Source organism: Antennarius striatus, chromosome 19, assembly GCF_040054535.1.
Source record: "Antennarius striatus isolate MH-2024 chromosome 19, ASM4005453v1, whole genome shotgun sequence".
Taxonomy (NCBI): Eukaryota; Metazoa; Chordata; class Actinopteri; order Lophiiformes; family Antennariidae; genus Antennarius; species Antennarius striatus.
This window is the reverse complement of record NC_090794.1, coordinates 11,516,646-11,634,727: the sequence shown is the minus strand read 5'-3', so window position 1 is coordinate 11,634,727 and position 118,082 is coordinate 11,516,646. Positions and strand designations below refer to the sequence as shown.

The 118,082-nt window shown below is 40.8% G+C and overlaps 8 protein-coding genes across 21 annotated transcripts; 3 read left to right on the top strand and 5 right to left on the bottom strand.

Moving 5' to 3' along the window:
* Positions 1 to 4,503: 4,503 nt before the first annotated feature.
* Positions 4,504 to 12,566, bottom strand: LOC137613867 (CSC1-like protein 1). The gene is made up of 22 exons (XM_068343324.1): positions 12,405 to 12,566; positions 10,991 to 11,070; positions 10,761 to 10,830; positions 10,553 to 10,590; positions 10,335 to 10,477; positions 10,056 to 10,098; positions 9,876 to 9,984; positions 9,604 to 9,674; positions 9,425 to 9,505; positions 8,651 to 8,768; positions 8,391 to 8,524; positions 8,083 to 8,226; positions 7,358 to 7,511; positions 7,159 to 7,265; positions 7,000 to 7,086; positions 6,702 to 6,767; positions 6,292 to 6,454; positions 5,606 to 5,711; positions 5,314 to 5,481; positions 5,014 to 5,129; positions 4,885 to 4,935; positions 4,504 to 4,632 (listed from the first exon to the last, which is right to left on the bottom strand). Exons 1-22 carry the CDS (start codon positions 12,564 to 12,566, stop codon positions 4,504 to 4,506), a joined length of 2,340 nt encoding a protein of 779 aa, XP_068199425.1.
* Positions 12,567 to 46,731: 34,165 nt separating this feature from the next.
* On the top strand, positions 46,732 to 49,060 carry pou3f2a (POU class 3 homeobox 2a). The gene is made up of 2 exons (XM_068342960.1): positions 46,732 to 48,249; positions 48,946 to 49,060. Exon 1 carries the CDS (start codon positions 46,732 to 46,734, stop codon positions 48,109 to 48,111), a length of 1,380 nt encoding a protein of 459 aa, XP_068199061.1. The 3' UTR covers positions 48,112 to 48,249; positions 48,946 to 49,060.
* Positions 49,061 to 52,123: 3,063 nt separating this feature from the next.
* On the bottom strand, positions 52,124 to 61,283 carry faxca (failed axon connections homolog, metaxin like GST domain containing a). Its single transcript, XM_068342317.1, has 6 exons — positions 60,815 to 61,283; positions 57,909 to 58,044; positions 57,471 to 57,667; positions 56,675 to 56,892; positions 56,180 to 56,296; positions 52,124 to 55,682 (listed from the first exon to the last, which is right to left on the bottom strand). Exons 1-6 carry the CDS (start codon positions 61,072 to 61,074, stop codon positions 55,378 to 55,380), a joined length of 1,233 nt encoding a protein of 410 aa, XP_068198418.1. The 5' UTR covers positions 61,075 to 61,283; the 3' UTR covers positions 52,124 to 55,377.
* A 1,322-nt stretch (positions 61,284 to 62,605) lies between these two features.
* Positions 62,606 to 71,057, bottom strand: ccnc (cyclin C). Of its 2 annotated transcripts, none has more exons than XM_068342390.1 (12): positions 70,917 to 71,057; positions 70,461 to 70,567; positions 70,176 to 70,260; positions 68,389 to 68,458; positions 68,114 to 68,165; positions 67,953 to 68,008; positions 65,677 to 65,712; positions 65,492 to 65,583; positions 65,317 to 65,384; positions 65,130 to 65,209; positions 64,076 to 64,194; positions 62,606 to 63,684 (listed from the first exon to the last, which is right to left on the bottom strand). In XM_068342390.1, exons 1-12 carry the CDS (start codon positions 70,946 to 70,948, stop codon positions 63,627 to 63,629), a joined length of 855 nt encoding a protein of 284 aa, XP_068198491.1. In that variant the 5' UTR covers positions 70,949 to 71,057; the 3' UTR covers positions 62,606 to 63,626. The 2 variants fall into 2 exon arrangements, with proteins under 2 accessions (XP_068198491.1, XP_068198492.1); XM_068342391.1 differs by having other exon boundaries at positions 62,606 to 63,681.
* Positions 71,058 to 71,536: 479 nt separating this feature from the next.
* Positions 71,537 to 74,738, top strand: ngs (notochord granular surface). Its single transcript, XM_068342297.1, has 11 exons — positions 71,537 to 71,834; positions 71,929 to 72,094; positions 72,299 to 72,448; positions 72,551 to 72,670; positions 72,781 to 72,876; positions 73,245 to 73,379; positions 73,465 to 73,575; positions 73,654 to 73,764; positions 73,889 to 74,013; positions 74,151 to 74,453; positions 74,571 to 74,738. Exons 1-11 carry the CDS (start codon positions 71,638 to 71,640, stop codon positions 74,662 to 74,664), a joined length of 1,608 nt encoding a protein of 535 aa, XP_068198398.1. The 5' UTR covers positions 71,537 to 71,637; the 3' UTR covers positions 74,665 to 74,738.
* An 81-nt stretch (positions 74,739 to 74,819) lies between these two features.
* On the bottom strand, positions 74,820 to 81,842 carry pgm3 (phosphoglucomutase 3). Of its 6 annotated transcripts, none has more exons than XM_068342291.1 (15): positions 81,741 to 81,832; positions 80,320 to 80,450; positions 80,080 to 80,229; positions 79,379 to 79,587; positions 78,927 to 79,111; positions 78,769 to 78,836; positions 78,514 to 78,647; positions 78,195 to 78,390; positions 77,235 to 77,392; positions 76,984 to 77,067; positions 76,790 to 76,888; positions 76,538 to 76,657; positions 76,311 to 76,433; positions 75,487 to 75,660; positions 74,820 to 75,409 (listed from the first exon to the last, which is right to left on the bottom strand). In XM_068342291.1, exons 4-15 carry the CDS (start codon positions 79,583 to 79,585, stop codon positions 75,320 to 75,322), a joined length of 1,638 nt encoding a protein of 545 aa, XP_068198392.1. In that variant the 5' UTR covers positions 79,586 to 79,587; positions 80,080 to 80,229; positions 80,320 to 80,450; positions 81,741 to 81,832; the 3' UTR covers positions 74,820 to 75,319. The 6 variants fall into 6 exon arrangements, with proteins under 6 accessions (XP_068198392.1, XP_068198394.1, XP_068198393.1 ...); XM_068342293.1 differs by having other exon boundaries at positions 80,080 to 80,226; XM_068342292.1 differs by lacking the exon at positions 81,741 to 81,832 and adding an exon at positions 81,598 to 81,614.
* A 583-nt stretch (positions 81,843 to 82,425) lies between these two features.
* Positions 82,426 to 108,083, top strand: LOC137613291 (clathrin coat assembly protein AP180-like). 6 transcript variants are annotated; one of them, XM_068342379.1, is made up of 24 exons: positions 82,426 to 83,001; positions 83,114 to 83,376; positions 89,677 to 89,819; positions 90,103 to 90,178; positions 91,369 to 91,471; positions 91,664 to 91,757; positions 91,845 to 91,956; positions 92,049 to 92,155; positions 93,469 to 93,510; positions 93,950 to 94,023; positions 94,779 to 94,791; positions 94,882 to 95,009; positions 95,626 to 95,699; positions 95,977 to 95,991; positions 96,531 to 96,701; positions 99,089 to 99,187; positions 100,435 to 100,695; positions 101,316 to 101,402; positions 102,038 to 102,100; positions 103,696 to 103,782; positions 104,549 to 104,610; positions 105,695 to 105,772; positions 105,861 to 105,973; positions 106,508 to 108,083. In XM_068342379.1, exons 2-23 carry the CDS (start codon positions 83,247 to 83,249, stop codon positions 105,945 to 105,947), a joined length of 2,106 nt encoding a protein of 701 aa, XP_068198480.1. In that variant the 5' UTR covers positions 82,426 to 83,001; positions 83,114 to 83,246; the 3' UTR covers positions 105,948 to 105,973; positions 106,508 to 108,083. The 6 variants fall into 6 exon arrangements, 5 of the variants coding, with proteins under 5 accessions (XP_068198480.1, XP_068198484.1, XP_068198483.1 ...); XM_068342383.1 differs by lacking the exons at positions 96,531 to 96,701; positions 100,435 to 100,695 and having other exon boundaries at positions 101,319 to 101,402; XM_068342382.1 differs by lacking the exons at positions 100,435 to 100,695; positions 101,316 to 101,402 and having other exon boundaries at positions 103,711 to 103,782.
* LOC137613292 (inactive serine protease 35-like) lies at positions 107,686 to 111,138 on the bottom strand. Of its 3 annotated transcripts, none has more exons than XM_068342386.1 (3): positions 111,102 to 111,138; positions 110,707 to 110,823; positions 107,686 to 110,155 (listed from the first exon to the last, which is right to left on the bottom strand). In XM_068342386.1, exons 2-3 carry the CDS (start codon positions 110,760 to 110,762, stop codon positions 108,748 to 108,750), a joined length of 1,464 nt encoding a protein of 487 aa, XP_068198487.1. In that variant the 5' UTR covers positions 110,763 to 110,823; positions 111,102 to 111,138; the 3' UTR covers positions 107,686 to 108,747. The 3 variants fall into 3 exon arrangements, with proteins under 3 accessions (XP_068198487.1, XP_068198486.1, XP_068198488.1); XM_068342385.1 differs by having other exon boundaries at positions 111,073 to 111,131; XM_068342387.1 differs by lacking the exon at positions 111,102 to 111,138 and adding an exon at positions 111,058 to 111,079.
* Positions 111,139 to 118,082: the final 6,944 nt, after the last annotated feature.

Here is a 118,082-nt window from a genome sequence, read left to right as displayed (position 1 = left end):
GAATTTCTTCGAGGTTGACCAATAATCCTCTTCCATAGCCTCCCAAAACTCCCAGGTCCATATTTGCTGCCATGACTAATCGGGTTGCAGTATGCCTGGCCTGCCTGTACCCATCAGCTGCGTCCGGAGTCCTACAATTCAACAAGATTTGATAGAACTCCTTCTTCAGCTTGACAGCATCCCTTGCTTCCGGTGTCCACCACCGGTTTTGGGGGTTACCGTCGCGTCAGCCACCAGAGGCCTTGTGACCACAGCTCTGAGCAACGGCTTCAACAATGGAGGTGGAGAACATGGTCCACTCTGACTGACTAACTGTCACCAGCCTCTGACAAGTTTCTCCCGGAGGTGGGAGTTGAAGACCTAACTAACAGAGGGTTCTGTGAGACGTTGCTAACAGACTCTCAAAACACGTTTGGGCCTGCCGAGTCTGTCCAACCCCCTGCTCTGCCAGCAGATCCAGCTCACCACCAGGTGGTGATCGGTTGACAGCTCTGCCCCAACATATGCGGTCGGATGTCTGATGATAGAACAACAAAGTCGATCAATGACCTCCGGACTGGCTACCCGACTGAAGAGATATACCAAGGAGATAGAGGCCAGGAGAATAAACAACACCTTCAAAGGTGTACTCTCAGTGTCAGAGAAATAACAGCAGCCAATCAGACCCACGAAGAGCTGAGGTGGAGAAATACTGGAAGGGCATCACACAACACTGATGTGCAACAGCTAGTGGACCTTAGGATTGACCACAGCAACCTCCCAGAACAAGAACCAGTAACCATCTCAATGTCAGACATGCAAGAAAGAGTGTCAAAGATGAAGAGTTGGTCAGCACCAGGCCCCGATATGATCCATACATACCGGCTAAAGAAGCTGACAGCACTCCATGAGCATCTAGTAGCACAGATGAACCAGCTGCTAGGGGATGGGACGCACCCAGAATAGTTGACTGAAGGCAGAACAATCCTGATAATGAAAGACCCACAGAAGAGATCCACCTTATCCAATTACTGGCCAATAATCTGTCTCTGTACACATGGATCAATATATGAGCGGGGCACAGAAAGGAGTTGGTAGTAACACCAGGGGAGCCAAGCACTAGCTACTGGTGGACAGAGTAGTACACAGAGCCTGTAAGAACAGGGAGTTTTGTGTGAGTTTTGTATGCCCTTCCAGTAAGAACAGGCACACCAACCTGTGCACTGCCTGGATAGACTACCAGAAAGCCTATGATTCAATGCCACACACGTGGATACTGGAAAATCTGGAACTGTATAAGATCAACAGGACACTAAGAGCCTTCATCAAGAACTCAATGGGAATGTGGAAGACAACCCTAGGGACTAACTCCAAGCCAATTGCCCAAGTTAACATCAAGTACGGCATATACCAAGGGGATGCACTATCACCACTGCTGTTCTGCATAGGCCTGAACCCCCTCAGTCACATCATCACAAACAGTGGTTACGGATACCAATTCCAAAGCGGGACAACAATCAGCCATCTCATCTACATGGATGACATCAAGCTGTATGCCAAGAATGAGCAAGAAATCGCCTCACTGATCCACACCACCAGGATCTACAGCGACGAAATAGGGATGTCATTCGGATTAGACAAATGTGGCCGGATGGTATCAAAAAGAGGCAAGATGATCAGAACTGAAGGGGTTGACCTACCAGGGGGCAGGATAGAGGACATCAATATATAGACGACATCAGCATTGATATTTTATAGCCTTTTCCGCAGTGGGATTTCTAAAATTCTTAAAATGAAATAACTGCGTTTTACCTTAGTTTTGCAATCCGTAATTAATGTTTCCCATTGTTGCTGCCGGCTCATAGACAACAAAGGGGAGGTATGCAGCTCAACAGCACCTTTAATTGACAAGACAGCTTCATGACTGGGAAGCTCCAATTGAAAGATCAATGAGGTATTTGTGTATTTAAAATTGTACAGCCATAGACAAATAAAATCCAGACCTCGAATAAAAATTTGGCAGATATTTTATGTTTACGTTCAACATTCATACAAAAATAACCCAGCCTTCAGGGTGTATTATCTTTTTAAAATGTGCCTTCACAAAAGCACATTTAAAAAGAGTACAGCAAATACACATAAATAATGACATTTAAAAACAAACAAAAAAACAAGGTCTTCAACCATTAATCCTTACAAAAGTAAAAACATTAAATTGTTGTTAGTAAACATCATAAATAAACATCATCATAAATAGTGCATTCTTTTTTCCTTTCCGCTTTTCCCTTCAGGGGTCGCCACAGCGAATCAATTGCCTCCATCTAACCCTGTATTCTCCATCCTCTTCTCTCACACCAACTACCTTCATGTCCTCTTTCACTACATCCTCCTCTTTGGTCTTTCCCTAGGCCTCCTGCCTGGCAGTTCAAAACTCAGCATCCTTCTACCAATTTAGATAGGTAGATAGATAATTTATTCACAATCTCTCCTCTGGACATGTCCAAACCATCTCAGTCTGGCCTCTTGGGCTTTATCTCCAAAACCTCTAACATGTGCTGTCCCTCTGATGTACTCATTCCTGATCCTATCCTTGATGGTCACTCCCAAAGAGAACCTCAGCATCTTCATCTCTGCTACCTCCAGCTCTGTCTCCTGTCTTTTCCTCAGTGACACTGTCTCTAGACCAAACAACATTGCTGGTGTCACCACAGTTTTGTACACCTTTCCTTTCATTTTGGCTGAAACTCTTCTATCACACATCACACCTGACACTTTTCTCCACCCATTCCATCCTGCCTGTACACATTTCTTCACCTCTTTTCCACACTCTCCATTGCTCTGGACTGTTGACCCTAAGTACTTAAAATCCTCCACCTTCTTGATCTCTTCTCCCTGTAACCTCACTCTTCCACTTGGGTCCCTCTCATTCACACACATGTACTCTGTCTTACTGCGGCTAACCTTCATTCCTCTCCTTTCCAGGACAAACCTCCACCTCTCTAGCTTCTCCTCCACCTGTTCCCTGCTCTCACTGCAGATCACAATGTCATCTGCCAACATCATAGTCCATCGAGATTCCTGTCTAACCTCATCTGTCAGCCTGTCCATCACTATAGCGAACAAGAAAGGACTCAGGGCTGATTCCTGATGCAGTCCCACCTCCACCTTGAACTCCTCTGTCACACCTACAGCACACCTCACCACTGTCTTACAGTACTCATACATGTCCTGCACCGTTCTAACATACTTCTCTGCCACTCCAGACTTCTTCATACAATACCACAGTTCCTCTCTGGGCACCATCATATGCTTTCTCCAGATCTAAATATATTATATAAATATTGCATTAGTGACAGGATTCTTGTGAAACACTGAATCAAAAAGGCAGAGAAGAAATCTAGGCCTGACAAAACAACACCAAACTGTACCAGTCCTCCTCTTTGCCATCTGGGATGCTGGTTTTGATTGTCTTGTTCTGGTAACACCTGCATGAAGAAGTTGGTATTTCTGTACAAACATTATGGCTTGTTTGAAATTACAGTAATACCTCACGCATTTGCGCATCAACACCCGTGACTTTACCTCATCGTGGGTTTTTAGTTGGTAGTCATGTGATACTGTGCGTGGATTCTGTTGGCTGACAGCATCCAGAAGTACACTACGTTCCATGAATCTAGGAACGCAGCGCACTTCCATGAGACATAAAAGTGCTTAAACAGTCAATAAAAGAGTGGGAAAAGGTAATACAGATAGAAGGTGGTTTAATATCAGTATTGGGAGGGTTCGTGAACGTTTAATTACCGTAAAGAATTATATAAATAGTTCGCTGCTATCAAGAACAGAACAAAAACACAAATTTCCAGAGCTTTGGAGAGAGGGCATTAAACTATTGTTGGAATGTATTGCACTTCAGTTTCTTCTTCTTCCAGGGGTTTCATGTCAGATTACATGACACAAATACAGAACCATGACAAGGAGACTCCTACAATGGGAACAGCTACATTTATATCTGACAAAAAATAGGATGGTCGCGAGGTCAAAAATTTAAATTTAAAAAACAAAACAAAAACAACCCTCTCGAGTCAATGTTGCTTGCATTGTCAAACATGGTAATCAACAATCAAGCACATTGGCGCTGTGGGTAGCGCTGTCGCTGTACACCACAATTCCCGGTTCGAGTCCCGCTTTTTGCGGAGTTTGCATGTTTTCCCCTTGTCTGCGTCGGTTCTCTGTGGGTTTTCTGGCTTCCTCCCACTTCCAAAAAAAAGTACTTCAGGTGGATTGAACTTTCCAAATTGTCTGTAGGTGTGAGTGTGTGCATGTTTGTCTGTGTGTCTGCAAGTGGCTCTGGGGTGCACTGGCGTCACGCCCAGTGTGTACCCTGCCACAAACCCCCAGTCAACTGGGATAGACTCCAGCACCCTGCATGGCAGAAATAGCGGGTTTGCCGATGAATGAATGAATGAATGACTGAATGAGTCTTGGGCATCCTCTCCCCACAGTTTTGACTCAAAACGCACCAACTCAGAGCGACCAGCTTTCCGCAAAGCTGTTGGCCGGACTGTCCTTTATACTGCCATTAGACTGCTGAGGTTTAGACTCCTCTGGGACACTGGCAGGTAATTCGAAATTCAGCACTTTTGGAAGGTAGACCTGAGTATTGAAAGCAAACGGGTTCATTGATATTAATTTTCCTTTCTCTACTCTGATGTTTATAATGCAACACTGTGATTGCTAATGTATGAGACTGTTGAAGACTACTGAAAAGTCTTAAGCTGGCAGTTTGCTAATTTACTATAAAAACCAATAAAAAAAAAAACAGACTTTACAGCAGGGTTTGAACTCAAGATCAGATCTGTTCAGAAATCTAATGTTGATTCCTGTGTTACAGGACTAGTACCGTACCATGTTGCTTTCTTCCACATTGTTTGTCTCAACCTTATCCTCCTCTTTCACCTGCAGAAGAGCATAAACAATATGAGGGGTTAGCGAGCAGGGTGATAAAAAGGTGAAACCACATGCACACTAACTCACCTTATAGACGTGTGGACTGAGGTACCTAAAATGTCCAAAGCAGGTGAGACCGATGGAGATGAATACAGTGATAAAGAGGACAACCAGTGTGAACACAGATGTAGGAGCCCAAAAACCTGAAGAATCACAGGTAAAGAATGTAATAATACAATCAAGAGGGTGGAAAGTTTGCCAGATGTTTCAGTTCAATCGATTTTCACTTGTTGACTCTTAGTTTGGGAACTTGAGAGAAACATTTTGGCCAACTAAATATATTCATCTCATTTTTCTTACGATTTACGTCTCTCACTTATTTCTCACCTGTTCTGAGGACAGAGAAAAAGTAAAGCCATATCAGGCAGATGATGGGTGCAGCCATAGCCTGATTGATAGCTACTAGGTGGACACTGCGGTCTACGCGAGAAGGTAGGTAGGCAAAGTATATATTGTGTTTGTCCGCCAGGTGCTTAAGAACCATGTAGAGAAGACCTGGAGACATGAATATAAAACAAACAAGATGGAAGCAACACTGTGGCTGACAGGATGAAATTATGAAGACAAACAGATGTATTGATGATTGAATGTGTGCATGGGTACAGTCCAAACTACTCACCAAAAGGCACAATTACAGGACATGTTATGCTGTAAGCCATAATGACAGTGAACACACACAGGAACCAGCCATACATGGCTCCATATTGAAACTCATAGGCCTGGTTCTACAAGGAGAAGTTGAAAATTGCGATTGGCAAAACATTTTCATCGTGTATTGGATCACAGTACACATCTTGGTCAGAAACTTGGACTGCACATTCGATATCCTTTTATTACATGACAACATACAGTATATTATATGTTCTCATTTTCACAACCGCTTCATAGGCTGTCAAGAGTCCCTGGGAGCTGCAGCCTATTCCAGCTGGCTTAGGACGTGAGGCAGGAGAAACTCCGCGCACGATGCCAGGGCACCACAGATATGTTACATTATATTATATTATATTATATTATATTATATTATATTATATTATATTATATTATATTATATTATATTATATTATATTATATTATATTATATTTCTGGAACACCTCTTCAAGTTTTTCCTACATGTTGTGGAAACAATGTAATCTAAAAGAGCCAATTCAAAAAAATGTATTACTGTATAACATTATAATACATTTATAAATAAGAGGTGTAACAGCAGACTGTCTGAACTGTGCTGAAGCTGCAGGTGGCTCCCGAGTGCCAACTTTGAAGACTTTTAGGTGTAGCATTCCTTTTACAGACATGTTATTACAAACCTGTTTGACATTTTTCCTTTCAGCAACTGAGCGAGCAAGAGCCATGCGTATGGTGTAAAGGAGTAAGCCCGGCAACCGGAGCAACTCCATTCCCGAGCCCACCAACGCGGCGGCAGTTACGTAGTTGACAAAAAATGCTCCCTGGTTAGGTAAGAACACACACCTGGTGCACAGAAAGTAAAACAAACACCAAAGAGCAGACATTTATGAATGTAGAATCCTGTCCATTGTTAAAAAACATTGGACCCCATGTGAAAACATTTTGTTTCTCAGATCATTTCTCAAACACTTTTCTTAAGGAAACCTGTTTAAAATAAACTTACAAGTATACTTCAAGTGAAATGGGTAACCTTAATTCAAAGTAAAGTACTTACTTTTATAAATCAAGATGATAAATAGGAAATACTTACTCAAACCTCAGTTTTGCAGTAACTATAAACTCTGTCTCAAACAGCCAGCGGATAAAAACTGCAAGACTGATGCAGAAACAAAAATAGAAAGAAGAAAAGGTTCATCTTAAATCCATGAGGCTTGCATGGGCGATACAACAGAAATCAATCATTCACTTATTTATGAAGTGCATAACAGTACATTCACACAAATGTCAACTACATAGCACATTTTAGGCATCCACATGTATAAGAATGTAACTAAGTGAATGTTACAGTTTCAATAATTGTACTGTTAGACAGTGATAAAGCAAATGACCTGGTGAGTCCCAGTGAGGGGAGGATCAGCACCATGAAGAGCAGGAAGAAGTACAGCTTACGCATCACGCTCATCTGCTCACTGGACCTGAAACACCGATGACAAAGGATGAAAATGTTTTCTCCTGACAACAGAAACCAGTGACTGTGTGAGTAATACCTGGTCCAGTGTGATTCTCCTAGTGTGGAGTAGTACACAATAGTGGGAAGCAATGAAGAGAAGGTCGACAGCATGAGTGTCGAGAAGAACTGGTTCACCACAGCGCTCTACCAAGTAAAACAAACAGTAGATTCCAAACTGTGGAAGCCAACTCTTGATTGATAAGTGTGAGTGTTGTGTCTGTGTGAGTGAGTCTCACATTGATGTAATAAATAGGCTGAATCAAATTCAACTTGTCCAAGACACTGATAATGATGAACGGGGTTGTGAGGAACATTAGCAGGAACAGAAGGAGAAAGTTGAGCATCAAGTAGCGAATATACCAGGTAAAGCCACGCGCCGAAAGATTCTCCCTACAAGAAGAACACAAACCGTTATGAGGAAGAAAGACGGTGGAGGTACACTCTAATTCTTCCCCCGTGTCTGTGTGGGTTCTCTGGCTTCCCCCCCACTTTCAAAAACATGCACCTGAGGTGAATTGGCCACTATGAAATTGCCTGTAGGTGTGAGTGTGTGCGTGAGTGTCTGTCTGTGTCTCTATGTGGCTCCGAGAGTGTCCCCTGCCTCACGGCCCGAGTCGGCTCGGATAGACTCCAGCACCCCGCGAACCACGACAGCAGACAACAGCGAGCACAGAAAATGTGTACTTTAACCAACATACTCTAATTTTGTTGCGTAACCCAGTGTTTTAAAGAGGACAAACTAATTACAAAACTTCCTGGACTGCTTGACTCTAAAAAATATTTTATATAATTACACTCCATCGGTCATATGGCCATTAAAACTCCATGTGATTCCATGTAATTCCACTGAAAGTGATTTAATCATGAAATTACTATCTATCCCTATTTCCACCAGTGTCATGAATTCCTTGTCCTGTGATCTCTACTGAGCACAATGAGGTCTAGATGTCGAGGGACTCACCAGTACAAATCTTTGGGATGAGGTGCAAAACTGATCTGCCACTTGTTCACTTCCAGAGTGTCACTTTTGGATGAAGGCTTGGGTGGCGTCCTAAAACACCTGTTTTTAACACTACACTCTAGCGCATTGAAGTCTTTAAGGATACTGTAGTGAGTTAAAGGGAGAATGCATATCAACTGTTATAAGGCCCAGTTCTACTAGAAAGTCATGTGGTAACAATAAAACCAGAAATCACTGGACAATCATTGATAACTGAAGGAATATCGCTGCTTCTATGAGTCACTGATAAAAAAAACCCCTATACTCACAGTTTGGCCATCAGTTCGGATTGTAAGGTGACAAAAGCAATCCCCAGGGGGCTCTGTGGAACAAGCTCTACGTGCTTCCTCACCTCTTCCAGCAGGTCTATTTCTTTAGCTCTGTAGAACTCTATGGCATCAACCTGAACACCAAGAACAAACAAAGTCCTGATGGTAAAATAACGACTCTTTTGTTTACTTTCACATTCTTATCTTCAAATAAATGGTACATCAAAGTCAAACACATGTTATCATCTGGTCATTCTTACCCTCTGAGAGTTGTTACAGCAACACAGGTAACCACAGAAACGGGGGTCAATCTGCTCACGTTCCCCTGAGGCCATTGTTAAATGCTCGTAGTAACACAGATTTTTTCCAGCACGCACCCTGGGGTTAAGAAAGCAAACAAACAAAAACAAACAAACATAAGCTGGTTTGAATTTTAAAATAAACATATGTATATTAGAACACACTATTAAACAATTAAGAGCAATTAATTGCACTCTTGTGATGATTCTATAGGCCACTAGCTCACTCTAAGTCTGGGGCTGGGAACCTGAGTGCGGCTGGTTCAAGTCCCACGTCGGGCAAAATATTTTGAGAGGTGCCAGATCACTTCCTACACACTGCTGAAGTGCCCCTGAGCAAGGCACTTTCCCCTTTGTAACCCCTTTATACTGTAAATTACTCATTGGGAGCACCACGAAGGAGCTACCTTCCGTCCTACCTCTCATCTGCATGCTTACAGGCCCTGTGTGTGTGTGTGTGTGTGTGTGTGTGTGTGTGTGTGTGTGTGTGTGTGTGTGTGTGTGTGTGTGTGTGTGTGTGTGTGTGTGTGTGTGTGTGTGTGTGTGTGTGTGCGCACACATACACATACGCATGTGTTTAACAAATATGCGAACACTAGAGTGGATGAACAATTTTACTTCAGGGATTAATAAAGTTTAATCTTTAATCTTTAATGCTGACTTGCATGTGCTTCCATCTATGAAATGGACAGAGGGGAATGTTTGCATGATTTTCATTCATGTTGAACTTCTTACCTTTCCTTATCAAGGTATATGACTTTTCTCACATTGTAGGCCAGGGTCACAGCACACACTGTACAGGAAGGATACGCCTCTCTATAAAAAAAAATAAAGCACTGATACTGAGGAATGCACTCTACAAACGTACTTTACAAAATATAGAAAGAGTGAATTTAACGCTTCAGTTCACTCACGTGAAATAATTATTTACATCTTCCTCTGTTGCTGTTTTAGGGATTGAATACACAAACAAAGTGCGTTTGGCCTACAGAAAGAAAGATTGATCAGTCGGGCATCAGCATAAGACAGTACCAAGTTAGAGTGTTTGATGAGTGTAATTAAAAACTGTACTACGTTGGGTGGTTTAGCTACTTCAGACAAGTAGTGCAAATAGTCAAATACCATTTAAATGTGTACATTCTTTAGCTTGATTGGGAATGCTCAAAGTCTTGTAACAGACACTCACTGTCTCTCTGCCCTTTTCTTTGATTCGTGATGTGTGGTGTCGCAGCATAAAAACTGTAAGGATCAGGTACAGAACAGCAAAGATTGTATGCAGCCACAACAGGTTGTTTCTGAAATGATGGACACTGTTAAGCATTGAACTTCACTGCAAAACTGTTTGACCATTGTTCATAGCTGTTACCCTTCCTGAAGATTCCCAATAGTCGTCTTTCCAAATTCATTATCTGCAAGATATACAGAATATTCAGTTTTTGCAAATATCAGATATGTATTAACCTCAAATGCTGAGCAATTGCTGACCCTTCATATGAACATAAAGTAGTTGAAAAATTATAAAACAACTCTTCTCTTAATCATATATATTCATAATCATATATAAACATATATTAAAAAATTGAATATTGTACAACTGTGCAATGTCAGACAATCTAATCACACAGTAGAGAACATAAAGACGCACTCAGCAAATATCCAGACAGGTTGACCGGCAGTATTACTCCAAGGGAGGTGGCAGTTAGGATCAGAAGCAGCACGATCAAATGACGCTGGAAGGATAGGTAGTGAACTGCATCCACGCCACATTTTTCTTTTATTTTTTCATCCCTGGAGCAAACAAAATTAAAAATTACTTTGTATACTGATTTTTTCTTAAACAGACTACGTACAATAGTTACTCACTCCATTTTGAGGACGTAAGGCAGCAAATTGCAGTAACCCTATCAGGAAGAGATAAATTTGAATACAAAAGCATACACTGAAGATTAAAGTACTGGGTATAATGTGGCACATTCTTCATTCAAGTGAAATCTCTGCAAAGCCAATCTTTGCATCTTCTACGTCCTTAGTGGTTGCAGGTTAAATAATTTTAAAAAAATATTTAAGTTACCAATTCATGCTCTGGATCATCTGAAGCTGAGTACATGAGTCCATAACGCTGATGTGATGACTCAAAACACCTAAATGACAATTGAAGTAATTTGAGCGACTTTTAGACCAGATCAGTTTGGGGCAATTCATTTCAGATAGTGTAGTTCGACACCTGATAAAATTGATTAAAAAGAGTACAATATGGGACCTTTAACAACAATCTACTGTATATTCAGACTATGTACTGACCCCTCACTGTCTGCAACCAAAGCCAGGCGCCCGTAGTGCCAGAACTTCTTCCTTATGATGAAGAAAAGGAACAGCAGCATCTGTAGGTGGCAATGGAATTTGAACAGATTATTTTTCACCATCTGATATTAATTATATCACACCGTATGTCAATATGTCCAATGCCTAGACAAGGATTAAGTGACAGTTGATTATAAAAAGAGGAATTTATTTTCCTTTCATTGGTTAATGTAAAAATAGACAATTTCATGCTTCCAGGGTTTCATGAAGTTCATCAATGTTTGCTTTGTCAAGCGGTGTTCAAATCATTGCTGCATAGATATATTTTCACTTATAAGGCCATGTCCACACGTAGCTGGGTATTTTTAAAAACAAATATTTTCTTCCTTTGGTTAGGCCTATCATCCATACGTCAACGCATATTTCCATCACAAAACACTGATTGTTGAAAACGCTAGCCAAAGTGAAGATTTTTGAGAACATCGGGTATGCTTTTGCGTGTCGACAGCTGTGACCAGTGTTTTCTGTCTTGATTCATCTTGCCTGTGTGACGTCATACGTGTGTGACCCGTGTCTACATATACAAATAGAATAGATGTCATTAAAACTGTGTTGGTTAAAATCGTTGGTTGTTGCTCTGTCGCGACTATTGTCCGAGCGTTTTTAGTCATCTTGTTGAAGCCCGACTGCTGCTTCACATTGAACACAGATAAAAGTCGGCTATTTTCCAATGTGCAACTGCTCCATGTCAATGACATGTTGAAAAACATGTTTGACACCTAAATATTTGTTCTTCTGCTTTTTCTTTATTGGAGTCATAAAGAGAACTTTGAGATGGAAGTGGTCCTCCTGGAGGAATGACATGACTTCCCGCATGTCTTATCCTCGCTCCTGTCATTGTCGAAGCTGTTATGGAGTTGTTATGATTATAAACCTGTAGATCAACGCACTCATGCGGTTACAGGTGGATGGAGTTGTTGTTTTTTTAAATGCTGTTATGTGGACACAATTTTTTTTTCTAAGCAGGGGGAAAATATTCATTTTTAAAAATACCCAGCTATGTGTGAACATGGCCCAAGACTAAAATGAGTTAATTATTTCAGGCAGTCTTTGCTGGAGTCATGAGAACAGGTAGAGATGGTACCTGGATGCCAATTTTATTGGGAGATTCGAAGCCCGGCAAAAGATAAAATAGTTTTCAGCAGTTGAAGCAAAGACTGTTGAAAATCTATCTAAACTTCAGAAAATAAACACTCAACAATCACCTCATACTCAAAAAAATAAAAAATAAAAAACCTCTTGCTTCTTGTCAGATGTTGGGGAAAAAAAAGATTCTAGTGTAATTTTGACGGTGACACACAAAATTTTTGAAACAATTGTGGGATTAAGAGATTTCAGAAGAGCTGGCACGTACCACAAAAACACAGAAATCGAGGAACAACACAATCGGCACCCCTCCAAATCTGTCACCCTCATATTTATAGAACAATGTGGAATTGAAGCAGGTGGTATTGGCAAAGTCGACGGAGGGCGAGCTACTGAATGGCAGCTCCCAAAACCTCCACCATGAAGACATCACTGAAGTGGCACCAGTAGTTTATCTAAAGAGATTGGTCACAGCACATCTTAGAAAATGCCATCACAGAGCCAAAGCTAGCAGAAAGAAACATGGCAGTGTTAAAATAAATAATGCTATAGAATTATAGAATATGAATATAGTATCTTAAATTGATCATGCAATCAATTATTTGAAACATTTTTAATGTTAAGATTAAAAGAAAAATAGTAAGAAAATAAATCTATTTTCATTATTGTCATAATGTATAAAACAGTAAATAAAAAGTTATAGAATCTCTGCCCAGGTAAAAACATGAAGACTTCCTCAGGGGACCTAAGCCATGTACTCCTACAAAAAACATTTCAGCCATGGGATGCAGTGTGTTGCTGTGTTTTCAACCAACAAAACTCTTGACGATCAATCACTGTCATTATGGTTTCAAAATAGTGATTTATCCATCAATTGAGTTTGAAAAAAGTTAGCAAATAGTGTAAAACTCCTGTTCCAATGGCCCAGATGAAATAAATTAAAAAACCAAAGAGCAAATTCTCTGTTTAAAGAAAAAGCTGATATGTATGAGCATTAAAGCACTTGAACTGTAGCACAGTAGGTAGCACTGTCACCACACAGCAAGGCTGTGCAGAGTTTGCATATTCTCCCCATTTCTGCGTGTGATCTCTCCGGGTTCTCCAGCTTCCTGCCACCTCCAAAAACATGCACTTTAGGTTAATTAGCCAGTCCCAAATTGACCTTAGGTGTGTGTGTGTGTTTGTCCGTGTATATGTGTGGCTCTGCGGTGCACTGACATCGCACCTGGAGTTTACCCTGTCTCACGCCCCCAGTCAGCTGGGATAGGCTCCAGCGACCCGTGACCTGCAATAGCAGCTGAAGTGGTTTAGAAGATGAATGAATGTAAGAACTCTTTTATGAGTTAAAGCACTGGAAATCTAACATTCTACAATAGTTAGTGTGTGTCAGCTTTATGTGACCTTGGGAAAAACAACAGATCACCTGTACCTTGGACAACAAATCAGAATTATCCGACTGTATAACAGCTGGGTTGTGCAGGCAAGAAGCAAGGTACAATCCAGGTGCAGCACTGGTGCACCGCGGAGCCACATTAAAGACACACAAATATGCACCCACACAATCACACCTACGGACAATTTGAGAGCAGCCATGGTTTTTAGAGGTGGGAGAAAGCCGGAGAACCCAGAAAGAGCCCACGCAGACACAGGGAGAACTTGAACCCAGAACCCTCTGTGACGAGGCACAGTTGCTAATCATTCCTCATCCTGGCCAGGTCAGTTTTACAGGACAAAGTGCAGGTTTGGCATAGAGGGAACAGCTCACATGTGCAACATGGTATTTTGCTCTGGCACAACACATTCAAATATTTTAGCTAGTGTGACAAACTTCAAATTCTAAAGATGGTTTTTCACAGTTTAAATTAGAGTTATATCAGTTATTTGCTTTTTGTGAGATATACTACTCTAATCTAACAATTTGTCTCGGGACAAATTTTACATTGCACTTACTATTGTGGCTTCTTGAAGAAAGTTATTCAAAAAAATATTAGCTTTCAAAGAGTTAGGGACCTCTTCTTGTCAACCAACACTAATATAGTGTGCTCCTCAGCTTACATGTTATGGAGATCAAAGGGATGCTTTTATGATGTTAGGCCATAGCTATGTATACATTTTTGAACAAAACTAAATATAACTCAATTAAATGTGTTAATCCTTGTCACATTATATGACTTCTTCTTTACCTTTGGGCTTTTTCCTTCAGCGGTCGCCACAGCGAATCAGTTGCCTCCATCTTACCCTGTCTTCTGCACCTTCTTCTCTCACCCCTGGACCCATCCACTGACTGCTGAGAAAGATCAGCTGGCAACAGGGGAAAGTCCTTGTGACGGCATGGAGAGACAGCTTCCAGGAGGGAATAGACCCCAACGGGTCAGTTGTGGGTTAGCTGCCCATGACTGTAGTCTTTCAAGCCGTGTAGGTAGTAGGAGACACCCCATTTAGCTACGAAGAACCAAACAAAGAGAACACCCCCAGAGTCTGCGAGAGCAGGGGCGGAAGAAGACTCATCGGCTGACAAAATGGTAATGACTGAACCGGAAACGACTACAAGTAAAGAAAGCACAGCGTAAGAGAACACCACAGCAACTAGCGCAAGCCCTGCCACAGCGGCGGACCACAAGCTGCAGGTTTTTAGCTGCAGATGGAGGAAGGTAACATCTTTTCGGGGTCTGAGGATTCACCAGGGAAGGAAAAGGTGCTTGAGAGAAGAGAGACAGGGTCCTCACATTGACTACCTCCTGTGGAAGGGGTCAAATCAGTCGATTGAAGCTCACCAACTGGACGAAACCCATAGCTTGGAGAGCATCAGTACCCCTGTCATGGAAGAGGCAAACTCAAGCACGGAATTAGCAGTGGAACAAACACCAGCCGTGGAACTCCAGCTCCTCTGGAGGTTATCATTCGAGCCTCAAAATGGGTCGTGGGTGGACAAAAACTCGGCTCTTGCCACCGCTTCCCTCCCCTCAGAGCCTACATGGATGATTTCACCACCCTGACTACCACCGTCCCATGCACCAGGAGAGGAGAACATCAGTTGGGCCTGTATGAAGATCAAACCATCTAAGTCACGCAGCATCTCAGTGGTGAAGGGAGTGACTTGTAGTTCTTCATCGGTGATGACCCAATCCCCACTGTATCTGAGCAGCCAGTCAAAAGCCTTAGGAGGCGCTATGACGCAAGTCTGAAAGACAAAGACCAGGTGAAGCAACTGCGCAATGACATCAATGCAGGCCTACAGGTGATTGATAATACCCAATTACCTGGGAAGTTAAAGATCTGGTGCTTCCAGTTTGGTCTACTACCCCGGGTGCTGTAGCCCCTGGCAGTCTACGAGGTGCCCATCTCAACAGTAGAGAAGCTGGAGAGAAGAGTCACAGTCCACATTTAGAAGTGGCTTGGAGTTCCGCACTGCCTCACCACCATAGGCCTCTACGGGGACAGTGCCCTCAAGTTGCCCCTCACTAGCCTTACGGAGGAGTTCAAGTGTGCTAAAACACAACTACAGATGATCATGAACGAATCCAAAGACCCGGTGATTAGGGAAAACGCACCAACCTTGGTCACCGGGCGCAAGTGGAGACCAGCAAGAGCAGTGGAGGAGGCAACAGCAGCTCTCAGACATGCTGACATCGTGGGGATATCAACATGCTCTTCAAAGTCTCAAAGTTAATGTTATCCCATGTTATCACAAATACATGTTGTTGTTGGGTTTTTTTTGGGGGGGGGGTTGTTTTTTTGTTCATTAGTCCATGTTTCTTACATCAATGCTGTTGATTTTTTCGACTGTTCCATGAAATACTTGACGTGTCCAAAATTGTAGAGCTCCCAATATTGAAGTGACTCTGTTGTACTGATCTTTGGTGTAGTAACAATTCTTGTCCGTCTTTATTGCTCATATTTCATCAACTCCTCTGCACTCCTGATCACCATTGTTTTCATCTGGTCCGGAGAAAGCCCCTTTGTTTTGATGAAGATCCTGCAGTTGTTCGTCCAGGTGTTGTCGATCAGCCCTTTCTTCTTCAGTTGTCGAGCTTTTTTAGCGATATCAGCATTCTTTTTAGTGAGATTCTCATTAATGTAGACATTTTTTCCTTTCAGTTTGAAGCCTTGTTTCAGAAGAGCTATCTTGTGTTTACGATTGTTGAATTTTATCAGCACTCCAGGTGGTCTCCTACCTCCAGATGGTAATGGGTAACATGTCTCAGTCTGGTCCGGATCTATAGTTATCTCCAGATCCCTCAGTTGAGAGCTCACTTGTTGCTCCAGAGATTCGATGTCAGCGCTAGCCATAGCATTTCTGTAATTCCTCGGCTTGATTTTGATTCCAGTGATAATCACATCATTTATACGAATGATTTGTTCCAAATCATCCATTCTTTGTTGTCCCTGTTCTAAGACAACAATTTTTCGGTCTTTTTCATCCATGTCTTTCTGCATTTTCTTCATTTTGTCCTTCATTTCTTCCAAGTCGTCTAGCACCAGTTTTAGCTTTTCTTCCCATTTTTTATCAAAGTCACTCCCTAACTTATCAAAGTTGCTCTTTAACTCACTCTTTAATTCTTTCATAGAGACCATCTGGTCTTCAGTATCCTCCGATTTTTCTTTTGGTTTCATCATTTTGCAGAGAATAAGTGAGAGTCAGTCTGGGTATGAGACTGACTAAGGAGGCACTGAAAAAAGCATTTGGAGTAATATTAAGTACAATTTTGTTGTTTTCTGTTTTGTTTAAATTAACTACAAATAAAAACTCTTGAACATTTTTCTGTTTATCTTTATGGAGACCTAAAGTTTACATACTGAATATTTACTGAACAAATACTGAACAAATGCACCTAGGGGGATAGTCCTCATCTCATTGTCCATGGAAATGTTAGTTAACTCTTAATATGGTTATTGGTTGTTATGATCATAACATTATTGTACAGAAACCGTAAGAACACTGGCAAGATCAGGTTCTTGTTTTGACCGTCTATAGCATTGGCAAAACTTGCTGTTCCCTCAAATAATGTTGATGTGACCACACTCTGGGTTACATTAGAGACAAGGGCGATATTTGGGCTTGCAGTGCAGGATGCTGAGTTTTGAACTGCCAGGCAGGAGGCCTTGAGGAAGACCAAAGAGGAGGTTTATGCAGTGAAAGAGGGCATGAAGGTAGTTGATGTGAGAGAAGAGGATGCAGAAGACAGGGTTAGATGGAGGCAATTGTGGTGACGCCTGAAGGGAAAAGCCGAAGGGAAAAGATGTTGTGATTACATTAATAAGGGAAATGAAGGACTGAGAAATTTTCTGAGACTGGAGAGCTACATAAAATAGTGTCACATCACATCATGTGTCCTGCTAATCTACGAAGGAGCTGTAAAACTGGTCATTCAATGTGATTGATAGAATATTCTCTACCAGGGGAGCTGGTCTTGGTGAGTGTTCATGCCAGGACGGGACACTAATTGCACGTTATGCACTTAACAGCTGGGGTATGTGGACCAACTTTGTGTCTGTCCCCATTGGATGTGGAAGACGTTGAAAATGTTAATCTCTTCGCCAGCATGACAGTCGAGATGATTATACAGTGTGTCCTCGTTAGTCGTGGTCAATGCGTTCCAGGAACCACATGCAAATGTTCAAAGCAAGAAACAGACGAAGGCATTAAACTGGACAAAGTGTATAACCACATGAAAAATAAGGTTAAGTTTAAGCCAGATTTGTGCATATTCTGACATTCATTATGATTTCTTATTTATGGATATTAATACTTAAATGCTTTTACTACTAGATCATTTATGGGTAGTAGAAATGCTAATAAAAAAAGGAGTAATTATATATTTTACAGACAGAGTTACAGGTATTTACACTCTATGACAAGCAAGAGCACGTCAATGTCCAAAATGTGAAGGTTTTAATGTGAATAAAATGTTATGTCTGAAAAGTGTTTGTGTCATTTCTTCCAGAACAGGACCTTAAGCCAGACCACAACTGAACCTCACCGACCAAAGCAGGACTCTTCCCATGGCAAAAGCAGGACCCTCACATATAATATACTACAAATCTCATGAAGGGCCAAATCACTGATATATTAAAAGTAAACCAATGAAAATTGCTAGTGTAGTTGGATTCTTTTAATAAGCTACGCAACTTTGTATGATCAGAGGTTTCGAACAAGCGTGATACTGGCGTGTGGCCACAGTGTGCACATCTGATGTTGCTCACAGTGGTCCTCAGTGCGCTCAGGAAGCTTACGTGAATGCCCAGACACATGAAAAATTAGAGGGAACATTGGTTTGGTGTATTCATTCTTCATTGCATGCTGAGAAAAGTGGCAATTCAGCAGTCAATGGTAAAGGAGGATTGTAGCAACTCTGTGGATGCAATTGTCAGAACGTGAATCAACCTATTTATGACCTATGAGGCCATCTCACAATCGAGAGCCGAACAATCCACATCAAAAGAAGCCATGAATTGGGATGAGCGATGATGACTCGGATGAATCAGGATATGATTCAGATGAACGATGCCATGTTTCGAATGAGGGAAGAAATCACCAAAATGCCGGAGGGACTGGGAAAGAAAGGTATATGGATGCTGGGACCAGGAATCTGGCAGCTGACAACAACGACTAAAAGACAGGGCAGACACAGACTCATACATCATTTCAGATGGACAATGTAATTAATTTGTCTGGTCACAACATTATGGCTATATGGACTACTAAACATCATTAAACAACTTACGTTCACTCAAGGAACAGATGGAGACATGTGCAGACACGTGTCTATTGGGACTTAGTGGAAGGGTTGAAACAATGTGCCAAAATGACTGTCAAAATTCATGATTCATTCATCTTCTACCGCTTTGTCCGCTGTCGTGGGGTGCTAGAGCCTATCCTGATAGGCTGGGGCTTGAGGCGGGGGAAACTCTGCGTGTGACGCCAGTGCACTTCAGAGCCACACAGAGATGCAGACAACCACGCACGCACACACTCAAACCCGGAACCGCCTTTCTGTGCGTGACAGCGCTACCCACTGTTCCACCGTGCTGGCCAGTCAAAGCAAAATCTGAGTAACTCACCACTGAGGAGCAGCCAGGAGTAACTCTTTTTTAGAAGATGTCACCCCAAATTTAAAAGCTGTGATACTGTATGTCTTCATGTTCTCTAGAGAATGATGGAGGAGTAAACACTAACAAACATGACGAAGTAGCAGAATAGGTGGAAGTACTTAAGTATTCCAAGTGACAGGAGCAACCATGGGTTTGTTAAAATAGATAAATAGTAAAATAGATTTGCACCAGTATCCTTGCACCAGTACACTTGCACAATGTATGCATATTACTGCACAATCCCAGCTTCCAGAGGATTCCAAATTGATTTAAAAGCATGTTTTTAAAACCATTTTAAAGCTGAAATCTTCTATACAAATGACATCAGTGTGCAGGAGCTCTGCTCACGCCTGATGACTTGTGAACCACTTTATATATACATATACCGTACTGTAATTTTAGAACCAGCAGAGTCAACTGTAGTTTCTGACTCAACTATCAGGGATCTAGGATTTACAGACTGGTAGTTGTCACTGATGTCATCCAGCAGTATGTTTTCATGTTTTGGTATCATTTGAAGTCTAGGAAATGACAGACATTTCAGACGCATACTATAATGACCTTCTGCATATTTTTACCTGTACCACTATTTTTTGATTATTATTTGTGCTTCAAAATGTCCTTTTGTGAAAACTCATTTTTTGTGTTCATTCTTGAAAGGAGATTAAAATTATTGTTAAAGACAGCAGCTTGTTGCGCCACACAATAACATAAAGGTCACTACTGCCTTGCACTGCAGCTGACAATTTTAACTTTTTGGACCTAATGGAGAAATAAGAAATGAAATAATAAATAAATTAAGTCTCATCATTATAATGCATTATACCAAACACCCCAATCTTTGCTCTTTCATTGATTGTGAAACCTGGTCAGATGTTTTTCTTGGTGGTCCGTAGAGGAGGTGGAGGGTTGAGAGCAATTGGTCAATGCTGCGCATTCCTGAGATTTGAACAAAAATTAGCTTCACATCAGACGTAGTGGAAAGAATGTGAGCTGTTCCAGCGAGGAGACATCACAGACGAGGTGTTCTCATGGTTTGTAGAGAGAGCATTGCTAACCAATGTCATGGACCCCTATCAGATGTGCCTGCAGTCAAATAAATGAATCCAATGCAATTAGTCATTCAATTTGGTGAAATACTGTGGATGCTGCTGCGTTTCTCCCAGTCTCCCCCTCTTTGTCCCCCTTCTGCTTTCCTTGGTTTTCCATTAAGGGATTTTCTGTTTATCTGTTGTGGTCCTGACTGTTCATTTCTGCTTCCTGTGTCTTGCTGTGTGTATTTGTGTGCATATCTTGTTAGGGTATAAATGTGTACACACAGTGCTGTTTGTGTTGTCAGTGTGTGTACACCAACATAAATCTACCAGTGTGTATGTGTGCAACAGTGTGTGTGTGTGTGTGTGTGTGTGACGCTGTTCATGCCTCACTGTGGGATGCGTTGATTAGCGCTCTCTGCAGCTCAGCTCCCAGCTGTCCTTGCGGCTGGCTGCTGATTGAAACCAATCAGGCTTGCGATGGCCCCATCGCAGTGACCCCCCTCACCCCTTCCACCCCCGGCCTAATCACCTGCTGATTGGCCCACGCAGGGCCCCCTCCCATTGGCACGGAAGGTTAATTTGACCGGTGGATGAAGGCTCCAGGAGGGAATAGGAACGTGCGCTGGGTGATATTGCATGGATATAGCCCACCTGTCAATCACAACCACTTAAAGGGGGGCAGCAAAAGAAACACTGACAGCCAGGGAGGAAGGAAGAGGGAAAGGTAAGAAGAAAAATAACTCAGGAATGGTGATGTTGGTGTAAAAACCTTTTAGGGGTTTTAAATATTTGGAAGTTGCCTTTTTGCCATGTTAAAAAAGTTTTCATTTAAGGCCCACTTACCAGCTTTTTCCTGAGTATTTTCTGTTCTTCTTTAGCAATTAACTTTACTCAGTGAACACTAAATTCTCTATATGCGTTGTAGGAGTAGTCCAGAATAACAACTGTGCAAACACAAACACCATCTGCTGAGGAACACCAGCACGGTGCGGAGCTCGGGTAAAAGATATGTGGGCCGATATTTTTCACAAACTGTTCATTTGGTCGCATTTCTTTAACTTTGTTCATCTGTTTTGCATAAAATATTCAGCGTTCTAAACTTTTTTTTATTACTAAGTTATAAATGTTAATTTCTAATTCAATTAAAATATGAAAAGAACACTAGCATAATAAAACACAAAACATACTAAGTACAATTTGCAAATTCAATATAACCACCACCCTTCAAGTTACAGTTATTCAAAATGTTCAGTTTACTTGTTTTCTTTTCTCAGTCTACTATACTGTATGTATTTATGAACTATTTATAAAATGTAGTGTAGAAAACCATCCAGAGGGTGGCAGTGTTGTACACAATTTAAGAAGTTGCACTTACATATCATATACAGTACTGACAGCCCATTGCTTTACGGTCAGCTTCACTTCATTCCTTTTCTACTTTGCTCATATGCTGCAGATCTAGTAAGTCAAATTGTGATATATTTTTTTACCAGAGTTGTACATATACAATTGCATTTATTGTACTGTTGTACATTTGCAGTGTATTACATTGTGTGTAATCAATCAAACATTGTCATCATACTTCCAGACAACTTACTCCAATACTGGTCTAACTCAATGGCAATCCATGCATTTCTTCTTGTGTGTGTGTGTGTGTGTGTGTGTGTGTGTGTGTGTGTGTGTGTGTGTGTGTGTGTGTGTGTGTGTGTGCGCGCGCGTGTGTGTGTGAGTGTGGGTGTGTGTGTGTGTGTGCGTGCGTGGGTGCGTGCGTGCGCGTGTGTGTGTTTGCACGTATGTAAGTGTGCATGCACATGCATGGGCAGTTTTTGGCAGGTTCTTCTCCCTCCCTGTCTCTGTTGGGGAGAATAATGTTGCCAGATTACCATATCATTTCCATATCATTTCCATGTCATTATCATCCTTCTGCCTGTGACATGTATACGTGTGTGTGCGTGCACGCATGTGTGCACGTGTCTGAACTTTGCATCAAATCTTCAACTGTTTCTGTATATGTTGCTCCCTAACACGCAGGTTCACACGCGCAGGCACGCACGCACACACACACACACACACACACACACACACACACACACACACACACACACTGTTCTCTATTTTCACTCTCCTAGTCTATCTCTGCCCCTCACCATTATAAACTGATCATAATTCTCAATAATCTGCCATTCATGATCCTTGTTTGTTCCTTGTTTGTGTGTTAATCTAAATGCCAATGATAGTTAACCTGTTAGTGGGATGACATTAGCAGAAGCTTCTTTTAGGGAAAGAAGTGAATCTTTTTTATTGAACTGTAACATACTTTAACATCGCCATTCATGCTGGTTAACTCAACAGTCATTCAATCCATGAATTAAGATTTTTATATTACATTCAGTTGCAATTTTTAAGAAAATCACATTTTTGTTATAATTTCCATATCTTATCTTTAATCTGTAGTATTGCTGTTTTGTTATTTGAATCTTCTGAAAATTGAGTTTTATAAAAGTTTTGATCCTTAAACTTAGTGTAAGAAAAAGCTTTTTTCCTCTCAGTTATGGTCTTTTTACAGATACTGCAATTTAGGCTTTGCAGGTAGAATTAATCAGTTACATGATATTACAATCTTTACAAAATTGGTGAAAGAAATCCAATCACTTCTGTTTTCTCCAAAATATGAATATTTGTTGATGTTCCTACTCATCTGACTGCAGATTAAATGTCCTTTTGAATGTTGAATTTTTTGGATAAATGGTTTAATTGTAGATTTCAATTTGGGTTAATTAAAAGCTGAAAAAAATAATGAAATCATTTTCTATTTGATGTAACAAACTGTGCCACATTTTGAATCAATACTGTATATTCCACTTCTAATTCATGGGAAATAATTTTTCCTGATTTTTAGCCCACGAAAACAATAATAAATTCTCTAGATTGTCCTGATAATCTGTGGAATCTCCAAATTGATGGTGAAACTCGTTCATTCAACTGAACCCAGAATCATGCCTCCTCTTTCCTAAAACACATTCAGAATTTGACCCCTGAACTCTCTGCTGCTGCTCACATGTTTTTGGATAAATGACAACCTGACATCTTTTGTACACAGTCAGAAATGCTCTCTATGAATAACACAATGCCCTCCCTAGCAACATAGTCAGCCAGCCATTCTGGCTCTGATTCTAACCCAACAATGTCAGCCATTTTGGGGTCTACAGCTGCCAGAAAGAACCCATTTAGTTGGGGGAGTATGTTTGGGGTCATACCCTTGTTTACATGGGGTGCCAGAGCTGATGGTTTTAAAATGGCGTCCAGATGGTGAGAGAGGCTAGCGTGCTGCAGATGAGCATCTCTGTCCCTCCCACTCCTGCTGTCCAGCTACTGAAGCTGAAGCTGGATCTGTCTGTCTGCTCCACCGCTTCTGTTCTCCTGCTCCATCCTCTGTCCAACACTAGAGCCATTACTACATGTTTCCTCTGCGGATGTGACTCCAGACTGATCTCTGCCATCCCTTCACCCCCTTGATTCTACATGTCCAGCTTCCCTCCTTTGCCCCCTTTTCCCTCATTCACCCCTTTGCTCTACCTCAAACAATGCAGTCAGTAAAGCATTCACCCGCTGGCAGGTGATGCATGGCGGCAGCGTGATGGATTGGACCGGATTGAACAACCTGTCGTTAAATTACAGTGTTGCACATCATTCAAGCTTAAATCAGAGTGAGTTGTACTGAGATGGAAGGGGGGGGGGTGAGATACAGGACATATAAAGTTTTATGAAGGGAGGAAGCAATTGAGAGAGGTGACAGGTGTGGAGCTTTCTGCCTCTGCACATTCAACATCTGCTACTTCACACCCAGTAAAAGATAAACAAGGAGAATTGTGGATGGAAAGAAGTAATAGAAAGTTTGAGAATATGATGGGAAGGATGGAAGTGAGAGCAGGGGATTGAGATGAAAGGTGCATAGGGGAGGGGGGGGAGGGAAGGGAAGGGAAGGGAAGGGAAGGGAAGGGAAGGGAAGGGAAGGGAAGGGAAGGGAAGGGAAGGGAAGGGAAGGGGAGCTCCAGTGCTCTGGAGGCGAGGGCGCGGAGGAACGAGAGGGCGGACCTCTGCGGATACTGATGTTGTGATTGTTTTTGTGTCAGCGTGAAATATGATTAGCGTTCTTCGTCATTAGGGAGCCCATCACCCCTTCCCCATGCCTGAAAAAACAGCTAAGTACAAACGTGTTGGGATGTGTGACCTGCATGTCTGCGTTACCGAATCTGAATTTAGCATATTTCAATTTGGGAGCAAGTTTGTCCGCATCTGTGCACACGCACGATGTCTATGTTGTCCCCCACCCCCACACCCCCACACCCCCACACCCCCCTCGTGGAAGCTGCTAAGTGATTCCACAGGCTGTTGGCATGGGCCCAGCCGAGCTCGGGGAGGAGATTGAAGTGAGGAAAAAAGAAGGGAAAGAAGAGAAAAAGGAGGCAAACAGAAGAGACAGAGAGAGGCAGTGGCTGTGTAATTAGTAACAGGTTTTTGCAGCCCTGTGCTTCAGTTTAATTAAAAACTGAAAGAGAGAAAGAGGAAACTAAGAAGGAGAGGGGAGCCTGCAAAGAGAGTTGCATAGGTTTTTTTTGTTTTTTTTTCTTTGCCAGGGGCAGGTGCAAGGCTGGCACACCGGGAAAGATGCCCAATATCTCTAGGCGTGTCCCACTAGACTTCTGCGAGAATAGTTAGATGGATGAACTCCACCAACAGTTAGATTAGTTTAGAAAGTAGATTCAAAAGTGAATGTTGTGTCTGTCTCTCAGATGGAATGATACACACCACGGCTTTCATCTTGTCTTGTGATCACAATTATGCCGATGAGCGATAATAAAGGTGATGATGATAGGAGTCTCTTTTTTTTTTTTTTCCTGCAGCTGTGTTTCAGAGTGATGATGACTCAGCGATATCGATAGCAGCCGACGTGCTGATGAAGAGTTCTCTCTGTCTTCACCAACCCTGGGCTATGGATCCATATTGCTGAGCGTGCGCTTTCTCTTCCACAAACTCCTTCCTTTGTCTCTTCACTCCAACTCAATCTTATCTCCAATTTCGGCTGCTGTCTTCCTCCTCGGCTCGCCGGGATCGCTGCCTGGTTTCTGTGTCTCTCAGTCCAACCTGCTCTTTACTTCTCAGCTTTATCCCACTGTGTCCTCACTTTATCTTCCTCCCTCTGGTCCGCGTCATGTAGCTGCTTCCATTGTCAGGTTTCTCTTGTCAGACGCTGTTTTCTCACTTTCACACAGCGTCCCCTAATGAAGAGCATTGGCAGACATAGTCCTAGTGTAGAGCAGGGACCCCTTTCTCATCCTGCTGAACCCTCAACCAATTAATTTTTTTGGCCACTTGGAGGCAGCATCACAATCCGTAAACACAACCTTGACATATTAGTGCTTTATTAACCGCACCAAGTGGTTTATGTTTTCACCAGCAGCTGTTTGCTTGAGTTTATCAGGATTACGTAAACTCCTTTACAGAATTTTTGTGACATCTGTAGGGATGGTTGGGAATACGGCAGACCCATTAAACTAAGAAGTGGGTGTCATAATTTAGTAGAAATAAGGAAATGAGATGCAAAACTGAAGACTCGAATGTGGAGTTAAAAGTAGAAAATATCAAACACAAAAAGTAGATCCGTAGCGCTACAGGAAAATTTATGATGTCCACCAAAGGAAGGGTCTTCAAGTCACAGTTTAGAGTTGAATGGGTTCCCAGGGTGCTGCTGGACCAACCTGAAGCACAGGAGATCTCATTGCTTGTGACAAATGATTGACGTTGTGTCTGACAGGAACCCACAGTTCATTTCCCAAGTTTGCAGAGTTTTGTAGTGCGTCATGTGTAGCATTGATCTTAACATCTGGGTCTCGCCCTGACTCAAATGGACAAGCCCAACGTGCCGATTGGCACCCTGAGGCAGCACCAAGCTGTTTTGCTGTCACTTACCGCACTAACAGGGCCACACGCCTGCATTAGATGGAATGTACTCTTTACTTTCCTGCTAGAGATGTCTCTCCCTCAGATCCTTCCTAGGGTGTCTACCTCCTTTGCTCCTCATCCAGTATTCTTTTCACTTTCATAACAAAACTAAAATAAATCTTGCTTTCCCTCATCATTTATTTAAATTAGACATAAATTCTATGACATTTTTTCGTGAAACTTGGTTGACTGTTCTGCATTCTTCTCATTAGATTTTGGAGTGGATCCAAATGAAGGTGTGGATCCAAGTATCTTGCTCCATTTATGGGAGCCAATTTCAAGATTAGACTTCATTTGACAGTTTTTACCAACTACACAAACTATTTGACGGATTGAAATGGAACTATGTAGTAGGGTGAGACAAGTATATGTGAAAAAGAGTCATTTTTGGGGAAATATGTGGATATGAACCAAAGTCAGTGACTTGTTTAACATCTAAATGACATACATGCCTTGGTACCAGTGGAAATGATTACTTTGCTATTTTCAGAGAACCTTTAAGGTATTTAGTGAATGAAAAGTGAATGACTACATGTAGTTGCTGTTGAAAATCAAACCCTGGGAACTGCATCGCTCAACCAGCCTGGAGCTGCTAGCGATTGGTTGCTGTGTGTTAGCTGCATTGCAGAGACAACAGCCCAGACAAAATCTTATACAGTTTTCCTCTCCTCACCTTCCCTGTCTTTATCTTCTGTTCCCTCTTTTTCTCTCACTATATGATAATTGGCAATCCATGTTTTTCTCTGTTACATCTTTTTCCTTGCAGATGGTCTCCATGACATCTTCCTTTCTCTTTCCTTTCTCTCTTTCATCTTTTCTCTAACTCTTTTCATCTTGAGAAGTAAATGAGAGGATGAGATGAACTGGCATTCAGTCAGGTAGGAAAATAAAGATGGGAAGAAACAGAGATTGGGGGGGGTAGGGATGGGAATATGGGAATAAAGGGAGAGAAAAGGGGAGGGGTAGGAGAGTGAGGAGCAGCTGCCAAAGCCAGTCAGGTGGAGGAGAGTGAGGAGCAGGGTGTTAAGGAGACAGCCAGAGAGTGGAAGCTAGCACCCAGAGGATAGACACTGATACCCATTCTCTCTCGCTCCCTCTCCACCCCCCCACCACCTCCTCTCTTCCTCCCTCCACTACCAGCCTCCTCTTCTTCTTTGTGCCGCGTCTCAACGGAGCTGTGTTTGAGTGGCAGGCCGTCACAGATCAGCTAGCAGCTAAAGCAGAGGGCTCTCTGTGTGAGAGTGTGTGTGCATTGGTGTGTGTGTGTGCATGCATGAACCAGCCCAGCAGGAACAGATGACGGGGAGTCCAAGTGGGTTTATCAGATAGCCAACACACACGTACACAGACTCGTACAGCATATAAAATGAACACACAACTGTCGCACAGGAGCAGAAAATACAAAAACAAAACACTGGTTGGGGGGTAAGCACACACATACAGTCAGATTTATGTGTGTGTTCATGTTTACTCACACACACAAACATATACATACACATACAGGAAGAGAAAGGGTATTAGACCCAACCAAAGCAAACCTGTGAGCGTGAAAGCGCCTTACTGCCTGCCTGCTAGCAAGAGATGTGACTGGATTCTTAAGCAGCCAGCCAGAGAGTGAGGGCTGCTAAACACACACACTCACACACACACCGCTCATATCTCAAGTTCAGAAGAAGACTCGTGCCTCATTCCTCTTGTAGCTCGGTGCCTTTAATGCCCCAGCATGCCTGTCGAAGCAACGATTAGGTGTGTTTGTGCCCTTATGTCTGTGATTTCCCAGAGATTCACATCATTAGTTTTGATCACATTTATTGACTTTTAGGATATTTCAACAGAGGGGACTTTTTCTAATGGTATAATTCAGACAGGGACATTAAGCATAAAGTTTGCACCTTTAGCTCGGTGCATGCACAGACATGCTGACTGATCAAAATGACCAAGAGAACTAAAAAATGTTCCTCCTCCTCCATCAAATGGATGAAATAACTATAGATGGCAGCCAGGTGGAGGGGGGAGGGGGCTTCAAAACAAGGTTGTGGGTTCGATTCAACGACTGGTGCTTCCCTTTGTAGATCGTCAGCAGATGACCTTACTTTGTGTATGAAAGTTGTTGCTCTTAATGATAAACCAAGCGAGAATTATCAACTAGCTTTGTCTTTCCGCTCAGCTCCAAGAAGCCTTTCAACACCTTAGAGTCATTATTTTTGATGAAGTGTTTGGTTCTTTCTCAAGCTACGTACATTTTCTACAGATAGAGAGCAGCTTCTCTCAGATATTTAGCAACTGCCTGGTGAAAAGAGCGGAATGTTTTGTAGATGAAAAGCCAGAAATTTCCCCCAGGTGCTGGTGAAGGCAAGCAGAAATTTAAAAAAAAAAAAAAAAAAGTCCTCCTGTCTGCTGAATGTGTAAATAACCAATTGCTAACGTGTTAACCGACAACTTAATGAATTGGTAATATACCAGCGCTGTGTTTCTGCTGCTGTCAATATCAAAACAGTTTTTTAAATAGATTTTAACATAAGTAGCATTTCTGAATTAAAATGTTATATATTGTGGTACATTATCACTAATGACTCCAGCAATGCCCAAATAAGATCATTCTTAAAAAATCGTAGAATTTTATTGGCTAACTAGATTTTATTTGGTCACTTGCTATGATTAACACAACTAAACACATGTGAATTACTTACGGGCGAAAGTCAGGGGACACTCCGAGCATGACACCAGTGCACTTATAAGTCACTTCTAACCGACAGTGCAGTGATGTCACCAAAGCAGAACTAAAGACTAGAGCTGCAACCTTCATAAAACAGAGTAATTGTGAGAATGAGAGCTTCCCTCCAAAGGGTTTCACTGTAGGAACCTGACCTGTATCCGACCTTTTGAATGAGTCACAGAAAACAAGCATTAATTAAAATCAAATCATATATTTGCTGGGACTTTCTGCCGATGCCTCTCATTTAATTGTGTTCCATCATTTTCTTCACTTTTTTAATTATTTGTGAGATTTTTTTTTTTCTGCATATGGAATAAAAACTAATGAATTCCTTGTTCTGTTTTTATTCATTTACGTGTGTATTTTTATGTTGCTGTGCATCAAGGTCTCGGTCGTGGTAAAAATTCAAACCGTAGTATGCAAAGCCACAAACAAGCCATTATATTTGTTTCCAAGTTGGTTTAATGTGTTAATTAAAACGTGTGTGAACCTTCTCCCACCACAGAGTGCCTCGGTGCACTGTGTGATATCTCTTTGTGTAGCAATTGAACAGGCAGGCCTAATTACATCTTTAAGTGTGTAATTAGGAGCAAATGTAATTGGTGATTTGCACACATAACACACTCCTGGTTTGAAAACACAAATCATGTCTGACACGATGCCTAACACGGGTATTTACTGCAGATGGGCGGTATAGGCTCTCAAAGGATTTCTACATGCATATGGATCATGCAGAATATTTTGCATACGCTTGATGACTTGAAACTTTTAGAACGTGAGGTGTGTGACATGTAGCGGAATCGTGGAGGTCTGGTTTATCTCCTGAACAACCACACGTTTTCAGCTGTGTGGTGTTTGGATGTTCTCCCCGTGTCTCCGCCCTCCTTCTACCTCCAGAAACATACAGCTTAGGTGAACCAGTCACTTTAAATTGTCTGTAGGTGTAAGTGTGTGCATAATTGATTGTCTGTGTGGCAAAAAAGGGAGGTAAATCCTTACTGAGAATGAAGAACATTAAGAACATCAGTCACTTTTTAAAGGACTATCTGTCTGTTGAGACTTAAATCTGACACTTTGGGCGATGTGTTGTTTTCAGTACCAGAGCAATGATGTAAAGCAATGCAGAAAGGCTTTCGCAAGCACCAAAACTCTGCTCAGCAGTTTTATAATACAGCGCAAAAATATTATCTCGTATTTTATGATCCAGGTAAACATTTAATTTGGTCTTGCATATGTTCAGTTTGCTGATGTTGTAGGTTTATGAATGATGCTGCTTTGACTGTGTGTAGGAATAAATAGCATGGTTGTTTCTTCTGTAATTCTGTAGAGCTCTGTCTCTGCACTCATTACATCAATGAGGCACAAATGGCCTCGTAAATCCAATTAGTGTTGCTCCTCCAGAAAGTTGTGAGACTTGTCCGAGACAAAATAAAATCTGCAGATATGAACACACTGAGACCAATATATCCTGGACTTAAGTCACATTTCCCATAAAACAAATAAGCAACATACAGTACATCGCTGGAGACTTCTCATGGCTAGTAAATGCTCTGGTCTTTTGAAATCCTTGCTCCCACATTGGTATTTGTATTTTGTTACAACATTTGGAAAGAAAAACCCCACAACTCTGATGTTAGCAGCATTATTTCATGACTGTTTTCATATCTGGTTAATCTTGTCATGAGTGAGTAAACTATAAACAGTGTGGTGTGGTTGTTTGTGTGTGTACTTACATGTTTTCTATGTTGCTGGAGTAACCCAAAGTTAAAGTTGAATTATTTCTTATCAATCATTCAAAAAAATGATTTTAGCATTCAATGAACATTCATGGGCCTAATAGTGTGCAACAGTTGACGTGACAGTGGTTATATGGTTTTCATTCTTTTCCTTACAATATTTCAGAGGCACAAAACCTGCAACCACCTCCGCCCACAAATACAGAGGAGGCAGAGGAGGATAAAGGGAGGTGAGGAGAGAGAGAGTAAAGGGACAGGCCTCCATCCTCTCTACTGTCCACACTAGAGCTGTTTGTTTTGGGAAATGGCACATGCTGCCGAAGAGGAAATGATCCGCTTGGCCCGATGCAAGATCCTCCCTGGCACCAGCACCACTGCACTCAGCTCTTTCTCTCTCCCAAACACACACACACACACACACACACACACACACACACACACACAAACACACACACACACACACACACACACACACACACACACACACACACACACACACACAAACACACTCCACCCTTTCTTCCCTTCATCTTCTCAGCTCTCCATCCATCGCTCATCTGTCACGGCAGGAGTGCAGCCAATCCATCACGGGTCAGAACTAGGCAAGGCTTTAGGGTGTGTGTGTGTGTGTATGTGTGTGTGTGTGTGTGTGTGTGTGTGTGTGTGTGTGTGTGTGTGTGCACACATCCATACAGACATAAAATGGACACCAAGGAAGTGGATTGGCCTCTCATCCCTGACAGATATTTGGACCGTGGTTGCCTGCAAAGAACGACACCACGCTGGAGGAGAGGCACATGATGAAATATCAAATGATGGAGCACACTTAATCAAACTGTGGCCGCATTCCACTAAAGGACTCCCACCGAGTCATTATGATCCTGTGGAGACAGGAAGCCAGCATTACTGACGGTGTGTTGTTTTATTTACATAATACATCTTCTTTAGTCCACGTGTGTGGTCTCTGTAAAATCACTTTGGATTTATGAGGCCATTTTCACACTTGTTACTGCAGGAAATACGAATATCTATCAGCGTGTGTTAGAGAGGGAAAGCAACGTGAAGCCCTGACAGCTACACATACACACACTCATTCACCTAGTGTCCACACACACACACACACACACACACACACACACACACACACACACACACAAGTTGCTGCTCTTTCTTTTTGAGTGAGTTTGAATTGTGGCCATATGCTGAGAGCCATATTTACAGTACGTAGACTCATAAAGCATACCAGGCCTGCGTGTCTGTGTGTGTGTGTGTGTGTGTGTGTGTGTGTGTGTGTGTGTGTGTGTGTGTGTGTGTGTGTGTGTGTGTGTGTGTGTGTGTGTGTGTGTGTGTGTGTGTGTGTGTGTGTGTGTGTGTGTGTGTGCATGACGGTGCAGTGATGTGTCGTAAATACCTCTGCAAATGATAGTTGCATAAAGCTTTTCTGCCTTGTTTGTCCACAGGAAAACTGTGAAGACTGTCAACAGATGTTGATTAAATGTCCTGTAGGGTGGACTGAAGTTCAACACACATAATTAATTATATTTTACAATTATACTATAATTATACTTTGTTCAAGTAATGTAGCCGCAAGAGGACACAAGCCAGTGTATTGTGCCAGTCCCAAGCCCATATAAATACAGAGGGTTGTTTCAGGAAGGACATCCGATGTAAAACTTTTGCCAAATCAAACATGCGAATCAAACCTATGACTTCTGTTCAAGTACATTGTGTCCAAAGAAAGTTTAAAATATAAGAACTCTTAACTCTCATATTTCTTGAATTTTAAACTGGGAGCAGAAAACAAGAGAGATTTTTGGCCAAATGTGTAATATGTGAGTTTAAAACAAAATGTTTTATTGCAGCACAGCCCAGAAAAAACTGATGTGAGGTTATCTATGAATGTTGTGTTTGGACAGATCCAATTTCTGACTTCAAGTAAAATCCAGACATAGAGTACATTGTGTTCTTGTCAAAGCAGAACAATTGTATAGTTTTAAGACTGGAGTTGAAATGCCTCACAAATTCAATCTTATCCAATTCCTTTACCTGTCCAAACTAAAATCGGTCCAATAAAATATTTTTAAAGTTAGGTAGAAAACTCATAATTTTTACTTTATTGTCAGAACTCATTCATTTTCATTAATGTCACACTGATGTCAAACCAAGACTAACTTCCACCGTACTTTCCATCATTAATTTACTTTAATGACTGATAATTGTGTGACTGAAATAACATTTAATAAATAAAGAGAATCTTTCAGATGCTGAGCTGGAGTGTGATCAGTGTCACCAGTGAAACAAAGTGTTAGCCAACAACTTTAGCTATAGTGTCATTAGTTACGTGGTTATAATGGCCTAAGTTCAGTGACAGAAGCAGGTAAACTCTCTCACACACGTTAACACAAACTAATTTGGGGATCGTAAATCACCATGAAGCTCCTGAGGGGGCTGGAAGAAGAAAGTTGTTTTATTGATCCCTATAGATAAATTATTTTCACACTTTTGAACACAGTTGCACATCACTCATAAAATAATAGCCTAGCCTATACACATGCAAGTGGAGAGAATGTGGAGTGGTCCAGTGATGGGCACTGGAGGAACTGGCACCCCTCCAACCTCTAGTTCACACTCCATGCTGTGGTCCTCACAGATTACAACGCCAAGTCACTACAGACCACAGTGAGAGTGTCAAATCCAAACCAATAGACCACCAGGGAGACAGCATCCTCCTATAGAACTGAAATAATCATTTTTGCATAACTCAAACCTAAAATTTTCAAAGAAGATTTTAAAAAAAGAGATGCACTTTTTTTGGAAATGAAAAACTGAATCTTTGGCTGGGCTGTTAAGTAATAGCAGCACGATCATTTAGAACCACATTAATGATTATCATAACTTTCAGGCCTAATCCACACATTTGCTTGGATTTGACAGCAGGACATTGTCAGCCCATCATCACAGCGCACCACGCTCAGAAGACAGAGTTTGACCAGTGCTGTTTTTCTCTTCCTGTGTAATCAAAGACAGACTAGTACTCAGAATAAATACTGATTTTACCAGCTTCAGTTTGTGTGAGAAGGAGCAAATCCAAGGAGAATCGGTCAGTGCAGTGGAAGGTTTGTTTTTCCTAATAAATTGAAGACCAGTGTAAATTAATGTTATAAATATCTGATGCTGATTGGTATAAACTGAAACGTTTTCTGTAGTTATTTATAGAGGGCGGAATTATTTGGTAGTAAATTTTCCACGGATCAAACTAAATCAGAAGATGACTGAAATGACAATGATTCCATATCGTAGCATTTGCTGGGGAAACTGACACACAGACGTGGATATACTGTGAATCAAAAGTAATTTCAGTATTGATGGTTCATGCTTCAATAAAAAAAAAAAATCCATAGTGCTTGTATTGTGTCAGGTAGGGTCAACTCTGCATTTCAGTTTCCTCCTGAGGTTAAGGGGGTTAACACAACGAAGGTGTGTGTGCCTATGCGTGATGTTTTGAAATCCTGCATACACACACTCTAGGCACAAAAGTGAGGCCTACTCTAGAAACATGGACCAGCTGTAAGAACCTCAATGAAGATCCTTAAATCATCAGCAAGTTATTTGTTTCACCATTACATACTGTAGATACCCCGTGTAAAAAGGTGTCATTTCAAGATTATTCAGGTATTTATTATGCTGTTGTGTCTTTTGGGGTTATATCATCTAAAAACAGTTTGATTTCTATCGTGCGTCTCTCAAAACAGTCCTCAAAGCACACTTATGTTTTCTCACAGGACTGATACTGTCTTAAATAAACTCTGCTAAAGATGATTTGCTCTCTCCTTCTCTGACTTCACCATGACTTCTTTGGTCTTAGCTGAATAGATCTGAGGCCAAACTCATCTTAATTTTTCATAACATCATCCATTGAGACTCAAATGCTTCATGGATCAAAATATAAACATCAGATACACAAATGCATAAATGCACTCTCTGAAACCGATCTTTTCATAGTTTGAGTTTAAAGCACTGCTTCAAAGAAGACATACATCAATGTCAAACAATAAACAGGTACAATCAACCTCAAGAGTTTTTTTTCTTACTTTTACTTTTTTATATGGCTTGGATTCATAAACTGCAGATTACATAATCTGTATAATGTGACACCTGCAATCTTTTGGCCTGGTAATTCAAGTTAGAAAAAAAAGGCACTTCAGACAATGGAAACCTCTACCAAGGCAGGAGTTGCTTTTTTAAAATGTTGATCTATCTGTAGGAGTTGGTGTAAAGAAAATGGCCGATCCAGAAAAACATATTGGGTCTGCATTTACTCCAACTTTCAATGGTTTGGTCTAGAACACAATGTGGATTCCTTGACTACATTATTTATGTGTAATGTAATAAACATTCAAAAAAGTCTAATGGACTTGCTTAAAAAAGTTCATAAAACACTAATTTCTCAAATTCACCCCTTTATCTGGATCCCCTTTAATATTTTGCAAGGTGGCATGGCGGTGTAGTGGGTGGCACTGTGTCTGCGTGGGTACTCTCCAGGTTCTCCGGCTTCCTCCCACCTCCAGAAAAACATGCAAATTCATGAAATGATCAGTCCAAATTGTCCATAGGTGTGAGTGTGTGTGTGTGTGTGTGTGAGAGAGAGAGAGAGCGGTTGTTTGTCTATATGTGATCCTATGATGTACTGGCGATGTGTGCAGGGTGTACACCGCCTCTGGTAGTCAGCTGGAATAGACTCCAGGAGACCCGTTACCTGCAAGATGGATAAGCAGCTGTACAGATGAGATGATTACAAGAGGATGGATGAATGGATGGATGGATGGATGGATGGATGGTTCTTCCCTGTCTCATGATCAACTTTTCTACCAAATTCCATCAAAAGTCAAGTGGTTTTTGTAATAATGTGCTGGGAGTGACAGTACACAACTCTATCTGATGAATTGCTGATCCTTCTTCACAAAAGCAGATTTCACTAAAGCAAGACGAAGCTTTAACGTTTAACCTCAGGAGGACACAGAGTGGTTTGAACACAAACCCGTGACTGAAATTAATACGCTCATCATTTTTGATGAGGTAGAGTCTGGGATAATGAGTACTACTACAAGCTTGATATTCTGCACCATATTTGACTTTAAATTATAAAATATGTGCACTTTATATCCTGGTGCATTCGTCATCACTGATGTGTTCTTCTGCTAAGACGTACCTTCAGTGATTCATCCTCAGTGGTAAAATTACAGCCAACACACATTTCACTATCACAAATGCATACAATCATGACTCACTAACTGCACTCACTTGAGTTGTAAAATTATGTTACTGGATTAAGATTAGGGATACCTCTAGCTGGTGCAGATACTCAGAAAATAAAGGTATCGCCCTGTACAATGTTGGGTATGAATGTTTGGTGTAAAAGGTGAATGGTCTCTGTTCTCTTTCTAGCTGTACCTTTTAATTAAATCCAATCTGGGAATGGATTTTTCCAATAAATTGATTTGGCAAAAGGTTTTTATTATTATCTTCTTAGCTCCATCATTACATGCATACCTAAAACTATAGACAGTAACTGTAGTGCTGCATTCATTTTAGATGTGGGGTACATCACATCGCCCTTACACACAGATACACTGCCTTCATGCTGATTGGACATGGGCAGGGGTTTGCAAACAGAGCTGCTAGTGACGGGAACTACACTGAGTGGGAGGGATGAGAGAATCCCTGCAGTGCTGAAGGACTGGACCACAGTATTTTATACTCTTAACACGAAAACATCAAAAAATGAGACAAGGCACTCGGGCAAGGGCACAGAAAGCAGATATCTTGTTACACAGAGAAATACAGTAGCCTGGAGGCTGGTGTGGTTTTATGTCCACCGTGTAAATGAAGCCACATCTCTGGTCATGTGAGTTTGGGGTTTACAAATGTGCAGATGCTTTACAGAAGAGGAGGGTAAAAAGGAAGTAGAAAAGACAAGAGCGTGGCTCACTGACCCCCAAACACCCCATTTCATTTGGATTGTGTCGCTATTTCCTGACTGATCTATGCCATCTGGCTGTGGAGCTAAATTTTGGCACCTCATCCATGTGGAACGCCCCGACACACGGCTCAGCTCGCGGTGAAATGAAGGGAAAATGAAAATGAAATGATTTGAGCTTCTCGCCTGATCCTGGTCTCAGCTCGGTCCTGTGCTCAATCTCATCACCCCCACCATCCTCCTCCCTCCTTCCTCTCTGTAACATCACCCCCCGCCCCCCCCCACATCCTCCCATCCCTCCCACCTCCTCCTCCTTTCTCCGCCACCCCTGGGTAATCAGTGTGCTCCCTCATTCCATGGCACACGGAGACACATTGATCTGGCAGCACGCACTCACACTCCTGGACACACAACTGCACACACAAACACACACACACAAACACACACACACACACACACACACACACACACACACCCACACACACACACACACACACACACCCACACACACACACAAACATACATTGATCAGGACTGCAGGTCAAGTTCAATAGGAACAGCCAAACTGCCCTTTTGTTTTTTACACACTAGCCCTGCGGTATGCTGTAAGAAGCTCCCTCCCTCTCTCTCTCTCAACCTCTCAGTTGTTGTGTGATTAAATGACATTCTGAAGAGTTAATCATCTCAAATTTTAATGCCTTTAATATCAAAGAAACATTTTCAAGGTTATGGTGCACTTATTTAAAAGTAAAACATTGCCCAGAGCGTTCAAGGTCTTCTTCTGTTGTTTTGTACACATCATACACAAAACATGCCATATATTATTGTACAAATAAGTGTGAATTTTCTTGGGAGATCTGACTCACAGGAATGCACAAACACTATAAATGCATGCAGGAAAACATGTAGCAACAGATCAGCAAAATTAGAATAACCCATGGCAGGCGTACTCTGAGGCCTGTCAGTAAGCAGGATGGTGGGATTGTTTGGGAGGGGGAATCCCACTTGACTAAAATCTCGTTTTCCTCTCTCTGTAGTTATTTCTTTACTCTTTTATGATTCAGTAGTAATTTATCCCTCAGAGTGAGACGTGGACATGTGGACACACAGACAGACAGAGAGAGAGAGAGAGAGAGAGACTTTGATTCGGTGAAATAAATTTAATTTTGTTTGCTTTATAAAAAAACTTGTCTGCCTCGTCTTCTGTTGATTTCGACTGGAGGCAGAAACATTGCTAATGGGAGCCAGCGCTGTGCTCACCACAGCTACAGGGCTATGGCACTAACTGAATTAGCCTCATGCATATATTTAATACAGACCTGCTACACAAATTAGCTGAGTGGTATGTAGCCTAGCACTTCTCCAGTGAGGCTTTGAAATCTGAGCTGCAAATTAATTGGCTAGGTTGCCTCCAAGAGAAGCTCCTCTGTTTCTCTCTACCCTGAATTATGCCTCCCCAACGCCAAAACACATTTGATATGCATGGAAAAGGGAGTGAAAGCAGTGTTCTTCACAAAAATAATGCTTGCCTTCTTTCTGTCACTCCTGAGCATCTGCCACCCCTTCAGTGAAAATAGGGGTTATGATATTGTACGTAATGTCATCTTAGCATCTGGGAGTATGGGAGACCACCCCCCCCCAAAAAAAAGAAGGAAAAAAAAAAGGAAATTACACCCTGTACTGAAGCTTGCTGCTCTGTTTGTGTGTGTAATCATTAGGAGTCACAGGAATTCCACACGCTGAGAGACACCATAATGAACTTGAGCAAATCTGTATCCCGTGGTTACTGGAGGGAGGAAAGAACCCCACCTCAAAGGTATTAGTCCCTGAAAACTGTCCCTGCTAAAATCAAAGACACATTTCCAGGTGGCAATGCTTGAAAACAAGAAAAAAAATGTTGATAAAGAAAAGAAACCAGTCGTTTGTGTTTGTGTGGCGGAGCTACAAAACATAGATGAGAAGGAAAACAGGGATTAGTTTGATCGCCGCTGCGAGAACAGCCTCCCTGAGGTTTCTCCCCTATCTGTCTTGTTTCGATCACTTGACACGAATCCCGGCTTGGTTTCAGGATCTTTAACGGTAGTTGATTATAAGTTAAACATCTCACTGTCAGTATTGGGCAGGACTCATTTGATCTCACATATTGACCTTGAGTTTGACCTTACAAGAAGTTAAAGACATTTTCAGGTGTAGTGTAATTAATTCAAGTATTCCACACGTATACATGGTTAAGGTAAGTAGGATTTATTCTAAACAGCATGACAAGGAATTTCAACTAAGAATAATGTGAAGGATGGTTTGTTAGTGCTTTTCATTTTTCCACCTCTGAGGTGATAGACATTGTTTTGCTTTATGAATGTTGCAGAATTTTCCCAAATTAATGCTTTTGCATTTCAGTGTGTGTGTGTGTGGGGGGGGGGGTCGGTGTGCTCAGGAGGCAACAAAAAAGTACCAGTGAATGGTCCTCCAGTCACCCTGCCCCCCAGCTTGGTGAAGAGACGAAGGATGTGGTGTAATGCAGGGACGACTGAAGATACTGCTAAGAGACAGAGGAAGAAGAAAAGTGTTGGCTTGATGTAAAATAAACACGAAAAAAGCAAATTTTTTGTTAAAAATTGTGATTATTCATCCAATATTTGTGAGACATATTAGATTCCATGTATTCATACAGTGTTCTGTATGTAGGAAGTCGATTTAAAGTGACATCTGCTACTCAACAAGAGAATTAAACCATCTCCAGCTGCAGCCATGAAAGAAACACAACTTATTAGAATAAGTAAATATTAGCCTTACTACATTTTAAAAGATGTATAGATTGGAATTTAGCTTAATGTTATTGTATTAATGTTAGAATGCAATGAGTCTATCAGGAATTAAGCTGAAACAAGTAGGCTATAGATTACTAGAGTAAGAGAGTAAAATATTATTTAATGTACAAAGAGTTCCTCGCTTGTAGATACCAGCTTTACTTTATAAATAATGGGACTGAGTGATACTTCAGGAACCAAAGACAACATAATCACGTGAATGGACCCAGAACTCATCATAGATGTACCTCCATCCTCACCTTTAATGGACATACTCTTCCTCCTCTCACCGTGACAGTCCTCCTCCTCCTTACATCACTGCATTGCTGCCATCTAGTCATCTCCAAAACAGGAGAGCTAACCTTTGGCCCCTTGCTCTGATGTGTAATGGACCAATTTAGTAACTAGTGTTTGCACCTGTGAATCCTCAGTGCGGCCCATTGATGACTTTGCTTCAGCACGCTGAAGGACAATGCTGTCAACACGAACACAACAGACTGTCGTTATGACGATCGTGCCAAATGCGGCGAATTGCATGCGAACGGCATATTTGGAAAAAAGTGTGATTTAGAGGTGCCATCTGTGTGAAAAGTGGAAAATGTGTTTCTGTTTTTTTTTGAGAATTGTTTTTGAGGGTTTTGGACAGGAGTGTCAGGTTTTAGTCATTGTGTTCCAGAATCTGGTGCTGGCATGTAAATCGTTTAAAAAAATTAAAAAAAAACCCAACAACTAGTACTTTGTATTGCCTAAGAATGAAAGTTAGCATATGAAGGAATTCATATGCTAGAGTGGGCTTCGCTCTTGGTGCTTAGAAAACTGCTGTATCATCATTAGTTGAGTTAGTTCAGTATAAACCGGTTCACCTTAAAGACTAAGCACAATCCACCTACTAACTTCTAAATTGACATCTTATAGCTTCGTGCTAGGCTAACTATAGATTAATATTTAAGACATAGGCATGGATGTGGTTGTGATTTTATTATTTAACTCTTTGCAAGCAAGTCAAGGAGCACATTTCCATAAACATTGATATTAGGTATGAAAGGCGTAAACTGAGGGCAGTTTTGTGCCTCAAAATCTCTTCCTCACTCTTGTCTGCCTGTAGCTACATTGATCAGTATTGGTAATTGATACGGAGACCTGTGCTTGTACGATCAATCAGAGCAGCGATGTCCGTCCTCCATTAGAGCGTGAAACAGTCAATCATGCACGTCCGCTTTCTGTCTATAAGTTATTCTCCCCTCCATTATTGCTGCTCTGTGTTTATAGCCACAAACACTTTGCCATTTGTTTCTCTCTCTCTCACACACACACACACACACTCACAAACACACACAAATAAAGCATCTCATCACACACATTTATGAGAGCTTTACTCACTCTGATCATGCCTGTCGACAGGTGTAGATATACTGCCTCAGTCTCTGCACTAAACAGCTCCGATCCACATGGATTCATCCACGTATGTGTCTGCTGACGGCCTTTACAGCACTCATTCATATCGATTTCACTCACACAGTAACCTATTGTGTGTCCATTTGCATGGATAGCTGTAGATTTATCTGTACTGTAGGCCAAAGTGCAGACTTGCGTATGGACATGTATGGAGATTTACTCCTGTTTTAACCCTAGGGTGCCATCAGTATTGATTGGAACAGACTTATCCTGATTTTAATCCCTGCTTGGCCCAAGACTATCGATCAGCATGCTGAGCTTTCAAGTGGGTTTAACGACCTGCCCGCCCTTCCTCCCACCCTCTTTTCCTACTTGGGAAGGAAAGGGAGAGGTTTGTTATTACACCCCAAAACAGAAGTGACAAGTTGTTTGGCTTTTACCCACAAGCCCACATGTTCCTCTTCCAACATGTCACCATTACAGTAGGAAGTGACAGCAGGCCGCCGGTACACATGACTACACTCATGCTTTGTCTATGTGGAGTTTGTGTTGGACATTATAAAGCATGAGTTGAGATGAATCTGTGCTACTTGACAGCAATGTCACGGTAAAAATACCAGCTGGTGAATTATGACCACTCACCTAGACGCAGGAGTGTCCCTTTATGTCTTTATGGGACAGTTATATGGGACAACATGGGGAGTCATATAGGAACCCTGGGGATTCGAGGAGGGTTGTGAATTTATAGTTTAAAGAATGGTCACCACTCCGATTGGTTCGGCACAGTACTGGAAATGGAGAACCTTAGCTTTAAATATATTTATGTGCGCGCGTGTGTACACCCGTCCGAGTGTGTGTGTGTGTGTGTGTGTGTGTGTGTGTGTGTGTGTGTGTGTGTGTGTGTGTGTGTGTGTGTGTGTGTGTGTGAGGGATAGTTACTGTGCTTGTCGTGTCTCCTCCATTCGTCCTCCCAGAGGCAGATCAGACGAAGGAGAAATAAATTGGAGAAAGAGAATAAATCAATGCTAAACTGAGCACCAGTGAGAACTGCTAACCCTGAAACTGTCACACACGAACTCTCTCGCTCTCACACACACACACACACACACACACACACACACACACACACACACACACACACACACACTTGCACAATGTGAAACACAGCCATGGAATCTGGTGTGCACATCCAAATGGCCATACAAGCCTGAACTCAGGACAGAATCGGTGGGTAGCTTCTGCAGGTATTTAAACCCAGAGCGGATGACATCATCAGGCGACACTAAGTCTCTCACTCTATAAATGACAGTTCAGTTGCTGTAACTGCTCACTCTTTCTGTGTCTATAAACACACTGGAAATGAGGATGTTTTAGGTAATCAGATAACAAGCAGACAGCTCATCAATTCAACCTGGAATTAGTTACCGTATCTCTCTCCCCTGCTTCCTCTTCAAATACCCTTGTAGGAACAAATGTTTCATGGGTTTTTTTTTGCTATTGATGTGTAACATTTTCTTGATTCAGAAAGAATCCCAAATCATTTATAAAGCTGTCTCTGACTATTTTTTATAAATCATTTTTGTTTTCTAGAAATTATTTGTTCCCAATAAACAATTTTTTTTCTTGCTTCACACTCGTTTGTTGTGACATTTTGACAGTCATTACAGCTAAAACTCGTAGGTGCTAAATGTTGACAGGTGAAACACACCAGACCCGTGCCCTTCTCACGTAGAGATCACATGACACATCACGATGAACTCTGATTACAAATTATTTTCAAATGATTGTCCTCTGGAACCCGTTTTTAAACGTTCACATTTTCAGGCCATCAAAACACCATTGTGGCGTAAACATAACACCAAACCGCATCAAAAGTTTGAGGTCATTTTCTCCAGAACAACGTTAACCCCCACCATATCTTCCTGGCTTGGATACAGAACAGTGAGACACCTCATGGCCTCAACAACAGCCCCTTCTTATCCTAGTGGCTGGCAGTGATAACGCAGCAAAGTGATTTCGTATAAGGAAAGAAACAGCTTCATGCGTTTAAGCAGATTTCATGAATAATTTGCCTGAACTGTTTCACAAAGTATATTAAGTTTATTAAATTAAATTAAATTTACACAGATGTGTGGGAATATTGTGGTTTCTATTTCATTTGTGAAATGGGTTGAAACAAGCAACGTGTTCACAAACACCTGCTGCTTATCTTGGTGGGTAAAAACAAACATGTCATTTGCATTACAATGAACCAAATGAAAATCAAACTGTGTGAGAATCCACTCTGCCTGTCAGGTGCCCTCTTCTTGTTGTGTAGTGGAGGATATCAGCCGAGGAGACGTGACTTCAACGTGACTCAGGACGCATTCACATCAGAGTTTCCTCATGTGTGTCCTGGAACATCTCTGGATGGATCCGACCAACCACATATCAGCATTGTGGTCACATGGTCTATCAACTTATGGTCAGATGCATAAGGTGTACATTAAGATTTAATTCCCTCTCAGCTCAAATGCTAATTCACGCCAACTGACATTTCATTCATTTATTGTGCGCTTCACATTGTTTGACACTTGATCGGTTTCACTGCCTGCAGTTCACAGGATGTTTCAGCCGCTTCAGCTTCTGTAAATGACAGACTTGTTCTACTTCTACTGCTTATTCTTCAAATGTTAGTCCAGCTGCTTACATGCTGACAATTCTATTGCCTCATTCTCTTTAAATAAAAGACTCTTTTTTTTCTTCATTTGTTGCACCTCAACTGCTTTCACAGCTAGATTAAAATTGAAATGTAAAATTTGTAGAGACATTTTCAACTCATTCGACTGACACCTCAACTGCGTTGATGCCTCAACGCCTAATCAACTTCTCAGATGCACACAAATAACATTTTCACTGTCAATGTTTATGCTCACTTTGCAAATTTCCATCATCAAGCAAGCAAGCTTCACATTCAGCCTCTTTTTGCTTGTCTTAAGGGTTGTCTCACACAGCTCTCTTTCACACAAAGCAATAAATCCATTTCCCTGCTCATCATATTGGAAGAAATTGTTGTGTCAGTGAGTGTGAAGGAAAAAGATGGATCCATTTTCTGACTGTGAAAGACGGATTTCCTAAACAGCACATCCTGATACCGCTCAGTGGTTTCTGCAGACACAGGCTGCATTGTGCAGAGCTGAGGCTACAGCTGGAGCCAGGCACTGGCTGTTGGGGGGCAGAAGGAGTGTATAGATTGGGATTATAGGGGTGCATTGGGGAAAGGCTCTTCAGTGTGTTTTCTATTCAACCTAAGTCCTCTAAGACCTCCTCGTCTCTTCTGAGAGAAGCAAGCTGAGATCTGATCTAATGCTGAGTGCCACATGTGAGTGTGTTTGTGAGAGACAGAACACTTTGATGAGAGCCTGCTGGGGATGTAAGTGTGTATGAGTAATGAACGAGTTCACAGTGTGTGTGCGTGCTTACATTTAGGGGTAATGAAGGAGTCCAGGGTTTATATATTTCTCTGTGTGCTCTGTGTCCTCCTCCCTGAAGGGTTGTTTGGGGTATTCTGTGCAGGTTTTGCTCAGGGGGGAGGTGAGTTTTTGGGTTCTTTCATTCAGATGTAATTAGCCCAGACAATGGTCTGGTTAAAGCTGGAATCCTTCAAGCCCCTCTCCCTTTGATTGTGTGGGCCAGCTGTGGAGGAATGGCCATTATCTCCCTGTGTCCGGCAGCATAAAGAAGCCCCCCTGCCCCAGTTACCCCTGCGTTAGAGTTCCCACAGGGGGAGGAACATGGGCCGGTCACACACTGGCCTGGAGAAAGTGAAAGCAGCCAGAATGCTGGTGTGCTTACAAACACTTACTGGTATAAATGGCTCCACATCACATTTGAACCACTCTTTTTTTAAACTAATGTGGGGGAGCAGCTGGCACTATTTACATAAGAACAAAAAAAAGTGCCTTTTCACATCTGGATTTGAATAGTTCTAGCCTTGAATATAGGTTTAGAGGTGCACTTCTACACCAAATGAAAAAAAAACAAGTCCTAAAATAAAAACCCAAAGATGCCCATAGGTGTAGACAATGTGTGTGTGAGTGTTTTGGCTCAGTTGTGTGAGTGTTTCAATCCTTGATATCTCATAAAGAGTTCTGCATGCACATGGGGACACTTAGACCCATTAGACTTGTGAAGAAATTGAATCTTTACAGCACTGGGGCCATATAATTACTGTTAATTTGATGCTCAGATTCTCCATCGTTAACTCCCACCCTTGAATATAGAACGAGGACACAGAAACACTGACAGTACGTGTGTGGATCTGCAGCATGTTTTGACAGCACATCCAGCCCTTTGACTGAATTAGCAGCGACCTCTTCGTCATGTAAGAACAGGACTCGCATCATTTATGCTTTATTAGGTCCTGTAATTGGGCAGCCAGTAGTTTGCATATTAGTCTGTTAGAGTAATATGTTTTGCCCATCTCAACACACGACTAGCCTGAGCCCCTGGCGACACATTTGGTAATTCTGAGAATTATATCCTAATCATAAACCAGTGTTCTTTCAATCGCCATAATTCAATGTGTATCAGTTTATGTCCATGCATCCTTGGCTTCATTAGAGTCAAAGTATTTATCCATTAGTTTAATAGTTCTTATGTGGTATTTAATTGCACTGTAGGCTAGAATTAATGACGCAAGGTAAAATTTCCTTTTTTTTGTTCGGATTAAGGAGATATGACTTTAAATTAGAGAGAAAATGTACAAATATTTTCAGCGGTGCCTGTGATGCAGCAGTTGAAGGTGAAACTGGGATTTTTTTAAAAAAAATTTTTTTGTCCTTTGAGGTTCCTTGACGGCGTTATGTTTTATAGCCAGTGTCCCACTTTGAGCCAATAAAATCACATCTCCTAAATACCACTAGTTACCAAAGTAGGTCCAGGGACCCCCAAGGATCTACAAGGGCTTCTGAGCAGCTCTGCAAAATGAATTATTTTGATTTCAGTATCGCTGGAATGATTTATAAAACAGCAACAAGTATATATACAGGTAAATGAAATTAAATAAGAGAGGAATATTACTTAAAATCAACATTTTGATATGTCTAAAGGAAATTTTGTAGTTCAATTTGGAAAAACCATAAGTCGGGCTACTGTGGGTGCTCACATCTCAACGCTTGCCTGGTGGGCGCAGAGGGCTGAAGGATCCATTCTTGCAGCCTCCTCTCTTTGGCCCCGAGCTGCCCTCTCCGCTCACTCCCCATTATTTGTCCCAACGACCGAGCGCGGCCCCAATGAGTCCTTTGGAACGGAACGAAAAGAAGGAGCGAATTGCAGCTGTGACGTGGGCGTTGTTCCATTCACCGTGTTCTCCATGGCAACGGAGCAAAGGGCCTGGAAGCACGCGGCCCCTCTCTCTGGACAGCGTCCTGAGGGCAGAGAGGCAGCTGGAAGTTTCTCCTCATGATCACTGCTTACCGTTTCACCACGCAAAAATATCAAAGCAATGAACAAATATTCTACTTAATTGAGGACCACAAGGTTTTTTTTTATTGAGGAATAAAAAATAAATATGGAGACTATAAATGGTACCAAATCAATTAACAGTCACAGTCAGTGTTTAGGCGGCTTTTACGCACCGTTTGACGCATGAAACACCTACACGTGACTCAGATGATTGTCCACAAAGTACTTCCAAGTCAACAAAATATTTTTTTATACAGCTCCTTCAGTCTTCTGTGTTCACTATCCGCATCCCCGATTTCTCCCTCCACTTTGTGCTCCAGCATGCTGCAGGAGTGCTAGTATTGTTGGGTAGAGTGATTGGGGTTTCTGTACAATCTCCCGTGACCAATGAGCGGGGTGCTGTCAGGGGTAACCACATCTGTCAACCGTTGTTGGCCAATAAAGAGCGGAGCGAGGCGGACCACAGGTGCGCGCCTCTGCGTCCCCTTGGCACAGCGCCCGGGAGATGCTGGAGAGAGACGCCTAGCTGCCCCGTGGCGCAAAAGAGTTACTGTCAAAGGGAGCCTCCTTTTAACTCCAGCTATCACTCTGGCTCCGATAGTTATGGCGACCGCAACGTCCAACCACTACAGCGTCCTCACTACCCCCAGCAGCGCGCCGCCGCCGCACTCGGAGTCCGGGAGCATGCAGCAGGCGGCTGCGTACAGGGACGCGCACACCCTGCTCCAGAACGACTACAGCTCGTTACCGGGCGGTGGACATCCGCTCAGCCACGCGCATCAGTGGATAACAGCGCTGTCTCACGGTGACGGCGGAGCACCTTGGCCATCTAGTCCCCTCGGAGAACAGGACGTGAAGCCTGTCCTGCACGACAGTGACCGAGAGGAGCTGCAGAACTCCAACAATCTGCAGCAACAGCAGCAACAGCGACACCCTCACCTCGCGCACCAGCAGGCGCATCACGACACCAGAGCATGGCGCACCAGCACAGCCACCACGCACATCCCCGGTATGGCGACGTCTGAGGGCCAGAGCCTTGTGTATTCGCAATCCGGCTTCGGTCTCATGCCTGGGGGAGAGCAAGGGGGGATGCATCATCACCCCCTACGGGACGAGGACCACCACAGTCACAGTCCGCACCTTAGTGAGCAAGGCAGCGGCCCTGGAGCCCACCAGCAGTCTCTTTCACACCATCACCAGCACGGGGGTCATCAGGACCAGTCAGACGAGGACACACCGACCTCGGATGAGTTGGAGCAGTTTGCCAAGCAGTTTAAACAGCGACGCATCAAGCTGGGCTTCACGCAGGCGGATGTGGGACTGGCTCTAGGGACCCTGTATGGAAACGTCTTTTCTCAGACCACCATTTGCAGGTTCGAGGCGCTTCAGCTCAGCTTCAAAAACATGTGTAAACTCAAACCCTTGTTGAACAAGTGGCTGGAGGAGGCGGACTCCACTTCGGGGAGCCCCACCAGCCTGGATAAAATCGCGGCACAGGGAAGGAAAAGGAAAAAGAGGACCTCCATTGAGGTGGGCGTCAAGGGGGCTCTGGAGAGCCATTTTCTCAAATGTCCAAAACCAGGAGCAGCGGAGATCAACTCCCTGGCGGACAGCCTGCAGCTGGAGAAGGAAGTGGTGAGGGTTTGGTTTTGTAATAGGAGGCAGAAGGAGAAGAGGATGACACCCGCTGGGGGACAGATGCCAGGAGGAGAGGACATGTACGGGGACACCCCTCCTCACCATGGAGGACAAACTCCTGTGCAGTGACCCCAGTCTTTTAATTTGAGAAAAAAAACACGGACCCCGTAAGGAGAAATAATGCCTCCTTATTTATCTGACTGTCTGTCCTGACTGCTTGAAACTGGACTTCAGCCAGTTGAAATGTTCGAGTCTCGGACGTTCAAGGTGGGGATGTACAGTGGCGCTCAATCACTAAAATTACGCATCGTAGGGAGCTGTGTGGAGAGGGTTCATGCCGCGGAACTGCTCAGCTTACCGGGATACGGCTGGCGTGGGCTAACCAAAAAAAAAAGCAAAAGAAAAAAAAAAGCGATATTAATACAAAACGCTTTTTTCTACCTTTTACCAAGGCTCGAAAATGTCATTATGTAACGTGTCATGAAAGAGTGTGATGTGGACGCGAGGTGTCCGCCGCGGGCTCGATGATAAGTCGCAGTCTGTGTGGGTAAATAAACGCCATCTTTCCATCATAACAAAAGCAACAGGGGCAAGAGAGCTGAAATGGCAGACACCTGCCCTACGATGGTCAAAATCAAAGCCAATAACAGCCAAGTGCTGTTATTATTATTATTATTATTATTATTATTATTATTATTATTATTATTATTATTATTATTATTATTATTATTATTATTATTATTATCAATGTGCAATTTGGTTTATTGATTGTACAGCATCCACAATTTATTGAAATCTTAAATAATTTCCCTTGTTTTTCCAATTTATTTTTAACTGACAGCCAAATAATAATAATGATGGTAATAATAATAATAATAATAATAATAATAATAATAATAATAATAATAATAATGGACATGACATAAAGAATGAGTATTGATTCATGTTTTTTTTTGTGTGCAGACTTGTCTGTGCGCCTGTTTACAGTGTGCTTTTACTATTTGTTATTTGTGTACTTTTTCAAAATGCTGTGAAAAGAAAGACCGAGACTGTCTGGCTGGAGCACTCAAAGCAGTCCAGCCCATCTTGCCTTCCTTTCCTAAGAAGAAAAACAAAAAACTGATGAATATATCCTTGTACCAGCTCTGGCCGCTGTGGCTATGACTCATTCACTCACTCAGAAGACTATTTGTGGGATGTATCTCGATTCGTTTTGTTTTTGTTTTTGTTTTTTGTAAGGCTTCGTTTGTTTGTATGTTTGTTCTGTTGTCTCTGTCAGTCTGTGCCAAAGCACAAACACAGACACGTGTTCTTGTGCCACTTAATCCTGTGATTAATATCCTGATCTAATGGTGGAAGGTTATTGAGGGAAATCCAGCAGATTCATTCTGAAGAAAATAGGGAAATTCAGTAACTCAAATCCAGCTGAGTGATGTAAACGAGATTTAAATATACTCGGAGTATTTAATCTGAGGAAATTTTATGCTTTGATTTTCAAAAAAACTTCCTTAACGTGTAGGCCCAGTTAACCATGTCAAACTATGACAGTGATGAACGTTCCTTTTTATGACGTAATCACCTATTGAAACTATTGACACATCTTTATTGGAGCTAATATTAAATTTAAAAAAAGGCATCGTGGAATTTTCATTATTTTATCATGTATTAGTCTGCACCATAATTCCAATTAAATCTGAATAAGGCCTGATGTAGTATTTTTATTCTAATGCTGGCAATGTCACATGACATCCTTCAACTGAATTTGAGTTTTTGAGGTGGAAGAAAAAAAAACTAACAACAAAACCAAAACAAAATAGCATTGACCTGAAATCTGTGATCAAGCGAAAAAGAAAAGAAATCAAACGATTGCACAATTTCTATATGCTTTTTGTCATTAAAACGTATTTGTTTTCTATAAAACTGCAGTCTGTTCACGTTTTTAAGCTTTAAAAAAGTCCCAGGAAAGCTGTTTTTTTTTTTGTGTGTGTTTTGTTTGTTTTTTGTATTTTAATAATATATTTTATCAATCCGTCTCGGTCTGTCTGTTTCGGTAAAGTATTCACCACCGCTGATCTGCACTGATACCGTTTTGTGGAGAGATATGCTCAAAAAGTCGGTCAATTAAAATACAAAACAATTTATACTTTGATCAGAATGAAAATGGAATTGACAATCACGACTAGACGTAATTTTAATGATCAAACAATTAAAGAAGAACTGGAGGCCTGTCTGTAGCTATAGTTGCCACAAAAATTGATAAAGTGAAGAACTGGTGATTATTAAGGAGATTATTTTTTCTGGTGGATTTCTTTAGACAGTAAAATAATTATAAAGGTTAGAGGAAATGATCAGAATGATTTTAGACTTATTTTATTTTATACTGAAACCTACACAGACATTTATACTGAAATATTATGTTGAGATGAAAATTATCATCAGTTTTGAAAATGAGACAAAAACCACCTTCTTGTTCTTATGTTTAAGTCATTTATTGCAGCAGCTTTTACCTGTTCGGGTTGTAGATTCTTCACTTCTGGATTTCTTTTCCTCTTCGTGCCGGAGTCAGTCTGCGTCTGCCCCCTAGTGGCTGTTAGATGGAGCTGGATTGACTGCAGGTAGACAAGGTTCTTTTTTAATTATAGTATCAAATTAGGACAATATTGATTTATGTTTTGTGGGGTTTTATGTTTTAACCTTACAGTTATCTCATTTTACAGAAAAAAAGTAAAATTCATTGGCAGCACAAATCATTATGACACATGCTGTCTATACTTTCCGAATAGTTTATATCCAACAAACAAAGATAGTCTAAAATACCTATTTTGCAATGTTAAAAACATGCACAACTTATTTTATCTCAAACACTTTGAATGAGGTTTACACAAGTTTGTTTGTGGGTTATTCCTTACTATATACACAAAACTTCTTCCAAGTATAGTCAGAAATCTGTTATTTGTAAGATACTAAAAAAGTCTCATAATGTTAAAGAAAGTGATTTATAAATTTATAAAATATGTACATTTATCTTGATCCACTCCTCCTGGCTTTCTTAACAGTTCATTCAGCCCTCCTACTGTGTCATGAAAATCCATCTAGAATAAACAACTTCTAACATGTCATCTTTAGTCCTGACATGAAATTATTATATGTTTTCAATCTGGGAATGAACCAGACCAGAATAAACCAGACATAGTTTGTGTAAAAGCCAAATCTCTGCGTTTGATCTATTTTCAATCTACTTGTAAAGACGTAGAAATAAAGTAGCCAACGAGAAGCTGTGCTTATAGTCATTTCACTCAACCATATATGTAATATCCAGGCTTTTATTTGTAATTTGGAGGGAAAAACTGAAAATAGTGGTGTAAGTGTGTGTGTGTGTGTGTGTGTGTGTGTGTGTGTGTGTGTGTTAGTGTGTGTGTATTATGTGCATGTTAAACTAGATCTTAAACCATCTCTCTGGAGGACCCAGTTGCCTGGATTCTGTCCATTCAGCAGGCGACCATCTGCCCTCCTCCTGGCCCTCTCACTCGTACAGGCGTCCTCTGCATTATTCATATTTTTAAAAACACACATACACACACTTCCTTGTACACAACATCCCAAATCACACATCATGCACACAGCCACGTGTTAGACCGTCAGCCACACACACAGCTGCTGCCTCCAAGTGTGCCATCTCTGACTCACCAGAGGCTTCATCAGAGGCCGTGTTATTTTCAGCTCTGCATCGTCTCCTCTGTCTTAGCGTAGACAGAACCTCCCAGGGTCTCAGCACAATGGATACAGATATGCTACGGGCAAAATCATCACTCATCTGCTCAACACCGCTTGCTAGTTTTTCCTTTTATCCCCAAAATCCCACCATGGCACTCCCATGACTTGTTTTTCTCTCTCACCCTCTTTACTCACTCTGTGTCTTCTGATCAGCAGCTCAAGAACAAAAGCTGTTGGGTTGACTTGGAGTGGCAAACACACAAGCAGAGGGATTACTAGACAGATGTATTGACTTCTAAAAACTGTTTTAACAGCAGCTGTTGCAGAAGGGTACATCATTTAATCTTTTTATCCTTTATCTTGTGAAGATTTAACTTTCCACGCTTGTTTCAATGTTAAACTTGATACTCAATAAGAACAAAATAAGAAAATGCCACAGACATGTTTAATGAAATTACAAGAAATCCATTGTCATACAGATTTTTATCTTTAAGTATGATACATTCATCAGATTCTTTTTTTTAAAATTATTGTTATAGAACATTTTGTCTCAGAATTGATCCTGTTAACATCTTCAATTTCTTCTTCATGGCTTTTGTTCACATTTTGATGAGAGTCAATGTTTCAGGCACACACAACAACACGAGACAATGCAATATGGATTCCACAGTCGACAAGCGGGGATCCCGACGGGACAGGGCACAAACTCCTGCTCCCGACCTTTGAACTGCTCAGAAACAGACAGACGGCAGACATGAATATGGAGGGACAGTAACAGGTGAGTTTGGGACTGCAGTCAGGGATCAGAAAGATGACATCACGCAGATCTGAGTTCTCCGGGTCAATGGAGGAGTCCTTCTCAGAGAAGCTGAGTCTGCCAAAGGAGCGACTGTAGCTTTACAAAACGACAATGTTGATAAAATGACATGAATTTAAACATTTATCAAATGGTAGGAATGGACATGCATGCGTACAGCGATGATAGGAGATAACATTTGTTTCAGCGTGGAAGGATGTCAGAGAATCTACGGTATTGCACTTCAACACGAATCAATACAATTAATAAGAACCCTCCTAGATTTAAAAAAAAACAATAACCTAAAATCAAATATATGAAAAAAATGTGCAAAACAACATCATTATTTCAGCATTAACAAAGATTAACAACATAACTGACATGAATTATTACTAAAACAGTATGACACATCAAGTCATATGCTGGCACTCGTTTAAAGTCAACACACCTAACAGTTTCCATAAGGCTGAATCTGGATCAGGATGAGGTTCAGTTTCAGACAATCACGTCCTGAAATGAATCTGTAGCACACAAATATGACGGCTGCGTCTCTTCAGATGTGTTTGGATTAAAAGTCTGTCTGAACTCACTATTCAGACAACAGTTTAACAGGAACCCAGAATGGTTTTAAGTCACCGAGCCACACAGAGGGAAGTAGTTCACTCTCATCACATCACGTTCTTTATCAAAACCTCCATCATCTTCGTCTTCCTTGAACCGACACCAGTCACACTGACACGATTGTTACCAAGCTAACATTTTGGAAACTGCTAGTCTCTTCATGACATATTTGTCCCGAATCCACGACACGCTGCTTCAGATTTGTGCGATACACTTCCAGCTTTATAAAAGTTATAGAATATCCACAATGTTTACTTGCAAAATGTTTGGTTCTGGAAGAATGACAATCAATCAATAATCTATACTAAATTCCACAATTCCACTTCTGAGATTGTGATTATTATTTTGTCTTGTTTGAAACATTTTCATGTTGCACATAACCAGCATTTTGAAAGCAGCATCTTTGGCTATTGGCAAGACGATTTATTGATTAATCAAAGGCAATAATTTACACATTAATCGGTAAGTGAGATTTGAGTCTATAGCTTTAATTTAAATATTTTTTTATTGTAGTGGTTTGAATTTGGTGGATAAATTTTCAAAAATTGGTGATGCTTTATTTTACACCGTGATGAACACATATATTTTGCAACTAGCTTGTTTCAACAACTAACCTTGCCCCTATACCAACATATGGTAACAAATATTTTAGGATGTTGATGAGAGCTTATTGTAAGTATATTCCCTTCTATTGCTGACAGTTTTAATATGGAGCATGAAGGAGAAGCGCCCACGTAACATCCTAACCATCACTATCATCTTTCCCTCACACACCTTTTTACCACCCGACAGAACAACATTGGAATCGTGAGTGAGTGTGTGGACGTGTATGTGTGTTAGGGAGGAAAAGTTCAGCGGTGAAATATTATCAGCATGTCATCATTTGTGCACAGGTGACTCATCCAACACAGTCAGAAGCATACATCCTGTCTGTTGCTTCTTGTGTTCCCATTGGCAGCCTCAACACACAATATGTTCCTTCATGCTGACTGACAAACAAATGTAAAGCCTGCGTCTCACATCACAGACCCCAATTAGTCTAACATAACTTTAAAATTAAATTCAACTTTTATTGCTTTTCCAAACATTTTCTTTTCTTCCAACAGTTTGATTTGTGGTATTTTCTACTTCAAGGAACTATTTCATCTTTGTGTGGCTGATTCGGCCAAAGGTACAGAAAAAAGAATACAAACTTAATAAGGCGACAAAGGAGTGCATATGATGTCAGGTGTAAAGGGAGATTTTTAATATTACTCACTATCCATGTACTTAGTGTCTGATGATAGATCTATTTAATCTATTTCTACATGATTGTTTCACTCGCTCTAGGATTCAATGCAAAATGTCCACTTGACAAAAAAGCTACTGGCCTCAACGACGGTCCGAACACCACGATGACGTGCTGTCGACTTACAGCTGAGAGGTGTAGGTAGTGGTTTTCTTTTGGTAACACAATTGTTTGAATATGACAAACAAAAATCGTTTAAAAGTGCTTGTGGAAGATTACGGTTTAGTATTTGAACTATTTGAATATGCAAAGTAGGCATTGCTGCAACATTTCAGTTATAATAGTGGATTGATTTGGGGGAGCTACAACATGTTCTGTTCATTATGTCCATTAAAATGGAGAAGCACCTACAGTATTTACACCAGATGACAGGCAGGAGTCTATATTTCAAGGCTATCTTTCATATTTATACTCATAAATATCTATCTATTTATACATAATCAAATATTCTATCTAGAGAATCTGAGAATCGATTCAGATCCCTTTCTGTATTTACACCGACTCCTATCCAGTCGCTTAAATCCTCTGTTGGTGTGACGTCACTGCAGGCGTCAGGATTTAGTTTATTTAGTCAAAACACGCACAAGGCCGGGCGGTGAGAGTTGCTACAAGGGATAACAAGACTGGGCTGGGGTGGGTGTGGGTTGGGCTGACACGCACGCACATAGTTGCCATGGTTACTACAGGGCGCCTTTGTGACTGCCGACGGACCGTGTGGAGGAGTTTCTCAGCAGCAGCTTCATTTACTCCTGGATTCAAACCTCTCTTTCCTGATTCCCTCTTTTTTCTACTCTGCTTCTCCTCTGCTGGCGCTTTTCCTCTGCTACAGTAAAAACCCTGGGTCCTCGACTTTACACACTCCCTGGTTATCTTCTGTTCGAGGAGGCTGGGGGGCGTGAGTACAGGTGGGAGCAGCTCCCTCCTGTGGCGCCTATCTGCATGTAGTGTTTACTATTTGTGTATCCTACGTGTTTTGTCAACACTTCAGCTGGTCTATTTCAGAGCACTCTGTGTCCATGTCAGAGTCATAGAGCGAGTGGCCTGTGGGGTCGCTGTCGGGCGATGGGAGGTCGTGTGGCGTGTTGGTGCGTGAGGGAGGCGTCTGTGTTTTTTCCTGGGAGGTGTCCGAGCGGGAGTAGAGGCCCAGGTCCGGGAGTTTGCAGGCGGAGTCGCCGCTCTCTGTGGTGTCGTCGTAGCAGAAGTCCTCCAGGTCCACAAACCACTCGGGCCAGAACCGCCGGCGGATGCGCTCGCAGTACATCGCCAGGTTGATGAGCTCCCCTGGAGAGGAGGCGCAGGAGAGGAACAAAATTCACATAACCATACATACCAATAAAACACCACAGCATCACAACAGATTCATTTATCACTCTACCGGTTTTTGGCTTTGACTTTGTTTTAGAGCTGAATGAAAAAAAAACTGGACACTTAACGGCGTCATCTTTGGTGTCTCACGATTAATGGATCGATCAAGGCAATCATTTACAGATTAATCAATAAATGATACTTAATGCAGCTTGAACTTGAGGGAAGTGGAAGTGACTTTTTGGTCAAATTGAATTTTTATTGTTCGCCTTCAGTTCACTCACTTTTATGTTTATAAAACACAGAATCTTTCTCCGACCTGTTGCTCTTGATATGTTTTTGTGCCGAGGACTCTCTGCATTTCAAAATGAAACTCTCAAAATGAATTTAACGATTGTTTGGTCCTTCTTGCAATATTCCGTCTTCATACTACCAGCAGACAGACGGATAGATTTCTCTTTTAGTGAACTCACCTTTGATAAGCTGCTCTGGCCGAGTTCCTGGTAGCGTCCACATAGCGGGGGCCAGGTGGCTGAACACCGCGGCGTCTACAGTCGACAGTTTGGAGCCCATCAGATACTTCTTATCACCTTAGACAGCAAACAGGAAAAAAAAGTTAAATAAAATTAATAAAATTAATACTTCTCTTCAGAAAAGACAAACATATTTTTGAGATAAAACTGGAATTTGATGCCAAATAGTCCAAACAACCATCGATGCTCACACTCGCACCAAAGGGCCCTAACGCCAGAGGTTAGGATGCGTTTGTGTTTTCACCACAGGAGGTCAGTGTTGTTTTATCCTTTCGTTACATAAATACACTAACATCATTTTGGACACCTGATCATAGAGGCTTTTAAAAGGTCAGATTTAAGATAACTGGGTTGTTTGAGTGAATTCACATAATTTCACTTTCACATTTCAACCACAATAACTTTTAAAAATGTTTATAAATTTCTTATACGCACCTAACAGAGTGGCCAGGGTGCGCATGTCTTTCTCCATCAGGGCGTAAACCTCCTCCTTGGAGAAGCGACCGATCCCGTGCCCGTACATCTCTCTCTTGACGATCCCGCCAGTCAGGTGACTCAGGATCCACTTGAGCAGGTCGCTCAGCGGTCCGCTCACCGACAGCATCTTCTGGGTCTCCTCCAGGTTGTCCACCCACTGACAGTAAGCGATGGTCCTGCAGCGCAAACACATAATACGCAGGAATAAAAAAAACATGGAACTGATTCTAAGATTAATATGACTGCTGGTAAGAGAAAGAACAGATAAGACATTCTTATTGACATTTTTTAAGCTGACTTATTTAGTACTGAGAAATATAACTTGATCTAAATTTACAATACAGTGCGCCCTCACGCATCAACACTCGCGACTTCACCTCATTGTGGATTTTTGGTAGGCAGTCATGTGATACCGTACGCGCATTCTATTGGCTGACGGCATTTTCAATAAGTCAAGGAAAAAATTGTCCCTAGAGATGAATTTGAGGTTGCATCTTAAAAGAAGAGTTGGTTCTATGCATTTATTTAGTCCTGAATATTCCACCGGATATTGATTAAAGTGCACCACACTCAGTCAGGTGGAAAACCATTTATTATTTATTACTGTCAGCAAGCTATCACACACAACATCGACGTACAACAACCCACTTTGTTGTTTTACAGCTTCTAATGTTAGTGTGTATAAATGACAGCTGGTGTTTCTTCCCACTTTCCCTCTTCTTCCTCCCCACTCTGATGAAGATGAACTGCTCACCAGTAGAAGTGCTCCTCCACCATCTTGGTGATGGCACGAGACACGGCCCTCTCCTGGGGCGTCAGGCTTTTGTTGAGGCTCACGCCCAACCTCTCCTCCAGGAAGTCGATGATGAATTCGGTGCCGCAGACCTGCTCCTGGTTGTATTCGATCCACGGCATCTTTCCCTGGGGCGAGAGCTTCCCATCAAAGTAGTTCTGTGAGGAGAGGGAATCAGGATTCAATGTATTAAACCACAACTGGATATAGAAAGAACACTTCAAGTTTAACCCTGATTGGCTGCAGCAGAAAAGACAATAATGAATGAAAGGAATTAAAATAACTTTGGATTTTGTTACAAAAATAGGGTTATAACACACACATCATTGCAAATATTCACTGTTAATTCCCTCAAGAGAGCAAAATATAAATGAGAGTTTTATGTGAGCATAGGTGTACCTGGTACGGCAGGTCAGCCATACGGAGGTAGGTCTCCAGCTTAAGGCAGAAAGGCGACAGGGACGGGGCGCCAGTTTTGGGCCTGGAGAACTGGTGAAGTATGACGGCATCTTTCGAGTCCAGCTCTTCCTCCTTTCTGTATGGAGAGAAGAATGAAAGAGATGCAGAGAAGGATGAAAGAAATTAGCAAGGACTAGTGGTTGAGCATGGATTCGTAGTTTGAGATAAACGTTGACCCAAAGTAAGACCTACATACAATTTAAGCCCTGTTGGCCACTGGTTTTAAAGCTGTGGGGAAAAAAAAACATCATGAAAGATCCACAAACTGCGTTTTGCTGGAGCACATTGACTATGTCTAGAAAAAAGTAAGAAATTGAACCCAGAACCTTCTTGCTGTGAGGCAACAGCGTTAGTGTCTGTGTCGCCCACCACAATTGATTTTCATTCATTCATTCAATTTTCTAGACACGCTTCATCTGCTGTTTTGGGTCACAGGGTGTTGGAGCTTATCCCAGCCGACTGGGGGCGTGAGGCAGGGTAAACTCTGGGCACAACGCCAGTGCACCGCGCAGCCGCATATAGACAGTGTGTGTGTTATTTTTATCAGAACGATGTGCAACGAAGCTCTTTTAACCAGCACTGAGCCACTTAACCCTCATATTTTTTTCTTTCAATGCATCAGATCTTTTCCAGTACTTCAGACCTATCCATTGATATAAAGGTCATTATATTTTCTTTATTATTATATATGTTTATGTGGAATTTGCCATTCGAACCCTGTTTTTCTTCCAATGGATAAAACACAAAATATGGAATATTTCCAAGTTGGTGCACAGCTTAATACTTCTGATAAAGATATTACAACTCTTGGATGGAGGTTTTTTCAGACGTGTAAACACAGACAGCGGGACTGTGTGTGGGTTGTGGGGTGATTTGGGGGTCATTGTCTTGCTGCAGACAATTAAGATCATGTTTCATTATAACATGTCAGCATTATTGTATATAGCAATATATCATATACATATATAATACATATATATATATAATACACACACACACACACACACACACACACACACACACACACACACACACACATATATATATATATATATATATATATATATATATAATACCGTATATGCTTATAGTATATGAGAAATATGTGGTTATAATGGGAGTTAATTGAACCATTTATGACCATTTGAAGTATTGTGTGTACACAATAAAAATCAGCTTTTCTTTACACTTCCAATGACAGGCATTAAGGAATTTAGAAAATTAAGATAATAGAAAATTACTGGCAAAATTTCATATATTGAGCCTTTTAACTGACTGATTTACTGGGAGAAAAACACATAAAAACAACAGAAATGTCACTTTTGGGCCCAGGAGTGCCCAGGAGTTAAAGAAACAAGGGAAGAAGCAGTGTCGGATTAATGAGAACTTCCGTGTGACCGGTGATGGTGCATTCACTCGGACACGGTCGGAGGCTCTTCACAGATGAGGGCAGGCCTGCACACGGCTGCACATTCACATGAACGTGATGCAGGATCAAAGGGAGCTGTTCACGCAATGAAGTGCTGAAACAAGAGCCTCAGAGGGGAGAGGCCGTCTATTCCTGTGATGCTGAGATGTTCCCCCAGCCGTAAAAAGGCCAGTGGTGAGGCAGGAGCCCACAATTAGTTCTACTTCCTTAAAACAAACGTGTGGAGTAACGGGGCTGTGAGAGCTGCAGCTAGACGGCATGCAGAGAGCTCACACCTCCAACAAGACCATCTCCATTCATCAGCTGCTGCATCACAACACTCAGGGCACAGCAGGCGATGTCACCGTGACAATGCCTGTTTACTCATATCTGCCTCATGCCAAGCTAACTTGTACCGCCAAATCACTCGTGTTTGTTGACAATCATCAGTTTATGAGTAATGCATACATTATTGGATTTTCCGTTGTGATGGATCTCGATCTGATTTTTGACTCGATACAACTTTCATTTCAAATGAGATCTGGTGTGATACATCTCAATTACTAATGTCACATCTCTGACACCGTGTGTGTGTGTGTGTGTGTGTGTGTGTGTGTATGTGTGTGTGTGTGTAAAGATATTTTACAAACAAACAAACAAACAAACAAGCATAAACAATAACCCAGCCTCCTAGAGCTCTCCTTGGTGGAGATAATCTATATCAGACTGAACAAGAGAAGTAAAAACACCCATCCAGTCAGGAAGGACTCCATCAAAATAAATAGTTTAGTGTATTTATACATAAAAACACTGGATTAGAGGAGCCTGGGGGGGCTTTCATCTCAATTTAAGTTAATATCACATTAATTTCCTGAGATTACTGTGAGAGTCAAATCATTTCAACTCTTCCTGTGTGCTATTTGATGGTATATATTGATGAATTTGTTGAGCGGGGGTGTCTGCCTCAAACCTGGAGGGAGGGGGTCAAAATAAAGGATAAACTGTACATCATGGCCCCTTGTCCTTGAATACAGACACCTGAAAGTGACTCTATGTCAGAAGGGTGTGATCAGCATCAGGATATCTCTAACAGCCACCATTAGAAATAAGAAATCACCCCCCCCCCCATTAATAAAGAACAATCAGTCATTAAAGGTGTAATGTCTTATTGTCTCTTTCTCTTATTGTGGGGTGGGGGGGGGGGGTTCTGTTACATCACAATCCACCCACTCACGATTCCTTATTTTTCTCGCTCGCCCCGCCCAACCTGGCAACATTAAGTAATGTCAACCCCCCCCCCCCCCCCCCCCAGTGAAAATACAGCAGATCAGAGAGACGTGTAGGTGAGATGTGATCAGACTAGGATCAGAATAGGATAGGACCCCCCCCATCACCACACACACACACACACCAACCCCCCAGCTTTGTGTTGTTGTACCTGATGGCCAGCAGTTCGTGCAGTAAATAAGCAGCGGCGGCGAGCAGAGCCCCCCCGGTCAAATACAGCGTTTTCCGCCACCACGAGTCCGAGCCCAAAGCTGACATGATCCCGCCGTAGTCCTGCAGTGGGAAGGCGATGATGTACCCATAAAACGGGAGCGGCTCATCCGAGCCCGGCAGGCCGGAGGAGAGGCTCTGGTTCTGGCCGAGATCAACCACACACGACCGCGTCCAGGCAAACCCGACGCGCCAGTACATGCTCTCTGTCTCCGGCCGCTTTCCGCCTCGTTCTGGCAGCACGGGGCCTCATTGGCGGGGCCTTCATGGGCGCAGGCAGGGGCCAGTGCGGGAGGACTGACCGAGGACCATCCGGATGGACACGGGTATCCCACGCGGAGCTAGTCCCCGCAGCGGGGTAGGCATCCTCCGCAGCCCGCTCGGAGCTCGCAGGCAGCAGCCTCCCTCCTGCCGCCGTCAAGTCAGGCGAATACACATTCAAGAGAGCTTCCGGTTTTTCCTGTTTTTCAAAATAAACGTTTATTGTGATGCCATAGTAAAAACAATGCGCAGCAAACAAACAAATAGATGTATTATAGAATTTTCTTTTTTTAAAATAATAACTTTTATTTTCTTTTTTATCAATTTTGAACAATAGTTTTAATGTAACCTTTAAAAAAGAGAACAAATTCGTGCTCTGTCATGATTCACCTACAGTTTTTCCCAGTTTTCTATATTCAATCTAAAGATCTAGTGTAGTTTATCCAATTAGTATTTTTTTTTAATTTTTATTCTCTCCTCGTGGAATAAAACTACTGTATCTCAGGTCTTATTTTTGTGTTTTTATTTTGAAGGAGAAATTATGCGGTTATTCCTCCCGTGATGCACTGAAGAGCGTCATTGAGACAGACTTCACTATAAACACCAACGTGCAGCCATGAATAATATACAGTACTGTATATGCAATGAAGTAAATCGTTTTCTTGTGCAATAATAAAAGGCAAAATGCTTAAATATATGTGTGCATAATTTTTGAGAATAAGCAGACTGAAGGTAAGTAGTTTTTGATCTAAAAATTCCATTCACTCTCTGCCACCAGGGGTCCTTCAGGTCCTGCATTGGAGTGATATTGACAAGGGACTGAAAACTGTTTCCATAACATGCTGGAAGATTCTATGAAAGCTAACACATACAGCTTTAAAAACAGCAATCAAACACCAAGTTTTGCACACCACATCTCTTTATTAGACCATAAATGATCTTTAAACATGATTAAAAAAAATCACATAATAAAATAATTTTGGGACATGTGATCAGGACTAGAAGAAATTTTTAGGTGGGTGCAGCCGCTTCACTTGGATTCTCATTCATGTAGTCGCTATGTCAACAGATGGAGCCTGCTAAAGGGGAGGAAAATACCAGAAGGCAAAGCAGAACAAGGCTGCATCTGGCTCGCCTCAGAGGCTTCTCCCACTTTCTTTCTTCCAATTAGCAAGAGAAAGTGAAGTGACCTTTAACACAATGTTTATCCAAATCACACACCGGGAAAAATGTACAGGAAGCGACTGAGGGAAAAAAAATATAGTTGCACTGGTAATGCAACAGTAAACACCCATAACATTTTTCCTACGATTGGCCTCAATAGAAAAATGTGCTTTCATGAAACGTTTACTCTGTAACCAGCAGCTTTTATTTTGTGAGGCTTTCAAGCACCTTGTTTTGAGCACAGACACACAGCTTCCACTATAGCACATCACAAAATTATAGACATCTACAGACATATGCACATATATTGCAACAATCAGTGATTTAATAGATAGCACAAAGTAGGTTAAAAATAATGCATAACAAAACCAACCAAAAATTCAAAAAAGCATTTTCTTTACAAATTAAAAATAGCTTTAAAAAATTGTACAACTAAAGCAAAGTGAAACCATAATCACTATAAAATAAAGAAAATCATGAAGATGAAACAACCGAGGAAACTTCTTCAGAAGAACTACGAAGCAACACCTGGTCATGGATTCCATTTCGGTCTGATTACTTACGAAAAAACATGAAATATATTACAAACTAATAGAATAACAAGATTATTTACAAAAGAGGAGCGGGAATGAGTGGAACAGAGTTGAAGTATTACGATTCAAAACTATTTTCCTGAACTGAAAAAAAAAAGAAGTAATCTCCCCAATATTAAGGAGCGTCAAGGAGGTTAATTATCAACAGAACAGACCTCACAGGGCATCCAATCACATCACAGTTACACAAGGTGATATCCAATCAGATTCCCTCTCGAACAGCACAGGATCAAATGATTTTACAGAAAAGACTACTAAAGTCCCTGAGGAAAGAAAACCCATGCAGCCTGGCCAATCGCACACAGACACGCACACACACAGTACTTGTGATCAAGTTTTCTCGAATCCCTCGGAGCTCCACATGAAAGGACTCACTCCTCTGGGCTGTTCAAGGATGTCAGGATCATTACAATGACATTAAAATGGGTTTCTACCAAACCATCACATCTGTCCTCCCGTCAGTTTTTCCTACATTCCCTTCTCCCACCTAAATGTTCCTCAGATTCAGTTCCTTTCAAGTCTTGAACAGATTAGAGTCTCATCGAGACGCACAGACTGCTGTTGTCAGTCCGCTGAATCCACAATGATTGGACATTGGAAAAGTGAAAATGTGGCCGAAAACAGCTTTTTTTTTCCTAGGGGGGTGTCAGTTGAAGGAAGGACGTCTTGGTTGACTGAAATGCTTTCTAACTGACACCACAAAGGTTGTGCATAATCATTCTGGGAATACAGATGCTAAGACTGGCTGTAGGAGTTGCTTTGGTTTCCATTGGAGCTCTGGTCACCCTCACTGCTGATAACACACAAAATAAGACATGTTAAAGTACAGACAGCTCAGTGAGACACACCACAAAGTGTCAAATTAAAACGAGAATCAGCATCAGAGGACAGCAGTGGTTTGCACAGGGGTTAAATTGTAAATTGTTGATAGCTATGTATATGTTAATATGTTTACCATATGTTAATATGTATATTTAATATGTACATTTCATATGTTACGTATGTAAATATGTATGTATTTATTTATGTGTATGTATGACTCCCCCCCAGTCGCACAAATTCCCCACTGTGGGACTATCAAAGGTTTATTTTATCTTTAGTTAGCTGTCATGAACAAGACCGAGTCAATGAAGTAAATGGATTTGGGTTTAAGTTTAACAACACACTATCCATTTGAACTTTACCTGTTAGGAGGAGGTTTGGGTTTAGGCATCTTGTTCAGCACAGCAGCGATCTCCTTTCTGTCATCAAAGTTCTTCCACTGGTCATAAAGCTTCAGGATGACACGGATAATCTCCAGAATCTTTAGAGAGAACACAAGGAAACTAAAATTAATATAAAGTGGATGTCTATCATTTTTGCGTCTATGCAATTATTTACGACCTTTCCAAAAACAACAACAACAAAAAAAAACAAGCAAGAAATACTAGCTAGCCAGAAAATTCAAAATGTTAAGAACAACAACATCGTAAGAAAATAAATAATAAGGTTGAATATGCAACTCCATCACAAACAAACCACCGACCGCCTGCATTCACCATCTGTGACTTTTGGAACTGCTTTTATCTGAGCTTCAGGCTTGATGCTGCTTGAGGGCAGCAGCTCATCTAGATAAAGTACTTTATGAGGGTGAAGCAATGAACTGGGGAAGAAACATGATCAGGAAATGATTAAAATCATCTCACACAGGACCAGTTTCACGTATGGAATTCTGGAAAGTGTCACCCTGCATGCTGAGCATCAGATCTCTCTTCTGCCATTTATTTTTCATTCCTTCTCTTTTGAAAGTACAGTAGTTCAACAATATGAATTTACTATTGTGGAAAACACTTGATTCACTCCTTCTTTGTCCTTTTGAGAACGAACGGTTGTCAATGTACATCCAGTCTATTCAGTGCATTTGAGCCAGCTGTGTCAGGCATTTCTTTTTCTATGTTCTTATACAGTTAATGTTCCTGCCTAAAATTAAGAGTATAGAACAAATTAATGAAAATATTGAAGTTTTGTGTTCAAAATTCTTTAAAATATGAAGGATAAAGTATTTTGAAAATTGAAATTTTCTCTGTAGGGTTTTTTCTCTAAAATGCATTACATTTTATTCTTCATATACAGTATTTTCTCTTTACTTAATGTAGTGCATTTGTCAAAGGTGAATACAGATGTGTCTCATGTTTTAGTTCAGATTTTTCAACAGAAAAATATTTAAAAACTATTTTTTAAGAATGAAGCTCTTCTTACCTTGTCCATGTCAACGGAAAGTTCTGCAAACCACTGCCTGGCATCTTTCTGCTGCACCACACAGGCAACATGTAGACAAGCTGCCAGAGAAAAAGAGCTGATCATGTTACATTCCAAAAATCTAATTTGAAGTCATTAAATAGATTACATAAGCCATGATGAGAAATGTAAGGGGGACAAATCTTACCCAAGGCAATCATGAAAGGAGGGTAGAGCAGACACAGATCTGTCCTGTATGTGTCGTTCACTATTCGCCTGGTACAGACAGACACCGAGTTAGACTAATCGCTAAAGCTAGTATACTGTGAATGTAATTAGTGATCATTTGCTTAATAAGCCCATGAATGTGAATGTACACATACCAGGCCAGAGGCAGCAGCATATCCTCCTGTCCCATATCCTGCACATACTGCAGAAGCGGTCTGTAGGGATGGTACACGATCAGGCAGCAGTCCTGAGCAGGAAAACACGCCAATAACATGTAAATTACAGTTAAATAAAAACATCTGCAGTAAAGTAATAATTACACAAAGATCTCCTCACTCACCATCAACTCTAGAAGGTAGAACTCACATTCTAATATCTGTAAAGAAATCAAAACTCTATTCAGAGCAGTTCAGCTACCAACATGTCTTTACAATGTGCAACAATAAAACATGGAATTTTTCCACTGGATCAATATACAAAAATCCATCTTCTTAGCTGGAAATAATTCCTAAACATCAACTAGAACATCTCTATGGGTTGTTTATTGTGTATTTTTCTGTCATGTACTGCATATTACAGCATAACATGATATATTGGTGCTTTAACATTAAAACTCTTCATTAACTCATAAAATACTTACACATAGTGAAAAATATTTTAATTACATTTTACATTAACAGATACAGGAATTATCTTATGGCAACAAACTATGACCACCAGGAAGTATCAAGTTACATTCCAGATAAACACTTCAGCTGCTATCCTTACCATATTGTGACCACCTGTGTGAGACTGACATCATTATTAGAGGTCCGCAGACTCGAGTTGAAATATGATCAACAGTTGCACCAGCCTGCTAACTCATTCTCTAAGGTGTGACCCACTCCTGCTTTTATTGCTTCTCTATAAATATTAGCTTACAGAACTTTCTGGACAGGAAACGTGTCAGAACAACTCCACTGACGCCGTGGCACCTTGGTGGAGATGCAGGACAAATAAAATACGAGTACTGCCCATCAATCATCACCATAGTGACAAATGTGGAACCAGTGCTTGTCAGCTCCATACATGCCGCCGCGGTCAAAGCCGTCTCCCATAGCAGCAAGATTTTCTGACCGAGGACTGTGAACATTAGCGGGGGAATTCCATGTATTGGTAGACACAGATGTGGCGACACTGTGATACAGTGTAAGGAGTTCTTGGTAAATCATATGTAAGTAACTATGCCGAGGAAGAATGGAAAAATCCTATACAACAGTTGATTATGGTTATCAGAGTAGCTTAACTGCTGAACAGTGATGGACGGTCAGGGCCAGCAAGGCCTGCTCTGCTGGCCTAACATAACCAGAAATCATGATATTTATGATAAAGGTTAATTATATTTTATTGCATTTCCTTAAATATTTAAATATATGTATAAATACTGTACATATATACATTAATGCCTCATTACTCGTGGTTAATGCATTCCAGGATCACCGCAAAAAACAAAATTCCACGATATAGCTTTAAAGTGCTTTAAACAGTCTATAATATAAGAGTGTGGGAAAAGGTAATACAGATGTAAGGTGGTTTAATATCAGTATGGGGAGGGTCATGGTTTGTCGCTATATTGCTGAATTTTGTTTTTCACAAGTGGTCCTGGAACGTAATAACTGAATGATGAGGGATTATTGTACTTTACAGGTCTCCCTGCACTTGAGTGAACAGGCACATACAGTATACTGTAGTTAATAGACTGATGTGACAGCCAATCAGATCACAAGTGGGCCTTCTAAGGCCTTCTAGCTGGCCTCACGTTCCCCTGACATGTATGTGTCCTGTGATTGGATACTCACTCTGAGAAGGCCGCGCTAAACAGATGCTATTCAGACGCACATTTGAAGAGAAGCTCTTGTGAGGCGAGGGCCCGTTCCCTGAACTAGCTAATTTGTTGCTAGATTTGTTGCTGGAATTAAAATGCAGATAAACTGTACAACCAAGTCATCAAAGTGTTCTTGAGGAAAGAAAGGAAGACAGATTTTGTGTATAAATAAGCCATTTGAATAGCTCTTTTGGTGAGCACAAGCATTTCATTTGATTTTTCCTATCGAAAACAGACCCGTTTCATTATAACGGCCATTTTATACACGATAGAGGTGATGCAACATCTAATAGTGTGTTACTGTATTTTTTTTGCATTTTGTTTCTCCAGCTGTGGTTTCATAAATGATGGCCATTTCAGTTTGTTTTGATTTGTGACGTAGTTGTGTGACGTCTATAAAAGGTGTGGCCGCGGGTTCTTCTGTGCAAATGACAATAAAAGGAGTAGGGCTAACGCCTCTTGAGAAGTGATGGTTTTTGTCCCATTTGAGAGATGTTATAAACGCCTCAGTCCTGAACACTACATTGGTGGCAGCAGTGAGAGCCGCTTACAGTATTATGATATGTATTTATGCAAGTTAGACTTAGTAGAACATCACTGAAGGCCTAGGTGTAATATGCACAGCATGTCACTGCTGCTGAATAACATTTAACTTTATTTGACTCACAATACAGTTTGAAGTACTGATTAACCACTGATTCTACATAAAAGCCGTTAGAAGTCTAAAATGTAAATGCAGACAATTCACTTACATGATTCATTCTGTAAGGAAACTCCTTTGGAAAGGCATAAGAAAATCTTGTCTTCACTGGAAAAAAAATACCATCATATCAAATGCACTGTAGAATAAGGATAAATTTAAGGTATTTATTATGATTTGAATTTTGGGAAATAAAATAAGTGTTTGACTTACAAACAGACGTGGCTGCAGAAATCAGCCGAGTATTGGACACAACTCCAAACTCCTGAAAGGACAAATGCTGGAGCTCAAATTAAACAGTTACAACAGAGCACAGGTTGCCATGAGTCTACAGCTTAGCAGTGAACAACCTCCTGTAAAATAATGAGTAAACAGCAACCACTCGGAAAAAACAGCATCTTCTAAAGGTGCTAAATGAATGGAAACATAATAATATTTATGGGTCGATGAAAAAGTGTTGGCGTGAAACCATTGGCTTATTTCCATACCTCAACTTTTGAAGCCAAGAAAACACAGGTTGGAGCCATGAGCACTGGATCTATACTTTTCAGGGAATACCTGCATATAACACAAGACAGTGATCCCTCATTTTTTTGTGAATAGCATTCAGGTGCAGAAATGTAAATAGGTGAAAATCATACTACATTTCTCAGACATAATTACCATCACTAAAAATACATTTTCAGCACAAGGCAATTTTAAATTATTCCCTTCTCTTCCCTTTGCACACAGTAATTTTCCCAATCACCACCATTGAGACTGAGGTGATCTTTCAAATTTTAAAATTTAACCTGATTAAAAAAAAAAAAATCACTCACACAGCACCGGAACATTCTATCATTGTGCTTTACACTAGCTAGTAAAGATTGATTTGACAAAGCTGGAAGGGAAGCAAACAGTAAACAATAAGTAAACTTCTACTTCTTCTTTTCCTTTCGGCTTTTCCCTTCAGGGGTCGCCACAGCCAATCAATTTCCTCCATCTAGCCCTGTCCTTTGAATCTTCTTGTCTCGCACCGACTACCTTCATGTCTTCCCTCATTACATCCATAAACCTCCTCCTTGGTAAAATGTGACTCAGATCACAGCTTCAACTTTTACCCTTAGAAAGGGAGTTACTAGAACCATCCACGTTTGAAAACCTCCCTCATGAAATCCTGGTGGGAAATGAGAGGAATAAAACTGATGCTGCAGTCTCTTGAAACTGCATTTAACAATCATTATAATCCATCTTAACCATCACTCAATATTGGTGTCAAAGTCAGCTAATGAATCCCAGTGCTTTTGTTGCTGTCTAATTCTGGATTGATGTCTAATGCTTTCTTGTCTTTGCTTTTCAGCAGCATAAATATGGCTGCCTCTTGCTGTTAGACATGAGTACTGAACAAGAGTAATGTACTTCACAACGTCTCCAGTTGCTTGCCTGGTTAAAGAACACAACATATTGTTAAAAAAAAAAATCAACACTGTATATGCACACTAGTCATACTAAGGCATGTCCAGTAAGTCGAATGCATATTAAATCAAAGCCATCAGGCTGCAAAACTTTGGTCCTCAATACAGAAAAAGGATCTTTAATGTCATTTTTCCATCACTGAGCTGCAAGAAAGGTCTGTTTAGCAATAAATAACTGTAGTTTAGCAGAGCAGTATCATTTTTATTTCACAATTGTAACTTGATGGATGTGACCGACTACAGTTTTCATTAATAATACTGAACCTACAACAAAATATGTGAGATGATTTTTTTTTCTCATACAAACGTCATGTCCTGTCCTGCAAAACATTAGCAGAAAAAGGGAAGATGTGCATTTGCTCAAAGATCAAAACTCATTACCAAACATCTTTAACTGATTCTATAAGTGGTGAATCATTGTAGAAGTACCAAACAGATTTATTATTAATATGATTACTATATTATTATTATTAGCAGTAGTAGTATCATATTTAATAATACAATTTTGTATCATATTTAATTATAACAGCTGCATTCACAAATGATGAGAACTGAACAAGTACCTATTTATTTTATTTTGTAAAAAGGTCGCAACTTAACCCGTATTCCAGCAGTAAATTCACCAGAGAAAAAACCCTGACAGAAATGTGAATATATTTCTATATTAGCTGCTCCAGTTGCGGTACAAAATTCTACTTTCATCTAGGGAAAGAACAAAATTTTACCTGTACACAGACATTACTACAAAACAATTCTCAGTTTAGATTTATCCTGGTGTCGCTATTTGGTGTACCTATTTCATGCAGACACATCTTCCTTACCTGGCATAGAAGCGTTTGAAGTAAACAGTCGCAGTAGCGATGACCTGCTGCCGCAGCTTCAGGTGTTCCCCCAAAGCTTGGATCACTGAAGGACGCAGAAAGAAACATTAAAAGACTTTCATCCAAATAATTTCTATTTATTCTATTATAAATAATAAATGCAAGCACAAACAGTTTCAAAAAGGCAACTGCAGCACTCTTAGTCTCGTATCCGACAGTTTAGATCAAAACATTAGAAAATGAAGCTGAGGCTATGAAACGATCTCACACAAATTTAACAATTACCATTGGCAAAGAAAATCTGCAGTTTCCAGTACTCCTCGTCTGAAAGAAACTTCAGATCCTTCTGCCGCTCTTTCATCAGGTCCTGCTTGTCCAGAACCCATTGCAGACTTAGACAATAAATGTAATAAATATAAGTTATAAAACCACACTCACAGTTGTCAACAGCTGTCAAACAAGCTAGCGGACACTTGGAATTTAAACCCCCATTCGCAATCTATATTACTTTTGGCAAAAGCGTGTAAAACGCAGAGGAAAGTAAATATGATTACGCTTTATATCACGATTCCTTTAATTGTTTTCCTCAAAGCTTTATTTGCATTCGCAAGCTATTTTATACCGCAGGAACGATCAAAAGAGAAGATGTTAGCTTCGCCGTATGACACAGCTAGGCCTCGTAGCACAGACGTAAATTACAAAATTAAGTCGTAAAAGGACACAATTTTATCAAAAACTTACTAGTGAGAACTTTGCCAAAAGTTTCCCGCCATACTGCAGCAGCTGAGGTAGAGAGAAGCGCTCTTAAATTTATATCACCTATTTTTAAAGAACTGTACAGCACGGGAAAACTAGTTTCGCTGTGAAGATACTGGAGTAACATCAAAAATCTTCCGGAGAAGGCGGAGACAACGAAACTCCACATTATAGTTCCGCTTCCAAATAATAAAGCACGACTCACTTTATTTTTTTCTGAAAATGGTGTTTTGGTATGGTGGTTTGGTAATGGTATGGATGTTTTCCATTCGATTTTCAGATGATAGATGTGGAGGTGGGTTTACGTGTTGTCACATACGGGCGCTGTAAGCAAACAACAAAACTAACTTTATAAATAAATACACAACGATCTGCGTGGAAACAAATATACAGTATATAAAATAATAAATAAATAAAATGAATACAATGCAATTACTGAAGTTGAGTAAATGCATAGCTGTAAATAAAGAATTGCGATGTTCATTCAGCCATCACTGAATGATTTCAACCACCCATAATAAACTAATTGACGTAACCTTGGTAGATGTTTTGTCGGAGCATTCATTGTGGGTTGGGGAGGTTCAACATTCCTCTGCAGCGTTCAGGGACGGGCTGCGCGCATAAAGACCCACCGCTGGCTCAAAGACGTGAGTGACCCGTTTCGAGTCTCCAGCTCAAGTTGCAGTAAAGTTAGAGGAGCGTCGACATGAGCCGCAGTCCAGAGAGGATGTCCTCCTACCGCCGGCATTTCGAGGGCACCTTTGCCGAGCCATCATCCTACCAGCTCCGGGTGTCCAGTCCCTCGCCCACCCGCAGGGACGCCCGGTACCGCTCGGTCAGCATCACCCGGAGCGGTGGGAGGATGGGGCGCAGGTCCACCTCCAGAAAGGGCGGTATGAGCAGGTGAGTTACAGAGACTGTGTATAGATGTACAGATCATCAAAACAAATCAGTCTAATTTTAATTTGTAGTTAAAAATTTCTGTTCCTATTTACAGCAGCGTGAGTATGGGGGCGCTCTGCTTGGGGATGTCCCTGGGACTCGGACCAAAACTGGACCTGGATGCGGCTGCAGCAGAGAACCGAGCCTTTGTAAAGACTCGAACCAATGAGAGACAGGAGATGGTTGCCCTCAATGACCGCCTGGCAGTTTACATTGAAAAGGCAAGTGGAACCACACATTATCGCAAGCTTAGTCATATATCCAGTTATTTAAATTGGATTAATTCTTAATTTTTGGACACAAGAACTTTGTAGTAATCTGCCTTTTTACACCACAGTCTCTTGCCATGCTCTTTGTCATGTCGTGTCATGCTTTGAATTTGTCATCACCAGGCTGATCTCCGTTTACTACGATTTGTCTTGTAGGTGCGAACCTTGGAGTCACAAAACAAGCTGCTGGAAGCTGAGATTGAGGCCTTGAAGAGCCGCCATGTCCGACCATCAGGCCTCAGGCAGCTTTATGAGTCTCAGCTGAAGGATCTCAACCGGGTTGCTGAACAAATGAGAGTCCAGAGGGTGAGATCACTTCTCATGACCCGCAACACTACGGTTTGTTGTAGCATTCTAAATACAGTTTAGGTGTGGTAAAACTGGGGCTGCTTTTCATCTCGGAATCAGGACATATCCTTGGCAGCCAAAGATGCCATGTTGGGCCAGCTAGACATGCTGAAGGCCAAATATGATGAAGCTGTGGAGGCCCGAAAGAAGACAGAGCACGACATTGAGACTCTACGTCCGGTATGGATCACTGGAAAGGCTTTTCACAACTTTGAATTTACTAAGAATTTATTAATGGAAAATGTACAACCAGATCTGACTTTTGAACCATTTATGGTTCAATGTTGTAGGATGTTGACAGGGCGACCTCAGCACGGATTGCCCTGGAGAAACATCTGGAACATCTCGATGCTGAGCTGGCCTTCCTACAGAGAGTTCACAAGGAGGTGATGCATGTTTGTCCGTCTGCCAGCAGCTGACATTCCTTTCATTTTATCACTCAGGGTTTAATATACTGAGAATTAGTGCTATGACAGGTCATATTTACATGGTGATCCAGACAGAATGAGTCACACTGTAAACTTTGCAATTACAAGCATGGTGTGAAGGCTCATAGCAACCATAAAAGGAACACTATGCCTGCCCTGAGGTGCCATCATTAGTGAACATAAATATTTCTTTATGACTGACCAACAGACCAGGTCAAATACTGTTTTTCTAATGTCATCTTTAATGTTTTTGAGTTAAATTACAGCATGTGTTGCTAGGCATTCCATTCTTCTTTTAACGTTGGTCATTTGTGTTCCACTCTAAGGAAATTGAGGAGCTGATGCAGCAGATCTATTCAGTGACTGCTAAGGTGGACCTGACCTATGGCCTCCCGGACCTCTCCACTGCTCTCAAACAGATTCAGTCTCAATATGACAGCATCGCCGCCAAAAACCTAGAGGCATGGTGGAACGATGTTAATGACATATGATTTTTTTTTTTCTGGCACAAACTATAAGACTTCACCATTGTTTGCTGTTCTCCAGGAGATGGACACTTGGTACAGGACAAAGTTTCAGGATCTGACCAATGCCTCCACCAGTCACGTAAAAAGCGTTCGAAGTGTCCGAGATGAAATCACAGGCTATAAAAAGGATGTGAGTATGATTCACTGTTGTGTTTTGTTACTACTTCCTCGTGCCAATGTTTATACGTGTGTAAATGCATGCATTTAGATTCTCAGCAAGGAGCGTGAATTGGATGCGTTGAAGACGAGGAACGAGTATTTGGAGGCTCAGATTCGTGAAGCAGTGGAAAAATACAAGAAAAAAGAAGAAGACTTGGAGGTAACCGGCAAAATTTACCATTGTGTTTATTTGCCTTCACTTAAACTTTTCACATGTAGCATATTTTAGACATCTGCAAGGAATAATCTCTTTAAATATATTATATTTTCTCCTGCTGCAACAGGACCGCATAGAGGCAATTAAACTGGAGCTGAAGGTAACCAAGGAAAAGATTGCTCTGCTGCTGCGGGAATACCAGGACTTGTTAAATGTAAAAATGGCTCTGGAGATCGAGATCACCACCTACAGGTGAAGACAACTGCACACTTAAAGTGGACCACCAGGCCATTTGTGCACAATGTAAAATTGTTTTAAATTTAACTAGAAAAGATAAAATGGTGGATTTTTGTTATGTTTTCAACTTCACTTCCACGTTCATTTCTCAGGAAGCTGATCGAGGGGGAGGACAACCGTCTGAGCACCATGGTAACAAACCTGTCCTTAACTGGAGGCCAGCATCTCTCCTCCAGCGTAGGAATGAGAGGAGGCTCACGATCAGTTTCTGCTAGCTCGGGTCCTCTAGTCACTTCAAAGGCGGCGGGGGGGTTCCATGCTGACTCGACCAGCAGTGGAGGTGAGAAAACTCCTGGTGTCAAAAGTGTCAAAGTGGAGATGGCTTCGTCGGACACGCAGACAGATCTAGAGGGTCAGGCAACTGAGCTGTCTGAGAGGAAGACTGTTCTCATCAGGTAGAGGGTGACAGATCGATCTTTAACATCCTCCATTTGCTCTCAATCTTAATGTCTTGACAATCAAAAGAAAGATTTCTTAATTTTACTTGTCCGTGTGTTGCTTATCTCCTCCAGAACAGTTAAGACCGATGTGGACACTTACGAAAGTGACACAAAGGAGCGCACCATCATCATTTCTGGAGCAGCTGATGATACAGATGAAGAATAGACCCACACTGTTCTCTTTGGAAACTGGACCACCCTGTGAAGGTCACGCTGCTCTGCTCCTAACTCTTCCTGCCTTTCTGCTCTTTTAACCCTCCCTTCTTTCAAAACAGGTTTGGCTATGTAACCAAATAAACGGCAAGCAATCATCTTTGTGGTTTTTATTTAAAATCATTAGAATCATCGTCTTAAACTGGAATACTGAAAAATGCACAATCACCCCCAGACTGTTTTTCCCATTATTGAAACCAAAGCAGTCACGACAGACGGTAGAGTTGCTTCAACTCCCTTCATGTAAACTTGTGATTTTATTCTGCAGTAAAAGTACAAAGGTTCCATTATTATTACTGTACATAATTATTATTAGGATATTACATAATTATCCAGATGTAATCTAACCTATCAATGAAATCCTCTAAATCCTTCCATGATGACACAGACTTGTCAAAGTATCTTATTATTATTACTTATCACATTATTTCAGGCACATTTTAGCCTTAAGATACAAGGAGGTAGACGTTTTATTACTCCGAGCAGCATAAAGCCTTGTACCTCAAATTTTTACAATGACAAATACATAAAGGATTAAAAAAGCAGAGTGAAGTACCAAGCGCAATTAACCGTACAAAATAATTTGGCTGACTGATTGTTTTGTGGCTCTAGGATAACAGTTTGGGTTCACCCCCCACTCCTCCAGCGAGATGATATACTGCAAGGCTGACTTCATGTGCCAGGGCATCAGCGCTCTCCTAAAAAATAACCAGAACATCTTTGAGCATCAGATTATACAAGAAGTCACAAAAAAAGTACCAACAGAATCTCTCACCTGTGTTTCTGCCTCAGCGTAAACCCTGACCACGTCCTCGGTGCCGGAGGGCCTCACAAAGGAGCGAGCCCGTCTGTGATTCTTCACCAGCGTGTCGATGGACTCCTGCAGTCCTTCTGGGCTCACGGCTCTTCTCTCTGCATCCTTTGTGTCGATCACCCTGCGGTCCGCTACCTAGATGAGGCACAAACACAGATACTTCTCTGATTTCTCATGATATATAGAGGTGGTATAAAAGTGAGACAAGATGTACACAAAACAGCAACAGAGATTAAAGTAGGACAAAAGTCCAAAACAAGGCAGTCAGAGGCTGCAACATCCCGCGACACCCCTGAATGAGTCAGATGAGAACAAAAGTTGAATTTTGACCTTGACCTACTTTACTCTAGGTCAAGTTTATCAGCTCATTTTCATCACTTTTGCCGCACGAGTAATGTGCTTTTTCTTCATCTTTCTATCTGCAACGGTTGTGAAGATATTTAGTTGACGGACAGACGAACACACATACACTGACAATTACACTACATTACAGCTTCACGGGATGTAATAATGCCAGCACAAACACAATGTAAATTTTCTCAATTGAAATAATGCTTAAGACACAAAATTTAAATCATGTTTCCATATTGCATGAGATAACCTAATTTCTTGCTGACGATTATGCCTAATCAAAAAATTACAAGTGAAGTGCACGTACAAAGAATAGTTTTACAGCAAAAAAAATTGTGTTTTTCATGAAATTAAAATATGGGCAATGGAAAAAACAGTCGCCTCCAGGCTAAACCATCATCCATATGTATGATATTACATAAATAAATGAGCACCTTGACTTTGAGCTGCCTGTTAGGCAGATCACTATAGATGGCGTCCCACTGCTGTATAGTCATACCCTTGATGGTTAATATGGCTTCAATCAGCAGCATGTCAGAAATGGCATCACCTACAGTCTATAGCAGAAAAAAGCACAACATACATTATGTCCACAAGTGCGTGTCATAATAACATTATAATGTTTTAATAGTTCAGTCTGTGTCAGTATGTGTGTGTGTACCTGGTTTATGACGTTCACAGTGTTCTGCAGCAGGAGACCTGCTCTCCTTTTTTCCTCATCAGTGGTCACGTTCTCCACCAGCTGCTGGATCTTCTCTTCAGCCGCCTCACTGAACAACACCTGATCATGAGGACACATCAGAACAGTAGGAATCCTATTACTCAGATTAAATAAAACACGAATACAGAAAACAATGGATTTTCTTAATATGTAAAGACGGTGACGTGCTTCATTAGGCCTGTATCTACTCACAGTTCCATGACCGTTGGCTTCAAAGTAAATGCCAACATCAAACTCCTGGGCTGCATGATGAAGATGTTTCACTCCTGTCTTCGTACACCTCACTATTACCTAAAAGATTTTTTTTTTAAATGTGAGGGCGATAAATTAAACAGGAAAAGGCAAAGAATAATAAATACTGAAAAAATGCTATTGCATTCTCTCACCTTCATGGTGTCTTCCAGATAGTTTGTTGAGCTACCGTTAGCATAAGCAGTTTGCACAACTGCTACCTTCAGGTTTAAACCAACCTAGGTGAACAAAAAGTATTTACTAAAGAAATGTCGACATCCATCTACTTTCTTTGACTGATTATCCTTCATGGGGTCAAGAGGGGTCGGAACCTACCCCACGTTACATTTTGTGAGTCTAGATCACTACACTGTTATGTACATGTACCTGTTTATTCCATTCATACCTGTGTAAATAGCTCTTTTAAGAATGTACAGATGAGAGTAGCAATTTTGTCTCCATCCAGCAGGTGAAACTGTCCTTCTGAGTCCATGTAGTAGTAAACTAATCGGTCAGCATCGCCATCAAAGGAACAGCCACGCTCCCCGGGGTTTATTGTAATGCCTTCACAGAAAACGAAGGTGACAGAGAGAAGAAGATGGAAGCAGTGTCAGTCTTTTGTTTCATATTTTCTTTTGGTCATACATACTCCATTACCTATAGAATTACCTATAGAACCCATAGAATTAAAAATATCTGACCAATACCACAGCCAAACAAACGACCCTAACATTGATGAAAATCACTCTTAAGATTGTTGAGATTACCGGTAGTTATTTCTATTGTATACTTTGGGGGGATAAAGTTTGTAGTTCTGTTAAAATGTACTGAAATATACAGATCAGTGCTTCTACTATTATTTGCACTAATCGTAAACTTTAAATAATTAATGCATTAGCGTTATCAGGAATGTTGTTATAAAATGGATTAGTTTAAGCTTCATGTATTTTATAAACTGGAGAGAAAAGACATTTATATCTTCACTAGCAACAAGTGCATTTTATAAAAGGAAAAATGTAACACCAGGTAGACAACTAGAATTTAGAGCTCACTAAGCATCAGTTTAGAAGCAAACATTAGCACAACTACATTTATGAGTAAATCATGTAAATTTAAATTGATACCAAATATTGTAGCCATTATTCTGGCACTTTATTACTTTAGACTTAACCTTGTGATCAAATCGTACATCTATGGTTTCAGATAAAATAAGTAAAAGAAAAAAGTATCAACAGCTGTTAAATTATTAATCCATGATACTGTATGATACTGTACTTATCAAGGAGATAAAAAACATTTAGCTTTTGAAACACAATTTTCGCCTTTTCCATATAAACTGTTAAAACGTTCTGTTTCAAGGACGCACCTGTTGGAGCCTTTTGCTGTGTTTTGACAAAGTCAGCCCCGCATTGGTGGTTGAGCTTTCCTTTGCTGCCGTCATTGAACAGCGATATGTGCAGCTCCTTCTTCAGATGACATTCCATCTCACGCAGCTTCAGAGCCCCAATACCATTAGCCGCATCCACAGTCAGGTGCTTCTGGTCATCCGTGCAATTGGACGCCTGTAATAGAAAAAACAAATGAAGGGATTAAGGATTGATTCTAGTAGAGATGGCCTACAAAACTGTAAAAACACAAACACACCTAAAAGTACAAGACACACAAACTAATGACTGTATTCTTACATTCTTGGTGAGCTGAATAAAAGCCTGGGAGAGTTTCTTATAATATCCTTCCAATGTGGCTTCTCCATATTTCCCTTGTGTGTTCTGACAGCGAACCATGTAGTGGAGCTGTGGAGTGGTCAACAAGCCATAGTCTGATGAGAGAATCAGAAGGTAGAAAAACAAAGGCAGAAAGGGGAAATGTTCCAAAAAAAAATTCAACTGAGTAAAAAAAAAAAGATTTCATCTACAAGTGAAATAGCTATCTGTTACTACCTTTGCTGTGACCACCTAGTGCGGATACTCCGTCCAGAACAGACTGTGAAAGGCTGGCACTGCTGCTTCTACAGTGAGAGGACACACATTTTTTAGTCTTTTAATTTACCTGAGGGTGAATTAATTGAAACCAAACAAAACATGCCTTAAAATCCTACCGGGTGTCTCTGCCCACAAATACACTTCCTTCCTGGCTCATGTCTATGGACTCTTTCTCTACAACATCCTTCAGAGCCGTGAGGAAATCATCCTGCTCTGAATTGGCCAGTTGGGTGGCAAAGCCCTCCCATTTCTGTGACAGCATTTCCCCCATGGGATCAATTAGCTTCACCCCATTGTCCTCCTACACAAGTGAAGACGTAAAGAGAGACAGGAAGAAGTTGAATGGGATTATCATGAGTGTAATGTCTTTAAAAAAATTGTTTCAAAAACCATATAAAAATAAATGAAAATGTGAAGCCCCTTATTTCTTATTAGCCTTATGAACTGTGGCAAAAAGTGTGAAATCAATGTAACTTCATGACAGATTCCAGAATAATCTAAATGTATTAACTAAATAACCCAAAAGACTTCAAACTACATCAAAGACCTACAGCCAGATCCCATTCACCTCTGGGTTGTGTGATGCAGTGACCATGACACCTATGGTGGCTTTAGTTTTTTTGGAGCGAAGAGTAGCCAGCACTCCCATTCTGAACATGACGTGGTCGAGGTGTTGGGCGTTGGTCCTGAACCCAGCAGTGGCATACTGCAAAAGTAAGCCTACAGGTTTAGGGTGAAGAGTGGACTGCTGTAATACTTCTGGAAACTGGGCCATCACTGAAACACATAGAAGAAAATAACAGACCAATAAGTGGTACAATCTTTCTTAATTAAAAGTAAATAAATATTGCCAACAGAATGGACTAAACATACAGTACTGAACATAAGTAGTGTGCTATATTATCACTGGCGGGAACCCATGGAAATTCCACGATAATACAATAATATCTGACGAAACATATGAAAAGAATAAATAGCTACCTTGTTCTATGGAGCAAGACATAGTAAATAAAAATGGTAAAATGCTTATTTTACACGTATTCAATTAAAGTAGCAAAGCCTTTATATGTAGTGTTTGCATAAACATTGCCGTTTTTTGTCTCAGTCCTGCTGTTTGCATTCTCTACAAAAACCATCAAATGTATAGTAACAGCCATGACATTCTGAATGACCAGGAACAGCATTAATTCATTTATTTATTTATTAGATAACTAATGACAGACACCTTTGATAAGCTTTAACCCACTGAATACTTTTTGTATACCTCACCTTTCTTTTTCTTGGCGATTTTCCTTTTGTGCTTGGCATTGATTGGCTCTGGCTAAGTAGTACTTCTCTTTTTGTGAAGCAATCCTTTCCTCTCTTTCAATCGCAGTTTCACTCAGAATGCATTGTCGTTCCTGCTGTTTGGACTCTCTGCTAAAAAACATGAAAATTGTTGTCTAAAATTATGTTACCTGGGAAGTCCACGTATAGTTATTTCTTGTCCTAACATAGCAGATGCCTTACGCCACACTGTTCACGTGATTCCTTCTGGCAGATGCACCGTGATTGGTTGAGCGCTTGATTGACAGGTAGTGGGTGGAGTTGGTGACGGCGTGACACCGTGAGACTTTCAAGTGAGCTTATTCAAATATATACTGTAGGTGGAGAGATTACAGTTTTATCATCATCTAATACGCTCAGGCCCAGCTCACTTTTGCAGAATGAGTCATCTTTTTAAATAATAAGTAAATTTTGTTACTCAGAACAGATTGAATGATAATTCTCACCATACAAGATTTGTTCACACTTGACTGACTTTTGTTAGCCGTCTTTGTCAAATTAAAACAAAATTTTAAGAGACACATTCACAATGTTTTGATTTGAATCAGCTCAGAGAACCATTCCCTCCCCAAACTAACCTGTCACATTAAAAACACAAAGTCTGGGGAGGAAATTACATCGGCAAGAATGCCATGGCTGGGACAACTTGACCGGTATCATGCAGAAGGTGGTTCTAGATTGGAATATCTGGTAAATGAACCCTCAGTAGCAGTTTGGTATGCCTGCCAGCATTCAGAATAATAAAAACAGAATAATATCTGGCAGTTTTGTACTTCTCCTCCTCCTCCATACTACTGCATAGCTAATCAGGGACATGCAATCCTGTAGTATTAATTACTGATTGTGTCTTTTATGCTCCACTTGTCACATGAAAACTTATTATTGTATACTGTGCATGTTAACTTAAAAAACACTTAAAGAACCTGCACACTGAAACACACGATTTATGTCTATGGTGTATGCATGTAAATCTAAAACTCAATTTTAAAAGATGTAAAATAAAAATGGTACCAACTTTACAACAGTCAGATGTGAGTGGTGAAATCCACTAAAAATCAAGGTGGATGTACTGTAGCTTGTTTGTGATTCAAGATTTCCCCTCAAAAAGGCCATCAAAAATATCAAATATAATTACAGACACATATCGAACGTTTGAGTTTTTTGGGGTTTTTTTTTTGTCATACTTTTAGCTGAAATTCAACTTCATAAAAAGCACCTGCACACATTATTATGTCAAGAGGACAGATCTTGTTGGCATCGGAGAGTAAACATGAACACGGGTTCGATTCCGTGTGAACTTTGTATGTTCTCCCCGTGCCTGCGTGGGTTCCCTAGACTTTTCCGGGTCTGTCCCCAAATACCAAAAACATGCTATTTCGATAAAAAATGTCTGAGTGTGTGTGGATGGTTGTCTGAGTATGTGTAGCCCTGCAATGAGCTGGCGTTTCAACCGGGTCTCACCCGTGACCAGCTCGGAGAGGCTCCGGCAGCAACACCCGCGACCCGTACCTCGGATAAACAGTTAAAGACCGGACCACAACAGTCGTCTGATCTATAAAAAATGGATGAATAAAGCTCATTATATTGTTTATAAATTCACTTACTGTTTTGTTTTCAGGAGAATAATAAATAAAGAACAAAGAATAAAGCATTTCCTGGTCCTCCGTCCAGCCACTGGCGACGTGGCTACTTCCGTATACGTCACGTGACGCAAGTACGTGCCTATCAGTCCGCTCCTCTCTGTCAGTTCTCTGATGTACGGACGCCTTTGAACGTCACATCCTAACCTGATAATATTATATGATCATATTTTTATTTTGGTGTTTGTTACATGCATTTAATTGACGAAATTTGAAATGAAACATTAAATGGTGGTTCCGTCATAAACATTTGTAAAAATTTAGCCCAATTATAGCCATAAAAAACAAGATTTTTTTTTTAAAATAGCGCAAACATAGGGACCGAATATCGCCCTGTTCGTATCTAGACTGCATTGTACCAAATCCTATTCAGCTTTATATGAAGCAAAGCCTAGCTGAGCGTAACCACACAGCCTATATAAATAATACAGCCACATATCTATGAATCTGTATACATGGAAGCATCTGTCTCTTTGCATGCTGAGCGTGCAAACCGGTGTGATGCACTGCAAACACGCAGCGGCGCATAGGCCCCAAACTACAGTCACGCTTGATTATTAACCCTTTGACGCAGTGATACGAGTTGCTGCACAGTGACGCCGCGTCGACTCCCCTTTAAGAGCCGTGTGATGCGACGTGTGTCATCCAACCCTGTCCAAGCACCCACTGTGGGAGGAGAATCTCGTTGAACATATAGATATACCTTAAAGAAAATATCGGAAAAGGGGGGGGGGAACAAGAAAAGGAGATTCCCTTCTGCCAGTCCTCTTGCGCTGCGCAGTGTTGGTGACTCCACCGGGGAGCGGTGCGCATTCTCTGACCGATTGGCGGAGAGGACCACGGCATCTGAAGCAGCTCGAATGAGCCGAAAATAACGAAGATACAGCCGCAATTTAACGACGGAGAACATAGCGGATTCCCGAAGCCAGTTAGAAGCTTTTTCTTTTGCACTGAAGCGGGGGGAGAAAACCGATCCCGATGCGCCCTCCAAACGGGATATTGCGCTAACATAAACGGAGTGTTATTTCCCGTATATTGCAAGTGTATTTTTGAAAAGCTGTGCCTGCACCACGTTTTTTTTATTGGCCTTTTTTGAAATTATTGCTACTGGGTGAGATAATAGCTTTCATAGCCAGTTGACTGTTACATAATCTAGTGGCATTAGCTGTCCAGGGTGCTGAACTGAACGGTCGGAGGACGAAACGAGGGGAATTCACTATCTTGCGTAAGTCTATTCATGTCACTGCGAATATTATCAACGTGACTGAGACTTTTTAAGGACGAGAAATAATATTTATGTATTGATTTTCCATCATTTGTGTGTTTTTCTCACACAGAAGGTCACGGGCCTGCCAACTAGGGGGGAAAGGAAAGCGCCGCGCACTGACCACAACCGCTTGGCTTATATTTTGTTTTTCCATCGTCCCCTGGTGAAATACACCCCTGAGGTGTTCGATTCGAGGAGAGAAAATGTCGGGGCAAACGCTCACGGATCGCATTGCCGCTGCGCAATACCAGCTAACGGGATCAGATATGGCCCGTGCTGTCTGCAAAGCCACCACTCATGAAGTGATGGCGCCCAAGAAGAAGCACTTGGAGTGTAAGTAATTCCTCCTCTGTCCTACCGCATGGGTCTGCCTACACCCAACACATCCAGGACACATGCCATTACGGCCGATTGAACGTCATCCTCACACCCGATTACTCTAGCTCATCGTGGTGTGGTGCCATAATTAATTGCTGTGGCCACTGTGGTGACCCCTCCTGTGACACTTTTCTCCACTAAAGATGATGGAGACCTGGAGAATGAGAGGGAAGAAGAGAGAGCTGTCCTAGACTGAGAAAAAAGTAATTTTACTGTGTTTTTTTTTGGGATCCTGAAAAGATTGTAACATAATTCTTACCTTAAAGCTTTATTATAGCAAAGATGCTGGAGGCCTGCATGCCTGAATACTAAAGCAAGTTTATTTCTTGATGCACACATGGTGGTAACAGCTTAAAATGTAGGATAAATTATAATACTGGATTTTGTGTAAATAGCATCCAGTCTCTCATGTGTGGCTTTCATATTTCCATAGCTGAAGAAAAAACATCAAACTTCACAGCTTTATTGACACATCTACAGATGACAGCAGGCACCGCCTTATGACAAATCATGATTAATCACTGTCACCTACAACAAATTCTGAGTGAGAGCAAAGCAGTGGTATGGTGGTCTGATTGACTCTGCGTTATATTGGAATAATATGACATTCCAAAATGTTCTATTACAGCGATATTAAAAATAACTTTCAATTATTCTCATTCCAACAGTTTTGTAAACTGTATTTAGCTCTAATAGAGCAAATCTCTGCGTTGAACAAATTCAACAGGAGATCTACCATGACTGGAATGAGAATCTCCACAAACATAACAGAATAAATCTTCCCTTTAACTTCTGTCACCACTGGTTTAAATTAAGATTAAATCAACATGTTTTTTGCAGTTTAGTCTAAAGCAAAGATCATAATAATTTCCTCTGCAGTAACAAACCTGGAGGGGTTTTTGAGGTACTTTGCATCCCTTCTTTATTTCTAGCAATGTGAGTGCAACACGTTGGGCACATTGAGAATGAGATGTCGATACTGAAACTATACATTGTGCACCACTATTCTGCATGTATTCTCCCTCTCTTTCTCTTTCTCTCTCTATGTCTGTCCCTCTTTCTCTCTCTTTGTGTGTGTTTTGCGTGTTTTTGTGTTTGCTTTCCAAGTCTGGTCCCTGTATCTTGGGCTAGGACCTTATATCTTGTGATCTGCTCCTCTGCTGAATAATTTAATAATCAGCCAATGACTGCACTGCATTATTTACACAGCCAAAGGTGACAATGCTAACACAAGAATGTACTAGAGACCTCACTCTTTGCTGGACATAGGGTTGTTCTTTATGAGGGTTGTTTTTTTAAAAAAATATTACAGACTTAAGCCAGTTGCAACAGTTGCAAGTCATGAGCACCACGTCAGAATGCAGGAAGCAGCTTCTGTTGGCTGAAACACAAGACACACAAGGAAATATTCAAATAGGTTGCCTTCAATTTAGCAGTCTTTCCTGCCTAATATAGCACACACACATACTCTGTTGTATCCCTTACTGGGGTAATCATTCAATATGGAGGCTACTGTGCTTTTCTTGTATAAGTTCCTTGAACAGAAGAGCCTCAAAAATCAGTTCCATGTGACTAACAAGACATGTAATCCTCCAAATGTCTAATTGATGATAAAAGATTTAAGATGATATGTAACATTTAGTCTTTTGTTATCGTGACCCAGTCTATGACCCTTGGGGTGGATGTGGGAGTGTGCTGTCAGTGGCAATGATGAAAAAGTGCAGTCACCATAGCAACAGATTGAGAGTGTAAAGGGGTGAAACTGTAACAACGGAAGGAGGGCATGAGAAAGGAGAGGAAAAATGACGGGCTTGTTCTCTCATAGATAGAGAGACCGATAGGAGAGAAACCATCATAAGGATTCTGTGTGTCTGGAATGGAACCAGTCCAAAGAAAGAGTGTGTTTACAATGGCATCTCACCGTAGCTAACATGTAAACTGATTAAGGCTAAAGATGGATTCAAACAAGTGGTCATCACCATCACAATCTGAGTGTGATGGTGGGGAAAATCTAGAAATGAACATCCTGGAGAGGAGCAGTAGTTGATGTGGTTATGTGTGTATTTTGCTGCAAAGGGCAGCATTGTGTCCTACATAGAGTACAAACATTTCAATTTTGTTTGGTGCTTAATCTCTTACACAGAGCAGGAAAATCAAATGTAAGTCAGATGTGTTTTATATTAATGGTGGTGTTTTTAGTGATTAAAAGCAAAATGATTGTAATGTAATGTAGGATGTAAAATGTTCTCTTGAATTTCATTTTTCATAGTCGAGACACAATATGTTGTGAAAAGACACCTGGAGGGAATGGGCTACAGATCTGTTTGTGGTCCATGCAAAGTTAGCTGAACACCAAAAAGAATGGGCTTTTAATAATCTGAATCATTAATCTGGCCCGTGAAGAAAACACAAATTAGCTTGTTTGTTTTTTTCAAGTAATTGAAATAATGGTTTGGTCGCTGGGATGTCTTTTCAGGTGATTAACTGTATTTGATGTGTGGATCTGAAGGTACAGACTTTTAAAATAATCCAATCGTTTTACCCAAAAAAAAGTCAGTTTATTACTTTTAAAAGTCCATATTTTCCCCAGCTTTGCTGGAAACACAAACAATCAGCATGTTAGCATTGCCAGTGTCTTCTAGCCCAGCTCTGTATTAAACCGATCTGGATGTGGATTAAGGAGAGTAGCTACTGCAAGCAGAGTGGCAAATCATTTAATATTTCTTCAAGTTTGTGTCCTCAGGTGATTGATTATTAATCAAACTACCTCTCTTTTCTTGTATCACTAAAGGCAATAAATTGTTTCCTACATTCTGCTCTGAACTTCATCTGCTGTCAATTGCGCCCCTTTACAGGGACGTTCATCATTCCTCTTCCCACTAAAGTTTTCCAAGTCCTCACTTAATACTTTATCTCACTTGACAAAGATCAGTAAGATAAATCATCTCCCCAGTGAATTTGGGATCCATACCCAGTCTTCTCCCAGCTTGGATGTGTCTGAAAGACCTCTGAAGGGAGGTACCCAGTAGAACCCATAATGAGACGCCTGATGCCTCCATGAGGAGCTGTGGCTTTACGGTGAACTTCCTTCAGATTTCTGAGATTCTCCACAGCTGAGCCCGGCTGTCCAATGGAGGGAACTTTGGTTTGGTTCTTCTGCAGAGTGCGGTGAAGGTGCTGACCTGGTTCACACTCAAGCAGTGTCAGTGTGTGCTGAGAGTTGTAGTCTAATGAAACCAGAGCAACGTCAGCTGCAAAGAGCAGGGAGGCAATTCTCTCAGAGTGGTCAATCTCTCCGTCTCATTGTTCCTTCCGGAGCTACTACCCAGCCTTGGTGGAGCCCAACATGAGTTAAAGGCTCTGTCTGATATCACCTCCTGTGTGCTACACTATACTTAAATGGCTGTCTGATATTTTATTTGAGTATTGAGTATTTTATTTGTTTTACAACTCTACTCCTTTGCAATTGTTCAAAAACTCCATTTGCTGCTCACTATGAAGTATTGTCTGGCATCTGTTGTTTACTATAAAAAGTGTTATAATAGATAACTTAGAAAGAGGCACACTGAAACTCAAGCATATTCACACGGTATGAGGCCTCACAGGTCATTATTAGAACTCCCGCAGGCCATGGATTACCGTAAGAGTCTTTATTTAGCTCCGCCAATCCTCATTAGAGATGCACACTCGTATGACACTTGCGTGCTTCCTTCAGGTATTGAAAACACACTAGAAAGCATGGATTGTAACCCACAAAATATCTGTCAAGCAACACAAACAGATAAACAGAAAAGTAAACAGATTTATACAGAATGACTATTGGAAATTATGATTTGAAATGCTGAGAATGGCTGTCGATGGCACCCTGTTCACCGTGATAGAATGAATATTAACTTTTAGCTGTGCCAGTGACATGGTAATATTACATAATCACATTTCAGCCCTTGTGGAACATGTCTTTCTCTCTTTCTTTGTGTGACTGTCATGTGGTGAAAGCTGCAGGGGAGTTAAGTTTTCAACATTTCATGGAAAAATAAATATGGAACAGAAAATATAATAAATAAACTTCTGTGAGCAAGAGGTGTTGCAGAAAAGATTAAAGGGTATTTATGAAAAGACAGCAGCCACTGTAGGAAAACAATGGATGCTGATGTCATAAAACATCAGTGTAGATGTTACCATCGGCAAATAACCAATTAATTTGATTTTACTTTCATTCTGGTGACACAAAAAGCTGTTATTCTCTATTAAATTCTGAGCTGGGAAGATCAGTCACAGCTTTATCGACACCGGTGACAAAAAGCTGACAATGGAGATGTGCTGGTGTGAAACAGGTGGTGTGAGGACAGGTGTGCATGCATGCATGGGGGATGGGCGAACAATTCACAGAGACCAGGATCAGTGATTAGTAATAATCTGTTTACAACCACAACCCCCCCACCCCCGGTCCCTCCTTCCAGCCTGCAACCGTCTATTACTCTTGAACGGCCTCTCAGCTCTAACGCTGCCCCATTCATTGCTTTGTTCACTTTCTTGTGTGCATTAGTGCCTCTTGTCAGAATCCTGCGGTTCCCTTGACTGTCTTGCTCTTTCTTTTACTTCCTGTCAGTGTCTTGCTTATCACATCACTGTATTTTTGGCCTGAGCGTATCTACCTGCTCAAGGCAACGTGTTCAATATAATGGCCTTCCTCTGCCTCCATTATCAGAAATCTCTAAATTGATATACAGTACTCATTCCTCATCTTGTTGCTCAGCTATTGCTGCATCACAGCACAAGTAATGTGTTAGATTTCAATAATAAAGAGGAAATTACATTTCTGTAGAAACTGTGTGGGCCTTTTTATGTCATTTCTGAGTCTAAGGATAATATTATGTCTGAAAAAGCATATTCTTCTTTTTTATATTCTTCTTCCTCTTAATTTTGTATGATTATTTGGCTGGAGTCTTGTTTTCCCATCACTAAAATAAGTTCAATCCTGTTACTAATGGTAAACTCCCAGTCAGGCAAATAATGAATAAAATGACATGTATGTAGAAGATTTATTTGACACAGCTCTTGATGAATGCCAGTTTTTTTGAGTGTTTTGGCCAAAAGCGATCCATGAGCTCTTCTATGTTGTCAGCATTGTCTTTCCACAAATGGCTGTCAATCATTGATTTTCATGACTGCGATATTTGTTTGCATTTGATTTGAGGAGTTAAAATGATAAACTGACTCTCTTTTAATTTGTTGAAACTACCGCCAGCTACATAAAACTTTATTAACTGCATTGAACTGAAACAATAAGTTAATCTGTTTTTCAGCTTGTTCAGTGTGAGGATTCACTGCTTGCTTTAACTGTTGATTTCTTTAATTTTGTTTTTTACCTGCAAAGAAATTTAGGTTTTCACGACATTGGTTTGGCTGCCTGTCTATCTGATTGCCGGATGTCGATAAAAACATGATTTCAGGTTCTAGGAGCTGGTTTTCATTATCAAGGAGTCACATTAAGAGGCTTCTATTATCATTGGATAATATTTTTATTTAAAAAATAATTAAAAAATAATAATTATACAACAATCTGCTCAACAATTGATTGTCGTCATTCACTATTTTAAATTTAATCAACTTATTAAAATTGTCTGAGATTTAGAAAAAAAATAAATTAAGAAAAAAATTAAATGATATAATGAAGTAAATATATCATTCAGCCTGCATACAGTATAATTTACATTAAAGAATTTACATATTAATAAAATCGAGGAGTAACTACAGTATATCGTGACACAGGGAGGGTGATGTAGCACACATATTTAGCAGTCATGCACAGCAGTGTCACACAGATGATGTCACCCACACCTCTCATGTTCCAGCTTGTGCTGATGCAGAGGTTTGGACACTAACTGGTGGAAACTTCGTCTGTCACAGCGTCTGAACCAGCACCCAGTGGGGGGAGCTGACAAAGCGTTATTCACTCTTTTTGCACTGTCAGTGTGTGTGTGTGTGTGTGTGTGTGTGTGTGTGTGTGTCTTTGCACCAGCATCATTTTGTATGTGCATCAGGTCTTGTTCCTGTCTTAATATTGTCATGACGACTGTAGCATTACACAGTTAGCTCACATCCTGCTCATTTGATGGCAGTTTAATTAGAGCAGTTCAAACCTTGACACTCCTCCTTCACATCATCTCACGTGAAGTTTCCCTTTGAGGAACTTTCATCGTCACCTTTCACGCGATCTGTGCAAATCTGTGATGATGTTTCGTTGTGTTGCAGACCTGGTGTCAGCCACAAACACCACCAATGTGAACATCCCTCAGATGGCTGATACGCTGTTTGAGCGAGCCACCAACGCCAGCTGGGTCGTCGTCTTCAAGGCCCTTGTTACCACTCATCATATGTGTGTCCATGGCAACGAGGTTAGTGATGCGAACATCAGTGGAAGTTATTTTGAGCTGGAATCCAGTTTAATTACATGAAGCAGGATGCATTTGTCTTTAATTTATTTGGCTGTTTTTATGTGGTTCAAGTGCTCAGAGATGTGCATAAACACTGAAAAAAAATGTGAAAGGAAGCAGAACATGAAATACTACTACTACTACTACTACTACTACTACTACTACTACTACTGCTACTACTCTTCAGATGTATCATTCCATCTCTTCCCTTCATGACTTAATGCCGTTTCTTTGTCTTTCACAGAGGTTCATTCAGTACTTGGCTTCCAGGACTTCCTTGTTCAATCTCAGCAACTTTATTGACAAAACTGGCTCTCACGGTAAGAACAGCATCACAGCATCTGTCAACGTAAATAGGATGCAGGGAGAGATGAAAGGGAACCATCTGGTAAATAGGAAATGCATGGACGTGATCACACACATGCAATTACACACACACGCACACGCACACGCACACGCACACACACACACACACACACACACACATTTGTGTTTAGGCACACATGAGTGCAAACAGAAGCTGACATTTCTGTCTCAAGTGGAATTATGCTCTCATATCCAAACATTTTATGACAGTGTTTTTATGCATTGGAGAACCTTGGCCATGACAAACACTTTCCTGAGACACATCTATTAGGATGCTTGAATGTATTGCATGGGAAAATTAGTCCTTAATATTAATTCAGATTTGCAACAAAACTGAGAATGTTCATCAAAATGTTACCTCATCATCTAGACTGAGAGACATTTGTCACAACACCAGCAGTGTGCTGATATTTAAAAAAAAAAAATTTTTGCAGCTCCTGCACAAACATATTGAAATCACTACTGCTTTCAGATGAATTTATTGAAATGTTTTGCTTTTTTGTACACGTCTTAAGATTCTTTGTCATTTATTGTTAATATTTTTTTACACCCCAGGTGGCTTTATTGTTGACACCTCCAACACAGCTCCTAGCAATAATGTAGAACAAGATTGATAACTTATTCAATCATTCCATTTGCAATTGAAACATGAAATCATAATACTGTCAGGATATCAACCTGACTGGATCACAAATCAAAGTCCATTTTCCAAGGAAATTTTGGTGGCTAAAATCCCACAATGGTGGCAAGGTTTATCAAGAACCAGTCTAAATGCAGATATTGTCATTATTCAACAGCAATCAGACAGTGTAATGAATTTTTTCCAAAATTAAAGACAAAAGACGAGGTTTATGGATGTAGTGAAAGGGGACATGAAGGTAGTTGGAGTGAGAGAAGAGGATGCAGAAGACAGGGTTAGATGGAGGAAACGGATTCGCTGTGGCGTCCCTTGAAGGGAAAAGCCAAAAGGAGAAAGAGAAAAGTGTTTTCAAAATAGTTTTATTGCCTGTTGCAAGAAGACACTGTACAATTGATTGAAATGACCTACATGCAAACAAATCAATGTACATATCATTCCTACAAATGAAAGAAAGGATAATTAACTCTACCCGATTCTACTCACTGACATGGATGTTCTGTTAAGGCTATGACATGTCAACATTCATCAGACGGTATGGACGATATCTGAACGAGAAAGCCTTCGCTTATCGCCAGATGGCTTTTGACTTCACCAGAGTCAAGAAGGGGTAAGTCAGACAGAAGGTGATGGTGACAGTGTGTTTATGGACTGCTCAACCATCCAGGGAGTTAATCCTTTAAGCTCTTATCACTCAAGTCATTAAAATTTGTTTTTTAGCTTGGGTTTCACTATTTGTTGCATTTTATCCACTGGATCTTGGTATCCTGTGGAGGATGTAACTCTCTGTTGACTCTCTCAGTGCTGAGGGTGTGATGAGGACCATGACCACTGAGAAGCTGTTGAAAGGCATGCCTGTTCTGCAGACTCAGATCGACACACTCCTGGAGTTTGATGTGAGCTTTTTTGTCATTATTCTAACTTATTCATGGACCTGATGGAAACATGCAGCAACACCAGAGGTTCTTCTTCTCATCTGTCAGGTTCATCCCAAGGAGCTGAACAATGGGATCATCAATGCTGCATTCATGCTTCTCTTCAAGGACTTGGTCAAACTGTTTGCATCCTACAATGATGGAATCATCAACCTACTAGGTCAGTAAAGCCAAAGGATGTCATTATTCAAGCCGCAGAAATACAAACATGGATCTTTGTGATCTGAATCTGTAAAAATCTTACTATTCTAGAGAAATACTTCAAGATGAAGAAGAGTGACTGTAAGGAGGCCTTGGAGATCTATAAGAGGTTCCTGACCAGAGTGACAAAGATAGGGGAATTCATGAAGCTTGCTGAGGTAAGAGACAAGCGAACAGCTTAATATGACCTGCATGGTTAATTATACATACCACACCAACCCAATGTCATGTCAGGACGGTGAATTTACACTAAATTGTTTTTGATGTATGGGTCAAAATACAGTTTTGTTTGCAAGTGAAATATCAAGCCTTCCCAATAGAGTCTCTGGAGAGCGGGGATAAACCTTTAAGTGAAACCTTCATTATTGTCAGATGATAACATGCTGCTATATTTACTTTAAAAATTCTTAAAGATTTTGAATGTCATTTCACTTAATACTACCATTTGAAGAAATATGAGTTTAAGAAGACCCTAAAGCACATGTGTCGAACTCAAGGCCCGGTGGCCAAATGTGGCCTGCCACATCATTTTATGTGAGCGCTTAAATGGTCAGAATATCTAAAAATAAATACAGTAGGTCAATAGTGGGCTTTGACCAAACCTACATTTTCCAAAAGGCAGTAATTAAAAACATTTTAACAATGACAAAAAATTTTTGAACAAAGTTAATGTCCTAAATTGTTTTTGATGTTATATTTCTTTTTATTAATCTCTTGTATGGTTTGATCCTTGATTGATGAAATTTGTGGGTTTCATAACCTGACAAATTAAAATGATTTATGTTATAACAGAGCAACAAGCAAACACACTTATTTCTGTTTAACTGTAATGTTTGTAACTTCAAATTGTAATTAATTCAGAGTTATTTAACATTAAGGAGTAGTTACATTTACAGTATTTTACATTACATTGAGTTACATTTAGTTACATTTATAAGTTACACCAGCCCTTTGAGGACAGCTGTTATGCTGATGTGGCCCTCAGTGAAAATGAGTTTGACACCCCTGACCTAAAGACTGAATGTAGTGAAAGAGTTTAGACTGTGGTGAATTTAATGTAAGGTGGTGGTGCTAGTTTTGGTATTGCTGGTTTTATATATTCTTTTTTTAAGTTTTCAACACTAGCCTTATAGCCTTAGTGAGTTTAATTAAAGGAATACTACAACAAGCTTCTGTACGACATGTGACAAAAAGTAGATAAAAAAGTGACTGTTTGAGCAAACGTATGACAAACGTAAAAGAAACAATAAACAGTCATTGCATTTTGTCTTAAATTCTTATACTACATATTTTATTATTTTATTTTTATTTGGATCCATCTTGTCTCCACAGAACTTGGAAAATTTAGCGAATCCTTGGACTTTGCCGTATGGGATGTAGACAATTGGAGTTGTTATTTTTATGCTGATTGAAGAAAATGGCTGCTAATAATTTGTGGTAACGCTCGGTTTTAAACTCCTTCTTTTAACAGACGGTTGGAGTCGACAAAAACGACATCCCTGACATCAATTATGTAAGTTTATCCATATTCCTAAACTCATGTTTTTTTCCACCTCTGGAAGAATGCACTACTCATGAATACCACCACCTGACCCCACCTCTGTGACTCATCCGTCATAATCTCCCCGCCCAGTGTCTCCACCCGGGTGTAGTGGTGGATCTAGCAGACTCAGATGATGAAGACTGTCCTTTTCAGCCTCTCGAGGACCCGGTAACACAGGGTTCCCTAGCTGAGTGTCTGTTTACAGGATGGAGTGTCAGCATGTCGATCTTTATTGAATTTTAGACATTAAGTCTGCGTTCATACGATTACATGCATGAAGGTGTTGCAGTGAGATTTTTCAAATTGGCTCTCAATTTTTACCTCTTTTTTCCAAATGAAATGTAAGCAGGGATTTAATGCACAGCCTGAGAATATAGGAAACAAGTCTTCTCTTTATCTGTATTTTCAGGCTCCCAGCAGTATCCTGGAAAGCCTGGAAACACACATGAATGGCTTGGAGGACACAAAGGGTGGGAAGAAAGGGTAAGGGTGTTTAATGCTCATTTTTTTCTCTCAGTCTGACACCAGATACAGAAAAAAATTATCACAGAAGAGAAAAAGTTAAATTTGAGACCTGACAAGTTCCCTTTTTGTTTTGTTTTTTAATGAATTATGTTGCTAAAAGCCAGAAGGAACCAACAAAATGTTTTTTATTTATTTATAGAATTTACTTTAACCCATCCTCTCTTTTATCCCCTTCCTGTTCATTTGGAATCACAAGTGAAGGGTGAGCATATATTGTATTTTGTTTGGAGTTCACTAACTTCTAAGAAAAATGTAGATTTATTTTATTGTCGTTTCCTCCACAGGTAAGTTTATATATTATTCACATGGGAATTATAGCTTGTAGCTGATTACCATGTGAAAAGAAACATAATCAATGTTGTGCACAAAAGCAAACTAATTTTACATGTGGAAATATATGTATTGCTGTGAATACATGTTTTGATCCAGTTAGTCTTTGTGTGTATTATCACATCCTGACATGCTATGTGAATCAGTATATGAAGGGTTTTTCCAAGGTTACATAGCTTATTTTTACGAAAAAGTTAGCAGTGGAAACAATCGACTCACCAGATAATTTCTTTTTTCTTTCATACCGTGTATTGCTGCTTTGGAAACTAACTCTTCATATGATCACATATGATGCACTCTGTCTTGCCTATTTGTTTAAAAATCAGACCCATCAGATTTCAAGCAAATGCATTAGTAATTGTTCTTTTTCTTCTCGCTTTCAGGTCTCCAACAAAGGTGAGACAAACATTCTTAACAGTTTATATCTTGTCTAGCTCCAGAAGTCTGATGCATCTCTGAAGAGAGGCTTTTCTGTCTGTCTTCCAGGGGTCTCCAACAAACAACGTATCTCCAACATCGACCCCAGCCAAATCTTCAAACGCTGTCCCCGCGCTGCAACCTCCTCCTGGGGATAGCGCTGCAGCTGGTGCTGCTGCTGCAGAGCCAGCAGAAGAGTGAGTGTCTGTCTGCTGTGACACTGATTAGAAACATCCTTTCCTTTTTTGTGTATTTTGGCACAAATGGTCTTTGTAGTCATGCTTATTTTACCAAAATAGATAATTTAAGATACAATTCGCAGTTTGTTTGAATTCAGTTTACTGCTTGATTAGAATTTTCTGAGTTAACCTTGATCTTATTTTTAGCCGCTTTACTGTCGTGACTGTAGCGATGACAGGTCCTACTTGACGCATTATTGTGACATTTTCTTTACACATTTGTGGTTGCCAGAGGATAAGGCAAACTGAATTTGTAATTATTCACTGAATGTCAAAGTGTTGAAATGTTTTGGTTTTGAATATAATATGCATGCCTATACAATTTACCCTCTATAGTGAAGATTGAATCCAAGCTACCACACCTGTAGTTTGTGTTTAACAAAATGGTCTTATGTTAAAAGAGTAAACTAAGATGTGTTAGCATAATTCAAAGCACTGCTGTCAGTGGGTTACATTACATACATTATGCATCGGGATCTATAGGAGTAACAAATATAAAATATAAAAATATGAAATCTTCTTGTTAGAGTTATTAAATGAAGTCATTCTTCTAAATTTCCACCTCATTCCCCAGTTCCTTGTTGGATCTGGATCCACTGTCCTCCTCGGGCCCCTCAGCACCGTCAGCTGCCCCCACGTCTTGGGGAGGTCAGTCTTTTCTGTTCTGTCAAATCAGCCGCTGTTTCACAATTTTATAGACATTTTTAGCACTTACAGTATGCTGTATGTAAGCCACCATTACAATGAAAGAAAATAAAATAAATGACATCTTTTTTCAAACAGTCAATTACTTTTAAAAATTGTTTCATTTACAGAAAAGAAATTGTTTTTTGACTTTGGGAACGCAAATTGCTATATGGATGAGATTTAATGAACTGTTTTAGTACAGGTTTGATCTAACAAAGCTTTTTTTCTACCTCCATAGATCTTCTCGGATCAGGTGAGTGACTCTCTACTGTTAACCTCAAGCCTAAGTCTCCCTCCAGGTTATCTCAATGGTACTAACTGTCAATCAAATGCTATCTGATGCCACTATTGTAACCCAAACAAAACAGGAAGATAGACTGCATTGTACAAATGTCACATGGTTTTCTCTCTGTTTGTCTCCTCAAGCTGTTCTCTTTAGTCTGAGTAGTCTCTTTGTTTCTCTCTGCCTCCCCTCTCCCCTCCCTCAACATACTCCATTGTCTGTTTTTGTTTACAACGGGGGCTTTTTTGGTTGTTGGATTTGATTTGCTGGTTATGATCGAATGGTGTGGGGGTAATTTTACAAATTTACTTTGGTTAAAAATTTGATTTTTGCCTTGGTTGATCAATTCCAAACTTTATTAATTGGGCTTGATTTGAATTGGACCTTATTTTTTACTTGCTTTTCTCACTGTTGTCACGGTGACTCAACTGTTATTTTGCTTGAACCGTTATTTTATTTTGACACATTTTTTGGGGGGGGGAACTTGAACGCCCCGTTGGCACTCTCAGAAATGGGCGATTCCTTGCTATCTGAACCCACCCTCACAGCAGAGCCCGCCCCCTCCTCTGCAGCAGCCACGCCCACTCCTGCAGCGGCAGAGCCTGGTGTCTCTCTAGCTCCTCCCACTAGCACAGCAGCCGCCACCTCCCCCGGTGCCGCCAATATGGATCTGTTGGGAGGTCAGTGGGCTTCCAGAAAATTCTCTACGAAAGAATCACTCTGGGAAGCTCAGCCCTAAAAGCATCACACAATAAGATAACACAAAGACGGCTGCATGTTCAAACACAGACAGTATGTAGAAAGAACTTTGCTGATTTCCAACATTGTCTGTATTTTGCCAATGAAATCACATCATCAAAAACAGCGAAGTCTAAACGATGCATTCATGCACACCACTATCATTTTCAGCCATCCACTGCCTAGGATATTTTAAAAAGTATTCCAAAAAAGAAATCGGTGTGTATATTAAATACATGTCTATAAATTAAATAATTATATAAATGAATTGCATAAAAAGACAGAAATCTCTTCTAACCTCCGCAACTGGAGTAATAAAATAGTTATTCAATATCAACAAGCTCAAACCTGCTGCCTGGCTTGCAGCCCCAATTACAAAAACGTTGTGTGTGTAAAATGTGATTAAAAAGAAAATGATTTGATTTACAACCTATTTGCATCTGAATGCTGTACAAAGACAACACATGTGATGCTCAAACAAGTCTAGAACTGAGATTTTTTTATGCTGAAGCCGTGCTGCTAAGGTGCTTTAATTGTCTTCCTGGTATTACCATAAATATCCCTAAAAAAATGTCATCTTTGTAGCAGTAGTTGGGGGAATTTCTGGATGTTGTTGCTAAATGTCATGGTGGAGTCTTAACTTGAGCCCATGCAGTAAAATGTTTTATAGAATCAGTCTTAAAAGCTGATTTTTTATGTTTATAATTCCTGATGGTTGGAGGGAGACCAAAATTCAATGCTGGTTATAATCTGTAGATGCAGAGATTTCTCCGGAGTGTCTTAATTGTTTGATAATATTATGGACTGTAGATGGTTAGATCTCAGTGTTGGTCTTACACTACTAACCCACACAGATTTTCAAGTGGTGAATCTATCCCAGCTTTGCTTGTGAATGATGGAGCATTCGACGAGCGCCTCATTTACACTCAGTCATACTCATCATCTGTTACCAGTGGACTTTGTTATCTGCGGAACGATCCAATTATTTGTTCTTCAGCATTTAACAACTTACCCAATGTTGTGTGTCTCTCGTCCCAACCTTTTCACGACGTGTTAGTAGCATTAATACAGATGAGCATGTATGTCTGACAGTTAATGAAAGTGATGAGGTAACTTTTGATGTCTTTGTACTGTTTTCAGCTGAACTGAATGTGGAGAAAGATTTGGAAATGAATGCTTTAATGTTTTACAGAGCATCTCAACGTTTGGGAATTGTGGTTGTGGACTAATAGATGTCAGAGTTAAAGTCACTATTAGAAGTGGTAGCTACTGTAGCTCCTGCTACTCAGGAATATAATACACAATCCACTGAAGTCTGGTTGCCCCTTTGCTTCTTGATGTAAATATAAAGATGAGGACATTCTGGAATAGACGCTCGCTTCAGCGTCACAACAATGCTGTCATCAAAGTTTGCATAAAGCTAACAAGATGCATGTGGTCTAGTCACATGGTTAGCATCAACTGTGAAATGAAGGAAAAAACGAATAGGGTTGACAAAATAATGCATGTGATTGGTCACAAACACGTGGATGTCAGGTCCGACCTGAAGCATTGCTGCGACATGAAGCCAACGTGTCATTTGAGGAAATGACAGTAATATTGCATGTAAATAAGGATTTCTTCATAATTATTAGCGTTTTAATGTTTTTTCTAATTGCTGAAAAAATCAGTGACAATGTTGAAGCTATTCAGCCATGTGATAATTTATTTTAGAAATAACTATTTTATTAAAAATGTTCTCTTTGAGGCTCCATACCAAATGAATCTTTCAGGTTGAGAGTGTACAGGAAAAACTAATTTCTCTTGTCAGCATGTACACATACACTATTCTTCCATCAAGAATGAGAAATTAGACATTTCTGCATTACGGAATTATGTCACAGCAACACACTCACCTTTGGCTTGGACGTAAACATTCTGCTGCACTCATTCTCCACGTGTGTCTTGTTTGATAGGCAGACGTGCTTTTCTGTGAAAAGCAGTTCTATCAAACATGGCTGCAGCTGCAGATGACCGCTGTAAGACTTGTAGTTTCCAGGCTTATTCTGCTCTTTGTTCAGTAGATTATACCTTAATCAGTGCCTCCTGTCTGTATTCCCATTTGTCCATTCACCTGTCAGTCATTAATGTCTGATATTAATGCTGAAAACTGCATTTTGACATATTTGTAAGCCCTGATTATTTTCCATTAAATGCACAATGCTTGCCTTTTTTCTCCGATGTTCTCTTTTTCCCTCATCTTTTATGAATCCTTAAATTCAATTATCATCTTTATTTCTGTTTCCGTGTCTGTGGCGTTTTCTTCTGCTGGGGTTTGTGTCGACCTCAGATGCCTTTGCAACACCTGCTGCTTCCACTGAGGCCTCTGTAGCGGCTCCTGAGGGTGGGGCTGCTGCTGCGTCTGCCCCCGCCACTAACGCCGGAGCTGGTGGGTGACTGAAAGCCTGTCTGTGTGTGTGAGTGAGTCAGTGTCTGTGGATGGAAAGTGATGAAACAGTAAAGATGAGCACTAGGGTACACAGTAGTTAGCTGTAATTGGAAGTATTTTATAACGTATTTTTAAGTATGTCACAGTCCAACGAGTCAACTGGAAACAATGAAGAGTGAAATTCAGTGAAAAATAGTGTTGAATCATGGAAATTGATATAAAGTAGGTGAATTAAGAAGAGTCTAACACTGCCGCATGTTGATAATAAGGAATAATCAAGGGGTGTTTTTTGAAATGTAATAATCTGAAAAGGATTTATCAATGCTGAAAACAGCCTCATGTCTGTCAGGAATGTGTTGCTGCTGCTTGTTTTTGCTTAGAGCTAAGATTGTAGCTGTTGAGTTTTTTAAAAATTGAATTCATTATCTATAACTTGTTATTTGCAGTTTTAGAGGCGCAGGTGGGTACTCCAAGTAGATCTACCTTATAATAAAGTGAGAGCTTTGTCGCCTTGCTCCAATGTTGCCCAGTGGCCATCTGCGGTATTGAGGCAAAAATAATTTTTTAATCATTAATGCTACTACTACTACTACTACTACTACTACTACTCATAATAATAATAATGATAATAATAATAAAAACAACAACAACAACAACAACAATAATAATAATAATAATAATAATAATAATAATAATAATAATAATAATAATAATAATAATAATAATAATGATGAAATTTCATGCACCTGTTTGCGCTTCTTTTGATCTCATCGTAAGGCTTTACGCATTAGCAGCAGACAAGCAGATGTACAGTTAATTACTGTACTGTTGTTGTTGCCATGGTGACCAAAAACAATGTGCTTGCATTTCTTTTGGCTTCAGGAGATTTTTTTTTCTTTTATGTAAATTACGGTTTTAGCAGTTGTCTGGTCTTAGCTGCAGTTTGTTGCTCGTATTAAAGCCACACTAAAGGTGGGAAACAGTCTCCTCATCTGTGTGTAATTTTTGTCAATCACAGATTCTATTTCTGTCTGTTGCGGCTGACGACAGGAGTGCGTTGAGGGGGTGCTACATTTTCTCTGACATCATTGGTCTCTCACTCCTTCCCCTCAGCTTTCATTTCAATGCATCATTTTCATCATCATTACTTCAACATTAACATTTCTATGTTGTGCATTAAAGTCATTGTCTAACATTCCCCTTCATGTGTTGCACTTCTTTCTCTCCCTCCACCTCTTTCCCCAAAGACCCGTTTACTTCTTCAGAAGGTAGCACCAACGCAGCAGCATCCTCGGGTCTCGATCTTTTTGGCATGATGACAGCCGACACTAATAACCCGTGTAGTTCACTGGATGCCTGTTTTAACTCAGTGGTGCCCCAGCACTCTCCCTCCTCCTCCTCCCCATCACCAGTTGTCACTTCCACTTCCAGCACCATCACCACCACCGCAACCATTTCAGCTCCCATAGCCCCCAGCAGCACTTATCCTGTGACTGACCTTTTCAGCGGTAAAAATAGAGATGTGTGTGGTCCGATATTCATTTTAATGTCTTGTGCTTTAATTCATGTTGATTAACAGCATCTTGATTTCTCTCTTTGACGCTGCTTGTCATCCTCTCCTCTCTTCATATCTTCTTTTCAGCACCTTTATCAGTTGAATTTGACTGCTGGGTGCGAACACATTTTTTTCATCAGTGTATGAGCGTTTTAATATCGCTGTCTCTGGCTGTGCATGTGTTCGTAGATCTCTTTGATTCCATGCCAGACACAAGCCACATGAACGCAAACCCCACTCCCAGTGCTGACTTGTTTACAGCAGGTATCCTATTGCATCTACTCCACCATCTCTTGTGTGCTCTCACTCTCATATCACGTCTTGTGTGTGCTCTGTCCTTGACTTTGAAAAGGAAATGAGATTGCTCTTCTAAGAGTCAGCTAGAAGCTACTTATCTTCCTGGAACGTTTTCTAAATCACTCCTGCCTCCCTTTCTACATTGGAGCTTGTACCGTGTGCACTGCAACAGCCTGTGATGAACGTGAACTCTAATCAATTCTGCTCATTAGTTGTTTTTTTTTGGTATACTTGTGTGTAAGGACTCTAAACATTATCTCCACCTTCACCACTCAGCAGATCTGTTCATCTCCCCTGCCCCCATCCTCTCCTCTGCACCCCCACCCAAAATCGACACGGGAGCCGTCATGAGCCTGTTTGGTGGTGGGTAACTCATACGACTGCCTGCCCTCTTTTTTTCTGCCCTGTCATGAACACATCATCAATGAGGAGGAGTAGATTCCGGGAAACGTGAAATTAAAATAACTTGATATTAGGCTTCTGTAATGTAATGTGTCAGTTGTTATCGGGCTTTGTCATGACTCATATCCTGCAGTAGTAGGACCTGTTTCCTTGTGGATCAATTATGGAAGTATTGAAAATAGATATCTGAGATGATGCTTGGTCATTTTGATATTTTTTTTTGTTGGCCCAAGTAACTTTATTTATATTTCACTTAATTAAGCTTGGCCATATCTGTCCAGTGAGAAAGATGGACTGTGAGCAAAAGATATTATATCATCTGAAGATACATGTATGTGTGTTTCTAAATGCTTGAGTGCTTGAGTGAGACTGCTTGAAAGTGTCAAGGCAAGATTTTCTGGTGTATTTGAAGATGCATATCACTGAGTACCCTCAGCTGTCCTGTCTAACTCCCACTATTTTGTTTGGTATTACCAGTGTGAAGCCGAAGGCTGACTATTACCCCTTCTTTGCCCCTATGCTGCGATGGGAATTGTTAAACCAACTTTGACCTGGCCTGGCATGGTTTTCTCTAAATGTTTGGGATGAATGGCCAGAGTCCACAAGTGGAGACACCACAGCCGCCCCCGCTGCTGCCCCGGGTGCAGAACTCATGTCAGGTAAAATGTTCAATGTCACTCTGCATGTATTTACAGCAGAAAGGGTAAAATATCACATGTTTAATTTATACACTGTGCTGAAAACATGGATGGATTATGTAATGGCTGTACAGGGGGGTCTGAAATTATTGTTGCTTTTTGAGGAAATATGTTTGCTTCTGATCCTGATCAGATTATTTAATACCCATTTAATTAGAAGTGTATTTATGTCGGTGCAAGTGATCGATATAGATGAATTGGAAGTGGATAGATGGATATCCTACATTGTTTTCTTGTTTTCTTACATTCCTCTTCTTATTTTTAGGATATTTTAGGATCCCCAAACCTTTTACTGTCCATGTTTGTACTCGCGGGGCCCATTGTCTCGTAATCCATCCATGACTGAAGCTATTATTGTGAATTCATTAGCACGATGCCTTGTTCCTGTCTCTTCAGTACTGCATTCAGAGACATTGCACTGACATCCTCCCCGTTGTTTACAACAGCATTTTTCTAACCAACTGCCTGTTTTTATCAGTCACTGTTAATGCAATGGCTAATGAAACATTTTCCATAGTTAGACTTCATTATTATTGATTTGTCCATAAATCTGAATGTGATTTTTTAAACTGTTAAAGTAGAGTCATTGCCCATATATGGTTCTGTTTATGTCATCATTGCATTTTCTTGTTTGTATAGTGCTTACTGTGAACATTATTCTTCAATCTTCCCCTCCATTCATGTTTTAGCAGTGTCCTCCTGTGCCATTGGTCTTCATGTTATATAACTGATGCTCTGCAATACTTCTGCTTTTGAGGCTTAACTCTTTCTCCCCCCCTCTCTATCATTCATGCAATAAACTCTAACGTCACCTTGCCACCTGCTCCTTTTAAACCTCATTACATTTTTCTCTCCGCATCTGTTTTTTTTTTACTTTCTTCTCTCTCTTTTCCACACTCACTTTATCCATCTGACTCTTGGGCTGGCTCTTTGCTTGCTTCCCGCCATTTGATCGGGTGAGTTTCTCTGCTCTTTAACTCAATAATTTCCCACAGTGCACGGCTACATTGCAGTGGTGCAGGGTGAGATCCACTGCACTTTCCATCCCACCACCAGATGCTTCACAGCTACAGATTGTGTGAAATAGCAGTATTATTTATTGCTTCTTTAGCACCCCACTTCACCCACTTCACTGTCTGCAGTGCTTTTGTACTTTTATTATTTCTGCAGCAAAACACACAAAAACACCTTCAAAACTTCAACTAAGATCTGAAAATGAATGAAAAACAAACTTGTGATGCTCCAAATAAGCAGTATAGTATCACAAAAGTTGGTTTTCTGTTCATCAGATTTTTTTTAAAATTGGAGTTAAGGTCTTATTTGCTATTACAAACAATTACAGCAGCAACCAGCTGATCGGACGCATGTGTCGTAGCCCAGACACATAATTTGTATTTTTATTCAATGGCACCAAACTACTCTTTAGCACATCACAGAGAGAGATTAGCAACAGTATTAATGAGGAATTTTACTTATTTAAAGTGATGATCACTTCTTTTGAAAGATACTAATGCCTCCCCTCCCTCCCTCTCCCCTCCTCTCCCCTCATTCCTTAGTATTTGGTGGACTAGGAGATGTAATGAAGCCCACTGTGACTCCACAGGCGGGTGATGTTGACACCTCCATGGCTAACATGGCAAGTAGTAAGTAGTTGTTTAGATTAACTAAAGCCACATTGAGGTAAATATGGATAAAAGATATATGATGTTAATGCAAAGTGTATTTTTGGGAAATATATCTGTTGGGAGAAACTTACATGAAAAGATGCCACTCTATGAAACTTCAGCCTAAACTACAGCAAAAAAGAGTGGAAAAGGGGCGGGAAAAGGAGCATGTCCTAATGTAACACTATCTCCTTTCATTAAAAAATTCAACTTTAAACATTAGTCCACTCAATTAACACTGTAAAAATTTGTTTTTTTGTTTTCCTTGTTTTGTGTTTTGTATGTGAATGGGTACCCGCTTATATAGACAAATTTATCATGGCTGTAATTTCATATTTAGTGGTTTAAATGTAGTTAAATATGTGTATTTCCCAAACTATTCCTCTAAGCATGGGTGCGTGGAGAAAGGAGCCCATTAGCTTATCTTTGCATACAGACTGGAAAAAGGAGTTAATCCAGAAATATCCTACAAAAAAACCCTACAAATTTACTTCATTACTTCACATTAAGAAAATAATAGTTAATTAAGAGGTGCTGCAATGCATTTTGTTCAGCTGCCAGCTATTTCCAGTCTCCGTACCAAGTTAAGCTAGTTACCTCCTGGATCCAACTCCAAATATAAACTCCAACATCGAGGGTATTTATAACTATTGACTTAAATGATGCTCTGTAGTAATGGTGATATCAGTACTTATAAACAGTAATATGCAGTGTCTCTCTCTCTCTCTTTCTCTCTTTGCCTCAGATCTCACAATGGGAACCCCAGCGGCCCCTCAGGTAGCTCCCCCCTGTTGGGGTGCTCCCATGGTAAATGTTGTCTGTGTCTAATAGCATGGAGTGGAGCCGCATGGCAGCGACAGACAGGGAATAGCAGCAATCATAAGCATTGCCTTCATCTGGCTCTCCAGGTTCCAGGTCCAATCACTGACCTAGGAGGCCGACAGGCGTGGACAGAAGACAGAAAGCAAGACTTAGACTTAGTGCAAACTGGAAGATGCTGTAGTGAAAGGCTTTAGTTAAATCACAGATTTTATAGAACCTCTAATAGAGATCATGCAATGCTTGTAGGTGTGTAGAAAATGGTCCAGAATGAAAAAGAAATTGGCAGAGTTTCACATGTAGGTTTCAAAATATTTTTTCAGAATTCTGGAATATCTACTGGAGAGTGATGAAGCAGCATATTGATAAGCTGTTGCTTGGAAACAGCCTCTATCAGTGTTAAGTTTACATTTTCTTTTGAGCCTGTCATAGATCAGAAAAGCCAGGTGGCTCTAAATACCAGCGCTGAACTCGCCAGTCGCATATTTTGCGTGTTATCGATGAGTCAGTTTCTTTTTGAAAATGACAGCAGACAGTATTTACAGTATTAACTGGCTTCCTGCAAAAAGCTTCTCGTCTGCTCTCGAATCCTTGTGCATGTGTGAAGCAAACATGAAACAGTGAGCCTTTAGCTGAAGTTAGGGCTTTTGTTATGTCCTGTTTCTTCATGCTTTGCTGTGTGTTGGCTTTCTTTGTTCGAGCTTGGTGTGTCTTCATTGCCCCTTTTTGTGTTGCTAAAAATGTTTTCAATATTGTGTATTATTTTATTTGTGTTTGTGTGTTTTTCAGTGCGCGTGTCTGTCTTTTATGTAGTTAGTAACATCCCAAATCCTCCTCTCCCCCCTCCCCATTGTTCAGACCATACCCATGGGTGTCCCTCCTTTTATGGGGACTTTCCCCACCTTCATTATGGTAAGACCACAAGTCCAGTAAGGTCAAGTAATGCCCTTGATGCAGTCTGAACATCACTGGACATTGATGGACAACAAGCCCTTTAGGTGGCCCTCATGTTCATGATGGCCCTCAATGTATCTAAACCATCTCTATTTCCATTTGCCACTGTGTTTGTAAGCCCGGGGCACCGGGAGCTCCTATGATGCCGATGGTGAGGCCAGGTTTTCCTGCAACCGGGGCGACTCCTGGAGCACCGGTAACAATGCCTTAAATGGATTAGACATATTAATTTTTTCATAAATGTCGCTGCTAGTCTGACAGAAGGAGTTTCACATTTTTTACAGATGTCACCGGGGATGACCCAGAGCCCCAGGAAGCCCCCACCGCCGAGGAACGCTCTGGATGACCTCAACATTAAGGACTTCATGTAGACTGACTGACCTGTAAAACACCCAAGGTATATAGAAACAGAAAGTAGATTAAGCCCTAATATTTACATCATTTCTTTTTTTGGGTGTCAGCAGCACATTTCTGCATGGACTCCCTGCTACATTTGTGCTATTCTAATCCCTACATATTGGCTAACAGGATTGATGCAATATTTCCAACTTTGGACTTCAAAAGTGTCACAACCTCTTTTCTTTATTTGTTTTATACACTGGAATCATAACCTGGCTGAGATAGTCCAGCGACAGTATAATAGTGAAAATATATCTTATATCCTTTTTTGTCTCATGTTCGACTGTTCCCTCATTCCCCACTAAGGAATTCTGGTTCATCATTTTTGACAACACAAAAAACTTACATATTAACTTATTATTAACAGTTTGGAACTGAAAACATCTGACAAAAATCTTCTGAATAATTTGAAAAAATGTCTTCAGAAAAAATTGAATAAAATTCCTCTCGGAGTGGATGCATTTTGACTTTGTATATTTCTTTTGAGAGCACTGCTTTTAATACACATTTGTTTTCCCTTTGTCTTCTGCAGGTTTGTCATTGTGTCTGGAGCTCAGTGGATGTGGATGTCTGCACTTCCCTGCCGCCTTCCCCCTCAGTGATATCCCAGCCTCTTCAGCCAGGCTGCCATTACATCTTCGACCTTTGCCCCCTGACTCCCTACCAGCCTCGACCCCTTAAAACCAACCTGCCCTCCTTTATCTAATGTTGTAGCACAACTGTGAATGTGAACCCTAGGTACAGAAAAACAAAATTCCGTTATGTGCGTGTGGGTGTGTGTGTAATTCAGTGTTAATCTTTACTTAATATACTACATCAAAATTTACAAAAAAAATAGTAAATGTGTATTTAAATTCATTCTGGATTTCTGCGTACCAGCTGACTTGGAATGGTGGATATACGTTGGTTTCTTTGTGCATCTCCCAGACTAGGACTGTGTTGTTAAATGTGGACTGTGAAAAGTGTGTGTAACTTCACTGGCCAACCCCACTCCTCCATCACCGCCTATTGTTCAAACTAAAACTGAGGTACGTTTCTGCCACTCAACACCTGTACTTATGAACCCTTTGTCCATCTTTCCATCTGTTCACTCCAATTTTTGGAGCTCAACATGAAACTCTGAACTCATCAAAACACATACAAATCCCTTCAGTAACACTTTTATTTAATCTGTTGTTGGGGATCGTTTCAAATATGCAACAGTTTGTGGATTGTGTTTAAATTCACATGAGTATTATGTGTCGGTTGAATCATACTATTCCAGTTTCATTTATTCAGACAGAAATAATGTTTCATATACTTTTGGTTCCTCAAATTATATGGTCAAAAAAGGGCAAGTAAACCTTTAAAAAAAATTCTTGCCTTCTTTTAAAACATATTTCAGTCTGAACTCAAAGGCGGTATTGAATGAAACTATGCCAAGTGTTTCCTGTTGCGCCATCTGGTGATGTGGAGTGTTACTGCATCATAGTATGCAACACAGTTCAATCTGGGATGCGTTCGTATACTCTCAGAGTTCCTTTTGTTGTCTCTTTGTCCACAAAAGATGACTTCATGTCAGGGTGGAAGTCCAAGAGACATGGAAGTCTTTGTGAATTTGAGTGAAAGGTGGCCTCAGTACTCACTGGGTCATCATCGGTGCATTTGCTCATGTGCCGTCACTGGAAGTGTTGAGGACTCTCACTGTAAAACACTCAAGTATACGCTGGATGTTCTGTGTGTTATTTATTTCCAAAAGTGACTGTATCTTAATCCATTGTGACATTAACAAAGTGTTGAAAGAAAAATAAAGATGACTATGACACATAAAAACAAACAGAATGTGGATAAATAATGTTTGCTAAGTACTCATATGAAGGCCGTGTTGTTGTTATTTTGGGGTTATTATGGATGGAATTGTCCCCCGCCTCCCTTCCTCCCTTATTCCCTCACCCCCACCTGCATGTGAGTCCAAATGAGATGCAATAAAAGAAAAATACACTGATTCAAATACCTTCACGGCTATCTCTGTTCTATTTTTGCAGACTTGTTTCTGATTTTTTTCTGTTCACGGGACAATGTGTTTGTGGTATGTACATTCCCAATGATTAAATTACAATACCGATACCTAGAAAATAAAACAAAAAACACAAAAAACATCGCTTTAAATTTCTAAAATTACAACAGCTTGCTGTTTCTGTGTAACATAGTAGGAAAGTGTTTTTCTCATATGAGAGTCTCAGAGTGGTTTCATGGAGGTGACAAACAGACTGTGGTGTCAAAAAGAAATGAACATTTTCTCACCAAAGCAAAATAAGGGTCTGAACTAACACAGTTTCAACACATGATTTTTTTTTCGCTTGTTCTTGCAAATGCTACACAAAACTAATATGGTGTATGGCTTATGAGATAACACTCTGAGGCAACACACTTTACCTAGAGAGATGTAAGATGACAGAATACATTTCTAAACACAAGGAATGATTTCATGAGTTGAGTTTCAGGAAAAATACAATCATATATTCATGTCAGCGTCAGTCCTCCTGGTGTCGGTGAAACCCTTGATAGCAATTTCAAAAAAAGTGTAGTAAAACAACAGCAAAAAAAGAATTACAAATGATATTTATCCTGAATAGATGAACGGGAACCAGTACATCTTGTACACATTACTGTATGTTTGCAGCGTTTAGGAGATAATGCATGTCAGAAAAATAGTAAAAAGCTCTTAGTGGCTCCAGGGGGAGCAGAGTAAAAAGCGATGTCACTTAGATCAGTTTTGTCTTTGAGGGTTTGTCAAACTTCTTTACAAAGGCGTGGATCACCATGAACCCAGTGACAGATCTGGGCGTATTTGAGTGGCGTAATCCTCACTGCAACGTTAAAGTCCATCTGCCCACCTCCCTCCGTGTCCACCCACTGATGCCCTGAAAACACACCGATTACCCTCCGCTGCCACCTCTCCTTCTTCCCTGCATCTCCCCCTTCCTGTCTCAGGCGGATGTAAACGCCTGCACCTGTAGCCCCCGGCTCTGCATCGCAGTGCTGGTACAACAAATTGTCAGACTCATTTGTGACTGAACAAAAGCGATAAACCACTTTCTCTCCACGCTCGTCCACCAGGTTTTTGTCGATGTCAAAGCCTGAGAAGTGGATACGAGTCAGGGGCGAGGCGATGGGCGCCACGCCGAGCTCCATGTGCTTTTGTCTGATGGGTCGTTTCAGCTCTAGGACAGCATAATCATAATCAGTGAACCCTGAGTTGGTGGAGTCCTTGGTTTGGATCCAACCTTGAGGGATTTTGGTTTGTTTAACTCGTGTCCAACGGAAAACAAGTTCCTTCTTAGGTTCAGCATTACGGCGTAAACGTTTCCTCCCTCCATGCTGTCCTAAGTCACCCCCTCTCACACGACCAGGTAAACCCTCCTCACCTTTTCTTTCCCTTCGCCTCCTACCTTTGCCTCGCTTCTTTGTTCCAACTGCATCTCCATCAACTCTATTACGTTCTTCACCTTCCTCCAGTTGGTGTTCCTCACCTTTCTCTCCCTCTCTTGTCTTACCACCCCTCCTCAGACCTCCCCGCCTTCTACCGCCTCTTCTTCTTTTACTTTTGAACTGTAAAACCCCTACTCTGACATTTCTAGCCGTCTCTAGGTAGTCCCTCCCATCATGGATGCAGTGTGCCGCTGTGAGCACATGTTTTGGGGATATCAGGACTCCCGAACAGCCTGTGGAGAGACGAACAGCAGTGGAAAAGGGATAGTTAGAAATGAAATGTGAGTCTGAGATCACAAAGCGTCCGTCCGTTCCATAAACTTGTCGTTTCCTGCGGGTGTGACCTGGTGAGCCGGCTGCACCCGTCTTGTTAAAACCCCATAAATTGACATCTGTGTGCGTGCGCGTGCCATTTTCGTACATTGTTTCATATCCCAGAATCCTCTCTTGCTCAGTTTGATCAATAGGGGGTCGACTGTTTTGACACTCTATTCCACAGAGTGCCCTTGTGCCTCCTCTCCCCTCATCATCCTCCTGCCCGCTGAACAAAGGAGCCGCTAAAGGCTCTGTGTGTGTTTCCAGTAGCACTGGGAGTATCTGCCTGGTCCACCTGTCAGCCTGGTTGTCCCTTTCTTCACAAAGAACTCCAGAACCCACCAGGGAAGCTGTACAGAGCAGCAGACACAGGATGCTGCTGAGTCCCATTCCACTGAAAAAATTAAGCAGATGGAAATAATTTATTCCAATGACTAACAGGAAAATGCAGTAAATACAGAAACTTTAAAGGTTATGTCAGTAAAGCCACAAGAAATCTCATGTTTGTTTCCACTTAGCAAAAGCGCGCAATAACGCTATATGGCCAGCAGGTGGCGCACAAGCATAAATAAAACAGGCGTAAAGTCATAAATCCTTTAATCCTTAATTTAATTTTCGGCACCAGTCGTTTACATTTTAATTGGTAAAATTTATTTTTAAAAATGCAGGTAATAGTCTTGTTATGACGCACAGTATCTTACTTGTCATCCTCTGACATAAAGAATATTTTTAACATTAACGTTAAATAGATTTTAAATTAATAATGTGCACTTTCATCGTTTGGACAGTTTATATCCCAGAAAATAAGTTAGTACAATTTAATTATGAAAAGTACAGGGAAAATGAAGACACAAAGGAAGACCAGCATCGTTAAACAACACTAAGAGAAAAATGTAGTGATGTGATTTTAATTTGAAGAAAAATTCAAAACCAAACCTTTCCTACCTGCAAGCAGTCAAAAAGGGTACCTTGAAAAAAATTCCAAATGTTCTCTCTCTCATTAATGACACATCCTCTCTATCCACGCAGCTTCTCGCGGACTGGGTTCCATCGCTCCCTCTTCTGGAAAAAAAAAAGAAGGGAAAAAAAGTACCGCAAAGGGAAACTGCGTTAAAATCGGCATTGCGCTCAGATGCAGAGAAAAGTGACGCGCAAGCGAGCGGACGGGAGGAGCCAAAGAATGATGAATGAATACTGCTTAGGAGATGACGTCCTTTTTTATTTTCAAAGAGGAGCCATATGGAAAAATATTTTTCACATTTCCCCCCAAATATACAAATTGTAGTAAAACAATACCTGTGTACACAGTACCTGACTTTCAAATCACCAAAACTGCTGACCTTTGAGCTGTGAGCTGCTCTCTCCCATCATCAAGATCTAAGAGGACAACCTGGATGAACAAAAGAAGCCACATCACTTCACCAAGGATGAGCCCACATCAGATTTGTTCATGCAAGTTAAATCAATATATCATATAAAAATTGAAGAGTCAAAATTCAGTGTATTAATTCTGCAATTTTGTGTTTCATCACCTATTCTGACAGGAGAAATTATCCATTAAGATTACCATAAATTTTCATTCCATATAATGGAGAGAATTTTTGGACAAATCTCAGTTCTCCCCCTTAGCCCTACCTTTGCCCCCAACCCTGTGGTGTGTGTGTTCCTCTGTAGGGTATTGTGTTCATTTTCTTTAGGGGATGGAGGGGTAACATCCATCCAGCCCTTCAGACGGCCCTTCAACTGCGTTTTCAGATGCAATGTGGGAGTGAAAAACTAACTGTTGTATTCATAAACCACAACGTAACTTATCTACTGATGATGTCATGAGGGGTACATGATTTCATCTGCTGCCCCTCGTCAGTCTGATTTAAGGGGAAAGTCTAGAAACAAGGGGCGCTTGAAAGCATAGGGGTAAGGTTAAAAAGAGGAATTCAGGTGATCTTGATGAATTGGTGAAAAGAATTGACCAAAAGCCACTGAATCATCACAAATTCTCAATTTAGTCATTCATTTAGGGAATTTAACCCTTTAATTACCAGTCTTATAGGGGAAGATCAGTGGCCTCAGTCCACTAGGTCCACTTGGGCCGGGTACCAGATGGTGGTCGGTTCAAGGCCCATGTGAGTGTGTGTGTGTGTGTGTGTGTGTGTGTGTGTGTGTGTGTGTGTGTGTGTGTGTGTGTGTGTGTGTGTGTGTGTGTGTGTGTGTGTGTGTGTGTGTGTGTGTGTGTGTGTGTGTGTATCTCACAGGTCTATAAGCATATTTACGTGTGTGACTAACAACAACTAATACTAGAGTGAACAAATAATTTTCCCTACAGGAATCAATAAAGTTGATTTTCTTTTTGTATCACTTGCTTCATGCTAACTTTGTGTGAAGTCGTGCTGCCTATGATGTCTTTGTTGTAACTCCTCTGTGAATGCAGGCCATTTCAGTCTGTGGCCAGTTCACGTTTGAATCGGCCACATTTATAATGTGAGCTACAAGTAAAAAAAAACAACAACGATGATGGATTGCCCAGTTTCTCTTGTGCTGCAGAATCTTTGGAGTTCCTCCAGTGTAGATTTGCTGACCCACCACTGCGATCTTTTTTTGTGGTGTTGATTGTGATCAGTTGCACCACTCACTCCTGCCTTGGCAAACAGACAACTACAGCTTTTTCACTCCGTTTAGCAGATTTATGTGTATAGAGATTATTCAGAATTGATGCTGCGTGAATGCGACCTTTGACAATAAAGAAAAAACTTCTGTGCTCAACAGAATGCTGTTGTGTGAATGGGGCCTCTGAAGGGACTGCTGAAGTGTTGTATAAACGGCTGGAGCCTCACTGGAGCTCTGGCGTTAGTGAGCAGCTGCTTGAATCCCCTCTTGGATGTTTGCATCTGAAAACATTTGCTCCACATGCCAAAACTCGACATAAATATCTTATCATGTTTTTAGCGCAGGAGCTTGCTGCTGTTCCGTGTTCAGAGAACTTACTGTTGCTCTCGTGGGAATGAAATACGTGTTTTAGTCACGCCGTTTTTCATTTGTCAAAGAGGTCTGTAGATGATTTGTGGTTGAATCATGAATTTAGAGCAACATCTCCATTCCGATCAGCTGTGTACTGACTACATCTGGTCCTCAGACAAGCCTGAAAAAATAGAGGTTAAAACTGACCAGGCGCAAAGTGAAACCATAGATTGCATTTAATTAACGATTCAACATCTGATTTCCTGTTTGCCTCAAATTTTACCACATATTTCGTCAGTCCAAAAATGATCCATTTTAATGACATTGTCTGTCTAAACTGCTCTGCTTGGGACAGAGTCAGAGGAAGCATCACTTAATGAAAAGATTGGGTAAATGTTTGTGTTGGACACCATCCATTGGAAAGACTGACCGTTCTTCTCCTTTGTTTAGCAACAGACACATAGAGACAGATGAGAGAAATGATGAAGGCAGAGGAGTGTGTGATAGAGATAATATAAACAGATGTGCAATCCCCCTCCATCACTCTTCTCTTTTTGCATGGGACCACTGGAATAATACGGCCACGCCCGGAGAAGGAAAACAGATCATATCACGGTCTTACATGGACATTTTGCTTTTATAAGATGGGTTTAGATGATAGGAGAATATATCTTCATGTTTTTACAGCAAACAAACTCATCAGATCGTGTTTATTTTTTGACCGTCCTCCCTACTACTACATAAATGTCACTTCAAAATACTCCAACCTGAACTTGTATGAAAATGTTATGAAAAAGAAACGTTTTAACATCTTCGGGGGGTTTTTTTTTTCACCTTTTGAAACCTAGAAAGTAAATATGTTGACTGTATGCCTGTTGAATGTCTTTTGTATCTGAACCTCTGATTAATGTAGTTGATTCTGATGACATGTTATCATTATTGATGACACGTCTAGCAATCAATACAATATTTTTGCTTCATGTTCAAATCAAGTCAGTTTCCATATATCAAGTGAAGTGCAGATCAGTACATCAGTTAACTAGTAAGCAGAGTACACTCCAAAATATAAAATATGTAATGGATAAACACGGATAAGTACTGTGGTGTCTCATCAAAGTAGTAGCGGCTTGCCAGATGAACATTCAAGAAAACTTCTGTTCTTGAAAAAAATTTTCAGTTCATTTTCTTTGCAGCTTCTGTGTTATACTAAGTAACTAAACAAAAAACTCTCCTGCATTGTTCTTCTGCATTGTTCTCTTGCTGATCTAACTCATGATAGACGGCTATATCCACCCCTGAATCTGTTCTAGTGTTCTTTAAACTCTCTTCAAACTTCACCCTTTATTTTCTTTTCATTAACTTCAGCTGGAAGTGCAAATGACACTTTGATACATGTGGTGAACCAGCAGTCCAGGGGGGTCTTCCTCCTGTGGTAAATGTACTGGTCATGCCCTTGCAGGCAAAGAGAAGCCCCATCATGCTCTCTCCTCAGGCTCTGTGGATAACTTTCTGGGTCAGCACATCCCTTTTGTGTTGAGCCTTGTCTAGACATCAGCGTTAGCAGAAATACACTCCGACCGGAGATAACTTTGAGTTTGTGCTGGTCTTTGCTCAGCTTTTTCCCCAACTGCTCCTTTGGGCCCAGTCAGGGATTTCTCTTGCCAAAGAAAGCCTCCCTTTCCCAGGCAAAGATGACTTTTCTACACAAAGTGTATGTACTGCTGCCAAGATGCTTGCCTCATGAGCTGTAACACTTATTTTTGGTCATCAGATGGGGGTTATTTTGACTCTTGGCAGAGAAAGAATCTCTGAGGACCGATGAGACAGAGTCTTTTTAAGTGTACACGCATGCAAGGCTTGCATGATAGTGTGTTTGTGAGAAAGCAAGAAAACAACATGAATACCCTTTCTGTAAATGTATTTGATGGTCTTCTGAGTGTGAGTGTGTGGCTATAAATCACATACTGTACCTTGCAAAAATTCTGAAAAGGTTTCACCCTCAGAGACTGCATTATGATGAATTCCAGCTTCTTGCTAAATCCATCGATTTGAGGAGTAGTAACAGTAACATCTGGCTCATTCCTGCTTTGGACAACAGTCCAAATCTTAAATCAACATTTTAGGAAATACCCTTTTTTGCTGTCTTGCTGAAAGTTAACTCTTAGACAATCAGCAGATTAAAGTATTGGTTGTGTTTCTAATAATTTTCTTATTTCCAGACCAGAACATTAAATGACCTTAAAGGTTAAAAATGCAATGTTTGTTTTGGAATGCTAATAAATAAAGGAAGGAGAAGCATGCAATGGGAATGAAGTTGACACAGTGATGTAATGAGAACATTTAAATAAGTTGGGTCAAGTCTATGGAGGACTAGTTATACCGGATATCGTTAATGTCTTGGGACAGTAGATGACTCATTGGTCCCAGCTCAAACATCTAGGATGTACTGTCCCTCTCCCTCTGTCCATCCTTTAATTACTATCTATTTCCTGTCCTTTCTTTCACTCAGTCTTTTTAAGTTCCAGGTTTATTTTTCTGTTTTGCACTCGTTTTTTTTAATAGGTTGCAGCATTTATGATGAACCAAGGCGCAGAGAGAAAGAGAGAGACACACGAGTAAGGAGAACACGATGAAGAGTAGAATGGATGGTTTATCTTGGCTCCTTACACCTCCCAGTGTCTTGTAATGAATCTTTACTGGTTCCTATTAAAATCAATTCTTGGTCATAGTGGGAATTTGCAGCTAAGTCGAACATTTCCTGCTTCAGCACCGGTTTAATGAGAATATTCAGCCTCCGTGTGACCTGCTGAGATGTGAGAGTTTTGATAAAGCAGCCTTAAAATGTTCTGATATCTCCAGCTGCAAGCATAAATCAACAAAACTATGTCAACAGAGCGACTGGATTTTGCTCAAGAGTGTTTGTGTTATAACTGAAATATTTCTCTAACATTTGTTTGGGGAGAAAAAAGTTTGTGAAATACATAACAACATACTGAATGAAGGTTTGTATGTATTACTGTATTACAGAAGGTGGAATCTTTTGTCTTTTTAGAAGATCCGTAGTGCTTAGAAGCCTAAGAATATTCAAAAAATTGTGATGACCAGTTATTAAAATGCTTCAGCTCAAAGTTACAACAGCAATTAAAACTCACATGTAATTTATGAAAATGAAATGTTTGTATCCTTTACCCATGTAAAAGTACCAAGGCAAGGTAAAATACCTTTTTATAAAATGTAACTTAAAGGTTGAAATTATGATCATCATTACTTCTTACTTAAAGTTTGTTAACTGACCAATCAATTGCTTTGATTGGAAAAACAAAGTGAAGGTAGTGAAACAGGAAAGCCTACAACCTTCAAGCATTTGTGCAGCAGATATAAAGAAATTCCAACAGGTTCTAGAATCCAGCATACATTAGCCTGAAATACTCCAGACAGAAGAATACTGAAGTTAACACAACTTTCCAGAAAGTCTTGTTTCCACATGAATGAGATCAAATTTCTCAAACATCTGCTCCAGGACATTCGGCTGCAGTTTCTCTTCAACGTTTCAGGGAGTTTCCCCCAGCTTCTAATGGATCCCTTAATTGACATCTTTTCAGAGAGACATAAACAAATCACCTACAGCTCTGGAGCAAATGGAAACCATCGATGTTATGGCCAATTAATGCCGACTGTGTGTTGTAGCTCTCTATAGTCTCAGTGGACGTTTTATATTTCGGACGTAAGGAGGGGCTGCTTTGTTGAAACAGACATACACTTTCTGAGCCAGGATGGTTCTCTTCTTACAAAAAAATGATTCTCTACTCTGGACAAAAGTGGGGTGGAGACAGTAAATATAGAGTGTAAATTCTTTACATCAGACTCAATGCTGTGGCGGCGGCGGTGGTGACAGATCTGGATCTGCTTTAAGTTTCTTGCTTTAAAGGAATGAATCTACTGCATCCAAGCGCAGTGTCCTTTGTCCTCTCCTTAGGATGGGATGTCTCATTCTCCCTTTGGCCCCTCTGTGGTCCTAAAGTTGTGGGTCTATGCTCTGTGGGTCACTGAAGTTCATTTGCTGATCCCTAGACATCGCCCGACTGAGAGGTGGGCAAGTCTTCCCTGAGAGGTCTGCTTTCTCCGGGATTGGCCCCTGAAGGGACTGACCTCCTGCTGATTGGTCGTCCATCATTCACTGACACTTCAGGGTCCATGCAGATTTTCTGCAGTTTATGAAATCCTCAATACATAATTGTCCTGAGACTCAGGGCTAACATGGGAGCCTCTGCTGTAATGAGTTGAATATAAACTGTCTGCAGCGCTCCCCCTTTGAGGCCCCTCTAGTGGATGACTCTCAAGACAGCATTTCTTGCAGCAGTAATATCCCCAGGGATATTGGAAGAAATGTGACACAAGGACACAAGTAGGCAGGTAGGTAACTTTATTAATCCGCTGTGTAGGCTTAGCATGGACACCGATGACCCACAAGTTGGAGAATCGACCACAAGAAAATGCATGGATGTATGGACCAATGCATGGACCACTGTCCCCACAGTGTGGATGGGGTACCTCTCCCTCTTATCTTAGCAACAGCTTCCTAATAGGCTCCGCTTGTGCTGGTCAGTTAGCGTGCTGACTAGCAGGCTAATAGGATTGACCCATTCACACCCATAATCACTGGCTTTCACCTGTGCAGGGTGACTGAGGCTCTTGGTAAGGCCTCAGACCTGAGGACATTGTGGTCATCATTCAGCTCAGGGGTTTACACTCAAACTGGTGTATCTAGTTGTCTGTTAGAGTATACATAGGTCCCAGGTTCCTGTGACTGAAATTGCATTTTCACAGGTTCTCTAAAATAAATCTCCACACATGAAAACTGGGTGCAGAAATATTCTCTTCCATCAGGCTAACATGTAACCCACAGTTAACTATATAAAAAACCCAAGAGGGACAAAAGGAAGGATGCACTATAGATGACATGATGACAGCAGTTCAACAAAATTACATCATGTACAGAAATCTAGGATGAGATGTGGAGGTGATGACTGCTTCCTCCAGTGGGCTGAAAAGTGTTGTTTGCATCAAGACCTGCAGAAGATGAAACTAGCATGAGAATGATGGAAAAACAGAGAATCAGTAGACATGGATTTATATGATTAGAATGTGATCATATTACAAAATAACTGGATAACAGTCCACTGCTTGTAGAACAATGACCAAATAAAAGCAAGAAGGAAGCAAGAAGACATGGAAGAGGGTGCTCAGTGTGTAAGGGGAGACCCCCACCAGAATAAAACTATGGCAGCATAACAACTAGAAGTCCAATCAAAGAGGAAGGTTTCTAACCCACACCAGATAGAGATGGTATCTGCCTCTCGACCACA

What these genes read in the sequence shown, in the direction of transcription:
- LOC137613867 (XM_068343324.1), bottom strand. Translation starts at nt 12,566, where the DNA reads ATGTCTTCATGGTGGAGGTTTTGGGAGCTGCCATTCAGTAGCTCGCCC. An exon ending in GCTGTAACAACTCTCAGAGG is followed by an intron (nt 8,525 to 8,650) that starts GTAAGAATGACC and finishes CTTGGTGTTCAG; the next exon opens with GTTGATGCCATAGAGTTCTA. An exon ending in CATCCCAAAGATTTGTACTG is followed by an intron (nt 7,512 to 8,082) that starts GTGAGTCCCTCG and finishes TTCTTCTTGTAG; the next exon opens with GGAGAATCTTTCGGCGCGTG.
- pou3f2a (XM_068342960.1), top strand. Translation starts at nt 46,732, where the DNA reads ATGAGCGGGGTGCTGTCAGGGGTAACCACATCTGTCAACCGTTGTTGG.
- faxca (XM_068342317.1), bottom strand. Translation starts at nt 61,074, where the DNA reads ATGTACTGGCGCGTCGGGTTTGCCTGGACGCGGTCGTGTGTGGTTGAT. An exon ending in GTGGAGGAGCACTTCTACTG is followed by an intron (nt 56,893 to 57,470) that starts GTGAGCAGTTCA and finishes TTTGCGCTGCAG; the next exon opens with GACCATCGCTTACTGTCAGT. An exon ending in GCCAGAGCAGCTTATCAAAG is followed by an intron (nt 55,683 to 56,179) that starts GTGAGTTCACTA and finishes CCTCCTCTCCAG; the next exon opens with GGGAGCTCATCAACCTGGCG.
- ccnc (XM_068342390.1), bottom strand. Translation starts at nt 70,948, where the DNA reads ATGGCGGGAAACTTTTGGCAAAGTTCTCACTA. An exon ending in TTTCCGTTGACATGGACAAG is followed by an intron (nt 64,195 to 65,129) that starts GTAAGAAGAGCT and finishes TTCTCTCTAAAG; the next exon opens with ATTCTGGAGATTATCCGTGT. An exon ending in CCCAAACCTCCTCCTAACAG is followed by an intron (nt 63,685 to 64,075) that starts GTAAAGTTCAAA and finishes GTGTGTTATCAG; the next exon opens with CAGTGAGGGTGACCAGAGCT.
- ngs (XM_068342297.1), top strand. Translation starts at nt 71,638, where the DNA reads ATGAGCCGCAGTCCAGAGAGGATGTCCTCCTACCGCCGGCATTTCGAG. An exon ending in TCGCCGCCAAAAACCTAGAG is followed by an intron (nt 73,380 to 73,464) that starts GCATGGTGGAAC and finishes GCTGTTCTCCAG; the next exon opens with GAGATGGACACTTGGTACAG. An exon ending in AGGAAGACTGTTCTCATCAG is followed by an intron (nt 74,454 to 74,570) that starts GTAGAGGGTGAC and finishes TATCTCCTCCAG; the next exon opens with AACAGTTAAGACCGATGTGG.
- pgm3 (XM_068342290.1), bottom strand. An exon ending in AAGCCAACGGTCATGGAACT is followed by an intron (nt 76,658 to 76,789) that starts GTGAGTAGATAC and finishes CCTCATGATCAG; the next exon opens with GTGTTGTTCAGTGAGGCGGC. An exon ending in ACGCTGAGGCAGAAACACAG is followed by an intron (nt 75,410 to 75,486) that starts GTGAGAGATTCT and finishes GTTATTTTTTAG; the next exon opens with GAGAGCGCTGATGCCCTGGC.
- LOC137613291 (XM_068342379.1), top strand. Translation starts at nt 83,247, where the DNA reads ATGTCGGGGCAAACGCTCACGGATCGCATTGCCGCTGCGCAATACCAG. An exon ending in CAATATGGATCTGTTGGGAG is followed by an intron (nt 96,702 to 99,088) that starts GTCAGTGGGCTT and finishes TGTCGACCTCAG; the next exon opens with ATGCCTTTGCAACACCTGCT. An exon ending in CGCCACTAACGCCGGAGCTG is followed by an intron (nt 99,188 to 100,434) that starts GTGGGTGACTGA and finishes CTTTCCCCAAAG; the next exon opens with ACCCGTTTACTTCTTCAGAA.
- LOC137613292 (XM_068342386.1), bottom strand. Translation starts at nt 110,762, where the DNA reads ATGAGAGAGAGAACATTTGGAATTTTTTTCAAGGTACCCTTTTTGACT. An exon ending in CCCTTTTTGACTGCTTGCAG is followed by an intron (nt 110,156 to 110,706) that starts GTAGGAAAGGTT and finishes TAATTTTTTCAG; the next exon opens with TGGAATGGGACTCAGCAGCA.